The sequence below is a fragment of the Pristiophorus japonicus genome, chromosome 6, assembly GCF_044704955.1.
Source record: "Pristiophorus japonicus isolate sPriJap1 chromosome 6, sPriJap1.hap1, whole genome shotgun sequence".
Lineage (NCBI taxonomy): Eukaryota > Metazoa > Chordata > Chondrichthyes > Pristiophoridae > Pristiophorus > Pristiophorus japonicus.
The window spans coordinates 127,255,279-127,387,408 of record NC_091982.1 but is presented as its reverse complement, the minus strand read 5'-3'; positions in this window follow the sequence as shown (position 1 = coordinate 127,387,408).

The following is a 132,130-nucleotide window of genomic DNA, read 5'->3' as shown; positions in this document are numbered from 1 at the left end:
AGGGGAGGTAGGGGACCGGCGAGGAGGGGAGGTCGGGAGCGGTGAGGAGAGGAGGTCGGGAGCGGTGAGGAGCGGAGGTAGGGGACTAGCGAGGAGGGGAGGTAGGGGACCGGCGAGGAGGGGAGGTCGGGAGCGGTGAGGGACGGAGGGAGGGGACCGGCGAGGAGGGGAGGTCGGGAGCGGTGAGGGACGGAGGGAGGGACCGGCGAGGAGGGGAGGTCGGGAGCGGTGAGGGACGGAGGGAGGGGACCGGCGAGGAGGGGAGGTCGGGAGCGGTGAGGGACGGAGGGAGGGACCGGCGAGGAGGGGAGGTCGGAAGCGGTGAGGAGCGGAGGTAGGGGACTGGTGAGGAGGGGAGGTCGGGAGCGGTGAGGGACGGAGGGAGGGGACCGGTGAGGAGGGGAGGGAGGGGACTGGCGAGGAGCGGAGGGAGGGACCGGCGAGGAGGGGAGGTCGGGAGGGGCGAGGAGCGGAGGGAGGGACCGGCGAGGAGCGGAGGGAGGGACCGGCGAGGAGGGGAGGTCGGGAGCGGTGAGGGACGGAGGGAGGGGACCGGCGAGGAGCGGAGGGAGGGACCGGCGAGGAACGGAGGGAGGGGACTGGCGAGGAGCGGAGGGAGGGACCGGCGAGGAGGGGAGGTCGGGAGCGGTGAGGGACGGAGGGAGGGACCGGCGAGGAGCGGAGGGAGGGGACTGGCGAGGAGGGGAGGTCGGGAGCGGCGAGGAGCGGAGGGAGGGACCGGCGAGGAGCGGAGGGAGGGAGCGGCGAGGAGCGGAGGTCGGGAGTGGCGAGGAGCGGAGGGACCGGCGAGGAGCGGAGGTCGGGAGCAGCGAGGAGCGGAGGGACCGGCGAGGAGCGGAGGGAGGGGACTGGCGAGGAGGGGAGGTCGGGAGCGGTGAGGAACGGAGGGAGGGGACTGGCGAGGGGCGGAGGGAGGGACCGGCGAGGGGCGGAGGGACCGGCGAGGGGCGGAGGGACCGGCGAGGGGCGGAGGTCGGGAGCGGTGAGGGGCGGAGGGAGGGACCGGCGAGGGGCGGAGGGAGGGACCGGCGAGGGGCGGAGGGAGGGACCGGCGAGGGGCGGAGGTCGGGACCGGCGAGGGGCGGAGGGAGGGACCGGCGAGGGGCGGAGGGAGGGACCGGCGAGGGGCGGAGGGAGGGACCGGCGAGGGGCGGAGGGAGGGACCGGCGAGGGGCGGAGGGAGGGACCGGCGAGGGGCGGAGGGAGGGACCGGCGAGGGGCGGAGGTCGGGAGCGGCGAGGGGCGGAGGGAGGGACCGGCGAGGGGCGGAGGGAGGGAGCGGCGAGGGGCGGAGGTCGGGACCGGCGAGAGGCGGAGGGAGGGACCGGCGAGGGGCGGAGGTCGGGACCGGCGAGGGGCGGAGGGAGGGAGCGGCGAGGGGCGGAGGGAGGGACCGGCGAGAGGCGGAGGGAGGGAGCGGCGAGGGGCGGAGGGAGGGAGCGGAGAGGGGCGGAGGTAGGGACCGGCGAGGGGCGGAGGGAGGGAGCGGCGAGGAGCGGAGGGAGGGACCGGCGAGGGGCGGAGGGAGGGAGCGGCGAGGAGGGGAGGTAGGGACCGGCGAGGGGCGGAGGGAGGGAGCGGCGAGGGGCGGAGGTCGGGACCGGCGAGGGGTGGAGGGAGGGAGCGGAGAGGGGCGGAGGTAGGGACCGGCGAGGGGTGGAGGGAGGGAGCGGAGAGGGGCGGAGGGAGGGAGCGGCGAGGGGCGGAGGTCGGGACCGGCGAGGGGTGGAGGGAGGGAGCGGAGAGGGGCGGAGGGAGGGACCGGTGAGGGGCGGAGGGAGGGACCGGCGAGGGGCGGAGGGAGGGAGCGGCGAGGGGCGGAGGGAGGGAGCGGCGAGGAGAGGACAGACGAGGGATGGAGGAGCAGCGAGGTCAGAGCCCAGAGGTGGAGCAGCGTGGACAAGACCGAGGGAAGGTGCAGCACGTGCCGATAGCGAGGCTGTGAGGTGGTGGGGCTCACATTGCAGACTCTGAATTCCACGTAGAGAAAGGTCCTGTGGGAAGGAGGGAGGGAGGAGGACAGTAGGAGCATGTTTGAGTGTGTGTAGGTATTGGCACATGCGGAGGAGCTGGTCTCCAGTCGTCTCGGACCCCTCATCACTGAGTATGATGATGATGTATCAACAAAAGGTGGGAACTTTGACCCCCAAAAAATGGATGGGTTGGGTCGGGTGAGAGGTGAAAGTCTCAACAACCTGAATCCCGACCCCAACTCGCTCACTTCCGGATTTAGCGGAGGGGGGCTGAGGGGCGGATTGGCATTTTAAATATATTATTGAGTCCTGAGGCCTGGGCTTTGAGCTGCAATTCAGCATCTACTGTGGCCGGCCGGGGTTCCCGGGGTCCAGAGTTCCCTGGGCTCTGCGTTCCCGGCAGCTCGGGGAGCAATCCTTGTGGGTTGGGAGGAGCAGGACTGATTTTTGCACCCCCCCCTGCCCAAGCTCACCCACCATCAGACCCTCCCCCATACAAGCCCTTTCACCCACGTCAGATCCCCTGGTTCAGGACTGGCACCTTACTGTGGGTGCAGCCAGCGTTCCCCGCCCCACTGGATGCCAGCCCGTCAATCAGGCCAACCATTGGGCAGGCAACCTGCTCAAACTCCACACAGCGTGCACTGTACTGGGCCTCCCCGCTCCCAGTGTGTCCACACCTAAACATTCCAGCCCAGAGGTCAAGTGAATGCTCAATAATTCATAAAGCATTGGAAAGAGTTCAAATTTCATTTGCATCATATTTATTAGCAATCCTTTTAATAAACCAATCATGCTTAGTTTGAAATGCTAAATCGCTGTTGACAGTGATTAACCCTTCCAGGACCGCAGAGCTGTTTATTCATGCTGACAGCGATGGCTCAGTAGACAACACTCAGGCCCAAGCCAGAAGGTTGTGTGTTCATAGAAACATAGAAAATAGGTGCAGGAGTAGGCCATTCGGCCCTTCGAGCCTGCACCACCATTCAACATGATCATGGCTGATCATGCAACTTCAGTACCCCATTCCTGCTTTCTCTCCATACCCCCTGATCCCTTTAGCCGTAAGTGCCACATCTAACTCTCTTTTGAATATATCCAACGAACTGGCCTCAACAACTTTATGTGGCAGAGAATTCCACAGCTTCACAACTCTCTGGGTGAAAAAGTTTCTCCTCATCTCGGTCCTCAATGACTTACCCCTTATCCTTAGACTATGACCCCTGGTTCTGGACTTCCCCAACATCGGGCACATTCTACCTGCATCTAACCTGTCCAGTCCCGTCAGAATTTTATACGTTTCTATGAGATCCCCTCTCATTCTTCTAAATTCCAGTGAGTATAAGCCTAGCCGATCCAGTCTTTCCTCATATGTCAGTCCAGCCATCCCGGGAATCAGTCTGGTGAACCTTCGCTGCACTCCCTCAATAGCAAGAACGTCCTTCCTCAGATTAGGAGACCAAAACTGCACACAATATTCCAGGTGAGGCCTCACCAAGGCCCTGTACAACTGCAGTAACACCTCCCTGTTCCTATACTCAAATCCCCTCGCTATGAAGGCCAACATACCCATTTGCTCTCTTCACCGCCTGCTGTACCTGCATGCCAACCTTCAATGACTACCATGACATCCAGGTCTCGTTGCACCTCCCCTTTTCCTAATCTGTCGCCATTCAGATAATATTCTGCCTTCGTGTTTTTGCCACCAAAGTGGATCACCTCACATTTATCCACATTATACTGCATCTGCCATGCATTTGCCCACTCACCTAACCTGTCCAAATCACCCTGCAGCCTCTTAGCATCCTCCTCACAGCTCACACCGCCACCCAGTTTAGTGTCATCTGCAAACTTGGAGATGTTACATTCAATTCCCTCATCCAAATCACTAATATATATTGTAAATAGCTGGGTCCCAGCACTGAACCTTGCGGTACCTCACTAGTCACTGCCTGCCATTCTGAAAAGGACCCGTTTATTCCCACTCTTTGCTTCCTGTCTGCCAACCAGTTCTCTATCCACGTCAGTACATTACCCACTCCAGACATTTGAGCACAATAGGCTGACATTTGAGTGCAGTGCTGAGGGGTGTCGTCTCTCAGATGAAATATTAAAGCAGGCTCCGTCTGCTCCCTGAAGTGGACACAAAAACTGCCACAATTTTGAATAAAAGCAGAATAATTCTCTCCAGTGTCCTGGGCAATATTTATTTCTCAACATCACTAAAACAGATGACCTGGTCTTTTATCTCATTGCTGTTTGTGGGAGCTTGCTGTGCACAAATTGGCTGCTGCGTTTCCCACATTGCAACAGTGACTACACTTCAAAATACTTCATTGGCTGTAAAGCACTTTGGGATGTCCTGAGGTCATGAGAGGCGCTATATAAATGCACGATCTTTTTCTCTTTCTGAATTGCTGTCATGCTCCGGGAAAGGAGAGAGTCACTGAAAGATTGCTCTCTTCCGAGATTCATTTGTCAAATAACATCAAATTGACATTCATGATTCAAGTACGTCAGTTTAACAAGTCTGGCCTTTCAGTTGTTTGGAAACCCCGGGGACGAATTTCCTCGGGACATTCCCCGCTCTCTGCTGTAACCTCAGAGGCAGGTTGCGAGGAAGCTGCTAACATATGTAAACAGGGCTTATGCCAAACCTCCGCCACAGGAATGGGAGTCTCAAGGAAATTCACCCTCCAAGTCTTGGTCATCCAATGAAAATGCAGGGTCTCCGCACTTGCTCCCACTCCAAAATGGAGACTGTGAGGCAGGAGACAGGGGAAGGAGGGCACATGGAACGCTTGCACATTTCAAATCTCAGAAAAGGAAGAAATAAAGACTTGCATTTATATAGCGCCTTTCATGACCACCGGACTTCTCAAAGCACTTTACAGCCAATGAAGTACTTTTGGAGTGTACTCACTGTTGTAATGTGGGAAACGCGGCAGCCAATTTGCGCACAGCAAGCTCCCACAAACAGCAATGTGATGATGACCAGATAATCTGTTTTGCTATGTTGATTGAGGGATAAATATTGGCCCCAGGACACCGGGGATAACTCCCCAGAAATGTTCTGAAAGGATAGATTAGATGGGAAATATAAAATTAAGAATAAAATTCAACATATGGAAAACGGGAAAGGAGAGAAAATGGGGGAAATCTTAAGAGAATTGAAGAGCTTAAAATGTTGGATTTTAGTTAAACTTATATTTAAGTAGATATTGATTAGAACAATAGATATTGAATACATAATAGTAGCTTAAGATTAATATCCAGTAATGAGTTGATCCCTGTCTGAGTAGGTTTATTATGTAATTTTAGTGTCTATTTTGTTGTTTACTGAATATGTTCTGTGACAAACAAATCCAGTCAGCCCAGGGAGACAGAAATGTCCATCAACCCACGATTAATTGCCATTCCTTGATAAATATTTTCTTGTAACCTTAAAACTCGCTTTTTATTGTATTTTGCATTATTCCTTTTTTTTCACAAGCTCAGTATTTGGGTTATACACTGACCCATGAAATGGGCCTGGATTCGAGAGAATGTTGAGGAATATTTGAGTATTGCCTTATTTACAGCTCACAGTACAGAACTAGCTTTGCTCTTCCCAAAGGATCCCTTGGTGTGTGTCACACAAATAGACCACTCCCTCGGGTCATTCTAAAGTTATACAGCTGAACTGTTCCACATCATCTCTACACTTCAAATCACTTCTCCTGATTTACAACATTCAATAGTTGTCAGGCACGGCTCAGTGGACAGCACTCTCACCTCTGAATTAGCAGGTTGTGGGTTCAAGCCCCACTCCAGGGACTTGAACGTGATATTCAGGCTGATACCCCAGTTTAGTATTCAGGGAGTGCTGTACATTCTGGGGATGAGCTGTTAAACTGAGGCCCCGTCTGCCCTCTCATGTGGATGTAAAAAATCCCCTGGCACTATTCGAAGACGAGCAGTGTCTTGTCAATATTTATCCCTCAGCCACGTCACTAAACATAGAACATAGAGGAAACATAGAAAATAGGTGCAGGAGCAGGCCATTAGGCCCTTCTAGCCTGCACCACCATTCAATGAGTTCATGGCTGAACATGCAACTTCAGTACCCCATTCCTGCTTTCTCGCCATACACCTTGATCCCCCTAGCAGTAAGGACAACATCTAACTCCTTTTTGAATATATTTAGTGAATTGGCCTCAACTACTTTCTGTGGTAGAGAATTCCACAGGTTCACCACTCTCTGGGTGAAGAAGTTTCTCCGCATCTCGGTCCTAAATGGCTTACCCCTTATCCTTAGACTGTGCCCCCTGGTTCTGGACTTCCCCAACATTGGGAACATTCTTCCTGCATCTAACCTGTCTAAACCCGTCAGAATTTTAAACGTTTCTATGAGGTCCCCTCTCATTCTTCTGAACTCCAGTGAATACAAGCCCAGTTGATCCAGTCTTTCTTGATATGTCAGTCCCGCCATCCCGGGAATCAGTCTGGTGAATCTTCGCTGCACTCCCTCAATAGCAAGAATGTCCTTCCTCAAGTTAGGAGACCAAAACTGTACACAATACTCTAGGTGTGGCCTCACCAAGGCCCTGTACAACTGTAGCAACACCTCCCTGCCCCTGTACTCAAATCCCCTCGCTATGAAGGCCAACATGCCATTTGCTTTCTTAACCGCCTGCTGTACCTGCATGCCAACCTTCAATGACTGATGTACCATGATACCCAGGTCTCGTTGCACCTCTCCTTTTCTTAATCTTTCACCATTCAGATAATAGTCTGTCTCTCTGTTTTTACCACCAAAGTGGATAACCTCACATTTATCCACATTATACTTCATCTGCCATGCATTTGCCCACTCACCTAACATATCCAAGTCATTCTGCAGCCTCATAGCATCCTCCTCGCAGCTCACACTGCCACCCAACTTAGTGTCATCTGCAAATTTGGAGATACTACATTTAATCCCCTCGTCTAAATCATTAATGTACAATGTAAACAGCTGAGGCCCCAGCACAGAACCTTGCGGTACCCCACTAGTCACTGCCTGCCATTCTGAAAAATACCCATATATTCCTACTCTTTGCTTCCTGTCTGACAACCAGTTCTCAATCCATGTCAGCACACTACCCCCAATCCCATGTGCTTTAACTTTGCACATTAATCTCTTGTGTGGGACCTTGTCGAAAGCCTTCTGAAAGTCCAAATATACCACATCAACTGGTTCTCCCTTGTCCACTCTATTGGAAACATCCTCAAAAAATTCCAGAAGATTTGTCAAGCATGATTTCCCTTTCACAAATCCATGCTGACTTGGACCTATCATGTCACCTCTTTCCAAATGCGCTGCTATGACGGCCTTAATAATTGATTCCATCATTTTACCCACTACTGAGGTCAGGCTGACCAGTCGATAATTCCCTGTTTTCTCTCTCCCTCCTTTTTTAAAAAGTGGGGTTACATTGGCTACCCTCCACTCGATAGGAACTGATCCAGAGTCAATGGAATGTTGGAAAATGACTGTCAATGCATCCGCTATTTCCAAGGCCACCTCCTTAAGTACTCTGGGATGCAGTCCATCAGGCCCTGGGGATTTATCGGCCTTCAATCCCATCAATTTCCCCAACACAATTTCCCGACTAATAAGGATTTCCCTCACTTTTCCTCCTCCTTACTAGACCCTCTGACCCCTTTTATATCCGAAAGGTTGTTTGTGTCCTCCTTAGTGAATACCGAACCAAAATACTTGTTCAATTGGTCTGCCATTTCTTTGTTCCCCGTTATGACTGCCCCTGATTCTGACTGCAGGGGACCTACGTTTGTCTTTACTAACCTTTTTCTCTTGACATATCTATAGAAACTTTTGCAATCCGTCTTAATGTTCCCTGTAAGCTTCTTCTCGTACTCCATTTTCCCTGCCCTAATCAAACCCTTTGTCCTCCCCTGCTGAGTTCTAAATTTCTCTCAGTCCCCGGGTTTGCTGCTATTTCTGGCCAATTTGTATGCCACTTCCTTGGCTTTAATATTATCCCTGATCTCCCTTGATAGCCACGGTTGAGCCACCTTCCCTTTTTTATTTTTACGCCAGACAGGAATGTACAATTGTTGTATTTCATCCATGCGGTCTCTAAATGTCTGCCATTGCCCATCCACAGTCAGCCCCTTAAGTATCATTTGCCAATCTATCCTAGCCAATTCACGCCTGATACCTTCAAAGTTACCCTTCTTTAAGTTCTGGACCATGGTCTCTGAATTAACTGTTTCATTCTCCATCCGAATGCAGAATTCCACCATATTATGGTCACTCTTCCCCAAGGGGCCTCACACAACGAGATTGCTAATTAATCCTCTCTCATTACACAACACCCAGTCTAAGATGGCCTCCCCCCTAGTTGGTTCCTCGATATATTTGTCCAGAAAACCATCCCTTATGCATTCCAGGAAATCCTCCTCCACCGTATTGCTTCCAGTTTGGCTAGCCCAATCTATGTGCATATTAAAGTCACCCATTATAACTGCTGCACCTTTATTGCATGCACCCCTAATTTTCTGTTTGATGCCCACCCCAACATCACGACTACTGTTTGGAGGTCTGTACACAACTCCCACTAACGTTTTTTGCCCTTTGGTATTCTGCAGCTCTGCCCATATAGATTCCACATCATCCAAGCTAATGTCCTTCCTAACTATTGCATTAATCTCCTCTTTAACCAGCAATGCTACCCCACCTCCTTTTCATTTTATTCTATCCTTCCTGAATGTTGAATACCCCTGTATGTTGAGTTCCCAGCACTGATCATCCTGGAACCACGTCTCCGTAATCCCGATCACATCATATTTATTAACATCTATTTGCACAGTTAATTCATCCACCTTATTACGGATACTCCTTGCATGAAGACACAAGGCCTTCAGGCTTGTTTTTTTAACACCCTTTGTCCTTTTAGAATTTTGCTGTACAGTGGCCCTTTTTGTTCTTTGCCTTGGGTTTCTCTTCTCTCCACTTTTCCTCATCTTCTTTCTGTCTTTTACTTTTGTCTCCTTTTTGTTTCCCTCCGTCTCCCTGCATTGGTTCCCATCCCCCTGCCATAACATTTATCTGGTAGGAAAGATAATGGAATCTTTACTCAAAAATGTAATAGAAAATATCTAGACAGTGTAAAAGCTGTCAAAAGGGAAGGTCGTATATGACCAACCTTCGTGAATATTTTGAAGAAGGAACAGAAAGTGTAGACGAGGGCAATGTAGTCGATATAATATACTCGGGTTTTCAAGAGGCTTTCGATAAGGTACCAAGACTCATGACTAAGGTCCGAACATGTGGAGCTGGGACAGGTAGAAGAATGGATCGCAAGGAGTAGTGGTTAAAGGTATTTACTCAGACTGGCGGAAGGTGGGCCGTGGTGTTCCACAGGGATCGGTGTTGGGACCGCTGTTGTTCACCATTTATGTTAACGATTTGGATTCGGGAATCAGATGTACAATTTCCAAATTTGCAGGTGACACCAAATTGAGGGGTACAGTGAATACTGAGGAAGACTGCAACAAAATACAAAGACATGTTGTGGCAGGGAAATAGAACAGGTGGACATGACATTGGATGATGTGATTAATAATGAGATAAGTGCATTTAAAATTAAAAAAAGGGGATATATTAAATAAACAAATCAAACTCAAAGAGGATAAAACCTCTGGTCCAGATGGATTGCATTCACTCATTTTAAAAGAACTAGGGAAGAGATAGCAGAGGCATTACTGCACATATTTAATAATTTGTTAGAAAAAGGTGTCATGCCAGAGGACTGGTGGATAGCTAACGTAATACCTGTGTTTAAGAAGGGGGAAAGAACATGTCCCGGCAATTATAGACCAGTCAGCTTCACAATGGTGGCAGGAAATATAATGGAATCCCTACTGAAGGAGAAAATAGAAGAGCATCTAGAAACCAAAATATAATAATAATAAAGCTTGACCAACCTCATTGAATTTTTTGAAGAGGTAACAGAGAGAGTAGACAAGGGTAAAGCAGCAGATGTAAGTTATCTAGATTTTCAAAAGGCCTTCGATAAGGTACCCCATAATAGACTGATGAACAAGGTCAGAGAATGCAGAGTCAGGGGACAAGTAGCAGAATGGATCACTAGCTGGCTTCAAGACAGAAAGCAGAGAGTAGGGTTAAAGGGCAGCTATTCACAGCGGCAGAAGGTGGGTCGTGGTGTTCCACAAGGATCAGTGGGTTCAAATCCCACTCCCAAGACCTGAGCACAAAGTTCTAGGCTGACACCCCGGTGCGCTGCTGAGGGAGTACGACACTGTTGGAGGTGCCATCTTTCAGGACCCGTCTGCTCTCTCAGGTGGATGTAAAAGATTCCATGGCACTATTTCAAAGAAGAGCAGGGGAGTTATCACCGGTGTCCCGGCCAATATTTATCCCTCATTCAATATCACTAAAACAGATTATCTGGTCATTATCGCATTGCTGTTTGTGGGAGCTTGCTGTGTGCAAATTGGCTGCCGCGTTAATTACATTACAACAGTGAGTACACTCCAAAATGTAATTCAGTGGCTGGAAAGTTGGGACGTCTGGAGGTCATGAAGGCGCGATATAAATGCAAGTCTTCCTTTTCAGAATGGGCATGTAAATGGAAAAAGTAATTTCAATATCGATAAATGTGAGGTGGTTAATTTCCAGAAAAAGAATAGGAGGCAAATACATGGGCTGTTAATTAGGTTGACGGGTTTTTGAGGCGGTAATGTCGGTGAATGGGTGGCTCTCTCTCTCTCAGTGGGTGGCTCTCTCTCTCTCTCTCTCTCTCTCTCTCGGTGGATGGGTGGCTCTCTCTCTCTCTCACGGTGTGTGGCTCTCTCTCTCTCGGTGGATGGGTGGCTCTCTCTCTCTCTCACGGTGGGTGTCTCTCTCTCTCTCGGTGGGTGGGTGGCTCTCGCTCTCGGTGGGTGGGTGGCTCTCTCTCTCTCTCGGTGGGTGGCTCTCTCTTTCGGTGGGTGGGTGGGTGGCTCTCTTTCTCTCGGTGGGTGGGTGGCTCTCTCTCTCTCGGTGGGTGGCTCTCTCTCTCTCTCTCTCTCTCGTTGGGTGGTTGGCTCTCTCTCTCTCGGTGGGTGGGTGGCTCTCTTTCTCTCGGTGGGTGGGTGGGTCTCTCTCTCTCTCACGGTGGGTGTCTCTCTCTCTCTCGGTGGGTGGGTGGCTCTCGCTCTCGGTGGGTGGGTGGCTCTCTCTCTCTCTCGGTGGGTGGCTCTCTTTCTCTCGGTGGGTGGGTGGCTCTCTCTCTCTCGGTGGGTGGCTCTCTCTCTCTCTCTCTCTCTCGTTGGGTGGTTGGCTCTCTCTCTCTCGGTGGGTGGGTGGCTCTCTTTCTCTCGGTGGGTGGGTGGCTCTCTTTCTCTCGGTGGGTGGGTGGGTCTCTCTCTCTCTCGGTGGGTGGGAGGCTCTCTCTCTCGTTGGGTGGTTGGCTCTCTCTCTCACGGTGGGTGGCACTCTCTCTCGGTGGGTGGGTGGCTCTCTCTCTCTCGGTGGGTGGCTCTCTCTCTCTCACGGTGGGTGGCACTCTCTCTCGGTGGGTGGGTGGCTCTCTCTCTCTCGGTGGGTGGGTCTCTCTCTCTCTCGGTGGGTGCGTGGCTCTCTCTCTTGGTGGGTGGGTCTCTCTCTCTCGGTGGGTGGGTGGCTCTCTCTCTCTCGGTGGGTGGCTCTCTCTCTCTCTCGGTGGGTGGGTGGCTCTCTCTCTCTCTCGGTGGAGTGGGTGGCTCTCTCTCTCGGTGGGTGGGAGGCTCTCTCTCTCGGTGGGTGGCTGTCTCTCTCTCTCTCGGTGGGTGGCTCTCTCTCTCGGTGGGTGGGTGGCACTCTCTCTCGGTGGGTGGGTGGCTCTCTCTCTCTCGGTGGGTGGCTCTCTCTCTCGGTGGGTGGGTGGCTCTCTCTCTCTCGGTGGGTGGCTCTCTCTCTCGGTGGGTGGGTGGCACTCTCTCTCGGTGGGTGGGTGGCTCTCTCTCTCTCGGTGGGTGGCTCTCTCTCTCGGTGGGTGGGAGGCTCTCTCTCTCGGTGGGTGGCTCTCTCTCTCTCTCGGTGGGTGGGAGGCTCTCTCACTCGGTGGGTGGGTGGCTCTCTCTCCCTCGGTGGGTGGGTGGCTCTCTCTCTCTCGGTGGGTGGGTGGCTCTCTCTCTCTCTCGGTGGGTGGCTCTCTCTCTATCTCGGTGGGTGGGTAGCTCTCTCTCTCTCTCGATGGGTGGCTCTCTCTCTCTCTCGGTGGGTGGGTGTCTCTCTCTCTCTCTCTCTCTCTCGGTGGGTGGGTGACTCTCTCTCTCTCGTTGGGTGGCTCTCCTTCCCTCTCTCGGTGGGTGGGTGACTCGGTGGCTCTCTCTCGGTGGGAGGGTGGCTCGCTCTCGGTGGGTGGGTGGCTCTCTCTCTCTCTCGGTGGGTGGCTCTCTCTCTCTCTCTCGGTGGGTGGCTCTCTTTCTCTCTCGGTGGGTGGGTGACTCTCTCGGTGGGTGGGTCTGTCTCTCTCTCGTTGGGTGGCTCTCCTTCCCTCTCTCGGTGGGTGGGTGGCTCTCTCTCTCTCTCGGTGGGTGGCTCTCTCTCTCGGTGGGTGGGTGGCTCTCTCTCTCGGTGGGTGGGTGGCTCTCTCTCTCTCGGTGGGTGGGTGGCTCTCTCTCTCGGTGGGTGGGTCTCTCTCTCTCGGTGGGTGGGTGGCTCTTTTTCTCTCGGTGGGTGGGTGGCTCTCTCTCTCTCGGTGGGTGGGTGGCTCTCTCTCTCGGTGGGTGGGTGGCTCTCTCTCGGTGGGTGGGTGGCTCTCTCTCTCGGTGGATGGGTGGCTCTCTCTCGGTGGGTGGGTCTCTCTCTCTCTCGGTGGGTGGGTGGCTCTCTCTCGGTGGGTGGGTCTCTCTCTCTCTCGGTGGGTGGGTGGCTCTCTCTCTCGGTGGGTGGCTCTCTCTCTCTCGGTGGGTGGGTGGATCTCTCTCTCTCTCGGTAGGTGGGTGGCGCTCTCTCTCTCAGTGGGTGGCTCTCTCTCTCACTCGGTGGGTCTCTCTCTCTCTCGGTGGGTGGGAGGCTCTCTCACTCGATGGGTGGCTCTCTCTCTCGGTGGGTGGGTGGATCTCTCTCTCTCTCGGTAGGTGGGTGGCTCTCTCTCTCTCGGTGGGTGGGTGGGTCTCTCTCTCTCTCGGTGGGTGGGAGGCTCTCTCTCTCGGTGGGTGGCTCTCTCTCTCTCGGTGGGTGGGTGGATCTCTCTCTCTCGATGGGTGGGAGGCTCTCTCTCTCACGGTGGGTGGCTCTCTCTCTCGGTGGGTGGGTGGCTCTCTCTCTCAGTGGGTGGGTGGCTCTCTCTCTCGGTGGGTGGGTGGCTCTCTCTCTCGGTGGGTGGGTGGCTCTCTCTCTCTCAGTGGGTGGCTCTCTCTCTCTCTCGGTGGGTGGGTGGCTCTCTCTCTCGGTGGGTGGGTGGCTCTCTCAGTGGATGGGTGGCTCTCGCTCTCTCTCGGTGGGTGGGTTGCTCTCTCTCTCGGTGGGTGGGTCTCTCTCTCTCTCGGTGGATGGGTGGCTCTCGCTCTCTCTCGGTGGGTGGGTGGCTCTCTCTCTCGGTGGGTGGGTGGCTCTCTCTCTCTCGATGGGTGGCTCTCTCACTCTCTCTCGGTGGGTGGGTGGCTCTCTCTCTCGGTGGGTGGGTCTCTCTCTCTCTCGGTGGATGGGTGGCTCTCTCTCTCGGTGGGTGGGTGGCTCTCTCTCTCGGTGGTTGGGTGGCTCTCTCACTCTCTCTCGGTGGGTGGGAGGCTCTCTCACTCGGTGGGTGGGTGGCTCTCTCTCGGTGGGTGGGTGGCTCTCTCTCTCTCGGTGGGTGGCTCTCTCTCTCTCTCGGTGGGTGGGTGGCTCTCTCTCTCTCTCTCTCGGTGGGTGGGTGGCTCTCTCTCTCTCTCTCTCGGTGGGTGGGTGGCTCTCTCTCTCTCTCTCGGTGGGTGGCTCTCTCTCTCTCTCGGTGGGTGGGTGGCTCTCTCTCTCTCTCTCGGTGGGTGGGTGACTCTCTCTCTCTCGTTGGGTGGCTCTCTCTCTCTCGGTGGGTGGGTGACTCTCGGTGGCTCTCTCTCTCGGTGGGTGGGTGGCTCGCTCTCGTTGGGTGGGTGGCTCTCTCTCTCTCTCGGTGGGTGGCTCTCTCTCTCTCTCGGTGGGTGGGTGGCTCCTCTCTCTCGGTCGGTGGGTGGCTCTCTCTTTCTCTCAGTGGGTGGATGGCTCTCTCTCTCTCTCGGTGGGTGGCTCTCTCTCTCTTTCTCGGTGGATGGGTGGCTCTTTTTCTCTCGGTGGGTGGCTCTCTCGGTGAGTGAGTGGATCTCTCTCTCTCGGTCGGTGGCTCTCTCTCTCTCTCGGTGGGTGGCTCGCTCTCTCGGTGGGTGGCTGGCTCTCTCTCTCTCGGTGGGTGGCTCTCTCTCTCTCTCTCGGTGGGTGGCTCGCTCTCTCGGTGGGTGGCTGGCTCTCTCTCTCTCGGTGGGTGTCTCTCTCTCTCTCTCTCGGTGTGTGGGTGGCTCTCTCTCTCGGTGTGTGGGAGGCTCTCTCACTCAGTGGGTGGATCTCTCTCTCTCGGTGGGTGGTGGCTCTCTCTCTTACGGTGGGTGGCTCTCTCTCTCGGTGGGTGGGTGGATCTCTCTCTCTCGCTGGGTGGCTCTCTCTCTCGGTGGGTGGGTGGATCTCTCTCTCTCGCTGGGTGGCTCTCTCTCTCGGTGGGTGGGTGGATCTCTCTCTCTCGGTGGTTGGGTGGATCTCTCTCTCTCGGTGGGTGGGTTGCTCTCTCTCTTGGTGGATGGGTGGCTCTCTCACTCGCGGTGGGTGGCTCTCTCACTCGCGGTGGGTGGATCTCTCTCTCTCGCTGGGTGGCTCTCTCTCTCGGTGGGTGGGTGGATCTCTCTCTCTCGGTGGTTGGGTGGATCTCTCTCTCTCGGTGGGTGGGAGGCTCACTCTCTCAGTGGGTGGGTGGCTCTCTCTCTCTCGGTGGGTGGATCTCTCTCTATCTCGATGGGTGGTGGCTCTCTCTGGGTGGGTGGGTGGCTCTCTCACTCGGTGGGTGGCTCTCACTCTCGGTGGGTGGGAGGCTCTCTCACTCGGTGGGTGGCTCTCTCTCTCGGTGGGTGGGTGGCTCTCTCTCTCGGTGCGTGGGTGGCTCTTTGTCTCTCGGTGGGTGGGTGGCTCTCGGTGGGTGGGTCTCTCTCTCTCTCGCTAGGTGGGTGGCGCTCTCTCTCTCGGTGGGTGGGTGGCACTTTGTCTCTCGGTGGGTGGGTGGCTCTCGGTGGGTGGGTCTCTCTCTCTCTCGGTAGGTGGGTGACGCTCTCTCTCTCGGTGGGTGGGTGGCACTCTCTCTCTCTCGGTGGGTGGGAGGCTCTCTCACTCGATGGCTGGCTCTCTCTCTCGGTAGGTGGGTGGATCTCTCTCTCTCGGTGGGTGGGTGGCTCTCTCTCTCTCAGTGGGTGGCTCTCTCTCTCGGTGGGTGGCTCTCTCTCTCTCGGTGGGTGGGAGGCTCTCTCTCTCACGGTGGGTGGCTCTCTCTCTCGGTGGGTGGGTGGCTCTCTCTCTCTCGGTGGGTGGGTCTCTCTCTCTCTCGGTGGGTGGGTGGCTCTCTCTCTCGGTGGGTGGGTGGCTCTCTCTCTCGGTGGATGGGTGGCTCTCGCTCTCTCTCGGTGGGTGGGTGGCTCTCTCTCTCGGTGGGTGAGTCTCTCTCTCTCTCAGTGGGTGGGTGGCTCTCTCTCTCGGTGGGTGGCTCTCTCTCTCTCTCGGTGTGTGGGTGCGCTCTCTCTCTCTCTCGGTGGGTGGGAGGCTCTCTCTCTCGGTGGGTGGCTCTCTCTCTCTCTCGGTGGGTGGCTCTCTCTCTCTCTCGGTGGGTGGGTGGCTCTCTCTCCCTCTCTCTCGGTGGGTGGGTGACTCTCTCTCTCTCGTTGGGTGTCTCTCCTTCCCTCTCTCGGTGGGTGGGTGACTCTCGGTGGCTCTCTCTCTCGGTGGGTGGGTGGCTCGCACTCGTTGGGTGGGTGGCTCTCTCTCTCTCTCGGTGGGTGGCTCTCTCTCTCTCGGTGGGTGGGTGGCTCCTCTCTCTCGGTTGATGGGTGGCTCTCTCTTTCTCTCGGTGGGTGGATGGATCTCTCTCTCTCGGTGTGTGGGTGGCTCTCTCTCTTTCTTGGTGGGTGGATGGATCTCTCTCTCTCTCGGTGGGTGGGTGGCTCTCTCTTTCTCTCGGTGGGTGGATGGATCTCTCTCTCTCGGTGTGTGGGTGGCTCTCTCTCTTTCTTGGTGGGTGGATGGATCTCTCTCTCTCTCGGTGGGTGGGTGGCTCTCTCTTTCTTTCGGTGGGTGGATGGATCTCTCTCGCTCTCGGTGGGTGGGTGGCTCTCTCTCGGTGGCTGGGTGGCTCTCTCTCTCTCTCGGTGGGTGGGAGGCTCTCTCTCTCGGTGGGTGGGTGGCTCTCTCTCGCTCTCGGTGGGTGGGTGGCTCTCTCTCTCTCTCGGTGGGTGGCTCTCTCTTTCGGTGGGTGGGTGGGTGGCTCTCTTTCTCTCGGTGGGTGGGTCGCTCTCTCTCTCTCGGTGGGTGTCTCTCTCTCTCTCTCTCTCTCGTTGGGTGGTTGGCTCTCTCTCTCTCGGTGGGTGGGTGGCTCTCTTTCTCTCGGTGGGTGGGTGGCTCTCTCTCTCGGTGGGTGGGTGGCTCTCTCTCTCTCGGTGGGTGGGTGGCTCTCTCTCTCTCGGTGGGTGGGTGGCTCTCTCTCTCTCGGTGGGTGTCTCTCTCTCTCTCTCTCTCTCGGTGGGTGTCTCTCTCTCTCTCTCTCTCTCGGTGGGTGGGTGGATCTCTCTCTCTCTCGGTGGGTGGGAGGCTCTCTCTCTCGGTGGGTGGGTGGCTCTCTCTCTCTCGGTGGGTGGGTGGCTCTCTCTCTCGGTGGGTGGGTGGCTCTCTCTCTCGGTGTGTGGCTGGCTCTCTCTCTCTCTCGGTGGGTGGGTGGCTCTCTCTCTCGGTGGGTGGGTGGCTCTCTCTCTCTCTCGGTGGGTGGGAGGCTCTCTCTCTCGGTGTGTGGCTGGCTCTCTCTCTCTCTCGGTGGGTGGGTGGCTCTCTCTCTCGGTGGGTGGGTGGCTCTCTCTCTCTCGATGGGTGGCTCTCTCTCTCTCTCGGTGGGTGGGTGGCTCTCTCTCTCTCGGTTGGTGGCTGGCTCTCTCTCTCTCGGTGGGTGGGTGGCTCTCTCTCTCTCAGTGGGTGGCTCTCTCTCTCGGTGGGTGGCTCTCTCTCTCTCGGTGGGTGGGAGGCTCTCTCTCTCACGGTGGGTGGCTCTCTCTCTCGGTGGGTGGGTGGCTCTCTCTCTCTCGGTGGGTGGGTCTCTCTCTCTCTCGGTGGGTGGGTGGCTCTCTCTCTCGGTGGGTGGGTGGCTCTCTCTCTCGGTGGATGGGTGGCTCTCGCTCTCTCTCGGTGGGTGGGTGGCTCTCTCTCTCGGTGGGTGAGTCTCTCTCTCTCTCAGTGGGTGGGTGGCTCTCTCTCTCGGTGGGTGGCTCTCTCTCTCTCTCGGTGTGTGGGTGGCTCTCTCTCTCTCTCGGTGGGTGGGAGGCTCTCTCTCTCGGTGGGTGGCTCTCTCTCTCTCTCGGTGGGTGGCTCTCTCTCTCTCTCGGTGGGTGGGTGGCTCTCTCTCCCTCTCTCTCGGTGGGTGGGTGACTCTCTCTCTCTCGTTGGGTGTCTCTCCTTCCCTCTCTCGGTGGGTGGGTGACTCTCGGTGGCTCTCTCTCTCGGTGGGTGGGTGGCTCGCACTCGTTGGGTGGGTGGCTCTCTCTCTCTCTCGGTGGGTGGCTCTCTCTCTCTCGGTGGGTGGGTGGCTCCTCTCTCTCGGTTGATGGGTGGCTCTCTCTTTCTCTCGGTGGGTGGATGGATCTCTCTCTCTCGGTGTGTGGGTGGCTCTCTCTCTTTCTTGGTGGGTGGATGGATCTCTCTCTCTCTCGGTGGGTGGGTGGCTCTCTCTTTCTTTCGGTGGGTGGATGGATCGCTCTCTCTCTCGGTGGGTGGGTGGCTCTCTCTCTTTCTCGGTGGATGGGTGGCTCTTTTTCTCTCGGTGGGTGGCTCTCTCTCTTGGTGGGTGAGTGGATCTCTCTCTCTCGGTGGGTGGCTCTCTCTCTCTCTCGGTGGGTGGCTCGCTCTCTCGGTGGGTGGCTGACTCTCTCTCTCTTGGTGGGTGTCTCTCTCTCTCTCTCTCGGTGGGTGGCTGGTTCTCTCTCTCTCGGTGGGTGGCTCTCTCTCTCTCTCGGTGTGTGGGTGGCTCTCTCTCTCGGTGTGTGGGTGGATCTCTCTCTCTCGGTGGGTGGGTGGCTCTCTCTCTCACGGTGGGTGGATCTCTCTCTCGGTGGGTGGGTGGATCTCTCTCTCTCGCTGGGTGGCTCTCTCTCTCGGTGGGTGGGTGGATCTCTCTCTCTCGGTGGGTGGGTTGCTCTCTCTCTCGGTGGGTGGGTGGATCTCTCTCTCTCGGTGGGTGGGTTGCTCTCTCTCTTGGTGGGTGGGTGGCTCTCTCTCTCTCGTTGGGTGGGTGGCTCTCTCTCTCTCGGTGGGTGGCTCTCTCTCTCTCGGTAGGTGGGTGACGCTCTCTCTCTTGGTGGGTGGGAGGCTCTCTCACTCGATGGGTGGCTCTCTCTCTCGGTGGGTGGGTGGATCTCTCGCTCTCGGTGGGTGGGTGGCTCTCTCTCGGTGGGTGGGTGGCTCTTTTTCTCTCGGTGGATGGGTGGCTCTCTCTCGGTGGGTGGGTCTCTCTCTCTCTCGGTGGGTGGGTGGCGCTCTCTCTCGGTGGGTGGATCTCTCGCTCTCGGTGGGTGGGTGGCTCTCTCTCGGTGGCTGGGTGGCTCTCTCTCTCTCTCGGTGGGAGGCTCTCTCTCTCGGTGGGTGGGTGGCTCTCTCTCGCTCTCGGTGGGTGGGTGGCTCTCTCTCTCTCTCGGTGGGTGGCTCTCTCTTTCGGTGGGTGGGTGGGTGGCTCTCTTTCTCTCGGTGGGTGGGTCGCTCTCTCTCTCTCGGTGGGTGTCTCTCTCTCTCTCTCTCTCTCGTTGGGTGGTTGGCTCTCTCTCTCTCGGTGGGTGGGTGGCTCTCTTTCTCTCGGTGGGTGGGTGGCTCTCTCTCTCGGTGGGTGGGTGGCTCTCTCTCTCTCGGTGGGTGGGTGGCTCTCTCTCTCTCGGTGGGTGGGTGGCTCTCTCTCTCTCGGTGGGTGTCTCTCTCTCTCTCTCTCTCTCGGTGGGTGTCTCTCTCTCTCTCTCTCTCTCGGTGGGTGGGTGGATCTCTCTCTCTCTCGGTGGGTGGGAGGCTCTCTCTCTCGGTGGGTGGGTGGCTCTCTCTCTCTCGGTGGGTGGGTGGCTCTCTCTCTCGGTGGGTGGGTGGCTCTCTCTCTCGGTGTGTGGCTGGCTCTCTCTCTCTCTCGGTGGGTGGGTGGCTCTCTCTCTCGGTGGGTGGGTGGCTCTCTCTCTCTCTCGGTGGGTGGGAGGCTCTCTCTCTCGGTGTGTGGCTGGCTCTCTCTCTCTCTCGGTGGGTGGGTGGCTCTCTCTCTCGGTGGGTGGGTGGCTCTCTCTCTCTCGATGGGTGGCTCTCTCTCTCTCTCGGTGGGTGGGTGGCTCTCTCTCTCTCGGTTGGTGGCTGGCTCTCTCTCTCTCGGTGGGTGGGTGGCTCTCTCTCTCTCTCGGTGGGTGGCTCTCCTTCCCTCTCTCGGTGGGTGGGTGACTCTCTCGGTGGCTCTCTCTCGGTGGGTGGGTGGCTCGCTCTCGTTGGGTGGGTGGCTCTCTCTCTCTCGATGGGTGGCTCTCTCTCTCTCTCGGTGGGTGGGAGGCTCTCTCACTCGGTGGGTGGGTGGCTCTCTCTCTCTCTCGGTGGGTGGGTGGCTCTCTCTCTCTCTCGGTGGGTGGCTCTCTCTCTCTCCCGGTGGGTGGGTGTCTCTCTCTCTCTCTCTCGGTGGGTGGGTGACTCTCTCTCTCTCGTTGGGTGGCTCTCCTTCCCTCTCTCGGTGGGTGGGTGACTCTCTCGGTGGCTCTCTCTCGGTGGGTGGGTGGCTCGCTCTCGTTGGGTGGGTGGCTCTCTCTCTCTCTCGGTGGGTGGCTCTCTCTCTCTCGGTGGGTGGGTGGCTCTCTCTCTCGGTGGGTGGCTCTCTCTTTCTCGGTGGGTGGGTCTCTCTCTCTCTCGGTGGGTGGGTGGCTCTCTCTCTCTCTCAGTGGGTTGGTCTCTCTCTCTCTCGGTAGGTGGGTGGCTCTCTCTCTCTCTCGGTGGGTGGCTCTCTCTCTCTCGGTGGGTGGGTGGGTGGCTCTCTCTCTCGATGGGTGGGTGGATCGCTCTCTCTCGGTGGGTGGGAGGCTCTCTCTCTCACGGTAAGTGGCTCTCTCTCTCTCGGTGGGTGGGAGGCTCTCTCACTCGATGGGTGGCTCTCTCTCTCGGTTGGTGGCTGGCTCTCTCTCTCGGTGGGTGGGTGGCTCTCTCTCTCTCTCGGTGGGTGGGAGGCTCTCTCACTCGATGGGTGGCTCTCTCTCTCGGTTGGTGGGTGGATCTCTCTCTCTCTCTCTCGATGGGTGGCTCTCTCTCTCGGTTGGCGGGTGGATCTCTCTCTCTCGGTGGGTGGATCTCTCTCTCTCGGTAGGTGGGTGGCTCTCTCTCTCTCGGTGGGTGGGTGGCTCTCTCTCTCTCTCGGTGGGTGGCTCTCTCTCTCTCGGTGGGTGGGTGGGTGGCTCTCTCTCTCGATGGGTGGGTGGCTCTCTCTCTCACGGTGGGTGGCTCTCTCTCTCGGTGGGTGGGTGGCTCTGTCTCTCGGTGGATGGGTGGCTCTCTCTCTCTCTGTGGGTGGCTCTCTCTCTCGGTGGGTGGGTCTCTCTCTCTCTCGGTGGGTGGCTCTCTCTCTCTCTCGGTGGGTGGGTCTCTCTCTCTCTCGGTGGGTGGGTCTCTCTCTCTCTCGGTGGGTGGCTGGTTCTCTCTCTCTCGGTGGGTGGCTCTCTCTCTCTCGGTGGGTGGGTGGGTGGATCTCTCTCTCTCGATGGGTGGGTGGATCTCTCTCTCTCTCGGTGGGTGGGAGGCTCTCTCTCTCACGGTGGGTGGCTCTCTCTCTCGGTGGGTGGGTGGCTCTGTCTCTCGGTGGATGGGTGGCTCTCTCTCTCTCGGTGGGTGGCTCTCTCTCTCGGTGGGTGGGTCTCTCTCTCTCGGTGGGTGGCTCTCTCTCTCTCTCGGTGGGTGAGTCTCTCTCTCTCTCGGTGGGTGGGTCTCTCTCTCTCTCGGTGGGTGGCTGGTTCTCTCTCTCTCGGTGGATGGCTCTCTCTCTCTCGGTGGGTGGGTGGGTGGATCTCTCTCTCTCGATGGGTGGGTGGATCTCTCTCTCTCTCGGTGGGTGGGAGGCTCTCTCTCTCACGGTGGGTGGCTCTCTCTCTCGGTGGGTGGGTGGCTCTCTCTCTCGGTGGGTGAGTGGTTCTCTCTTTCTCGGTGGGTGGCTCTCTCTCTCTCTCGGTGGGTGGCTCTCTCTCTCTCGGTGGGTGGCTCGCTCTCTCTCTCGGTGGGTGGCTCTCTCTCTCTCTCGGTGGGTGGCTCTCTCTCTCGATGGGTGGGTGACTCTCGCTCTCTCTCGGTGGGTGAGTGGTTCTCTCTTTCTCGGTGGGTGGCTCTCGCTCTCTCTCGGTGGGTGTGTGGTTCTCTCTTTCTCGGTGGGTGGCTCTCTCTCTCTCTCGGTGGGTGGATCTCTCTCTCTCTCGGTGGATGTGTGGCTCTCTCCTCTCTCGGTGGGTGGGTCTCTCTCGGTGGGTGGGTGGCTCTCTCTCTCGGTGGGTGGGTGGCTCTCTCTCTCGGTGGGTGGGAGGCTCTCTCTCTTGGTGGGTGGCTGGCTTTCTCTCTCTCGGTGGGTGGCTCTCTCTCTCGGTGTGTGGGTGGCACTCTCTCTCTCTCGGTGGGTGGGTGGCTCTCTCTCTCGGTGGGTGGGTGGCTCTCTCTCTCTCGATGGGTGGGTGGCTCTCTCTCTCTCGGTGGGTGGATCTCTCTCTCTCTCTCGGTGGATGTGTGGCTCTCTCTCTCGGTGTGTGGGTGGCTCTCTCTCTCTCTCGGTGGGTGGGTGGCTCTCTCTCTCTCGGTGGGTGGGTGGCTCTCTCTCTCGGTGGGTAGCTCTCTCTCTCTCTCGGTGGGTGGCTCTCTCTCTCTCTCGGTGGGTGGGTGGCTCTCTCTCTCTCGGTGGGTGGGTGGCTCTTTCTCTCTCTCGGTGGGTGGGTGGCTCTCTCTCTCTCTCTCTCTCGGTGGGTGGGTGACTCTCTCTCTCTCTCTCTCTCGGTGGGTGGGTGACTCTCTCTCTCTCGTTGGGTGGCTCTCTCTCTCTCTCGGTGGGTGGGTGGCTCTCTCTCTCGGTGGGTGGGTGGCTCTCTCTCTCTCGATGGGTGGCTCTCTCTCTCTCTCGGTGGGTGGGTGGCTCTCTCTCTCGGTGGGTGGGTGGCTCTCTGTCTCTCTCGGTGGGTGGCTCTCTCTCTCTCTCTCGGTGGGTGGGTGGCTCTCTCTCTCTCCCTCTCTCGGTGTGTGGGTGACTCTCTCGGTGGCTCTCTCTCGGTGGGTGGGTGGCTCGCTCTCGTTGGGTGGGTGGCTCTCTCTCTCTCTCGGTGGGTGGCTCTCTCTCTCTCGGTGGGTGGGTGGCTCTCTCTCGGTGGGTCGGTGGCTCTCTCTCTCTGGGTGGGTGGGTCTCTCTCTCTCGGTGGGTGGGCCTCTCTCTCTCGGTGGGTGGGTGGCTGTCTCTCTCTCGGTTGGTGGGTGGCTCTTTTTCTCTCGGTGGGTGGGTGGCTCTCTCTCTCTCGGTGGGTGGATGGCTCTCTTTCTCTCGGTGGGTGGGTGGCTCTCTCTCTCGTTGGCTGGGTGACTCTCTCTCTCTCGGTGGGTGGGTGGCTCTCTCTCTCTCGGTGGGTGGGTGGCTCTCTCTCTCTCGGTGGGTGTCTCTCTCTCTCTCTCTCTCTCGTTGGGTGGTTGGCTCTCTCTCTCTCGGTGGGTGGGAGGCTCTCTCTCTTGGTGGGTGGGTGGCTCTCTCTCTCTCGGTGGGTGGGTGGCTCTCTCTCTCGGTGGGTGGGTGGCTCTCTCTCTCGGTGGGTGGGTGGCTCTCTCTCTCGGTGGGTGGGTGGCTCTCTCTCTCTCGATGGGTGGCTCTCTCTCTCTCTCGGTGGGTGGGAGGCTCTCTCACTCGGTGGGTGGGTGGCTCTCTCTCTCTCTCGGTGGGTGGGTGGCTCTCTCTCTCTCTCGGTGGGTGGCTCTCTCTCTCTCCCGGTGGGTGGGTGTCTCTCCCTCTCTCTCTCAGTGGGTGGGTGACTCTCTCTCTCTCGTTGGGTGGCTCTCCTTCCCTCTCTCGGTGGGTGGGTGACTCTCTCGGTGGCTCTCTCTCGGTGGGTGGGTGGCTCGCTCTCGTTGGGTGGGTGGCTCTCTCTCTCTCTCGGTGGGTGGCTCTCTCTCTCTCGGTGGGTGGGTGGCTTCTCTCTCTCGGTGGGTGGGTGGCTCTCTCTCTCTCGGTGGGTGGGCCTCTTTCTATCTCGGTGGGTGGGTAGCTCTCTCTCTCGGTGGGTGGGTGGCTCTCTCTCTCTCACTCGATGGGTGGCTCTCTCTCTCGGTTGGTGGCTGGCTCTCTCTCTCTCTCTCGGTGTGTGGCTCTCTCTCTCTCGGTGGGTGGGTGGGTGGCTCTCTCTCTCGATGGGTGGGTGGCTCTCTCTCTCTCGGTTGGTGGCTGGCTCTCTCTCTCTCGGTGGGTGGGTGGCTCGCTCTCGGTGGGTGGGTGGCTCTCTCTCTCTCAATGGGTGGCTCTCTCTCTCGGTGGGTGGGTGGCTCTCTCTCTCTCTCGGTAGGTGGCTCTCTCTCTCTCCCGGTGGGTGGGTGTCTCTCTCTCTCTCTCTCGGTGGGTGGGTGACTCTCTCTCTCTCGTTGGGTGGCTCTCCTTCCCTCTCTCGGTGGGTGGGTGACTCTCTCGGTGGCTCTCTCTCGGTGGGTGGGTGGCTCGCTCTCGTTGGGTGGGTGGCTCTCTCTCTCTCTCGGTGGGTGGCTATCTCTCTCTCGGTGGGTGGGTGGCTTCTCTCTCTCGGTGGGTGGGTGGCTCTCTCTCTCTCGGTGGGTGGGCCTCTCTCTATCTCGGTGGGTGGGTGGTTCTCTCTCTCGGTGGGTGGGTGGCTCTCTCTCTCTCGGTGGGTGGTTCTCTCTCTCTCTCGGTAGGTGGGTGGCTCTCTCTCTCTCTCGGTGGGTGGCTCTCTCTCTCTCGATGGGTGGGTGGATCTCTCTCTCTCGGTGGGTGGGAGGCTCTCTCTCTCACGGTGGGTGGCTCTCTCTCTCTCGGTGGGTGGGTGGCTCTCTCTCTCTCGGTTGGTGGCTGGCTCTCTCTCTCCGTGGGTGGGTGGCTCTCTCTCTCTCTCGGTGGGTGGGAGGCTCTCTCACTCGATGGGTGGCTCTCTCTCTCGGTTGGTGGGTGGATCTCTCTCTCTCGATGGGTGGCTCTCTCTCTCGGTTGGTGGGTGGATCTCTCTCTCTCGGTGGGTGGATCTCTCTCTCTCGGAAGGTGGGTGGCTCTCTCTCTCTCGGTGGGTGGGTGGCTCTCTCTCTCTCTCGGTGGGTGGGAGGCTCTCTCACTCGATGGGTGGCTCTCTCTCTCGGTTGGTGGGTGGATCTCTCTCTCTCGGTGGGTGGCTCTCTCTCTCTGTCGGTGGGTGGCTCTCTCTCTCTGTCGGTGGGTGGCTCTCTCTCTCTCGGTGGGTGGGTGGGTGGCTCTCTCTCTCGATGGGTGGGTGGATCTCTCTCTCTCGGTGGGTGGGAGGCTCTCTCTCTCACGGTGGGTGGCTCTCTCTCTCTCTCTCTCACGGTGGGTGGCTCTCTCTCTCGGTGGGTGGGTGGCTCTGTCTCTCGGTGGATGGGTGGCTCTCTCTCTCTCGGTTGGTGGCTCTGTCTCTCGGTGGATGGGTGGCTCTCTCTCTCTCGGTGGGTGGCTCTCTCTCTCGGTGGGTGGGTCTCTCTCTCTCTCGGTGGGTGAGTCTCTCTCTCTCTCGGTGGGTGGGTCTCTCTCTCTCTCGGTGGGTGGCTGGTTCTCTCTCTCTCGGTGGATGGCTCTCTCTCTCTCGGTGGGTGGGTGGGTGGATCTCTCTCTCTCGATGGGTGGGTGGATCTCTCTCTCTCTCGGTGGGTGGGAGGCTCTCTCTCTCACGGTGGGTGGGTGGCTCTCTCTCTCGGTGGGTGAGTGGTTCTCTCTTTCTCGGTGGGTGGCTCTCTCTCTCTCTCGGTGGGTGGCTCTCTCTCTCGGTGGGTGGGTGGCTCTCTCTCTCGGTGGGTGAGTGGTTCTCTCTTTCTCGGTGGGTGGCTCTCTCTCTCTCTCGGTGGGTGGCTCTCTCTCTCGGTGGGTGGCTCGCTCACTCTCTCGGTGGGTGGCTCTCTCTCTCTCTCGGTGGGTGGCTCTCTCTCTCGATGGGTGGGTGACTCTCGCTCTCTCTCGGTGGGTGAGTGGTTCTCTCTTTCTCGGTGGGTGGCTCTCTCTCTCTCGGTGGGTGGGTCTCTCTCGGTGGGTGGGTGGCTCTCTCTCTCGGTGGGTGGGTGGCTCTCTCTCTCGGTGGGTGGGAGGCTCTCTCTCTCGGTGGGTGGCTGGCTTTCTCTCTCTCGGTGGGTGGCTCTCTCTCTCGGTGTGTGGGTGGCACTCTCTCTCTCTCGGTGGGTGGGTGGCTCTCTCTCTCGGTGGGTGGGTGGCTCTCTCTCTCTCGATGGGTGGGTGGCTCTCTCTCTCTCGGTGGGTGGATCTCTCTCTCTCTCTCGGTGGATGTGTGGCTCTCTCTCTCGGTGTGTGGGTGGCTCTCTCTCTCTCTCGGTGGGTGGGTGGCTCTCTCTCTCTCTCGGTGGGTGGGAGGCTTTCTCTCTCTCGCTGGGTGGGTGGCTCTCTCTCTCTCTCGGTGGGTAGCTCTCTCTCTCTCTCGGTGGGTGGCTCTCTCTCTCTCTCGGTGGGTGGGTGGCTCTCTCTCTCTCGGTGGGTGGGTGGCTCTCTCTCTCTCTCGGTGGGTGGGTGGCTCTCTCTCTCTCTCTCTCTCGGTGGGTGGGTGACTCTCTCTCTCTCTCTCTCTCTCGGTGGGTGGGTGACTCTCTCTCTCTCGTTGGGTGGCTCTCTCTCTCTCTCGGTGCGTGGGTGGCTCTCTCTCTCGGTGGATGGGTGGCTCTCTCTCTCTCGATGGGTGGCTCTCTCTCTCTCGGTGGGTGGGTGGCTCTCTCTCTCTCGGTGGGTGGGTGGCTCTCTCTCTCTCTCGGTGGGTGGCTCTCTCTCTCTCTCTCGGTGGGTGGGTGGCTCTCTCTCTCTCCCTCTCTCGGTGTGTGGGTGACTCTCTCGGTGGCTCTCTCTCGGTGGGTGGGTGGCTCGCTCTCGTTGGGTGGGTGGCTCTCTCTCTCTCTCGGTGGGTGGCTCTCTCTCTCTCGGTGGGTGGGTGGCTCTCTCTCGGTGGGTGGGTGGCTCTCTCTCTCTGGGTGGGTGGGTCTCTCTCTCTCGGTGGGTGGGCCTCTCTCTCTCGGTGGATGGGTGGCTGTCTCTCTCTCGGTGGGTGGGTGGCTCTTTTTCTCTCGGTGGGTGGGTGGCTCTCTCTCTCTCGGTGGGTGGGTGGCTCTCTCTCTCTCGGTGGGTGGCTCTCGCTCTCTCTCGGTGGGTGGGTGGCTCTCTCTCTCGGTGGGTGGCTGGTTCTCTCTTTCTCGGTGGGTGGCTCTCTCTCTCTCTCGGTGGGTGGCTCTCTCTCTCTCGGTGGGTGGATGGGTGGATCTCTCTCTCTCGATGGGTGGGTGGATCTCTCTCTCTCGGTGGGTGGGTCTCTCTCTCTCTCGGTGGGTGGGTGGCTCTGTCTCTCGGTGGGTGGGTGGCTCTCTCTCGGTGGGTGGGTGGCTCTCTCTCTCGGTGTGTGGGTGGCACTCTCTCTCTCTCGGTGGGTGGGTGGCTCTCTCTCTCGGTGGGTGGGTGGCTCTCTCTCTCTCGATGGGTGGGTGGCTCTCTCTCTCTCGGTGGGTGGATCTCTCTCTCTCTCTCGGTGGATGTGTGGCTCTCTCTCTCGGTGTGTGGGTGGCTCTCTCTCTCTCTCGGTGGGTGGGTGGCTCTCTCTCTCTCTCGGTGGGTGGGAGGCTCTCTCTCTCTCGGTGGGTGGGTGGCTCTCTCTCTCTCTCGGTGGGTAGCTCTCTCTCTCTCTCGGTGGGTGGCTCTCTCTCTCTCTCGGTGGGTGGGAGGCTCTCTCTCTCTCGGTGGGTGGGTGGCTCTCTCTCTCTCTCGGTGGGTAGCTCTCTCTCTCTCTCGGTGGGTGGCTCTCTCTCACTCTCGGTGGGTGGGAGGCTCTCTCTCTCTCTCGGTGGGTGGCTCTCTCTCTCTCTCTCGGTGGGTGTGTGGCTCTCTCTCTCTCTCTCTCTCGGTGGGTGGGTGACTCTCTCTCTCTCGTTGGGTGGCTCTCTCTCTCTCTCGGTGGGTGGGTGGCTCTCTCTCTCGGTGGGTGGGTGGCTCTCTCTCTCTCGATGGGTGGCTCTCTCTCTCTCTCGGTGGGTGGGAGGCTCTCTCACTCGGTGGGTGGGTGGCTCTCTCTCTCTCGGTGGGTGGGTGGCTCTCTCTCTCTCTCGGTGGGTGGCTCTCTCTCTCTCTCTCGGTGGGTGGGTGGCTTTCTCTCTCTCCCTCTCTCGGTGTGTGTGTGACTCTCTCGGTGGCTCTCTCTCGGTGGGTGGGTGGCTCGCTCTCGTTGGGTGGGTGGCTCTCTCTCTCTCTCGGTGGGTGGCTCTCTCTCTCTCGGTGGGTGGGTGGCTCTCTCTCGGTGGGTGGGTGGCTCTCTCTCTCTGGGTGGGTGGGTCTCTCTCTCTCGGTGGGTGGGCCTCTCTCTCTCGGTGGGTGGGTGGCTGTCTCTCTCTCGGTGGGTGGGTGGCTCTTTTTCTCTCGGTGGGTGGGTGGCTCTCTCTCTCTCGGTGGGTGGGTGGCTCTCTCTCTCTCGGTGGGTGGCTCTAGCTCTCTCTCGGTGGGTGGGTGGCTCTCTCTCTCGGTGGGTGGCTGGTTCTCTCTTTCTCGGTGGGTGGCTCTCTCTCTCTCTCGGTGGGTGGCTCTCTCTCTCCCGGTGGGTGGGTGGGTGGATCTCTCTCTCTCGATGGGTGGGTGGATCTCTCTCTCTCGGTGGGTGGGTGGCTCTCTCTCTCGGTGGGTGGGTGGCTCTGTCTCTCGGTGGGTGGGTGGCTCTCTCTCTCGGTGGATGGGTGGCTCTCTCTCTCTCTCGGTGGGTGGGTGGCTCTCTCTCTCGGTGGGTGGGTCTCTCTCTCTCTCGGTGGGTGGGTGGCTCTCTCTCTCGGTGGGTGGGTGGCTCTCTCTCTCGGTCGGTGGCTGGTTCTCTCTTTCTCGGTGGGTGGCTCTCTCTCTCTCTCGGTGTGTAGGTGGCTCTCTCTCTCTCGGTGGATGGGTGGCTCTCGCTCTCTCTCGGTGGGTGGGTGGCTCTCTCTCTCGGTGGGTGGGTGGCTCTCTCTCTCTCGGTGGGTGGGTCTCTCTCTCTCTCGGTGGGTGGGTGGCGCTCTCTCTCTCGGTGGGTGGCTCTCTCTCTCTCGGTGGGTGGGTGGCTCTCTCTCTCTCGGTGGGTGGCTCTCTCTCTCTCGGTAGGTGGGTGACGCTCTCTCTCTCGGTGGGTGGGTGGCTCTCTCTCTCTCTCGGTGGGTGGGAGGCTCTCTCACTCGATGGGTGGCTCTCTCTCTCGGTGGGTGGGTGGATCTCTCTCTCTCGGTGGGTGGGTGACTCTCTCTCTCTCGTTGGGTGGCTCTCCTTCCCTCTCTCGGTGGGTGGGTGACTCTCTCGGTGGCTCTCTCTCGGTGGGTGGGTGGCTCGCTCTCGTTGGGTGGGTGGCTCTCTCTCTCTCTCGGTGGGTGGCTCTCTCTCTCTCGGTGGGTGGGTGGCTTCTCTCTCTCGGTGGGTGGGTGGCTCTCTCTCTCTCGGTGGGTGGGCCTCTCTCTATCTCGGTGGGTGGGTGGTTCTCTCTCTCGGTGGGTGGGTGGCTCTCTCTCTCTCGGTGGGTGGTTCTCTCTCTCTCTCGGTAGGTGGGTGGCTCTCTCTCTCTCTCGGTGGGTGGCTCTCTCTCTCTCGATGGGTGGGTGGATCTCTCTCTCTCGGTGGGTGGGAGGCTCTCTCTCTCACGGTGGGTGGCTCTCTCTCTCTCGGTGGGTGGGTGGCTCTCTCTCTCTCGTTTGGTGGCTGGCTCTCTCTCTCTCCGTGGGTGGGTGGCTCTCTCTCTCTCTCGGTGGGTGGGAGGCTCTCTCACTCGATGGGTGGCTCTCTCTCTCGGTTGGTGGGTGGATCTCTCTCTCTCGATGGGTGGCTCTCTCTCTCGGTTGGTGGGTGGATTTCTCTCTCTCGGTGGGTGGATCTCTCTCTCTCGGAAGGTGGGTGGCTCTCTCTCTCTCGGTGGGTGGGTGGCTCTCTCTCTCTCTCGGTGGGTGGGAGGCTCTCTCACTCGATGGGTGGCTCTCTCTCTCGGTTGGTGGGTGGATCTCTCTCTCTCGGTGGGTGGCTCTCTCTCTCTGTCGGTGGGTGGCTCTCTCTCTCTGTCGGTGGGTGGCTCTCTCTCTCTCGGTGGGTGGGTGGGTGGCTCTCTCTCTCGATGGGTGGGTGGATCTCTCTCTCTCGGTGGGTGGGAGGCTCTCTCTCTCACGGTGGGTGGCTCTCTCTCTCTCTCTCTCACGGTGGGTGGCTCTCTCTCTCGGTGGGTGGGTGGCTCTGTCTCTCGGTGGATGGGTGGCTCTCTCTCTCTCGGTTGGTGGCTCTGTCTCTCGGTGGATGGGTGGCTCTCTCTCTCTCGGTGGGTGGCTCTCTCTCTCGGTGGGTGGGTCTCTCTCTCTCTCGGTGGGTGAGTCTCTCTCTCTCTCGGTGGGTGGGTCTCTCTCTCTCTCGGTGGGTGGCTGGTTCTCTCTCTCTCGGTGGATGGCTCTCTCTCTCTCGGTGGGTGGGTGGGTGGATCTCTCTCTCTCGATGGGTGGGTGGATCTCTCTCTCTCTCGGTGGGTGGGAGGCTCTCTCTCTCACGGTGGGTGGGTGGCTCTCTCTCTCGGTGGGTGAGTGGTTCTCTCTTTCTCGGTGGGTGGCTCTCTCTCTCTCTCGGTGGGTGGCTCTCTCTCTCGGTGGGTGGGTGGCTCTCTCTCTCGGTGGGTGAGTGGTTCTCTCTTTCTCGGTGGGTGGCTCTCTCTCTCTCTCGGTGGGTGGCTCTCTCTCTCGGTGGGTGGCTCGCTCACTCTCTCGGTGGGTGGCTCTCTCTCTCTCTCGGTGGGTGGCTCTCTCTCTCGATGGGTGGGTGACTCTCGCTCTCTCTCGGTGGGTGAGTGGTTCTCTCTTTCTCGGTGGGTGGCTCTCTCTCTATCGGTGGGTGGATCTCTCTCTCTCTCGGTGGATGTGTGGCTCTCTCTTCTCTCGGTGGGTGGGTCTCTCTCGGTGGGTGGGTGGCTCTCTCTCTCGGTGGGTGGGTGGCTCTCTCTCTCGGTGGGTGGGAGGCTCTCTCTCTCGGTGGGTGGCTGGCTTTCTCTCTCTCGGTGGGTGGCTCTCTCTCTCGGTGTGTGGGTGGCACTCTCTCTCTCTCGGTGGGTGGGTGGCTCTCTCTCTCGGTGGGTGGGTGGCTCTCTCTCTCTCGATGGGTGGGTGGCTCTCTCTCTCTCGGTGGGTGGATCTCTCTCTCTCTCTCGGTGGATGTGTGGCTCTCTCTCTCGGTGTGTGGGTGGCTCTCTCTCTCTCTCGGTGGGTGGGTGGCTCTCTCTCTCTCTCGGTGGGTGGGAGGCTTTCTCTCTCTCGGTGGGTGGGTGGCTCTCTCTCTCTCTCGGTGGGTAGCTCTCTCTCTCTCTCGGTGGGTGGCTCTCTCTCTCTCTCGGTGGGTGGGTGGCTCTCTCTCTCTCGGTGGGTGGGTGGCTCTCTCTCTCTCTCGGTGGGTGGGTGGCTCTCTCTCTCTCTCTCTCTCGGTGGGTGGGTGACTCTCTCTCTCTCTCTCTCTCTCGGTGGGTGGGTGACTCTCTCTCTCTCGTTGGGTGGCTCTCTCTCTCTCTCGGTGCGTGGGTGGCTCTCTCTCTCGGTGGATGGGTGGCTCTCTCTCTCTCGATGGGTGGCTCTCTCTCTCTCGGTGGGTGGGTGGCTCTCTCTCTCTCGGTGGGTGGGTGGCTCTCTCTCTCTCTCGGTGGGTGGCTCTCTCTCTCTCTCTCGGTGGGTGGGTGGCTCTCTCTCTCTCCCTCTCTCGGTGTGTGGGTGACTCTCTCGGTGGCTCTCTCTCGGTGGGTGGGTGGCTCGCTCTCGTTGGGTGGGTGGCTCTCTCTCTCTCTCGGTGGGTGGCTCTCTCTCTCTCGGTGGGTGGGTGGCTCTCTCTCGGTGGGTGGGTGGCTCTCTCTCTCTGGGTGGGTGGGTCTCTCTCTCTCGGTGGGTGGGCCTCTCTCTCTCGGTGGGTGGGTGGCTGTCTCTCTCTCGGTGGGTGGGTGGCTCTTTTTCTCTCGGTGGGTGGGTGACTCTCTCTCTCTCGGTGGGTGGGTGGCTCTCTCTCTCTCGGTGGGTGGCTCTCGCTCTCTCTCGGTGGGTGGGTGGCTCTCTCTCTCGGTGGGTGGCTGGTTCTCTCTTTCTCGGTGGGTGGCTCTCTCTCTCTCTCGGTGGGTGGCTCTCTCTCTCTCGGTGGGTGGATGGGTGGATCTCTCTCTCTCGATGGGTGGGTGGATCTCTCTCTCTCGGTGGGTGGGTCTCTCTCTCTCTCGGTGGGTGGGTGGCTCTGTCTCTCGGTGGGTGGGTGGCTCTCTCTCTCGGTGGGTGGGTGGCTCTCTCTCTCGGTGTGTGGGTGGCACTCTCTCTCTCTCGGTGGGTGGGTGGCTCTCTCTCTCGGTGGGTGGGTGGCTCTCTCTCTCTCGATGGGTGGGTGGCTCTCTCTCTCTCGGTGGGTGGATCTCTCTCTCTCTCTCGGTGGATGTGTGGCTCTCTCTCTCGGTGTGTGGGTGGCTCTCTCTCTCTCTCGGTGGGTGGGTGGCTCTCTCTCTCTCTCGGTGGGTGGGAGGCTCTCTCTCTCTCGGTGGGTGGGTGGCTCTCTCTCTCTCTCGGTGGGTAGCTCTCTCTCTCTCTCGGTGGGTGGCTCTCTCTCTCTCTCGGTGGGTGGGAGGCTCTCTCTCTCTCGGTGGGTGGGTGGCTCTCTCTCTCTCTCGGTGGGTAGCTCTCTCTCTCTCTCGGTGGGTGGCTCTCTCTCACTCTCGGTGGGTGGGAGGCTCTCTCTCTCTCTCGGTGGGTGGCTCTCTCTCTCTCTCTCGGTGGGTGTGTGGCTCTCTCTCTCTCTCTCTCTCGGTGGGTGGGTGACTCTCTCTCTCTCGTTGGGTGGCTCTCTCTCTCTCTCGGTGGGTGGGTGGCTCTCTCTCTCGGTGGGTGGGTGGCTCTCTCTCTCTCGATGGGTGGCTCTCTCTCTCTCTCGGTGGGTGGGAGGCTCTCTCACTCGGTGGGTGGGTGGCTCTCTCTCTCTCGGTGGGTGGGTGGCTCTCTCTCTCTCTCGGTGGGTGGCTCTCTCTCTCTCTCTCGGTGGGTGGGTGGCTTTCTCTCTCTCCCTCTCTCGGTGTGTGTGTGACTCTCTCGGTGGCTCTCTCTCGGTGGGTGGGTGGCTCGCTCTCGTTGGGTGGGTGGCTCTCTCTCTCTCTCGGTGGGTGGCTCTCTCTCTCTCGGTGGGTGGGTGGCTCTCTCTCGGTGGGTGGGTGGCTCTCTCTCTCTGGGTGGGTGGGTCTCTCTCTCTCGGTGGGTGGGCCTCTCTCTCTCGGTGGGTGGGTGGCTGTCTCTCTCTCGGTGGGTGGGTGGCTCTTTTTCTCTCGGTGGGTGGGTGGCTCTCTCTCTCTCGGTGGGTGGGTGGCTCTCTCTCTCTCGGTGGGTGGCTCTAGCTCTCTCTCGGTGGGTGGGTGGCTCTCTCTCTCGGTGGGTGGCTGGTTCTCTCTTTCTCGGTGGGTGGCTCTCTCTCTCTCTCGGTGGGTGGCTCTCTCTCTCTCGGTGGGTGGGTGGGTGGATCTCTCTCTCTCGATGGGTGGGTGGATCTCTCTCTCTCGGTGGGTGGGTGGCTCTCTCTCTCGGTGGGTGGGTGGCTCTGTCTCTCGGTGGGTGGGTGGCTCTCTCTCTCGGTGGATGGGTGGCTCTCTCTCTCTCTCGGTGGGTGGGTGGCTCTCTCTCTCGGTGGGTGGGTCTCTCTCTCTCTCGGTGGGTGGGTGGCTCTCTCTCTCGGTGGGTGGGTGGCTCTCTCTCTCGGTCGGTGGCTGGTTCTCTCTTTCTCGGTGGGTGGCTCTCTCTCTCTCTCGGTGTGTAGGTGGCTCTCTCTCTCTCGGTGGATGGGTGGCTCTCGCTCTCTCTCGGTGGGTGGGTGGCTCTCTCTCTCGGTGGGTGGGTGGCTCTCTCTCTCTCGGTGGGTGGGTCTCTCTCTCTCTCGGTGGGTGGGTGGCGCTCTCTCTCTCGGTGGGTGGCTCTCTCTCTCTCGGTGGGTGGGTGGCTCTCTCTCTCTCGGTGGGTGGCTCTCTCTCTCTCGGTAGGTGGGTGACGCTCTCTCTCTCGGTGGGTGGGTGGCTCTCTCTCTCTCTCGGTGGGTGGGAGGCTCTCTCACTCGATGGGTGGCTCTCTCTCTCGGTGGGTGGGTGGATCTCTCTCTCTCGGTGGGTGGATGGCTCTCTCTCGGTGGGTGGGTGGCTCTCTCTCTCGGTGGGTGGGTGGCTCTTTTTCTCTCGGTGGGTGGGTGGCGCTCTCTCGGTGGGTGGGTCTCTCTCTCTCTCGGTAGGTGGGTGGCGCTCTCTCTCTCGGTGGGTGGCTCTCTCTCTCCCGGTGGGTGGGTGGCTCTCTCTCTCTCGGTGGGTGGCTCTCTCTCGGTAGGTGGGTGACGCTCTCTCTCTCGGTGGGTGGGTGGCTCTCTCTCTCTCTCGGTGGGTGGGTCTCTCTCTCGGTAGGTGGGTGGCGCTCTCTCTCTCGGTGGGTGGCTCTCTCTCTCTCGGTGGGTGGGTGGCTCTCTCTCTCTCGGTGGGTGGCTCTCTCTCGGTAGGTGGGTGACGCTCTCTCTCTCACTCGATGGGTGGCTCTCTCTCTCTGTGGGTGGGTGGCGCTCTCTCTCTCGGTGGGTGGGTGGCTCTCTCTCTCAGTGGGTGGGTGGCTCTCTCTCTCTCGGTGAGTGGCTCTCTCTCTCGGTGGGTGGGTGGCTCTCTCTCTCGGTGGGTGGGTGGCTCTCTCTCTCGGTGGGTGGGAGGCTCTCTCACTCGGTGGGTGGCTCTCTCTCTCTCGGTGGGTGGCTCTCTCTCTCGGTGGGTGGGTGGATCTCTCTCTCGATGGGTGGGTGGATCTCTCTCTCTCGGTGGGTGGCTCTCTCTCTCTCGGTGGGTGTGTGGCTCTCTCTCTCTCGGTGGGTGGGTGGCTCTCTCTCTCGGTGAGTGGCTCTCTCTCTCGGTGGGTTGGTGGCTCTCTCTCTCGGTGGGTGCGTCGCTCTCTCTCTCACTCGGTGGGTGTCTCTCTCTCTCTCTCGGTGGGTGGCTCTCTCTCTCTCGGTGGGTGGGTGGATCTCTCTCTCTCGATGGGTGGGTGGATCTCTCTCTCTCTCGGTGGGTGGGAGGCTCTCTCTCTCACGGTGGGTGGCTCTCTCTCTCGGTGGGTGGGTGGCTCTCTCTCGGTGGGTGGATCTCTCTCTCTCGGTGGGTGGGTGGCTCTCTCTCTCACGGTGGAAGGCTCTCTCTCTCGGTGGGTGGGTGGCTCTCTCTCTCGGTGGGTGGGTCTCTCTCTCTCTCGGTGGGTGGGTGGCTTTCTGTCTCGGTGGGTGGGAGGCTCTCTCTCTCGGTGGGTGGCTGGCTCTCTCTCTCACTCAGTGGGTGGATCTCTCTCTCTCGGTGGGTGAGTGGCTCTCTCTCTCACGGTGGGTGGCTCTCTCTCTCGGTGGGTGGGTGAATCTCTCTCTCTCGGTGGGTGGCTCTCTCTCTCGGTGGGTGGGTGGATCTCTCTCTCTCAGTGGGTGGGTTGCTCTCTCTCTCGGAGGGAAAGGTGGCTCTCTCTCTCTCGGTGGGTGGGTGGATCTCTCTCTCTCGGTGGGTGGTGGCTCTCTCTCTCGGTGGGTGGGTGGATCTCTCTCTCTCGGTGGGTGGGTGGCTCTCTCTCTCACGGTGGAAGGCTCTCTCTCTCGGTGGGTGGGTGGCTCTCTCTCTCGGTGGGTGGGTGGCTCTCTCTCTCGGTGGGTGGGTCTCTCTCTCTCTCGGTGGGTGGGTGGCTCTCTGTCTCGGTGGGTGGGAGGCTCTCTCTCTCGGTGGGTGGCTGGCTCTCTCTCTCACTCAGTGGGTGGATCTCTCTCTCTCGGTGGGTGAGTGGCTCTCTCTCTCACGGTGGGTGGCTCTCTCTCTCGGTGGGTGGGTGAATCTCTCTCTCTCGGTGGGTGGCTCTCTCTCTCGGTGGGTGGGTGGATCTCTCTCTCTCAGTGGGTGGGTTGCTCTCTCTCTCGGTGGGAAAGGTGGCTCTCTCTCTCTCGGTGGGTGGGTGGATCTCTCTCTCTCGGTGGGTGGTGGCTCTCTCTCTCGGTGGGTGGGTGGATCTCTCTCTCTCGGTGGGTGGGTGGCGCTCTCTCTCTCGGTGGGTGGGTGGATCTCTCTCTCTTGGTGGGTGGGTTGCTCTCTCTCTCGGTGGGTGGGTGGCTCTCTCTCTCTCGGTGGGTGGGTGGCTCTCTCTCTCGGTGGGTGGCTCTCTCACTCGGTGGGTGGGTGGCTCTCTCTCTCTCGGTGGGTGGGTCTCTCTCTCGGTGGGTGGGTTGCTCCCTCTCGGTGGGTGGGAGGCTCTCTCACTCGGTGGGTGGCTCTCTCTCTCGGTGGGTGGGTGGCTCTCTCTCTCGGTGGGTGGGTCTCTCTCTCTCACGGTGGGTGGGTGGCTCTTTTTCTCTCGGTGGGTGGGTGGCTCTCTCTCTCTCGGTGGGTGCGTCTCTCTCTCTCTCGGTGGGTGGGTGGCTCTCTCTCGGTGGGTGGGTGGCTCATTTTCTCTTGGTGGGTGGGTGGCTCTCTCTCTCTCGGTAGGTGGGAGGCGCTCTCTCTCTCGGTGGGTGGGTGGCTCTCTCTCTCTCGGTGGGTGGGTGGCTCTCTCTCTCTCGGTTGGTGGCTCTCTCTCTCTCGGTGGGTGGGTGGTTCTCTCTCTCTCGGTGGGTGGCTCTCTCTCTCTCGGTGGGTGGGTGGCTCTCTCACTCGATGGGTGGATTTCTCTCTCACGGTGGGTGGGTGGCTCTCTCACTCGATGGGTGGATTTCTCTCTCACGGTGGGTGGGTGGCTCTCTCTCGCTTGGTGGGTGGCATGCTCTCTCTCGGTGGGTGGCTCTCTCTCTCGGTGGGTGGGTGGCTCTCTCTCTCTCGGTGGGTGGGTGGCTCTCTCTCTCTCGGTGAGTGGCTCTCTCTCTCGGTGGGTGGGTGGCTCTCTCTCTCGGTGGGTAGGTGGCTCTCTCTCTCGGTGGGTGGGAGGCTCTCTCACTCAGTGGGTGGCTCTCTCTCTCTCGGTGGGTGGCTCTCTCTCTCTCGGTGGGTGGGTCTCTCTCGGTGGGTGGGAGGCTCTCTCACTCGATGGGTGGCTCTCTCTCTCTCTCTCTCGGTGGGTGGGTTGCTCTCTCTCTCTCTCGGTGGGTGGGTGGCTCTCTCTCTCTCGGCGGGTGGCTCTCTCTCTCTCGGTGGGTGGGTGGCTCTCTCTCTCTCGATGGGTGGCTCTCTCTCTCGGTGGGTGGGAGGCTCTCTCACTCGGTGGGTGGGTGGCTCTCTCTCTCTCGGTGGGTGGGTGGCTCTCTCTCTCTCGGTGGGTGGGTGGCTCTCTCTCTCTCTCGGTGGGTGGCTCTCTCTCTCTTTCGGTGGGTGGGTGTCTCTCTCTCTCTCTCTCTCGGTGGGTGGGTGACTCTCTCTCTCTCGTTGGGTGGCTCTCCTTCCCTCTCTCGGTGGGTGGGTGACTCTCTCGGTGGCTCTCTCTCGGTGGGTGGGTGGCTCGCTCTCGTTGGGTGGGTGGCTCTCTCTCTCTCTCGGTGGGTGGCTCTCTCTCTCTCGGTGGGTGGGTGGCTTCTCTCTCTCGGTGGGTGGGTGGCTCTCTCTCTCTCGGTGGGTGGGTCTCTCTCTATCTCGGTGGGTGGGTGGCTTCTCTCTCTCGGTGGGTGGGTGGCTCTCTCTCTCTCGGTGGGTGGGTCTCTCTCTATCTCGGTGGGTGGGTGGCTCTCTCTCTCTCGGTGGGTGGGTCTCTCTCTCTCTCGGTGGGTGGGTGGCTCTCTCTCAGTGGGTGGGTGGCTCTCTCTCTCGGTGGGTGGGTGGCTCTTTTTCTCTCGGTAGGTGGGTGGCGCTCTCTCTCGGTGGGTGGCTCTCTCTCTCTCGGTGGGTGGGAGGCTCTCTCACTCGATGGGTGGCTCTCTCTCTCGGTAGGTGGGTGGATCTCTCTCTCTCGGTGGGTGGGTGGCTCTCTCTCTCTCGGTGGGTGGCTCACTCTCTCTCTCGGTGGGTGGCTCTCTCTCTCTCGGTGGGTGGGTGGGTGGATCTCTCTCTCTCGATGGGTGGGTGGATCTCTCTCTCTCTCGGTGGGTGGGAGGCTCTCTCTCACGGTGGGTGGCTCTCTCTCTCGGTGGGTGGGTCTCTCTCTCTCTCGGTGGGTGGGTGGCTCTCTCTCTCTCGGTGGGTGGGTCTCTCTCTCTCTCGGTGGGTGGGTGGCTCTCTCTCTCTCAGTGGGTGGGTGGCTCTCTCTCTCGGTGGGTGGGTGGCTCTCTCTCTCTCTGTGGGTGGGTGGCTCTCTCTCTCGGTGGGTGGCTCTCTCTCTCTCTCGGTCGGTGGCTGGTTCTCTCTTTCTCGGTGGGTGGCTCTCTCACTCTCTCTCGGTGTGTGGGTGGCTCTCGCTCTCGGTGGGTGGCTCTCTCTCTCTCTCGGTGGGTGGCTCTCTCTCTCTCGGTGGGTGGGTGGCTCTCTCTCTCGGTGGGTGAGTCTCTCTCTCTCTCGGTGGGTGGCTCTCCCTCTCTCGGTGGATGGGTGGCTCTCGCTCTCTCTCGGTGGGTGGGTGGCTCTCTCTCTCGGTGGGTGGGTGGCTCTCTCTCTCTCGATGGGTGGCTCTCTCTCTCTCTCGGTGGGTGGGAGGCTCTCTCACTCGGTGGGTGGGTGGCTCTCTCTCTCTCTCGGTGGGTGGGTGGCTCTCTCTCTCTCGGTGGGTGGGTGGCTCTCTCTCTCTCTCGGTGGGTGGCTCTCTCTCTCTTTCGGTGGGTGGGTGTCTCTCTCTCTCTCTCTCGGTGGGTGGGTGACTCTCTCTCTCTCGTTGGGTGGCTCTCCTTCCCTCTCTCGGTGGGTGGGTGACTCTCTCGGTGGCTCTCTCTCGGTGGGTGGGTGGCTCGCTCTCGTTCTGTGGGTGGCTCTCTCTCTCTCTCGGTGGGTGGCTCTCTCTCTCTCGGTGGGTGGGTGGCTTCTCTCTCTCGGTGGGTGGGTCTCTCTCTATCTCGGTGGGTGGGTGGCTTCTCTCTCTCGGTGGGTGGGTGGCTCTCTCTCTCTCTCTCACGGTGGGTGGCTCTCTCTCTCGGTGGGTGGGTGGCTCTCTCTCGGTGGGTGGATCTCTCTCTCTCGGTGGGTGGGTGGCTCTCTCTCTCACGGTGGAAGGCTCTCTCTCTCGGTGGGTGGGTGGCTCTCTCTCTCGGTGGGTGGGTGGCTCTCTCTCTCGATGGGTGGGTCTCTCTCTCTCTCGGTGGGTGGGTGGCTCTCTGTCTCGGTGGGTGGGAGGCTCTCTCTCTCAGTGGGTGGCTGGCTCTCTCTCTCACTCAGTGGGTGGATCTCTCTCTCTCGGTGGGTGAGTGGCTCTCTCTCTCACGGTGGGTGGCTCTCTCTCTCGGTGGGTGGGTGAATCTCTCTCTCTCGGTGGGTGGCTCTCTCTCTCGGTGGGTGGGTGGATCTCTCTCTCTCGGTGGATGGGTCTCTCTCTATCTCGGTGGGTGGGTGGCTCTCTCTCTCGGTGGGTGGGTGGCTCTTTTTCTCTCGGTGGGTGGGAGGCTCTCTCACTCGATGGGTGGCTCTCTCTCTCGGTAGGTGGGTGGATCTCTCTCTCTCGGTGGGTGGGAGGCTCTCTCACTCGATGGGTGGCTCTCTCTCTCGGTAGGTGGGTGGATCTCTCTCTCTCGGTGGGTGGGTGGCTCTCTCTCTCTCGGTGGGTGGCTCACTCTCTCTCTCGGTGGGTGGCTCTCTCTCTCTCGGTGGGTGGGTGGGTGGATCTCTCTCTCTCGATGGGTGGGTGGATCTCTCTCTCTCTCGGTGGGTGGGAGGCTCTCTCACTCGGTGGGTGGGTGGCTCTCTCTCTCTCGGTGGGTGGGTGGCTCTCTCTCTCTCGGTGGGTGGGTGGCTCTCTCTCTCTCTCGGTGGGTGGCTCTCTCTCTCTTTCGGTGGGTGGGTGTCTCTCTCTCTCTCTCTCTCGGTGGGTGGGTGACTCTCTCTCTCGTTGGGTGGCTCTCCTTCCCTCTCTCGGTGGGTGGGTGACTCTCTCGGTGGCTCTCTCTCGGTGGGTGGGTGGCTCGCTCTCGTTGGGTGGGTGGCTCTCTCTCTCTCTCGGTGGGTGGCTCTCTCTCTCTCGGTGGGTGGGTGGCTTCTCTCTCTCGGTGGGTGGGTGGCTCTCTCTCTCTCGGTGGGTGGGTCTCTCTCTATCTCGGTGGGTGGGTGGCTTCTCTCTCTCGGTGGGTGGGTGGCTCTCTCTCTCTCGGTGGGTTGGTCTCTCTCTATCTCGGTGGGTGGGTGGCTCTCTCTCTCTCGGTGGGTGGGTCTCTCTCTCTCTCGGTGGGTGGGTGGCTCTCTCTCAGTGGGTGGGTGGCTCTCTCTCTCGGTGGGTGGGAGGCTCTCTCACTCGATGGGTGGCTCTCTCTCTCTCGGTGGGTGGGTGGGTGGATCTCTCTCTCTCGATGGGTGGGTGGATCTCTCTCTCTCTCGGTGGGTGGGAGGCTCTCTCTCTCACGGTGGGTGGCTCTCTCTCTCGGTGGGTGGGTGGCTCTCTCTCTCTCGGTGGGTGGGTCTCTCTCTCTCTCGGTGGGTGGGTGGCTCTGTCTCTCGGTGGGTGGGTGGCTCTCTCTCTCGGTGGGTGTGTCTCTCTCTCTCGGTGGGTGGGTGGCTCTCTCTCTCTCGGTGGGTGGGTGGCTCTCTCTCTCGGTGGGTGGGTGGCTCTCTCTCTCGGTGGGTGGCTCTCTCTCTCTCTCGGTGGGTGGGTGGCTCTCTCTCTCGGTCGGTGGCTGGTTCTCTCTTTCTCGGTGGGTGGCTCTCTCACTCTCTCTCGGTGTGTGGGTGGCTCTCGCTCTCGGTGGGTGGCTCTCTCTCTCTCTCGGTAGGTGGCTCTCTCTCTCTCGGTGGGTGGGTGGCTCTCTCTCTCGGTGGGTGGGTCTCTCTCTCTCTCGGTGGGTGGCTCTCCCTCTCTCGGTGGATGGGTGGCTCTCTCTCTCTCTCGGTGGGTGGGTGGCTCTCTCTCTCGGTGGGTGGGTGGCTCTCTCTCTCTCGATGGGTGGCTCTCTCTCTCTCTCGGTGGGTGGGAGGCTCTCTCACTCGGTGGGTGGGTGGCTCTCTCTCTCTCTCGGTGGGTGGGTGGCTCTCTCTCTCTCGGTGGGTGGGTGGCTCTCTCTCTCTCTCGGTGGGTGGCTCTCTCTCTCTTTCGGTGGGTGGGTGTCTCTCTCTCTCTCTCTCTCGGTGGGTGGGTGACTCTCTCTCTCTCGTTGGGTGGCTCTCCTTCCCTCTCTCGGTGGATGGGTGACTCTCTCGGTGGCTCTCTCTCGGTGGATGGGTGGCTCGCTCTCGTTCTGTGGGTGGCTCTCTCTCTCTCTCGGTGGGTGGCTCTCTCTCTCTCGGTGGGTGGGTGGCTTCTCTCTCTCGGTGGGTGGGTGGCTCTCTCTCTCTCGGTGGGTGGGTCTCTCTCTATCTCGGTGGGTGGGTGGCTTCTCTCTCTCGGTGGGTGGGTGGCTCTCTCTCTCTCGGTGGGTGGGTCTCTCTCTATCTCGGTGGGTGGGTGGCTCTCTCTCTCTCGGTGGGTGGGTCTCTCTCTCTCTCGGTGGGTGGGTGGCTCTCTCTCAGTGGGTGGGTGGCTCTCTCTCTCGGTGGGTGGGTGGCTCTTTTTCTCTCGGTAGGTGGGTGGCGCTCTCTCTCTCGGTGGGTGGCTCTCTCTCTCGGTGGGTGGGTGGCTCTTTTTCTCTCGGTAGGTGGGTGGCGCTCTCTCACTCGATGGGTGGCTCTCTCTCTCGGTAGGTGGGTGGATCTCTCTCTCTCGGTGGGTGGGTGGCTCTCTCTCTCTCGGTGGGTGGCTCACTCTCTCTCTCGGTGGGTGGCTCTCTCTCTCTCGGTGGGTGGGTGGGTGGATCTCTCTCTCTCGATGGGTGGGTGGATCTCTCTCTCTCTCGGTGGGTGGGAGGCTCTCTCTCTCACGGTGGGTGGCTCTCTCTCTCGGTGGGTGGGTGGCTCTCTCTCTCTCGGTGGGTGGGTCTCTCTCTCTCTCGGTGGGTGGGTGGCTCTGTCTCTCGGTGGGTGGGTGGCTCTCTCTCTCGGTGGATGGGTGGCTCTCGCTCTCTCTCGGTGGGTGGGTGGCTCTCTCTCTCGGTGGGTGGGTCTCTCTCTCTCTCGGTGGGTGGGTGGCTCTCTCTCTCTCGGTGGGTGGGTGGCTCTCTCTCTCGGTGGGTGGGTGGCTCTCTCTCTCGGTGGGTGGGTGGCTCTCTCTCTCGGTGGGTGGCTCTCTCTCTCTCTCGGTGGGTGGGTGGCTCTCTCTCTCGGTCGGTGGCTGGTTCTCTCTTTCTCGGTGGGTGGCTCTCTCTCTCTCTCTCGGTGTGTGGGTGGCTCTCTCTCTCGGTGGGTGGCTCTCTCTCTCTCTCGGTGGGTGGCTCTCTCTCTCTCGGTGGGTGGGTGGCTCTCTCTCTCGGTGGGTGGGTCTCTCTCTCTCTCGGTGGGTGGCTCTCCCTCTCTCGGTGGATGGGTGGCTCTCGCTCTCTCTCGGTGGGTGGGTGGCTCTCTCTCTCAGTGGGTGGGTGACTCTCTCTCTCTCGATGGGTGGCTCTCTCTCTCTCTCGGTGGGTGGGTGGCTCTCTCTCTCTCTCGGTGGGTGGCTCTCTCTCTCTCTCGGTGGGTGGGTGGCTCTGTCTCTCTCTCGATGGGTGGGTGGCTCTCTCTCTCTCTCTCGGTGGGTGGGTGACTCTCTCTCTCTCTCTCAGTGGGTGGGTGGCTCTCTCTCTCTCTCAGTGGGTGGGTGGCTCTCTCTCTCTCTCGGTGGGTGGGTGGCTCTCTCTCTCCCTCTCGGTGGGTGGGTGTCTCTCTCTCTCTCTCTCTCTCGGTGGGTGGGTGACTCTCTCTCTCTCGTTGGGTGGCTTTCCTTGCCTCTCTCGGTGGGTGGGTGACTCTCGGTGGCTCTCTCTCTCGGTGGGTGGGTGGCTCGCTCTCGTTGGGTGGGTGGCTCTCTCTCTCTCTCGGTGGGTGGCTCTCTCTCTCTTGGTGGGTGGGTGGCTCCTCTCTCTCGGTCGGTGGGTGGCTCTCTCTTTCTCTCGGTGGGCGAGTGGCTCTCTCTCTTTCTCGGTGGATGGGTGGCTCTTTTTCTCTCGGTGGGTGGCTCTCTCTCTCGGTGGGTGAGTGGATCTCTCTCTCTCGGTGGGTGGCTCTCTCTCTCTCTCGGTGGGTGGCTCGCTCTCTCGGTGGGTGGCTGGCTCTCTCTCTCTCTCGGTGGGTTGCTCTCTCTCTCTCTCTCTCGGTGGGTGGCTCGCTCTCTCGGTGGGTGGCTCTCTCTCTCGGTGTGTGGGTGGCTCTCTCTCTCGGTGTGTGGGAGGCGCTCTCACTCAGTGGGTGGATCTCTCTCTCTCGGTGGGTGGGTGGATCTCTCTCTCACGGTGGGTGGCTCTCTCTCGGTGGGTGGGTGGATCTCTCTCTCTCGCTGGGTGGCTCTCTCTCTCGGTGGGTGGGTGGCTCCTCTCTCTCGGTCGGTGGGTGGCTCTCGCTTTCTCTCGGTGGGTGGATGGCTCTCTCTCTCTCTCGGTCGGTGGGTGGCTCTCTCTTTCTCTCGGTGGGTGGATGGATCTCTCTCTCTCGGTGTGTGGGTGGCTCTCTCTCTTTCTCGGTGGGTGGATGGATCTCTCTCTCTCTCGGTGGGTGGGTGGCTCTCTCTTTCTTTCGGTGGGTGGATGGATCTCTCTCTCTCGCGGTGGGTGGGTGGCTCTCTCTCTTTCTCGGTGGATGGGTGGCTCTTTTTCTCTCAGTGGGTGGCTCTCTCTCTCGGTGGGTGAGTGGATCTCTCTCTCTCGGTGGGTGGCTCTCTCTCTCTCTCGGTGGGTGGCTCGCTCTCTCGGTGGGTGGCTGGCTCTCTCTCTCTCGGTGGGTGGCTCTCTCTCTCGATGTGTGGGTGGCTCTCTCTCTCGGTGTGTGGGAGGCGCTCTCACTCAGTGGGTGGATCTCTCTATCTCGGTGAGTGGGTGGCTCTCTCTGGGTGGGTGGATGGCTCTCTCTCTCACGGTGGATGGCTCTCTCGCTCGGTGGGTGGGGGAATCGCTCTCTCTCGCTGGGTGGCTCTCTCTCTCGGTGGTTGGGTGGATCTCTCTCTCTCGGTGGGTGGGTTGCTCTCTCTTTTGGTGGGTGGGTGGCTCTCTCTCTCGCGGTGGGTGGCTCTCTCTCTCGGTGGGTGGCAGGCTCTCTCTCTCAGTGGGTGGGTGGCTCTCTCTCTCTCAGTGGGTGGGTCTCTCTCTATCTCGGTGGGTGGGTGGCTCTCTCTGGGTGGGTGGGTGGCTCTCTCTCTCACGGTGGGTGGCTCTCTCTCTCGGTGGGTGGGTGGATCTCTCTCTCTCGCTGGGTGGCTCTCTCTCTCGGTGGTTGGGTGGATCTCTCTCGGTGGGTGGGTTGCTCTCTCTCTTGGTGGGTGGGTGGCTCTCTCACTCGGTGGGTGGGTCTCTCTCTCTCTCGGTGGGTGGGTGGCTCTTTTTCTCTCGGTAGGTGGGTCTCTCTCTCTCTCTCGGTGGGTGGGTGGCTCTCTCTCTCGGTGGGTGGGTGGCTCTCTCTCACTCGGTGGGTGGCTCTCTCTCTCGGTGGGTGGGAGGCTCTCTCACTCGGTGGGTGGGTCTCTCTCTCTCTCGGTGGGTGGGTGGCTCTTTTTCTCTCGGTAGGTGGGTCTCTCTCTCTCTCTCGGTGGGTGGGTGGCTCTCTCTCGGTGGGTGGGTGGCTCTCTCTCTCGGTGGGTGGGTGGCTCTCTTTCGGTGGGTGGGTCTCTCTCTCTCTCGGTAGGTGGGTGGCGCTCTCTCTCTCTCGGTGGGTGGCTCTCTCTCTCTCGTTGGGTGGGTGGCTCTCTCTCTCTTGGTAGGTGGGTGACACTCTCTCTCTCGGTTGGTGGGTGGCTCTCTCTCTCTCTCGGTGGGTGGGAGGCTCTCTCAATCGATGGGTGGCTCTCTCTCTCGGTGGGTGGGTGGATCTCTCTCTCTCGGTGGGTGGGTGGCTCTCTCTCGGTGGGTGGGTGGCTCTCTCTCTCGGTGGGTGGGTGGCTCTTTTTCTCTCGGTGGGTGGGTGGCTCTCTCTCAGTGGGTGGGTCTCTCTCTCTCTCGGTAGGTGGGTGGCGCTCTCTCTCTTGGTGGGTGGCTCTCTCTCTCTCGGTGGGTGGGTGGCTCTCTCTCTCTCGGTGGGTGTCTCTCTCTCTCTCGGTGGGTGGGTGGCTCTTGTTCTCTCGGTGGGTGGGTGGCTCTCTCTCGGTGGGTGGGTCTCTCTCTCTCTCGGTAGGTGGGTGGCGCTCTCTCTCTCGGTGGGTGGCTCTCTCTCTCTCGTTGGGTGGGTGGCTCTCTCTCTCTCGGTAGGTGGGTGACGCTCTCTCTCTCGGTGGGTGGGTGGCTCTCTCTCTCTCTCGGTGGGTGGGAGGCTCTCTCAATCGATGGGTGGCTCTCTCTCTCGGTGGGTGGGTGGATCTCTCTCTCTCGGTGGGTGGGTGGCTCTCTCTCGGTGGGTGGGTGGCTCTCTCTCTCGGTGGGTGGGTGGCTCTTTTTCTCTCGGTGGGTGGGTGGCTCTCCCTCGGTGGGTGGGTCTCTCTCTCTCTCGGTAGGTGGGTGGCGCTCTCTCTCTTGGTGGGTGGCTCTCTCTCTCTCGGTGGGTGGGTGGCTCTCTCTCTCTCGGTGGGTGGCTCTCTCTGTCTCGGTAGGTGGGTGGCTCTCTCTCTCTCGGTGGGTGGGTGGCTCTCTCTCTCGGTGGGTGGGTGGCTCTCTCTCTCTCTCGGTGAGTGGCTCTCTCTCTCGGTGGGTGGGTAGCTCTCTCTCTCGGTGGGTGGGAGGCTCTCTCACTCGGTGGGTGGCTCTCTCTCTCTCGGTGGGTGGCTCTCTCTCTCGGTGGGGGGGTGGATCTCGCTCTCGATGGGTGGGTGGATCTCTCTCTCTCGGTGGGTGGCTCTCTCTCTCTCGGTGGGGGGGTGGATCTCGCTCTCGATGGGTGGGTGGATCTCTCTCTCTCGGTGGGTGGCTCTCTCTCTCTCGGTGGGTGGGTAGCTCTCTCTCTCGGTGGGTGGGTGGCTCTCTCTCTCGGTGGGTGGGAGGCTCTCTCACTCGGTGGGTGGCTCTCTCTCTCTCGGTGGGTGGCTCTCTCTCTCGGTGGGGGGGTGGATCTCGCTCTCGATGGGTGGGTGGATCTCTCTCTCTCGGTGGGTGGCTCTCTCTCTCTCGGTGGGTGGGTGGCTCTCTCTCTCTCGGTGGTTGGGTGGCTCTCTCTCTCTCGGTGGGTGGGTGGCTCTCTCTCTCTCGATGGGTGGGTGGCTCTCTCTCTCTCGGTGGGTGCGTGGCTCTCTCTCTCGATGGGTGGGTGGATCTCTCTCTCTCGGTGGGTGCGTGGCTCTCTCTCTCGATCGGTGGGTGGATCTCTCTCTCTCGGTGGGTGACTCTCTCTCTCTCTCGGTGGGTGGGAGGCTCTCTCACTCGGTGGGTGTCTCTCTCTCTCTCTCGGTGGGTGGCTCTCTCTCTCTCGGTGGGTGGGTGGCTCTCTCTCTCTCGGTGGGTGGCTCTCTCTCTCTCGGTAGGTGGGTGACACTCTCTCTCTCTCGGTGGGTGGGTCTCTCTCTCTCTCGGTGGGTGGGTGGCTCTCTCTCTCTCGGTGGGTGGCTCTCTCTCTCTCGGTAGGTGGGTGACACTCTCTCTCACTCGGTGGGTGGGTCTCTCTCTCTCTCTCGGTGGGTGGCTCTCTCTCTCTCGGTGGGTGGGTGGCTCTCTCTCTCTCGGTGGGTGGGTGGCTCTCTCTCTCGGTGGGTGGGTGGCTCTCTCTCTCTCGGTGAGTGGCTCTCTCTCTCGGTGGGTGGGTGGCTCTCTCTCTCGGTGGGTGGGTGGCTCTCTCTCTCGGTGGGTGGGTGGCTCTCTCTCTCTCGGTGGGTGGGTGGCTCTCTCTCTCGGTGGGTGGGTGGCTCTCTCTCTCTCGGTGAGTGGCTCTCTCTCTCGGTGGGTGGGTGGCTCTCTCTCTCGGTGGGTGGGTGGCTCTCTCTCTCTCGATGGGTGGGTGGATCTCTCTCTCTCGGTGGGTGGCTCTCTCTCTCGGTGGGTGGGTGGCTCTCTCTCTCGGTGGGTGGGAGGCTCTCTCTCTCGATGGGTGGGTGGATCTATCTCTCTCGGTAGGTGGCTCTCTCTCTCGGTGGGTGGGTGGATCTCTCTCTCGATGGGTGGGTGGATCTCTCTCTCTCGGTGGGTGGCTCTCTCTCTCTCGGTGGGTGGGTGGCTCTCTCTCTCTCGGTGGGTGGGTGGCTCTCTCTCTCTCGATGGGTGGGTGGCTCTCTCTCTCGGTGAGTGGCTCTCTCTCTCGGTGGGTGGGTGGCTTTCTCTCTCGGTGGGTGCGTGGCTCTCTCTCTCGATCGGTGGGTGGATCTCTCTCTCTCGGTGGGTGACTCTCTCTCTCTCTCGGTGGGTGGGTGGCTCTCTCACTCGGTGGGTGTCTCTCTCTCTCTCTCGGTGGGTGGCTCTCTCTCTCTCGGTGGGTGGGTGGATCTCTCTCTCTTGATGGGTAAGTGGATCTCTCTCTCTCGGTGGGTGGGAGGCTCTCTCTCTCACGGTGGGTGGCTCTCTCTCTCGGTGGGTGTGTGGCTCTCTCTCTCGGTGGGTGGCTCTCTCTCTCTCGGTGGGTGGGTCTCTCTCTCTCGGTGGGTGGCTCTCTCCCTCGGTGGGTGGGAGGCTCTCTCTCTCGGTGGGTGGGTGGCTCTCTCTCTCGGTGGGTGGGTGGCTCTCTCTCTCGGTGGGTGGGTCTCTCTCTCTCTCGATGGGTGGGTGGCTCTCTCTCTCGGTGGGTGGGTGGCTCTCTCTCTCGGTGGGTGGGAGGCTCTCTCTCTCGGTGGGTGGCTGTCTCTCTCTCTCTCGGTGGGTGGCTCTCTCTCTCTCTCGGTGGTTGGGTGGCTCTCTCTCTCGGTGGGTGGATGGCTCTCTCTCTCTCGGTGGGTGGCTCTCTCTCTCGGTGGGTGGGTGGCTCTCTCTCTCTCGGTGGGTGGCTCTCTCTCTCTCTCGGTGGGTGGCTCGCTCTTTCGGTGGGTGGTTGGCTCTCTCTCTCTCTCGGTGGGTTGCTCTCTCTCTCTCTCTCTCGGTGGGTGGCTCGCTCTCTCGGTGGGTGGGTGGATCTCTCTCTCGATGGGTGGGTGGATCTCTCTCTCTCGGTGGGTGGCTCTCTCTCTCTCGGTGGGTGGGTGGCTCTCTGTACCTCGGTGGGTGGGTGGCTCTCTCTCTCTCGGTGGGTGGGTGGCTCTCTCTCTCTCGGTGGGTGGGTGGCTCTCTCTCTCTCGATGGGTGGGTGGCTCTCTCTCTCGGTGAGTGGTTCTCTCTCTCTCTCGGTGGGTGGGAGGCTCTCTCACTCGGTGGGTGTCTCTCTCTCTCTCTCGGTGGGTGGCTCTCTCTCTCTCGGTTGGTGGGTGGCTCTCTCTCTCTCGGTGGGTGGCTCTCTCTCTCTCGGTAGGTGGGTGACGCTCTCTTTCTCGGTGGGTGGGTGGCTCTCTCTCTCTCTCGGTGGGTGGGAGGCTCTCTCACTCGATGGGTGGCTCTCTCTCTCGGTGGGTGGGTGGCTCTCTCTCTCGGTGGGTGGGTGGCTCTCTCTCTCGGTGGGTGGGTGGCTCTCTCTCTCGGTGGGTGGCTGGTTCTCTCTTTCTCGGTGGGTGGCTCTCTCTCTCTCTCTCGGTGTGTGGGTGGCTCTCGCTCTCGGTGAGTGGCTCTCTCTCTCTCGGTGGGTGGCTCTCTCTCTCTCGGTGGGTGGGTGGCTCTCTCTCTCGGTGGGTGGGTGGCTCTCTCTCTCTCGGTGGGTGGCTCTCTCTCTCTCTCGGTGGGTGGCTCGCTCTTTCGGTGGGTGGTTGGCTCTCTCTCTCTCTCGGTGGGTTGCTCTCTCTCTCTCTCTCTCGGTGGGTGGCTCGCTCTCTCGGTGGGTGGCTGGCTCTCTCTCTCTCGGTGGGTGGCTCTCTCTCTCGGTGGGTGGCAGGCTCTCTCTCTCAGTGGGTGGGTGGCTCTCTCTCTCTCGGTGGGTGGGTCTCTCTCTATCTCGGTGGGTGGGTGGCTCTCTCTGGGTGGGTGGGTGGCTCTCTCTCTCACGGTGGGTGGCTCTCTCTCTCGGTGGGTGGGTGGATCTCTCTCTCTCGCTGGGTGGCTCTCTCTCTCGGTGGTTGGGTGGATCTCTCTCTCTCGGTGGGTGGGTTGCTCTCTCTCTTGGTGGGTGGGTGGCTCTCTCTCACTCGGTGGGTGGCTCTCTCTCTCGGTGGGTGGGAGGCTCTCTCACTCGGTGGGTGGGTCTCTCTCTCTCTCGGTGGGTGGGTGGCTCTTTTTCTCTCGGTAGGTGGGTCTCTCCCTCTCTCTCGGTGGGTGGGTGGCTCTCTCTCGGAGGGTGGGTGGCTCTCTCTCTCGGTGGGTGGGTGGCTCTTGTTCTCTCGGTGGGTGGGTGGCTCTCTCTCTCGGTGGGTGGGTGGCTCTTGTTCTCTCGGTGGGTGGGTGGCTCTCTTTCGGTGGGTGGGTCTCTCTCTCTCTCGGTAGGTGGGTGGCGCTCTCTCTCTCGGTGGGTGGCTCTCTCTCTCTCGTAGGGTGGGTGGCTCTCTCTCTCTCGGTAGGTGGGTGAAGCTCTCTCTCTCGGTTGGTGGGTGGCTCTCTCTCTCTCTCGGTGGGTGGGAGGCTCTCTCAATCGATGGGTGGCTCTCTCTCTCGGTGGGTGGGTGGATCTCTCTCTCTCGGTGGGTGGGTGGCTCTCTCTCGGTGGGTGGGTGGCTCTCTCTCTCGGTGGGTGGGTGGCGCTCTCTCTCTTGGTGGGTGGCTCTCTCTCTCTCGGTGGGTGGGTGGCTCTCTCTCTCTCGGTGGGTGGGTGGCTCTTGTTCTCTCGGTGGGTGGGTGGCTCTCTCTCGGTGGGTGGGTCTCTCTCTCTCTCGGTAGGTGGGTGGCGCTCTCTCTCTCGGTGTGTGGCTCTCTCTCTCTCGTTGGGTGGGTGGCTCTCTCTCTCTCGGTAGGTGGGTGACGCTCTCTCTCTCGGTGGGTGGGTGGCTCTCTCTCTCTCTCGGTGGGTGGGAGGCTCTCTCAATCGATGGGTGGCTCTCTCTCTCGGTGGGTGGGTGGATCTCTCTCTCTCGATGGGTGGGTGGCTCTCTCTCGGTGGGTGGGTGGCTCTATCTCTCGGTGGGTGGGTGGCTCTTTTTCTCTCGGTGGGTGGGTGGCTCTCTCTCGGTGGGTGGGTCTCTCTCTCTCTCGGTAGGTGGGTGGCGCTCTCTCTCTTGGTGGGTGGCTCTCTCTCTCTCGGTGGGTGGGTGGCTCTCTCTCTCTCGGTGGGTGGCTCTCTCTGTCTCGGTAGGTGGGTGACGCTCTCTCTCTCGGTGGGTGGGTGGCTCTCTCTCTCTCTCGGTGGGTGGGAGGCTCTCTCACTCGAAGGGTGGCTCTCTCTCTCGGTTGGTGGGTGGCTCTCTCTCTCTCGGTGGGTAGGTGGCTCTCTCTCTCGGTGGGTGGGTGGCTCTCTCTCTCTCTCGGTGAGTGGCTCTCTCTCTCGGTGGGTGGGTAGCTCTCTCTCTCGGTGGGTGGGTGGCTCTCTCTCTCGGTGGGTGGGAGGCTCTCTCACTCGGTGAGTGGCTCTCTCTCTCTCGGTGGGTGGCTCTCTCTCTCGGTGGGTGGGTGGATCTCTCTCTCGATGGGTGGGTGGCTCTCTCTCTCTCGGTGGGTGGGTGGCTCTCTCTCTCTCGGTGGGTGGCTCTCTCTCTCTCGATGGGTGGGTGGCTCTCTCTCTCGGTGGGTGCGTGGCTCTCTCTCTCGATGGGTGGGTGGATCTCTCTCTCTCGGTGGGTGGCTCTCTCTCTCTCGGTGGGTGGGTGGCTCTTTTTCTCTCGGTGGATGGGTGGCTCTCTCTCTCGGTGGGTGGGAGGCTCTCTCACTCGGTGGGTGGCTCTCTCTCTCTCGGTGGGTGGCTCTCTCTCTCGGTGGGTGGGTGGATCTCTCTCTCGATGGGTGGGTGGATCTCTCTCGTGCGGTGGGTGGCTCTCTCTCTCTCGGTGGGTGGGTGGCTCTCTCTCTCTCGGTGGGTGGGTGGCTCTCTCTCTCTCGGTCGGTGAGTGGTGCTCTCTCTCGGTGGGTGGGTGGCTCTCTCTCTCGGTGGGTGCGTGGCTCTCTCTCTCGATCGGTGGGTGGATCTCTCTCTCTCGGTGGGTGACTCTCTCTCTCTCTCGGTGGGTGGGAGGCTCTCTCACTCGGTGGGTGTCTCTCTCTCTCTCTCTCGGTGGGTGGCTCTCTCTCTCTCGGTGGGTGGGTGGCTCTCTCCCTCTCGGTGGGTGGCTCTCTCTCTCTCGGTAGGTGGGTGACGCTTTCTCTCTCGGTGGGTGGGTGGCTCTCTCTCTCTCTCTCGGTGAGTGGGTGGCTCTCTCTCTCTCGGTGAGTGGCTCTCTCTCTCGGTGGGTGGGTGGCTCTCTCTCTCGGTGGGTGGGTGGCTCTCTCTCTCGGTGGGTGGGAGGCTCTCTCACTCGGTGGGTGGATCTCTCTCTCTTGGTAGGTGGCTCTCTCTCTCGGTGGGTGGGTGGATCTCTCTCTCGATGGGTGTGTGGATCTCTCTCTCTCGGTGGGTGGCTCTCTCTCTCTCGGTGGGTGGGTGGCTCTCTCTCTCTCGGTGGGTGGGTGGCTCTCTCTCTCTCGATGGGTGGGTGGCTCTCTCTCTCGGTGAGTGGCTCTCTCTCTCGGTGGGTGGGTGGCTCTCTCTCTCGGTGGGTGCGTGGCTCTCTCTCTCGATCGGTGGGTGGATCTCTCTCTCTCGGTGGGTGACTCTCTCTCTCTCTCGGTGGGTGGGAGGCTCTCTCACTCGGTGGGTGTCTCTCTCTCTCTCTCGGTGGTTGGCTCTCTCTCTCTCGGTGGGTGGGTGGATCTCTCTCTCTCTCACGGTGGGTGGCTCTCTCTCTCGGTGGGTGGGTGGATCTCTCTCTCTCTCACGGTGGGTGGCTCTCTCTCTCTCGGTGGGTGACTCTCTCTCTCTCTCGGTGGGTGGGAGGCTCTCTCACTCGGTGGGTGTCTCTCTCTCTCTCTCGGTGGGTGGCTCTCTCTCTCTCGGTGGGTGGGTGGATCTCTCTCTCTCTAACGGTGGGTGGCTCTCTCTCTCGGTGGGTGGGAGGCTCTCTCACTCGGTGGGTGTCTCTCTCTCTCTCTCGGTGGGTGGCTCTCTCTCTCTCGGTGGGTGGGTCTCTCTCTCTCGGTGGGTGGCTCTCTCCCTCGGTGGGTGGCAGGCTCTCTCTCTCGGTGGGTGGGTGGCTCTCTCTCTCGGTGGGTGGGTGGCTCTCTCTCGGTGGATGGGTCTCTCTCTCTCTCGATGGGTGGGTGGCTCTCTCTCTCGGTGGGTGGGAGGCTCTCTCTCTCGGTGGGTGGCTGGCTCTCTCTCTCTCGGTGGGTGGCTCTCTCTCTCTCTCGGTGGGTGGGTGGATCTCTCTCTCTCGGTGGGTGGCTCTCTCTCTCTCGGTGGGTGGGTGGCTCTCTCTCTCTCGGTGGGTGGGTGGCTCTCTCTCTCTCGATGGGTGGGTGGCTCTCTCTCTCGGTGAGTGGCTCTCTCTCTCGGTGGGTGGGTGGCTTTCTCTCTCGGTGGGTGCGTGGCTCTCTCTCTCGATCGGTGGGTGGATCTCTCTCTCTCGGTGGGTGACTCTCTCTCTCTCTCGGTGGGTGGGTGGCTCTCTCACTCGGTGGGTGTCTCTCTCTCTCTCTCGGTGGGTGGCTCTCTCTCTCTCGGTGGGTGGGTGGATCTCTCTCTCTCGGTGGGTGGGAGGCTCTCTCTCTCACGGTGGGTGGCTCTCTCTCTCGGTGGGTGTGTGGCTCTCTCTCTCGGTGGGTGGCTCTCTCTCTCTCGGTGGGTGGGTCTCTCTCTCTCGGTGGGTGGCTCTCTCCCTCGGTGGGTGGGAGGCTCTCTCTCTCGGTGGGTGGGTGGCTCTCTCTCTCGGTGGGTGGGTGGCTCTCTCTCTCGGTGGGTGGGTCTCTCTCTCTCTCGATGGGTGGGTGGCTCTCTCTCTCGGTGGGTGGGTGGCTCTCTCTCTCGGTGGGTGGGAGGCTCTCTCTCTCGGTGGGTGGCTGGCTCTCTCTCTCTCGGTGGGTGGGTGGCTCTCTCTCTCGGTGGGTGGATGGCTCTCTCTCTCTCGGTGGGTGGGTGGCTCTCTCTCTCTCGGTGGTTGGGTGGCTCTCTCTCTCGGTGGGTGGATGGCTCTCTCTCTCTCGGTGGGTGGGTGGCTCTCTCTCTCGGTGGGTGGGTGGATCTCTCTCTCGATGGGTGGGTGGATCTCTCTCTCTCTCTCGGTGGGTGGGTGGCTCTCTCTCTCGGTGGGTGGGTGGATCTCTCTCTCGATGGGTGGGTGGATCTCTCTCTCTCGGTGGGTGGCTCTCTCTCTCTCGGTGGGTGGGTGGCTCTCTCTCTCGGTGAGTGGTTCTCTCTCTCTCTCGGTGGGTGGGAGGCTCTCTCACTCGGTGGGTGTCTCTCTCTCTCTCTCGGTGGGTGGCTCTCTCTCTCTCGGTGGGTGGGTGGCTCTCTCTCTCTCGGTGGGTGGCTCTCTCTCTCTCGGTAGGTGGGTGACGCTCTCTTTCTCGGTGGGTGGGTGGCTCTCTCTCTCTCTCGGTGGGTGGGAGGCTCTCTCACTCGATGGGTGGCTCTCTCTCTCGGTGGGTGGGTGGCTCTCTCTCTCGGTGGGTGGGTGGCTCTCTCTCTCGGTGGGTGGGTGGCTCTCTCTCTCTCGGTGGGTGGGTGGCTCTCTCTCTCGGTGGGTGGCTGGTTCTCTCTTTCTCGGTGGGTGGCTCTCTCTCTCTCTCTCGGTGTGTGGGTGGCTCTCGCTCTCGGTGGGTGGCTCTCTCTCTCTCTCGGTGGGTGGCTCTCTCTCTCTCGGTGGGTGGGTGGCTCTCTCTCTCGGTGGGTGGGTGGCTCTCTCTCTCTCGGTGGGTGGCTCTCTCTCTCTCTCGGTGGGTGGCTCGCTCTTTCGGTGGGTGGTTGGCTCTCTCTCTCTCTCGGTGGGTTGCTCTCTCTCTCTCTCTCTCGGTGGGTGGCTCGCTCTCTCGGTGGGTGGCTGGCTCTCTCTCTCTCGGTGGGTGGCTCTCTCTCTCGGTGGGTGGCAGGCTCTCTCTCTCAGTGGGTGGGTTGCTCTCTCTCTCTCGGTGGGTGGGTCTCTCTCTATCTCGGTGGGTGGGTGGCTCTCTCTGGGTGGGTGGGTGGCTCTCTCTCTCACGGTGGGTGGCTCTCTCTCTCGGTGGGTGGGTGGATCTCTCTCTCTCGCTGGGTGGCTCTCTCTCTCGGTGGTTGGGTGGATCTCTCTCTCTCGGTGGGTGGGTTGCTCTCTCTCTTGGTGGGTGGGTGGCTCTCTCTCACTCGGTGGGTGGCTCTCTCTCTCTCTCGGTGGGTGGGAGGCTCTCTCAATCGATGGGTGGCTCTCTCTCTCGGTGGGTGGGTGGATCTCTCTCTCTCGGTGGGTGGGTGGCTCTCTCTCGGTGGGTGGGTGGCTCTCTCTCTCGGTGGGTGGGTGGCGCTCTCTCTCTTGGTGGGTGGCTCTCTCTCTCTCGGTGGGTGGGTGGCTCTCTCTCTCTCGGTGGGTGGGTGGCTCTCTCTCTCGGTGGGTGGGTGGCTCTCTCTCTCGGTGGGTGGGTGGCTCTCTCTCTCTCGGTGGGTGGGTGGCTCTCTCTCTCGGTGGGTGGGTGGCTCTCTCTCTCTCGGTGAGTGGCTCTCTCTCTCGGTGGGTGGGTGGCTCTCTCTCTCGGTGGGTGGGTGGCTCTCTCTCTCTCGATGGGTGGGTGGATCTCTCTCTCTCGGTGGGTGGCTCTCTCTCTCGGTGGGTGGGTGGCTCTCTCTCTCGGTGGGTGGGTGGATCTATCTCTCTCGGTAGGTGGCTCTCTCTCTCGGTGGGTGGGTGGATCTCTCTCTCGATGGGTGGGTGGATCTATCTCTCTCGGTAGGTGGCTCTCTCTCTCGGTGGGTGGGTGGATCTCTCTCTCGATGGGTGGGTGGATCTCTCTCTCTCGGTGGGTGGCTCTCTCTCTCTCGGTGGGTGGGTGGCTCTCTCTCTCTCGGTGGGTGGGTGGCTCTCTCTCTCTCGGTGGGTGGGTGGCTCTCTCTCTCTCGATGGGTGGGTGGCTCTCTCTCTCGGTGAGTGGTTCTCTCTCTCTCTCGGTGGGTGGGAGGCTCTCTCACTCGGTGGGTGTCTCTCTCTCTCTCTCGGTGGGTGGCTCTCTCTCTCTCGGTGGGTGGGTGGCTCTCTCTCTCTCGGTGGGTGGCTCTCTCTCTCTCGGTAGGTGGGTGACGCTCTCTTTCTCGGTGGGTGGGTGGCTCTCTCTCTCTCTCGGTGGGTGGGAGGCTCTCTCACTCGATGGGTGGCTCTCTCTCTCGGTGGGTGGGTGGCTCTCTCTCTCGGTGGGTGGGTGGCTCTCTCTCTCGGTGGGTGGGTGGCTCTCTCTCTCTCGGTGGGTGGGTGGCTCTCTCTCTCGGTGGGTGGGTGGCTCTCGCTCTCGGTGGGTGGCTCTCTCTCTCTCTCGGTGGGTGGGTGGCTCTCTCTCTCTCGGTGGGTGGGTGGCTCTCTCTCTCGGTGGGTGGCTGGTTCTCTCTTTCTCGGTGGGTGGCTCTCTCTCTCTCTCTCGGTGTGTGGGTGGCTCTCGCTCTCGGTGGGTGGCTCTCTCTCTCTCTCGGTGGGTGGCTCTCTCTCTCTCGGTGGGTGGGTGGCTCTCTCTCTCGGTGGGTGGGTGGCTCTCTCTCTCTCGGTGGGTGGCTCTCTCTCTCTCTCGGTGGGTGGCTCGCTCTTTCGGTGGGTGGTTGGCTCTCTCTCTCTCTCGGTGGGTTGCTCTCTCTCTCTCTCTCTCGGTGGGTGGCTCGCTCTCTCGGTGGGTGGCTGGCTCTCTCTCTCTCGGTGGGTGGCTCTCTCTCTCGGTGGGTGGCAGGCTCTCTCTCTCAGTGGGTGGGTGGCTCTCTCTCTCTCGGTGGGTGGGTCTCTCTCTATCTCGGTGGGTGGGTGGCTCTCTCTGGGTGGGTGGGTGGCTCTCTCTCTCACGGTGGGTGGCTCTCTCTCTCGGTGGGTGGGTGGATCTCTCTCTCTCGCTGGGTGGCTCTCTCTCTCGGTGGTTGGGTGGATCTCTCTCTCTCGGTGGGTGGGTTGCTCTCTCTCTTGGTGGGTGGGTGGCTCTCTCTCACTCGGTGGGTGGCTCTCTCTCTCTCGGTGGGTGGGAGGCTCTCTCAATCGATGGGTGGCTCTCTCTCTCGGTGGGTGGGTGGATCTCTCTCTCTCGGTGGGTGGGTGGCTCTCTCTCGGTGGGTGGGTGGCTCTCTCTCTCGGTGGGTGGGTGGCGCTCTCTCTCTTGGTGGGTGGCTCTCTCTCTCTCGGTGGGTGGGTGGCTCTCTCTCTCTCGGTGGGTGGGTGGCTCTCTCTCTCGGTGGGTGGGTGGCTCTCTCTCTCGGTGGGTGGGTGGCTCTCTCTCTCTCGGTGGGTGGGTGGCTCTCTCTCTCGGTGGGTGGGTGGCTCTCTCTCTCTCGGTGAGTGGCTCTCTCTCTCGGTGGGTGGGTGGCTCTCTCTCTCGGTGGGTGGGTGGCTCTCTCTCTCTCGATGGGTGGGTGGATCTCTCTCTCTCGGTGGGTGGCTCTCTCTCTCGGTGGGTGGGTGGCTCTCTCTCTCGGTGGGTGGGAGGCTCTCTCTCTCGATGGGTGGGTGGATCTATCTCTCTCGGTAGGTGGCTCTCTCTCTCGGTGGGTGGGTGGATCTCTCTCTCGATGGGTGGGTGGATCTCTCTCTCTCGGTGGGTGGCTCTCTCTCTCTCGGTGGGTGGGTGGCTCTCTCTCTCTCGGTGGGTGGGTGGCTCTCTCTCTCTCGATGGGTGGGTGGCTCTCTCTCTCGGTGAGTGGCTCTCTCTCTCGGTGGGTGGGTGGCTTTCTCTCTCGGTGGGTGCGTGGCTCTCTCTCTCGATCGGTGGGTGGATCTCTCTCTCTCGGTGGGTGACTCTCTCTCTCTCTCGGTGGGTGGGTGGCTCTCTCATTCGGTGGGTGTCTCTCTCTCTCTCTCGGTGGGTGGCTCTCTCTCTCTCGGTGGGTGGGTGGATCTCTCTCTCTTGATGGGTAAGTGGATCTCTCTCTCTCGGTGGGTGGGAGGCTCTCTCTCTCACGGTGGGTGGCTCTCTCTCTCGGTGGGTGTGTGGCTCTCTCTCTCGGTGGGTGGCTCTCTCTCTCTCGGTGGGTGGGTCTCTCTCTCTCGGTGGGTGGCTCTCTCCCTCGGTGGGTGGGAGGCTCTCTCTCTCGGTGGGTGGGTGGCTCTCTCTCTCGGTGGGTGGGTGGCTCTCTCTCTCGGTGGGTGGGTCTCTCTCTCTCTCGATGGGTGGGTGGCTCTCTCTCTCGGTGGGTGGGTGGCTCTCTCTCTCGGTGGGTGGGAGGCTCTCTCTCTCGGTGGGTGGCTGGCTCTCTCTCTCTCGGTGGGTGGCTCTCTCTCTCTCTCGGTGGTTGGGTGGCTCTCTCTCTCGGTGGGTGGATGGCTCTCTCTCTCTCGGTGGGTGGGTGGCTCTCTCTCTCGGTGGGTGGGTGGATCTCTCTCTCGATGGGTGGGTGGATCTCTCTCTCTCGGTGGGTGGCTCTCTCTCTCTCGGTGGGTGGGTGGCTCTCTGTACCTCGGTGGGTGGGTGGCTCTCTCTCTCTCGGTGGGTGGGTGGCTCTCTCTCTCTCGGTGGGTGGGTGGCTCTCTCTCTCTCGATGGGTGGGTGGCTCTCTCTCTCGGTGAGTGGTTCTCTCTCTCTCTCGGTGGGTGGGAGGCTCTCTCACTCGGTGGATGTCTCTCTCTCTCTCTCGGTGGGTGGCTCTCTCTCTCTCGGTGGGTGACTCTCTCTCTCTCTCGGTGGGTGGGAGGCTCTCTCACTCGGTGGGTGTCTCTCTCTCTCTCTCGGTGGGTGGCTCTCTCTCTCTCGGTGGGTGGGTGGCTCTCTCTCTCTCGGTGGGTGGCTCTCTCTCTCTCGGTAGGTGGGTGACGCTCTCTTTCTCGGTGGGTGGGTGGCTCTCTCTCTCTCTCGGTGGGTGGGAGGCTCTCTCACTCGATGGGTGGCTCTCTCTCTCGGTGGGTGGGTGGCTCTCTCTCTCGGTGGGTGGGTGGCTCTCTCTCTCGGTGGGTGGGTGGCTCTCTCTCTCGGTGCGTGGCTGGTTCTCTCTTTCTCGGTGGGTGGCTCTCTCTCTCGGTGGGTGGGTGGCTCTCTCTCTCGGTGGGTGGCTGGTTCTCTCTTTCTCGGTGGGTGGCTCTCTCTCTCTCTCTCGGTGTGTGGGTGGCTCTCGCTCTCGGTGGGTGGCTCTCTCTCTCTCTCGGTGGGTGGCTCTCTCTCTCTCGGTGGGTGGGTGGCTCTCTCTCTCGGTGGGTGGGTGGCTCTCTCTCTCTCGGTGGGTGGCTCTCTCTCTCTCTCGGTGGGTGGCTCGCTCTTTCGGTGGGTGTTTGGCTCTCTCTCTCTCTCGGTGGGTTGCTCTCTCTCTCTCTCTCTCGGTGGGTGGCTCGCTCTCTCGGTGGGTGGCTGGCTCTCTCTCTCTCGGTGGGTGGCTCTCTCTCTCGGTGGGTGGCAGGCTCTCTCTCTCAGTGGGTGGGTGGCTCTCTCTCTCTCGGTGGGTGGGTCTCTCTCTATCTCGGTGGGTGGGTGGCTCTCTCTCTCGGTGGGTGGGTGGCTCTTGTTCTCTCGGTGGGTGGGTGGCTCTCTTTCGGTGGGTGGGTCTCTCTCTCTCTCGGTAGGTGGGTGGCGCTCTCTCTCTCGGTGGGTGGCTCTCTCTCTCTCGTAGGGTGGGTGGCTCTCTCTCTCTCGGTAGGTGGGTGAAGCTCTCTCTCTCGGTTGGTGGGTGGCTCTCTCTCTCTCTCGGTGGGTGGGAGGCTCTCTCAATCGATGGGTGGCTCTCTCTCTCGGTGGGTGGGTGGATCTCTCTCTCTCGGTGGGTGGGTGGCTCTCTCTCGGTGGGTGGGTGGCTCTCTCTCTCGGTGGGTGGGTGGCGCTCTCTCTCTTGGTGGGTGGCTCTCTCTCTCTCGGTGGGTGGGTGGCTCTCTCTCTCTCGGTGGGTGGGTGGCTCTTGTTCTCTCGGTGGGTGGGTGGCTCTCTCTCGGTGGGTGGGTCTCTCTCTCTCTCGGTAGGTGGGTGGCGCTCTCTCTCTCGGTGTGTGGCTCTCTCTCTCTCGTTGGGTGGGTGGCTCTCTCTCTCTCGGTAGGTGGGTGACGCTCTCTCTCTCGGTGGGTGGGTGGCTCTCTCTCTCTCTCGGTGGGTGGGAGGCTCTCTCAATCGATGGGTGGCTCTCTCTCTCGGTGGGTGGGTGGATCTCTCTCTCTCGATGGGTGGGTGGCTCTCTCTCGGTGGGTGGGTGGCTCTCTCTCTCGGTGGGTGGGTGGCTCTTTTTCTCTCGGTGGGTGGGTGGCTCTCTCTCGGTGGGTGGGTCTCTCTCTCTCTCGGTAGGTGGGTGGCGCTCTCTCTCTTGGTGGGTGGCTCTCTCTCTCTCGGTGGGTGGGTGGCTCTCTCTCTCTCGGTGGGTGGCTCTCTCTGTCTCGGTAGGTGGGTGACGCTCTCTCTCTCGGTGGGTGGGTGGCTCTCTCTCTCTCTCGGTGGGTGGGAGGCTCTCTCACTCGAAGGGTGGCTCTCTCTCTCGGTTGGTGGGTGGCTCTCTCTCTCTCGGTGGGTAGGTGGCTCTCTCTCTCGGTGGGTGGGTGGCTCTCTCTCTCTCTCGGTGAGTGGCTCTCTCTCTCGGTGGGTGGGTAGCTCTCTCTCTCGGTGGGTGGGTGGCTCTCTCTCTCGGTGGGTGGGAGGCTCTCTCACTCGGTGGGTGGCTCTCTCTCTCTCGGTGGGTGGCTCTCTCTCTCGGTGGGTGGGTGGATCTCTCTCTCGATGGGTGGGTGGATCTCTCTCTCTCGGTGGGTGGCTCTCTCTCTCTCGGTGGGTGGGTGGCTCTCTCTCTCGGTGGGTGCGTGGCTCTCTCTCTCGATGGGTGGGTGGATCTCTCTCTCTCGGTGGGTGGCTCTCTCTCTCTCGGTGGGTGGGTGGCTCTTTTTCTCTCGGTGGATGGGTGGCTCTCTCTCTCGGTGGGTGGGAGGCTCTCTCACTCGGTGGGTGGCTCTCTCTCTCTCGGTGGGTGGCTCTCTCTCTCGGTGGGTGGGTGGATCTCTCTCGCGGTGGGTGGGTGGCTCTCTCTCTCGGTGGGTGGGTGGCTCTCTCTCTCGGTGGGTGGGAGGCTCTCTCACTCGGTGGGTGGATCTCTCTCTCTTGGTAGGTGGCTCTCTCTCTCGGTGGGTGGGTGGATCTCTCTCTCGATGGGTGTGTGGATCTCTCTCTCTCGGTGGGTGGCTCTCTCTCTCTCGGTGGGTGGGTGGCTCTCTCTCTCTCGGTGGGTGGGTGGCTCTCTCTCTCTCGATGGGTGGGTGGCTCTCTCTCTCGGTGAGTGGCTCTCTCTCTCGGTGGGTGGGTGGCTCTCTCTCTCGGTGGGTGCGTGGCTCTCTCTCTCGATCGGTGGGTGGATCTCTCTCTCTCGGTGGGTGACTCTCTCTCTCTCTCGGTGGGTGGGAGGCTCTCTCACTCGGTGGGTGTCTCTCTCTCTCTCTCTCGGTGGGTGGCTCTCTCTCTCTCGGTGGGTGGGTGGCTCTCTCTCTCTCGGTGGGTGGCTCTCTCTCTCTCGGTAGGTGGGTGACGCTTTCTCTCTCGGTGGGTGGGTGGCTCTCTCTCTCTCTCTCGGTGAGTGGGTGGCTCTCTCTCTCTCGGTGAGTGGCTCTCTCTCGCGGTGGGTGGGTGACGCTTTCTCTCTCGGTGGGTGGGTGGCTCTCTCTCTCTCTCTCGGTGAGTGGGTGGCTCTCTCTCTCTCGGTGAGTGGCTCTCTCTCTCTCGGTGGGTGGGTGGCTCTCTCTCTCGGTGGGTGGCTGGTTCTCTCTTTCTCGGTGGGTGGCTCTCTCTCTCTCTCTCGGTGGGTGGGTGGCTCTCTCTCTCGGTGGGTGGGTGGCTCTCTCTCTCTCGGTGGGTGGCTCTCTCTCTCTCTCGGTGGGTGGCTCGCTCTTTCGGTTGGTGTTTGGCTCTCTCTCTCTCTCGGTGGGTTGCTCTCTCTCTCTCTCTCTCGGTGGGTGGCTCACTCTCTCGGTGGGTGGCTGGCTCTCTCTCTCTCGGTGGGTGGCTCTCTCTCTCGGTGGGTAGCAGGCTCTCTCTCTCAGTGGGTGGGTGGCTCTCTCTCTCTCGGTGGGTGGGTCTCTCTCTATCTCGGTGGGTGGGTGGCTCTCTCTGGGTGGGTGGGTGGCTCTCTCTCTCACGGTGGGTGGCTCTCTCTCTCGGTGGGTGGGTGGATCTCTCTCTCTCGCTGGGTGGCTCTCTCTCTCGGTGGTTGGGTGGATCTCTCTCTCTCGGTGGGTGGGTTGCTCTCTCTCTTGGTGGGTGGGTGGCTCTCTCTCACTCGGTGGGTGGCTCTCTCTCTCTCTCGGTGGGTGGGAGGCTCTCTCACTCGGTGGGTGGGTCTCTCTCTCTCTCGGTGGGTGGGTGGCTCTTTTTCTCTCGGTAGGTGGGTCTCTCCCTCTCTCTCGGTGGGTGGGTGGCTCTCTCTCGGAGGGTGGGTGGCTCTCTCTCTCGGTGGGTGGGTGGCTCTTGTTCTCTCGGTGGGTGGGTGGCTCTCTCTCTCGGTGGGTGGGTGGCTCTTGTTCTCTCGGTGGGTGGGTGGCTCTCTTTCGGTGGGTGGGTCTCTCTCTCTCTCGGTAGGTGGGTGGCGCTCTCTCTCTCGGTGGGTGGCTCTCTCTCTCTCGTAGGGTGGGTGGCTCTCTCTCTCTCGGTAGGTGGGTGAAGCTCTCTCTCTCGGTTGGTGGGTGGCTCTCTCTCTCTCTCGGTGGGTGGGAGGCTCTCTCAATCGATGGGTGGCTCTCTCTCTCGGTGGGTGGGTGGATCTCTCTCTCTCGGTGGGTGGGTGGCTCTCTCTCGGTGGGTGGGTGGCTCTCTCTCTCGGTGGGTGGGTGGCGCTCTCTCTCTTGGTGGGTGGCTCTCTCTCTCTCGGTGGGTGGGTGGCTCTCTCTCTCTCGGTGGGTGGGTGGCTCTTGTTCTCTCGGTGGGTGGGTGGCTCTCTCTCGGTGGGTGGGTCTCTCTCTCTCTCGGTAGGTGGGTGGCGCTCTCTCTCTCGGTGTGTGGCTCTCTCTCTCTCGTTGGGTGGGTGGCTCTCTCTCTCTCGGTAGGTGGGTGACGCTCTCTCTCTCGGTGGGTGGGTGGCTCTCTCTCTCTCTCGGTGGGTGGGAGGCTCTCTCAATCGATGGGTGGCTCTCTCTCTCGGTGGGTGGGTGGATCTCTCTCTCTCGATGGGTGGGTGGCTCTCTCTCGGTGGGTGGGTGGCTCTCTCTCTCGGTGGGTGGGTGGCTCTTTTTCTCTCGGTGGGTGGGTGGCTCTCTCTCGGTGGGTGGGTCTCTCTCTCTCTCGGTAGGTGGGTGGCGCTCTCTCTCTTGGTGGGTGGCTCTCTCTCTCTCGGTGGGTGGGTGGCTCTCTCTCTCTCGGTGGGTGGCTCTCTCTGTCTCGGTAGGTGGGTGACGCTCTCTCTCTCGGTGGGTGGGTGGCTCTCTCTCTCTCTCGGTGGGTGGGAGGCTCTCTCACTCGAAGGGTGGCTCTCTCTCTCGGTTGGTGGGTGGCTCTCTCTCTCTCGGTGGGTAGGTGGCTCTCTCTCTCGGTGGGTGGGTGGCTCTCTCTCTCTCTCGGTGAGTGGCTCTCTCTCTCGGTGGGTGGGTAGCTCTCTCTCTCGGTGGGTGGGTGGCTCTCTCTCTCGGTGGGTGGGAGGCTCTCTCACTCGGTGGGTGGCTCTCTCTCTCTCGGTGGGTGGCTCTCTCTCTCGGTGGGTGGGTGGATCTCTCTCTCGATGGTTGGGTGGCTCTCTCTCTCTCGGTGGGTGGGTGGCTCTCTCTCTCTCGATGGGTGGGTGGCTCTCTCTCTCGGTGGGTGCGTGGCTCTCTCTCTCGATGGGTGGGTGGATCTCTCTCTCTCGGTGGGTGGCTCTCTCTCTCTCGGTGGGTGGGTGGCTCTTTTTCTCTCGGTGGATGGGTGGCTCTCTCTCTCGGTGGGTGGGAGGCTCTCTCACTCGGTGGGTGGCTCTCTCTCTCTCGGTGGGTGGCTCTCTCTCTCGGTGGGTGGGTGGATCTCTCTCGCGGTGGGTGGGTGGCTCTCTCTCTCGGTGGGTGGGTGGCTCTCTCTCTCGGTGGGTGGGAGGCTCTCTCACTCGGTGGGTGGATCTCTCTCTCTTGGTAGGTGGCTCTCTCTCTCGGTGGGTGGGTGGATCTCTCTCTCGATGGGTGTGTGGATCTCTCTCTCTCGGTGGGTGGCTCTCTCTCTCTCGGTGGGTGGGTGGCTCTCTCTCTCTCGGTGGGTGGGTGGCTCTCTCTCTCTCGATGGGTGGGTGGCTCTCTCTCTCGGTGAGTGGCTCTCTCTCTCGGTGGGTGGGTGGCTCTCTCTCTCGGTGGGTGCGTGGCTCTCTCTCTCGATCGGTGGGTGGATCTCTCTCTCTCGGTGGGTGACTCTCTCTCTCTCTCGGTGGGTGGGAGGCTCTCTCACTCGGTGGGTGTCTCTCTCTCTCTCTCGGTGGGTGGCTCTCTCTCTCTCGGTGGGTGGGTGGATCTCTCTCTCTCTCACGGTGGGTGGCTCTCTCTCTCGGTGGGTGTGTGGCTCTCTCTCTCGGTGGGTGGCTCTCTCTCTCTCGGTGGGTGGGTCTCTCTCTCTCGGTGGGTGGCTCTCTCCCTCGGTGGGTGGCAGGCTCTCTCTCTCGGTGGGTGGGTGGCTCTCTCTCTCGTTGGGTGGGTGGCTCTCTCTCGGTGGGTGGGTCTCTCTCTCTCTCGATGGGTGGGTGGCTCTCTCTCTCGGTGGGTGGGAGGCTCTCTCTCTCGGTGGGTGGCTGGCTCTCTCTCTCTCGGTGGGTGGCTCTCTCTCTCTCTCGGTGGGTGGGTGGATCTCTCTCTCTCGGTGGGTGGCTCTCTCTCTCTCGGTGGGTGGGTGGCTCTCTCTCTCTCGGTGGGTGGGTGGCTCTCTCTCTCTCGATGGGTGGGTGGCTCTCTCTCTCGGTGAGTGGCTCTCTCTCTCGGTGGGTGGGTGGCTTTCTCTCTCGGTGGGTGCGTGGCTCTCTCTCTCGATCGGTGGGTGGATCTCTCTCTCTCGGTGGGTGACTCTCTCTCTCTCTCGGTGGGTGGGTGACTCTCTCACTCGGTGGGTGTCTCTCTCTCTCTCTCGGTGGGTGGCTCTGTCTCTCTCGGTGGGTGGGTGGATCTCTCTCTCTTGATGGGTAAGTGGATCTCTCTCTCTCGGTGGGTGGGAGGCTCTCTCTCTCACGGTGGGTGGCTCTCTCTCTCGGTGGGTGTGTGGCTCTCTCTCTCGGTGGGAGGCTCTCTCTCTCTCGGTGGGTGGGTCTCTCTCTCTCGGTGGGTGGCTCTCTCCCTCGGTGGGTGGGAGGCTCTCTCTCTCGGTGGGTGGGTGGCTCTCTCTCTCGGTGGGTGGGTGGCTCTCTCTCTCGGTGGGTGGGTCTCTCTCTCTCTCGATGGGTGGGTGGCTCTCTCTCTCGGTGGGTGGGTGGCTCTCTCTCTCGGTGGGTGGGAGGCTCTCTCTCTCGGTGGGTGGCTGGCTCTCTCTCTCTCGGTGGGTGGCTCTCTCTCTCGGTGGTTGGGTGGCTCTCTCTCTCGGTGGGTGGATGGCTCTCTCTCTCTCGGTGGGTGGGTGGCTCTCTCTCTCGGTGGGTGGGTGGATCTCTCTCTCGATGGGTGGGTGGATCTCTCTCTCTCGGTGGGTGGCTCTCTCTCTCTCGGTGGGTGGGTGGCTCTCTGTACCTCGGTGGGTGGGTGGCTCTCTCTCTCTCGGTGGGTGGGTGGCTCTCTCTCTCTCGGTGGGTGGGTGGCTCTCTCTCTCTCGATGGGTGGGTGGCTCTCTCTCTCGGTGAGTGGTTCTCTCTCTCTCGGTGGGTGGGAGGCTCTCTCACTCGGTGGGTGTCTCTCTCTCTCTCTCGGTGGGTGGCTCTCTCTCTCTCGGTGGGTGGGTGGCTCTCTCTCTCTCGGTGGGTGGCTCTCTCTCTCTCGGTAGGTGGGTGACGCTCTCTTTCTCGGTGGGTGGGTGGCTCTCTCTCTCTCTCGGTGGGTGGGAGGCTCTCTCACTCGATGGGTGGGTGGCTCTCTCTCTCGGTGGGTGGGTGGCTCTCTCTCTCGGTGGGTGGGTGGCTCTCTCTCTCGGTGGGTGGCTGGTTCTCTCTTTCTCGGTGGGTGGCTCTCTCTCTCTCTCTCGGTGTGTGGGTGGCTCTCGCTCTCGGTGGGTGGCTCTCTCTCTCTCTCGGTGGGTGGGTGGCTCTCTCTCTCTCGGTGGGTGGGTGGCTCTCTCTCTCGGTGGGTGGCTGGTTCTCTCTTTCTCGGTGGGTGGCTCTCTCTCTCTCTCTCGGTGTGTGGGTGGCTCTCGCTCTCGGTGGGTGGCTCTCTCTCTCTCTCGGTGGGTGGCTCTCTCTCTCTCGGTGGGTGGGTGGCTCTCTCTCTCGGTGGGTGGGTGGCTCTCTCTCTCTCGGTGGGTGGCTCTCTCTCTCTCTCGGTGGGTGGCTCGCTCTTTCGGTGGGTGGTTGGCTCTCTCTCTCTCTCGGTGGGTTGCTCTCTCTCTCTCTCTCTCGGTGGGTGGCTCGCTCTCTCGGTGGGTGGCTGGCTCTCTCTCGGTGGGTGGCTCTCTCTCTCGGTGGGTGGCAGGCTCTCTCTCTCAGTGGGTGGGTGGCTCTCTCTCTCTCGGTGGGTGGGTCTCTCTCTATCTCGGTGGGTGGGTGGCTCTCTCTGGGTGGGTGGGTGGCTCTCTCTCTCACGGTGGGTGGCTCTCTCTCTCGGTGGGTGGGTGGATCTCTCTCTCTCGCTGGGTGGCTCTCTCTCTCGGTGGTTGGGTGGATCTCTCTCTCTCGGTGGGTGGGTTGCTCTCTCTCTTGGTGGGTGGGTGGCTCTCTCTCACTCGGTGGGTGGCTCTCTCTCTCTCTCGGTGGGTGGGAGGCTCTCTCAATCGATGGGTGGCTCTCTCTCTCGGTGGGTGGGTGGATCTCTCTCTCTCGGTGGGTGGGTGGCTCTCTCTCGGTGGGTGGGTGGCTCTCTCTCTCGGTGGGTGGGTGGCGCTCTCTCTCTTGGTGGGTGGCTCTCTCTCTCTCGGTGGGTGGGTGGCTCTCTCTCTCTCGGTGGGTGGGTGGCTCTTGTTCTCTCGGTGGGTGGGTGGCTCTCTCTCGGTGGGTGGGTCTCTCTCTCTCTCGGTAGGTGGGTGGCGCTCTCTCTCTCGGTGTGTGGCTCTCTCTCTCTCGTTGGGTGGGTGGCTCTCTCTCTCTCGGTAGGTGGGTGACGCTCTCTCTCTCGGTGGGTGGGTGGCTCTCTCTCGGTGGGTGGGTGGCTCTCTCTCTCGGTGGGTGGGTGGTTCTTTTTCTCTCGGTGGGTGGGTGGCTCTCTCTCGGTGGGTGGGTCTCTCTCTCTCTCGGTAGGTGGGTGGCGCTCTCTCTCTTGGTGGGTGGCTCTCTCTCTCTCGGTGGGTGGGTGGCTCTCTCTCTCTCGGTGGGTGGCTCTCTCTGTCTCGGTAGGTGGGTGACGCTCTCTCTCTCGGTGGGTGGCTCTCTCTCTCTCTCGGTGGGTGGGTGGCTCTCTCTCTCTCTCGGTGGGTGGGAGGCTCTCTCACTCGAAGGGTGGCTCTCTCTCTCGGTTGGTGGGTGGCTCTCTCTCTCTCGGTGGGTACGTGGCTCTCTCTCTCGGTGGGTGGGTGGCTCTCTCTCTCTCTCGGTGAGTGGCTCTCTCTCTCTGTCGGTGGGTGGGTAGCTCTCTCTCTCGGTGGGTGGGTGGCTCTCTCTCTCGGTGGGTGGGAGGCTCTCTCACTCGGTGGGTGGCTCTCTCTCTCTCGGTGGGTGGCTCTCTCTCTCGGTGGGTGGGTGGATCTCTCTCTCGATGGGTGGGTGGATCTCTCTCTCTCGGTGGGTGGCTCTCTCTCTCTCGGTGGGTGGGTGGCTCTCTCTCTCTCGGTGGTTGGGTGGCTCTCTCTCTCTCGGTGGGTGGGTGGCTCTCTCTCTCTCGATGGGTGGGTGGCTCTCTCTCTCGGTGGGTGCGTGGCTCTCTCTCTCGATGGGTGGGTGGATCTCTCTCTCTCGGTGGGTGGCTCTCTCTCTCTCGGTGGGTGGGTGGCTCTTTTTCTCTCGGTGGATGGGTGGCTCTCTCTCTCGGTGGGTGGGAGGCTCTCTCACTCGGTGGGTGGCTCTCTCTCTCTCGGTGGGTGGCTCTCTCTCTCGGTGGGTGGGTGGATCTCTCTCTCGATGGGTGGGTGGATCTCTCTCGTGCGGTGGGTGGCTCTCTCTCTCTCGGTGGGTGGGTGGCTCTCTCTCTCTCGGTGGGTGGGTGGCTCTCTCTCTCTCGGTCGGTGAGTGGTTCTCTCTCTCGGTGGGTGGGTGGCTCTCTCTCTCGATCGGTGGGTGGATCTCTCTCTCTCGGTGGGTGACTCTCTCTCTCTCTCGGTGGGTGGGAGGCTCTCTCACTCGGTGGGTGTCTCTCTCTCTCTCTCTCGGTGGGTGGCTCTCTCTCTCTCGGTGGGTGGGTGGCTCTCTCTCTCTCGGTGGGTGGCTCTCTCTCTCTCGGTAGGTGGGTGACGCTTTCTCTCTCGGTGGGTGGGTGGCTCTCTCTCTCTCTCTCGGTGAGTGGGTGGCTCTCTCTCTCTCGGTGAGTGGCTCTCTCTCTCGGTGGGTGGGTGGCTCTCTCTCTCGGTGGGTGGGTGGCTCTCTCTCTCGGTGGGTGGGAGGCTCTCTCACTCGGTGGATGGATCTCTCTCTCTTGGTAGGTGGCTCTCTCTCTCGGTGGGTGGGTGGATCTCTCTCTCGATGGGTGTGTGGATCTCTCTCTCTCGGTGGGTGGCTCTCTCTCTCTCGGTGGGTGGGTGGCTCTCTCTCTCTCGGTGGGTGGGTGGCTCTCTCTCTCTCGATGGGTGGGTGGCTCTCTCTCTCGGTGAGTGGCTCTCTCTCTCGGTGGGTGGGTGGATCTCTCTCTCTCGGTGGGTGACTCTCTCTCTCTCTCGGTGGGTGGGAGGCTCTCTCACTCGGTGGGTGTCTCTCTCTCTCTCTCGGTGGGTGGCTCTCTCTCTCTCGGTGGGTGGGTGGATCTCTCTCTCTCTCACGGTGGGTGGCTCTCTCTCTCGGTGGGTGTGTGGCTCTCTCTCTCGGTGGGTGGCTCTCTCTCTCTCGGTGGGTGGGTCTCTCTCTCTCGGTGGGTGGCTCTCTCCCTCGGTGGGTGGCAGGCTCTCTCTCTCGGTGGGTGGGTGGCTCTCTCTCTCGGTGGGTGGGTGGCTCTCTCTCGGTGGGTGGGTCTCTCTCTCTCTCAATGGGTGGGTGGCTCTCTCTCTCGTTGGGTGGGAGGCTCTCACTCTCTCGGTGGGTGGCTCGCTCTCTCTCGGTGGGTGGCTCTCTCTCTCTCGGTGGGTGGGTGGCTCTCTCTCTCGTTGGGTGGGAGGCTCTCTCTCTCTCGGTGGGTGGGTGGCTCTCTCTCTCTCTCGGTGGGTGGGTGGCTCTCTCTCTCTCTCGGTGGGTGGCTCTCTCTCTCTCTCGGTGGGTGGGTGGCTCTCTCTCTCGGTGGGTGGGTGGCTCTCTCTCTCTCGGTGGGTGGGTGGCTCTCTCTCTCGGTGGGTGGGTGGATCTCTCTCTCGATGGGTGGGTGGATCTCTCTCTCGGTGGGTGGCTCTCTCTCTCTCGGTGGGTGGGTGGCTCTCTCTACCTTGGTGGGTGGGTGGCTCTCTCTCTCTCGGTGGGTGGGTGGCTCTCTCTCTCTCGATGGGTGGGTGGCTCTCTCTCTCTCTCTCGGTGAGTGGTTCTCTCTCGCGGTGGGTGGGTGGCTCTCTCTCTCGGTGGGTGCGTGGCTCTCTCTCTCGATCGGTGGGTGGATCTCTCTCTCTCGGTGGGTGACTCTCTCTCTCTCTCGGTGGGTGGCTCTCTCTCTCTCGGTAGGTGGGTGACGCTCTCTTTCTCGGTGGGTGGGTGGCTCTCTCTCTCTCTCGGTGGGTGGGAGGCTCTCTCACTCGATGGGTGGCTCTCTCTCTCGGTGGGTGGGTGGCTCTCTCTCTCGGTGGGTGGGTGGCTCTCTCTCTCGGTGGGTGGGTGGCTCTCTCTCTCGGTGGGTGGCTCTCTCTCTCTCTCGGTGGGTGGGTGGCTCTCTCTCTCGGTCGGTGGCTGGTTCTCTCTTTCTCGGTGGGTGGCTCTCTCTCTCTCTCTCGGTGGGTGGGTGGCTCTCTCTCTCGGTGGGTGGGTCTCTCTCTCTCTCGGTGGGTGGCTCTCCCTCTCTCGGTGGATGGGTGGCTCTCGCTCTCTCTCGGTGGGTGGGTGGCTCTCTCTCTCGGTGGGTGGGTGGCTCTCTCTCTCTCGATGGGTGGCTCTCTCTCTCTCTCGGTGGGTGGGTGGCTCTCTCTCTCTCTCGGTGGGTGGGAGGCTCTCTCACTCGATGGGTGGCTCTCTCTCTCGGTGGGTGGGTGGCTCTCTCTCTCGGTGGGTGGGTGGCTCTCTCTCTCGGTGGGTGGGTGGCTCTCTCTCTCTCTCGGTGGGTGGGTGGCTCTCTCTCTCTCTCTCGGTGGGTGGGTGACTCTCTCTCTCTCTCTCGGTGGGTGGGTGGCTCTCTCTCTCTCTCGGTGGGTGGCTCTCTCTCTCTCTCGGTGGGTGGGTGGCTCTCTCTCTCCCTCTCGGTGGGTGGGTGTCTCTCTCTCTCTCTCTCTCTCGGTGGGTGGGTGACTCTCTCTCTCTCGTTGGGTGGCTTTCCTTGCCTCTCTCGGTGGGTGGGTGACTCTCGGTGGCTCTCTCTCTCGGTGGGTGGGTGGCTCGCTCTCGTTGGGTGGGTGGCTCTCTCTCTCTCTCGGTGGGTGGCTCTCTCTCTCTCGGTGGGTGGGTGGCTCCTCTCTCTCGGTCGGTGGGTGGCTCTCTCTCTCTTTCTCGGTGGATGGGTGGCTCTTTTTCTCTCGGTGGGTGGCTCTCTCTCTCGGTGGGTGAGTGGATCTCTCTCTCTCGGTGGGTGGCTCTCTCTCTCTCTCGGTGGGTGGCTCGCTCTCTCGGTGGGTGGCTGGCTCTCTCTCTCTCTCGGTGGGTTGCTCTCTCTCTCTCTCTCTCGGTGGGTGGCTCGCTCTCTCGGTGGGTGGCTGGCTCTCTCTCTCTCGGTGGGTGGCTCTCTCTCTCGGTGGGTGGGTGGCTCTCTCTCTCACGGTGGGTGGCTCTCTCTCTCGGTTGGTGGGTGGCTCTCTCTCTCAGTGGGTGGGTGGCTCTCTCTCTCTCGGTGGGTGGATGGCTCTCTCTCTCGGTGGTTGGGTGGCTCTCTCTCTCTCTCGGTGGGTGGGTGGCTCCTCTCTCTCGGTCGGTGGGTGGCTCTCTCTTTCTCTCGGTGGGTGGATGGATCTCTCTCTCTCGGTGTGTGGGTGGCTCTCTCTCTTTCTCGGTGGGTGGATGGATCTCTCTCTCTCTCGGTGGGTGGGTGGCTCTCTCTTTCTTTCGGTGGGTGGATGGATCTCTCTCTCTCGCGGTGGGTGGGTGGCTCTCTCTCTTTCTTGGTGGATGGGTGGCTCTTATTCTCTCGGTGGGTGGCTCTCTCTCTCGGTGGGTGAGTGGATCTCTCTCTCTCGGTGGGTGGCTCTCTCTCTCTCTCGGTGGGTGGCTCGCTCTCTCGGTGGGTGGCTGGCTCTCTCTCTCTCGGTGGGTGGCTCTCTCTCTCGGTGTGTGGGTGGCTCTCTCTCTCGGTGTGTGGGAGGCGCTCTCACTCAGTGGGTGGATCTCTCTATCTCGGTGGGTGGGTGGCTCTCTCTGGGTGGGTGGGTGGCTCTCTCTCTCACGGTGGGTGGCTCTCTCGCTCGGTGGGTGGGGGAATCGCTCTCTCTCGCTGTGTGGCTCTCTCTCTCGGTGGTTGGGTGGATCTCTCTCTCTCGGTGGGTGGGTTGCTCTCTCTCTTGGTGGGTGGGTGGCTCTCTCTCTCGCGGTGGGTGGCTCTCTCTCTCGGTGGGTGGCAGGCTCTCTCTCTCAGTGGGTGGGTGGCTCTCTCTCTCTCGGTGGGTGGGTCTCTCTCTATCTCGGTGGGTGGGTGGCGCTCTCTGGGTGGGTGGGTGGCTCTCTCTCTCACGGTGGGTGGCTCTCTCTCTCGGTGGGTGGGTGGATCTCTCTCTCTCGCTGGGTGGCTCTCTCTCTCGGTGGTTGGGTGGATCTCTCTCTCTCGGTGGGTGGGTTGCTCTCTCTCTTGGTGGGTGGGTGGCTCTCTCTCACTCGGTGGGTGGCTCTCTCTCTCGGTGGGTGGGAGGCTCTCTCACTCGGTGGGTGGGTCTCTCTCTCTCTCGGTGGGTGGGTGGCTCTTTTTCTCTCGGTAGGTGGGTCTCTCTCTCTCTCTCGGTGGGTGGGTGGCTCTCTCTCGGTGGGTGGGTGGCTCTCTCTCTCGGTGAGTGGGTGGCTCTTGTTCTCTCGGTGGGTGGGTGGCTCTCTTTCGGTGGGTGGGTCTCTCTCTCTCTCGGTAGGTGGGTGGCGCTCTCTCTCTCGGTGGGTGGCTCTCTCTCTCTCGGTGGGTGGGTGGCTCTCTCTCTCTCGGTGGGTGGCTCTCTCTCTCTCGGTGGGTGGGTGGCTCTTGTTCTCTCGGTGGGTGGGTGGCTCTCTCTCGGTGGGTGGGTCTCTCTCTCTCTCGGTAGGTGGGTGGCGCTCTCTCTCTCGGTGGGTGGCTCTCTCTCTCTCGTTGGGTGGGTGGCTCTCTCTCTCTCGGTAGGTGGGTGACGCGCTCTCTCTCGGTGGGTGGGTGGCTCTCTCTCTCTCTCGGTGGGTGGGAGGCTCTCTCAATCGATGGGTGGCTCTCTCTCTCGGTGGGTGGGTGGATCTCTCTCTCTCGGTGGGTGGGTGGCTCTCTCTCGGTGGGTGGGTGGCTCTCTCTCTCGGTGGGTGGGTGGCTCTTTTTCTCTCGGTGGGTGGGTGGCTCTCTCTCGGTGGGTGGGTCTCTCTCTCTCTCGGTAGGTGGGTGGCGCTCTCTCTCTTGGTGGGTGGCTCTCTCTCTCTCGGTGGGTGGGTGGCTCTCTCTCTCTCGGTGGGTGGCTCTCTCTGTCTCGGTAGGTGGGTGACGCTCTCTCTCTCGGTGGGTGGGTGGCTCTCTCTCTCTCTCGGTGGGTGGGAGGCTCTCTCACTCGATGGGTGGCTCTCTCTCTCGGTTGGTGGGTGGCTCTCTCTCTCTCGGTGGGTGGGTGGCTCTCTCTCTCGGTGGGTGGGTGGCTCTCTCTCTCTCTCGGTGAGTGGCTCTCTCTCTCGGTGGGTGGGTAGCTCTCTCTCTCGGTGGGTGGGTGGCTCTCTCTCTCGGTGGGTGGGAGGCTCTCTCACTCGGTGGGTGGCTCTCTCTCTCTCGGTGGGTGGCTCTCTCTCTCGGTGGGTGGGTGGATCGCTCTCTCGATGGGTGGGTGGATCTCTCTCTCTCGGTGGGTGGCTCTCTCTCTCTCGGTGGGTGGGTGGCTCTCTCTCTCTCGGTGGGTGGGTGGCTCTCTCTCTCGATGGGTGGGTGGCTCTCTCTCTCGGTGGGTGCGTGGCTCTCTCTCTCGATGGGTGGGTGGATCTCTCTCTCTCGGTGGGTGGCTCTCTCTCTCTCGGTGGGTGGGTGGCTCTTTTTCTCTCGATGGGTGGCTGGCTCTCTCACTCGGTGGGTGGCTCTCTCTCTCTCGGTGGGTGGCTCTCTCTCTCGGTGGGTGGGTGGATCTCTCTCTCGATGGGTGGGTGGCTCTCTCTCTCGGTGAGTGGCTCTCTCTCTCGGTGGGTGCGTGGCTCTCTCTCTCTCTCTGTGGGTGGGTGACTCTCTCTCTCTCTCGGTGGGTGGGAGGCTCTCTCACTCGGTGGGTGTCTCTCTCTCACTCTCGGTGGGTGGCTCTCTCTCTCTCGGTGGGTGGGTGGATCTCTCTCTCTTGATGGGTGGGTGGATCTCTCTCTCTCGGTGGGTGGGAGGCTCTCTCTTTCACGGTGGGTGGCTCTCTCTCTCGGTGGGTGTGTGGCTCTCTCTCTCGGTGGGTGGCTCTCTCTCTCTCGGTGGGTGGGTCTCTCTCTCTCGGTGGATGGCTCTCTCCCTCGGTGGGTGGGAGGCTCTCTCTCTCGGTGGGTGGGTGGCTCTCTCTCTCGGTGGGTGGGTCTCTCTCTCTCTCGGTGGGTGGGTCTCTCTCTCTCTCTCGGTGGGTGGCTCTCTCTCTCGGTGGGTGGGAGGCTCTCTCACTCGGTGGGTGTCTCTCTCTCTCGGTGGGTGGCTCTCTCTCTCTCTCGGTGGGTGGGTGGCTCTCTCTCTCGGTGGGTGGGTGGCTCTCTCTCTCTCGGTGGGTGGGTGGCTCTCTCTCTCGGTGGGTGGGTGGATCTCTCTCTCTCGGTGGGTGGCTCTCTCTCTCTCGGTGGGTGGGTGGCTCTCTCTACCTCGGTGGTTGGGTGGCTCTCTCTCTCTCGGTGGGTGGGTGGCTCTCTCTCTCTCGGTGGGTGGGTGGCTCTCTCTCTCTCGATGGGTGGGTGGCTCTCTCTCTCGGTGAATGGTTCTCTCTCGCGGTGGGTGGTTGGCTCTCTCTCTCGGTGGGTGCGTGGCTCTCTCTCTCGATCGGTGGGTGGATCTCTCTCTCTCGGTGGGTGACTCTCTCTCTCTCTCGGTGTGTGAGTGGCTCTCTCTCTCAATCAGTGGGTGGATCTCTCTCTCTCGGTGGGTGAGTGGCTCTCTCTCTCACGGTGGGTGGCTCACTCGGTGGGTGGGTGGCTCTCTCTCTCGGTGGGTGGGTGGATCTCTCTCTCTCAGTGGGTGGGTTGCTCTCTCTCTCGGTGGGAAAGGTGGCTCTCCCACTCTTGGTGGGTGGGTGGATCTCTCTCTCTCGGTGGGTGGTGGCTCTCTCTCTCGGTGGGTGGGTGGATCTCTCTCTCTCGGTGGGTGGGTTGCTCTCTCTCAGTGGGTGGGTGGCTCTCTCTCTCTCGGTGGGTGGCTCTCTCTCTCAGTGGGTGGGTGGGTCTCTCTCTCGGTGGGTGGGTCTCTCTCTCTCTCGGTGGGTGGGTGGCTCTCTCTCTCGGTGGGTGGGTGGCTCTCTCTCTCGGTGGGTGGGTGGCTCTCTCTCTCGGTGGGTGGGTGGCTCTCTCTCTCTCGGTGGGTGGGTGGCTCTCTCTCTCGGTGGATGGCTCTCTCTCTCACGGTGGGTGGGTGGCTCTCTCTCGCTTGGTGGGTGGCTCGCTCTCTCTCGGTGGGTGGCTCTCTCTCTCTCGGTGGGTGGGTGGCTCTCTCTTTCTCGGTTGGTGGGTGGCTCTCTCTCTCTCGGTGAGTGGCTCTCTCTCTCGGTGGGTGGGTGGCTCTCTCTCTCGGTGGGTAGGTGGCTCTCTCTCTCGGTGGGTGGGAGGCTCTCTCACTCGGTGGGTGGCTCTCTCTCTCTCGGTGGGTGGCTCCCTCTCTCGAAGGGTGGGTGGATCTCTCTCTCGGTGGGTGCGTGGCTCTCTCTCTCGATCGGTGGGTGGATCTCTCTCTCTCGGTGGGTGACTCTCTCTCTCTCTCGGTGGGTGGGAGGCTCTCTCACTCGGTGGGTGTCTCTCTCTCACTCTCGGTGGGTGGCTCTCTCTCTCTCGGTGGGTGGGTGGATCTCTCTCTCTTGATGGGTGGGTGGATCTCTCTCTCTCGGTGGGTGGGAGGCTCTCTCTCTCACGGTGGGTGGCTCTCTCTCTCGGTGGGTGTGTGGCTCTCTCTCTCGGTGGGTGGCTCTCTCTCTCTCGGTGGGTGGGTCTCTCTCTCTCGGTGGATGGCTCTCTCCCTCGGTGGGTGGGAGGCTCTCTCTCTCGGTGGGTGGGTGGCTCTCTCTCTCGGTGGGTGGGTGGCTCTCTCTCTCGGTGGGTGGGTCTCTCTCTCTCTCGATGGGTGGGTGGCACTCTCTCTCGGTGGGTGGGTGGCTCTCTCTCTCGGTGGGTGGGAGGCTCTCTCTCTCGGTGGGTGGCTGGCTCTCTCTCTCTCGGTGGGTGGCTCTCTCTCTCTCTCGGTGGGTGGGTGGCTCTCTCTCTCGGTGGGTGGGTGTCTCTCTCTCTCTCGGTGGGTGGGTGGCTCTCTCTCTCGGTGGGTGGCTCTCTCTCTCTCTCGGTGGGTGGCTCTCTCTCTCTCGGTGGGTGGGTGGCTCTCTCTCGGTGTGTGAGTGGCTCTCTCTCTCAATCAGTGGGTGGATCTCACTCTCTCGGTGGGTGAGTGGCTCTCTCTCTCACGGTGGGTGGCTCACTCGGTGGGTGGGTGGCTCTCTCTCTCGGTGGGTGGGTGGATCTCTCTCTCTCAGTGGGTGGGTTGCTCTCTCTCTCGGTGGGAAAGGTGGCTCTCCCACTCTTGGTGGGTGGGTGGATCTCTCTCTCTCGGTGGGTGGTGGCTCTCTCTCTCGGTGGGTGGGTGGATCTCTCTCTCTCGGTGGGTGGGTTGCTCTCTCTCAGTGGGTGGGTGGCTCTCTCTCTCTCGGTGGGTGGCTCTCTCTCTCAGTGGGTGAGTGGCTCTCTCTCTCACGGTGGGTGGCTCTCTCTCTCAGTGGGTGGGTGGCTCTCTCTCTCTCGGTGGGTGGGTCTCTCTCTCTCTCGGTGGGTGGGTGGCTCTCTCTCTCGGTGGGTGGGTGGCTCTCTCTCTCGGTGGGTGGGTGGCTCTCTCTCTCGGTGGGTGGGTGGCTCTCTCTCTCTCGGTGGGTGGGTGGCTCTCTCTCTCGGTGGATGGCTCTCTCTCTCACGGTGGGTGGGTGGCTCTCTCTCGCTTGGTGGGTGGCTCGCTCTCTCTCGGTGGGTGGCTCTCTCTCTCTCGGTGGGTGGGTGGCTCTCTCTCTCTCGGTTGGTGGGTGGCTCTCTCTCTCTCGGTGAGTGGCTCTCTCTCTCGGTGGGTGGGTGGCTCTCTCTCTCGGTGGGTAGGTGGCTCTCTCTCTCGGTGGGTGGGAGGCTCTCTCACTCGGTGGGTGTCTCTCTCTCACTCTCGGTGGGTGGCTCTCTCTCTCTCGGTGGGTGGGTGGATCTCTCTCTCTTGATGGGTGGGTGGATCTCTCTCTCTCGGTGGGTGGGAGGCTCTCTCTCTCACGGTGGGTGGCTCTCTCTCTCGGTGGGTGTGTGGCTCTCTCTCTCGGTGGGTGGCTCTCTCTCTCTCGGTGGGTGGGTCTCTCTCTCTCGGTGGATGGCTCTCTCCCTCGGTGGGTGGGAGGCTCTCTCTCTCGGTGGGTGGGTGGCTCTCTCTCTCGGTGGGTGGGTGGCTCTCTCTCTCGGTGGGTGGGTCTCTCTCTCGCTCGATGGGTGGGTGGCACTCTCTCTCGGTGGGTGGGTGGCTCTCTCTCTCGGTGGGTGGCTGGCTCTCTCTCTCTCGGTGGGTGGCTCTCTCTCTCTCTCGGTGGGTGGGTGGCTCTCTCTCTCGGTGGGTGGGTGGCTCTCTCTCTCTCGGTGGGTGGGTGGCTCTCTCTCTCGGTGGGTGGGTGGATCTCTCTCTCTCGGTGGGTGGCTCTCTCTCTCTCGGTGGGTGGGTGGCTCTCTCTACCTCGGTGGTTGGGTGGCTCTCTCTCTCTCGGTGGGTGGGTGGCTCTCTCTCTCTCGGTGGGTGGGTGGCTCTCTCTCTCTCGATGGGTGGGTGGCTCTCTCTCTCGGTGAGTGGTTCTCTCTCGCGGTGGGTGGGTGGCTCTCTTTCTCGGTGGGTGCGTGGCTCTCTCTCTCGATCGGTGGGTGGATCTCTCTCTCTCGGTGGGTGACTCTCTCTCTCTCCCGGTGGGTGGGAGGCTCTCTCACTCGGTGGGTGTCTCTCTCTCTCTCTCGGTGGGTGGCTCTCTCTCTCTCGGTGGGTGGGTGGCTCTCTCTCTCTCGGTGGGTGGCTCTCTCTCTCTCGGTAGGTGGGTGACGCTCTCTTTCTCGGTGGGTGGGTGGCTCTCTCTCTCTCTCGGTGGGTGGGAGGCTCTCTCACTCGATGGGTGGCTCTCTCTCTCGGTGGGTGGGTGGCTCTCTCTCTCGGTGGGTGGGTGGCTCTCTCTCTCGGTGGGTGGGTGGCTCTCTCTCTCTCGGTGAGTGGCTCTCTCTCTCGGTGGGTGGGTGGCTCTCTCTCTCGGTGGGTGGGTGGCTCTCTCTCTCGGTGGGTGGGAGGCTCTCTCACTCGGTGGGTGGCTCTCTCTCTCTCGGTGGGTGTCTCTCCCTCTCGGTGGGTGGGTGGATCTCTCTCTCGATGGGTGGGTGGATCTCTCTCTCTCGGTGGGTGGCTCTCTCTCTCTCGGTGGGTGGGTGGCTCTCTCTCTCTCGGTGGGTGGGTGGCTCTCTCTCTCTCGGTGGGTGGGTGGCTCTCACTTGGTGGGTGGGTGGCTCTCTCTCTCTCGATGGGTGGGTGGCTCTCTCGGTGAGTGGCTCTCTCTCTCGGTGGGTGGGTGGCTCTCTCTCTCGGTGGGTGCGTGGCTCTCTCTCTCGATCGGTGGGTGGATCTCTCTCTCTCGGTGGGTGACTCTCTCTCTCTCTCGGTGGGTGGGAGGCTCTCTCACTCGGTGGGTCTCTCTCTCTCTCTCTCGGTGGGTGGCTCGCTCTCTCTCGGTGGGTGGGTGGATCTCTCTCTCTCGATGGGTGGGTGGATCTCTCTCTCACGGTGGGTGGCTCTCTCTCTCGGTGGGTGGGTCTCTCTCTCTCTCGGTGGGTGGGTGGCTCTCTCTCTCTCGGTGGGTGGCTCTCTCTCTCAGTGGGTGAGTGGCTCTCTCTCTCACGGTGGGTGGCTCTCTCTCTCAGTGGGTGGGTGGCTCTCTCTCTCGGTGGGTGGGTGGCTCTCTCTCTCTCGATGGGTGGGTGGATCTCTCTCTCACGGTGGGTCTCTCTCTCTCTCGGTGGGTGGGTCTCTCTCTCTCTCGGTGGGTGGGTGGCTCTCTCTCTCGGTGGGTGGGTGGCTCTCTCTCTCGGTGGGTGGGTGGCTCTCTCTCTCGGTGGGTGGGTGGCTCTCTCTCTCGGTGGGTGGGTGGCTCTCTCTCTCGGTGGGTGGGTGGCTCTCTCTCTCTCGGTGGGTGGGTGGCTCTCTCTCTCGGTGGATGGCTCTCTCTCTCACGGTGGGTGGGTGGCTCTCTCTCGCTTGGTGGGTGGCTCGCTCTCTCTCGGTGGGTGGCTCTCTCTCTCTCGGTGGGTGGGTGGCTCTCTCTCTCTCGGTGGGTGGGTGGCTCTCTCTCTCTCGGTGGGTGGGTGGCTCTCTCTCTCTCGGTGGGTGGGTGGCTCTCTCTCTCTCGGTGAGTGGCTCTCTCTCTCGGTGGGTGGGTGGCTCTCTCTCTCGGTGGGTAGGTGGCTCTCTCTCTCGGTGGGTGGGAGGCTCTCTCACTCGGTGGGTGGCTCTCTCTCTCTCGGTGGGTGGCTCTCTCTCTCGATGGGTGGGTGGATCTCTCTCTCTCTCGGTGGGTGGGAGGCTCTCTCTCTCACGGTGGGTGGCTCTCTCTCTCTCGGTGAATGGGTGGCTCTCTCTCTCTCGGTGTGTGGGTCTCTCTCGGTGGGTGGGTGGCTCTCTCTCTCGGTGGGTGGGTGGCTCTCTCTCTCGGTGGGTGGGTGGCTCTCTCTCTCGGTGTGTGGGTGGCTCTCTCTCTCGGTGGGTGGGAGGCTCTCTCTCTCTGTGTTTTTAGTGGCTCTCTCTCTCACTCAGTGGGTGGATCTCTCTCTTTCGGTGGGTGAGTGGCTCTCTCTCTCACGGTGGGTGGCTCTCTCTCTCGGTGGGTGGGTGGCTCTCTCTCTCTCGGTGGGTGGGTCTCTCTCTCTCTCGGTGGGTGGGTGGCTCTCTCTCTCGGTGGGTGGGTGGCTCTCTCTCTCGGTGGGTGGGTGGCTCTCTCTCTCGGTGGGTGGGTGGCTCTCTCTCTCTCGGTGGGTGGGTGGCTCTCTCTCTCGGTGGATGGCTCTCTCTCTCACGGTGGGTGGGTGGCTCTCTCTCGCTTGGTGGGTGGCTCGCTCTCTCTCGGTGGGTGGCTCTCTCTCTCTCGGTGGGTGGGTGGCTCTCTCTCTCTCGGTGGGTGGGTGGCTCTCTCTCTCGGTGAGTGGCTCTCTCTCTCGGTGGGTGGGTGGCTCTCTCTCTCGGTGGGTAGGTGGCTCTCTCTCTCGGTGGGTGGGAGGCTCTCTCACTCGGTGGGTGGCTCTCTCTCTCTCGGTGGGTGGCTCTCTCTCTCGATGGGTGGGTGGATCTCTCTCTCTCTCGGTGGGTGGGAGGCTCTCTCTCTCACGGTGGGTGGCTCTCTCTCTCGGTGGATGGGTGGCTCTCTCTCTCTCGGTGGGTGGGTCTCTCTCGGTGGGTGGGTGGCTCTCTCTCTCGGTGGGTGGGTGGCTCTCTCTCTCGGTGGGTGGGTGGCTCTCTCTCGGTGTGTGGGTGGCTCTCTCTCTCGGTGGGTGGGAGGCTCTCTCTCTCACTCAGTGGGTGGCTCTCTCTCTCGGTGGGTGAGTGGCTCTCTCTCTCACGGTGGGTGGCTCTCTCTCTCGGTGGGTGGGTGGCTCTCTCTCTCTCGGTGGGTGGGTCTCTCTCTCTCTCGGTGGGTGGGTGGCTCTCTCTCTCGGTGGGTGGGTGGCTCTCTCTCTCGGTGGGTGGGTGGCTCTCTCTCTCGGTGGGTGGGTGGCTCTCTCTCTCTCGGTGGGTGGGTGGCTCTCTCTCTCGGTGGATGGCTCTCTCTCTCACGGTGGGTGGCTCTCTCTCTCACGGTGGGTGGCTCTCTCTCTCGGTGGGTGGGTGGCTCTCTCTCTCTCGGTGGGTGGGTCTCTCTCTCTCTCGGTGGGTGGGTGGCTCTCTCTCGGTGGGTGGGTGGCTCTCTCTCGGTGGGTGGGTGGCTCTTTTTCTCTCGGTGGGTGGGTGGCTCTCTCTCTCTCTCGGTGGGTGGGTCTCTCTCTCTCTCGGTGGGTGGGTGGCTCTCTGTCTCGGTGGGTGGGAGGCTCTCTCTCTCGGTGGGTGGTTGGCTCTCTCTCTCTCGGTGGGTGGCTCTCTCTCTCTCTCGGTGGGTGGGTGGCTCTCTCTCTCGGTGGGTGGGTGGCTCTCTCTCTCTCGGTGGGTGGGTGGCTCTCTCTCTCGGTGTGTGAGTGGCTCTCTCTCTCACTCAGTGGGTGGATCTCTCTCTCTCGGTGGGTGAGTGGCTCTCTCTCTCACGGTGGGTGGCTCTCTCTCTCGGTGGGTGGGTGGATCTCTCTCTCTCGGTGGGTGGCTCTCTCTCTCGGTGGGTGGGTGGATCTCTCTCTCTCAGTGGGTGGGTTGCTCTCTCTCTCGGTGGGAAAGGTGGCTCTCTCTCTCTCGGTGGGTGGGTGCATCTCTCTCTCTCGGTGGGTGGTGGCTCTCTCTCTCGGTGGGTGGGTGGATCTCTCTCTCTCGGTGGGTGGGTGGCGCTCTCTCTCGCGGTGGGTGTGTGGCTCTCTCTCTCTCGGTGAGTGGCTCTCTCTCTCGGTGGGTGGGTGGCTCTCTCTCTCGGTGGGTGGCTGGCTCTCTCACTCGGTGGGTGGCTCTCTCTCTCTCGGTGGGTGTCTCTCTCTCTCGGTGGGTGGGTGGATCTCTCTCTCGATGGGTGGGTGGATCTCTCTCTCGGTGGGTGGGTGGCTCTCTCTCTCTCTCGGTGGGTGGCTCTCTCTCTCGGTGGGTGGCTCTCTCTCTCTCGGTGGGTGGGTCTCTCTCCCTCTCGGTGGGTGGGTCTCTCTCTCTCTCGGTGGGTGGGTGGCTCTTTTTCTCTCGGTCGGTGGGTAGGTGGCTCTCTCTCTCGGTGGGTGGATGGCTCTCTCTCTCTCTCGGTGGGTGGGAGGCTCTCTCACTCGGTGGGTGGCTCTCTCTCTCTCGGTGGGTGTCTCTCTCTCTCGGTGGGTGGGTGGATCTCTCTCTCTCGGTGGGTGGGTGGCTCTCTCTCTCTCGGTGGGTGGGTGGCTCTCTCTCTCTCGGTGGGTGGGTGGCTCTCTCTCTCTCGGTGAGTGGCTCTCTCTCTCGGTGGGTGGGTGGCTCTCTCTCTCGGTGGGTAGGTGGCTCTCTCTCTCGGTGGGTGGGAGGCTCTCTCACTCGGTGGGTGGCTCTCTCTCTCTCGGTGGGTGGCTCTCTCTCTCGATGGGTGGGTGGATCTCTCTCTCTCTCGGTGGGTGGGAGGCTCTCTCTCTCACGGTGGGTGGCTCTCTCTCTCTCGGTGAATGGGTGGCTCTCTCTCTCTCGGTGTGTGGGTCTCTCTCGGTGGGTGGGTGGCTCTCTCTCTCGGTGGGTGGGTGGCTCTCTCTCTCGGTGGGTGGGTGGCTCTCTCTCTCGGTGTGTGGGTGGCTCTCTCTCTCGGTGGGTGGGAGGCTCTCTCTCTCTGTGTTTTTAGTGGCTCTCTCTCTCACTCAGTGGGTGGATCTCTCTCTTTCGGTGGGTGAGTGGCTCTCTCTCTCACGGTGGGTGGCTCTCTCTCTCGGTGGGTGGGTGGCTCTCTCTCTCTCGGTGGGTGGGTCTCTCTCTCTCTCGGTGGGTGGGTGGCTCTCTCTCTCGGTGGGTGGGTGGCTCTCTCTCTCGGTGGGTGGGTGGCTCTCTCTCTCGGTGGGTGGGTGGCTCTCTCTCTCTCGGTGGGTGGGTGGCTCTCTCTCTCGGTGGGTGGCTCTCTCTCTCTCGGTGGGTGGGCCTCTCTCCCTCTCGGTGGGTGGGTCTCTCTCTCTCTCGGTGGGTGGGTGGCTCTTTTTCTCTCGGTCGGTGGGTAGGTGGCTCTCTCTCTCGGTGGGTGGATGGCTCTCTCTCTCTCTCGGTGGGTGGGAGGCTCTCTCACTCGGTGGGTGGCTCTCTCTCTCTCGGTGGGTGTCTCTCTCTCTCGGTGGGTGGGTGGATCTCTCTCTCGATGGGTGGGTGGATCTCTCTCTCGGTGGGTGGGTGGCTCTCTCTCTCTCTCGGTGGGTGGCTCTCTCTCTCGGTGGTTGGCTCTCTCTCTCTCGGTGGGTGGGTCTCTCTCTCTCTCGATGGGTGGGTCTCTCTCTCTCTCGGTGGGTGGGTGGCTCTTTTTCTCTCGGTCGGTGGGTAGGTGGCTCTCTCTCTCGGTGGGTGGGTGGCTCTCTCTCTCTCTCGGTGGGTGGGAGGCTCTCTCACTCGATGGGTGGCTCTCTCTCTCTCGGTGGGTGGGTGCATCTCTCTCTCTCGGTGGGTGGGTGGCTCTCTCTCTCTCGGTGGGTGGGTGGCTCTCTCTCTCTCGGTGGGTGGGTGGCTCTCTCTCTCTCGGTGGGTGGGTGACTCTCTCTCTCTCAGTGAGTGGCTCTCTCTCTCGGTGGGTGGGTGGCTCTCTCTCTCGGTGGGTGGGTGGCTCTCTCTCTCGGTGGGTGGGAGGCTCTCTCACTCGGTGGGTGGATCTCTCTCTCTCGGTGGGTGGCTCTCTCTCTCTCGGTGGGTGGGTGGATCTCTCTCTCGATGGGTGGGTGGATCTCTCTCTCTCGGTGGGTGGCTCTCTCTCTCTCGGTGGGTGGGTGGCTCTCTCTCTCTCGGTGGGTGGGTTGCTCTCAATCTCTCGGTGGGTGGGTGGCTCTCTCTCTCTCGATGGGTGGGTGGCTCTCTCTCTCGGTGAGTGGCTCTCTCTCTCGGTGGGTGGGTGGCTCTCTCTCTCGATCGGTGGGTGGATCTCTCTCTCTCGGTGGGTGACTCTCTCTCTCGGTGGGTGGCTCTCTCTCTCTCGGTGGGTGGGTGGATCTCTCTCTCTCTCGGTGGGTGGGAGGCTCTCTCTCGGTGGGTGGATCTCTCTCTCTCGGTGGGTGTCTCTCTCTCTCTCTCTCGGTGGGTGGCTCTCTCTCTCTCGGTGGGTGGGTGTATCTCTCTCTCTCGATGGGTGGGTGGATCTCTCTCTCTCTCGGTGGGTGGGAGGCTCTCTCTCGGTGGTTGGGTGGCTCTCTCTCTCGGTGGGTGGGTGGCTCTCTCTCTCTCGGTGGGTGGGTCTCTCTCTCTCGGTGGGTGGCTGGCTCTCTCTCTCTCTCGGTGGGTGGGTGGCTCTCTCTCTCGGTGGGTGGGTAGCTCTCTCTCTCGGTGGGTGGGTGGCTCTCTCTCTCGGTGGGTGGCTGGCTCTCTCTCTCTCGGTGGGTGGCTCTCTCTCTCTCTCTCGGTGGGTGGGTGGCACTCTCTCTCGGTGGGTGGGTGGCTCTCGCTCTCTTTCGGTGGGTGGGTGGCTCTCGCTCTCTTTCGGTGGGTGGGTGGCTCTCTCTCTCTCGGTGGGTGGTTGGCTCTCTCTCTCGGTGGGTGGGTGGCTCTCTCTCTCGGTGGGTGGGTGGCTCTCTCTCTCTCGGTGGGTGGGTGGCTCTCTCTCTCGGTGTGTGAGTGGCTCTCTCTCTCACTCAGTGGGTGGATCTCTCTCTCTCGGTGGGTGGCTCTCTCTCTCTCGGTGGGTGGGTGGCTCTCTCTCTCTCTCGGTGGGTGGGAGGCTCTCTCACTCGATGGGTGGCTCTCTCTCTCTCGGTGGGTGGGTGGCTCTCTCTCTCTCTCGGTGGGTGGGTGGATCTCTCTCTCTCGGTGTGTGGGTGGCTCTCTCTCTCTCGGTGGGTGGGTGGCTCTCTCTCTCTCGATGGGTGGGTGGCTCTCTCTCTCTCGATGGGTGGGTGGCTCTCTCTCTCTCGGTGGGTGGGTGGATCTCTCTCTCTCGGTGGGTGGCTCTCTCTCTCTCGGTGGGTGGGTGGCTCTCTCTCTCTCGATGGGTGGGTGGCTCTCTCTCTCTCGGTGGGTGGGTGGCTCTCTCTCTCTCGGTGGGTGGGTGGCTCTCTCTCTCGGTGGGTGGGTGGCTCTCTCTCTCTCGGTGGGTGGGTGGCTCTCTCTCTCTCGGTGAGTGGCTCTCTCTCTCGGTGGGTGGGTGGCTCTCTCTCTCGGTGGGTGGGAGGCTCTCTCACTCGGTGGGTGGCTCTCTCTCTCTCGGTGGGTGTCTCTCTCTCTCGTTGGGTGGGTGGCTCTCTCTCTCTCTCGGTGGGTGGCTCTCTCTCTCGGTGGGTGGCTCTCTCTCTCTCGGTGGGTGGGTCTCTCTCTCTCGGTGGGTGGGTCTCTCTCTCTCTCGGTGGGTGGGTGGCTCTTTTTCTCTCGGTCGGTGGGTAGGTGGCTCTCTCTCTCGGTGGGTGGGTGGCTCTCTCTCTCTCTCGGTGGGTGGGAGGCTCTCTCACTCGGTGGGTGGCTCTCTCTCTCTCGGTGGGTGTCTCTCTCTCTCGGTGGGTGGGTGGATCTCTCTCTCGATGGGTGGGTGGATCTCTCTCTCGGTGGGTGGGTGGCTCTCTCTCTCTCTCGGTGGGTGGCTCTCTCTCTCGGTGGTTGGCTCTCTCTCTCTCGGTGGGTGGGTCTCTCTCTCTCTCGGTGGGTGGGTCTCTCTCTCTCTCGGTGAGTGGCTCTCTCTCTCTCGGTCGGTGGGTAGGTGGCTCTCTCTCTCGGTGGGTGGGTGGCTCTCTCTCTCTCTCGGTGGGTGGGAGGCTCTCTCACTCGATGGGTGGCTCTCTCTCTCTCGGTGGGTGGGTGCATCTCTCTCTCTCGGTGGGTGGGTGGCTCTCTCTCTCTCGGTGGGTGGGTGGCTCTCTCTCTCTCGGTGGGTGGGTGGCTCTCTCTCTCTCGGTGGGTGGGTGACTCTCTCTCTCTCAGTGAGTGGCTCTCTCTCTCGGTGGGTGGGTGGCTCTCTCTCTCGGTGGGTGGGTGGCTCTCTCTCTCGGTGGGTGGGAGGCTCTCTCACTCGGTGGTTGGCTCTCTCTCTCTCGGTGGGTGGCTCTCTCTCTCTCGGTGGGTGGGTGGATCTCTCTCTCGATGGGTGGGTGGATCTCTCTCTCTCGGTGGGTGGCTCTCTCTCTCTCGGTGGGTGGGTGGCTCTCTCTCTCTCGGTGGGTGGGTTGCTCTCAATCTCTCGGTGGGTGCGTGGCTCTCTCTCTCTCGATGGGTGGGTGGCTCTCTCTCTCGGTGAGTGGCTCTCTCTCTCGGTGGGTGGGTGGCTCTCTCTCTCGATCGGTGGGTGGATCTCTCTCTCTCGGTGGGTGACTCTCTCTCTCTCTCGGTGGGTGGCTCTCTTTCTCTCGGTGGGTGGGTGGATCTCTCTCTCTCTCGGTGGGTGGGAGGCTCTCTCTCGGTGGGTGGATCTCTCTCTCTCGGTGGGTGTCTCTCTCTCTCTCTCGGTGGGTGTCTCTCTCTCTCTCGGTGGGTGGGTGGATCTCTCTCTCTCGATGGGTGGGTGGAGCTCTCTCTCTCTCGGTGGGTGGGAGGCTCTCTCTCGGTGGGTGGGTGGCTCTCTCTCTCGGTGGGTGGGTGGCTCTCTCTCTCTCGGTGGGTGGGTCTCTCTCTCTCGGTGGGTGGCTGGCTCTCGCTCTCTCTCGGTGGGTGGGTGGCTCTCTCTCTCGGTGGGTGGGTGGCTCTCTCTCTCGGTGGGTGGGTGGCTCTCTCTCTCGGTGGGTGGCTGGCTCTCTCTCTCTCGGTGGGTGGCTCTCTCTCTCTCCCTCGGTGGGTGGGTGGCTCTCTCTCTCGGTGGGTGGGTGGCTCTCGCTCTCTTTCGGTGGGTGGGTGGCTCTCGCTCTCTTTCGGTGGGTGGGTGGCTCTCTCTCTCTCGGTGGGTGGGTCTCTCTCTCGGTGGGTGGTTGGCTCTCTCTCTCGGTGGGTGGGTGGATCTCTCTCTCTCTCGGTGGGTGGGTGGATCTCTCTCGGTGGGTGGATCTCTCTCTCTCGGTGGGTGTCTCTCTCTCTCTCTCGGTGGGTGGGTCTCTCTCTCTCGGTGGGTGGCTGGCTCTCGCTCTCTTTCGGTGGGTGAGTGGCTCTCTCTCTCTCGGTGGGTGGGTGGCTCTCTCTCTCGGTGGGTGGGTGGCTCTCTCTCTCGGTGGGTGGGTGGCTCTCTCTCTCGGTGGGTGGCTGGCTCTCTCTCTCTTGGTGGGTGGCTCTCTCTCTCTCTCTCGGTGGGTGGGTGGCTCTCTCTCTCGGTGGGTGGGTGGCTCTCGCTCTCTTTCGGTGGGTGGGTGGCTCTCGCTCTCTTTCGGTGGGTGGGTGGCTCTCTCTCTCTCGGTGGGTGGGTCTCTCTCTCGGTGTGTGGTTGGCTCTCTCTCTCGGTGGGTGGGTGGCTCTCTCTCTCGGTGGGTGGGTGGCTCTCTCTCTCGGTGGGTGGGTGGCTCTCTGTCTCGGTGGGTGGGAGGCACTCTCTCTCGCTGGGTGGCTGGCTCTCTCTCTCTCGGTCGGTGGCTCTCTCTCTCTCTCTCGGTGTGTGGGTGGCTCTCTCTCTCTCTCTCGGTGGGTGGGTGGCTCTCTCCCTCGGTGGGTGGGTGGCTCTCTCTCTCTCGGTGGGTGGGTGGCTCTCTCTCTCGGTGTGTGAGTGGCTCTCTCTCTCACTCAGTGGGTGGATCTCTCTCTCTCGGTGGGTGGCTCTCTCTCTCTCGGTGGGTGGGTGGCTCTCTCTCTCGGTGGGTGGGAGGCTCTCTCACTCGATGGGTGGCTCTCTCTCTCTCGGTGGGTGGGTGGATCTCTCTCTCTCGGTGGGTGGGTGGCTCTCTCTCTCTCAGTGGGTGGGTGGCTCTCTCTCTCTCGGTGGGTGGGTGGCTCTCTCTCTCTCGGTGGGTTGGTGGCTCTCTCTCTCTCAGTGAGTGGCTCTCTCTCTCGGTGGGTGGGTGGCTCTCTCTCTCGGTGGGTGGGTGGCTCTCTCTCTCGGTGGGTGGGAGGCTCTCTCACTCGGTGGGTGGCTCTCTCTCTCTCGGTGGGTGGCTCTCTCTCTCTCGGTGGGTGGGTGGATCTCTCTCTCGATGGGTGGGTGGATCTCTCTCTCTCGGTGGGTGGCTCTCTCTCTCTCGGTGGGTGGGTGGCTCTCTCTCTCTCGGTGGGTGGGTTGCTCTCAATCTCTCGGTGGGTGGGTGGCTCTCTCTCTCTCGATGGGTGGGTGGCTCTCTCTCTCGGTGAGTGGCTCTCTCTCTCGGTGGGTGGGTGGCTCTCTCTCTCGATCGGTGGGTGGATCTCTCTCTCTCGGTGGGTGACTCTCTCTCTCTCTCGGTGGGTGGCTCTCTCTCTCTCGGTGGGTGGGTGGATCTCTCTCTCTCTCGGTGGGTGGGAGGCTCTCTCTCGGTGGGTGGATCTCTCTCTCTCGTTGGGTGTCTCTCTCTCTCTCTCGGTGGGTGGCTCTCTCTCTCTCGGTGGGTGGGTGGATCTCTCTCTCTCGATGGGTGGGTGGATCTCTCTCTCTCTCGGTGGGTGGGTGGCTCTCTCTCTCGGTGGGTGGGTGGCTCTCTCTCTCTCGGTGGGTGGGTCTCTCTCTCTCGGTGGGTGGCTGGCTCTCGCTGTCTTTCGGTGGGTGGGTGGCTCTCGCTCTCTTTCGGTGGGTGGGTGGCTCTCTCTCTCGGTGGGTGGGTCTCTCTCTCGGTGGGTGGTTGGCTCTCTCTCTCGGTGGGTGGGTGGCTCTCTCTCTCGGTGGGTGGGTGGCTCTCTCTCTCGGTGGGTGGGTGGCTCTCTGTCTCGGTGGGTGGGAGGCTCTCTCTCTCGGTGGGTGGCTGTCTCTCTCTCTCTCGGTCGGTGGCTCTCTCTCTCTCTCTCGGTGTGTGGGTGGCTCTCTCTCTCTCTCGGTGGGTGGGTGGCTCTCTCCCTCGGTGGGTGGGTGGCTCTCTCTCTCTCGGTATGTGGCTCTCTCTCTCGGTGTGTGAGTGGCTCTCTCTCTCACTCAGTGGTTGGATCTCTCTCTCTCGGTGGGTGAGTGGCTCTCTCTCTCACGGTGCGTGGCTCTCTCTCTCGGTGTGTGGGTGGTTCTCTCTCTCTCTCGGTGGGTGGGTTGCTCTCTCTCTCGGTGGGTGGGTGGCTCTCTCTCTCTCTCGGTGGGTGGGTCTCTCTCTCTCTCGGTGGGTGGGTGGCTCTCTCTCGGTGGGTGGGTCTCTCTCTCTCTCGGTGGGTGGGTGGCTCTTTTTCTCTCGGTCGGTGGGTAGGTGGCTCTCTCTCTCGGTCGGTGGGTGGCTCTCTCTCTCTCTCGGTGGGTGGGTGGCTCTCTCTCTCTCGGTGGGTGTCTCTCTCTCTCGGTGGGTGGGTGGATCTCTCTCTCGATGGGTGGGTGGATCTCTCTCTCGGTGGGTGGGTGGCTCTCTCTCTCTCTCGGTGGGTGGCTCTCTCTCTCGGTGGGTGGCTCTCTCTCTCTCGGTGGGTGGGTCTCTCTCTCTCTCGGTGGGTGGGTCTCTCTCTCTCTCGGTGGGTGCGTGGCTCTTTTTCTCTCGGTCGGTGGGTAGGTGGCTCTCTCTCTCGGTGGGTGGGTGGCTCTCTCTCTCTCTCGGTGGGTGGGAGGCTCTCTCACTCGATGGGTGGCTCTCTCTCTCTCGGTGGGTGGGTGCATCTCTCTCTCTCGGTGGGTGGGTGGCTCTCTCGGTGGGTGGGTGGCTCTCTCTCTCGGTGGGTGGGAGGCTCTCTCACTCGGTGGGTGGCTCTCTCTCTCTCGGTGGGTGGCTCTCTCTCTCTCGGTGGGTGGGTGGATCTCTCTCTCGATGGGTGGGTGGATCTCTCTCTCTCGGTGGGTGGCTCTCTCTCTCTCGGTGGGTGGGTGGCTCTCTCTCTCTCGGTGGGTGGGTTGCTCTCAATCTCTCGGTGGGTGCGTGGCTCTCTCTCTCTCGATGGGTGGGTGGCTCTCTCTCTCGGTGAGTGGCTCTCTCTCTCGGTGGGTGGGTGGCTCTCTCTCTCGATCGGTGGGTGGATCTCTCTCTCTCGGTGGGTGACTCTCTCTCTCTCTCGGTGGGTGGCTCTCTTTCTCTCGGTGGGTGGGTGGATCTCTCTCTCTCTCGGTGGGTGGGAGGCTCTCTCTCGGTGGGTGGATCTCTCTCTCTCGGTGGGTGTCTCTCTCTCTCTCTCGGTGGGTGGCTCTCTCTCTCTCGGTGGGTGGGTGGATCTCTCTCTCTCGATGGGTGGGTGGATCTCTCTCTCTCTCGGTGGGTGGGAGGCTCTCTCTCTCGGTGGGTGGGAGGCTCTCTCACTCGGTGGGTGGCTCTCTCTCTCTCGGTGGGTGGCTCTCTCTCTCTCGGTGGGTGGGTGGATCTCTCTCTCGATGGGTGGGTGGATCTCTCTCTCTCGGTGGGTGGCTCTCTCTCTCTCGGTGGGTGGGTGGCTCTCTCTCTCTCGGTGGGTGGGTTGCTCTCAATCTCTCGGTGGGTGGGTGGCTCTCTCTCTCTCGATGGGTGGGTGGCTCTCTCTCTCGGTGAGTGGCTCTCTCTCTCGGTGGGTGGGTGGCTCTCTCTCTCGATCGGTGGGTGGATCTCTCTCTCTCGGTGGGTGACTCTCTCTCTCTCTCGGTGGGTGGCTCTCTCTCTCTCGGTGGGTGGGTGGATCTCTCTCTCTCTCGGTGGGTGGGAGGCTCTCTCTCGGTGGGTGGATCTCTCTCTCTCGTTGGGTGTCTCTCTCTCTCTCTCGGTGGGTGGCTCTCTCTCTCTCGGTGGGTGGGTGGATCTCTCTCTCTCGATGGGTGGGTGGATCTCTCCCTCTCTCGGTGGGTGGGAGGCTCTCTCTCGGTGGGTGGGTGGCTCTCTCTCTCGGTGGGTGGGTGGCTCTCTCTCTCTCGGTGGGTGGGTCTCTCTCTCTCGGTGGGTGGCTGGCTCTCGCTGTCTTTCGGTGGGTGGGTGGCTCTCGCTCTCTTTCGGTGGGTGGGTGGCTCTCTCTCTCGGTGGGTGGGTCTCTCTCTCGGTGGGTGGTTGGCTCTCTCTCTCGGTGGGTGGGTGGCTCTCTCTCTCGGTGGGTGGGTGGCTCTCTCTCTCGGTGGGTGGGTGGCTCTCTCTCTCGGTGGGTGGGAGGCTCTCTCTCTCGGTGGGTGGCTGTCTCTCTCTCTCTCGGTCGGTGGCTCTCTCTCTCTCTTTCGGTGTGTGGGTGGCTCTCTCTCTCTCTCGGTGGGTGGGTGGCTCTCTCCCTCGGTGGGTGGGTGGCTCTCTCTCTCTCGGTGGGTGGCTCTCTCTCTCGGTGTGTGAGTGGCTCTCTCTCTCACTCAGTGGTTGGATCTCTCTCTCTCGGTGGGTGAGTGGCTCTCTCTCTCTCGGTGGGTGGGTGGATCTCTCTCTCTCGGTGGGTGGCTCTCTCTCTCTCTCGGTGGGTGGCGCTCTCTCTCTCAGTGGGTGGGTGGATCTCTCTCTCTCAGTGGGTGGGTTGCTCTCTCTCTCGGTGGGAAAGGTGTCTCTCTCTCTCTCGGTGGGTGGATCTCTCTCTCTCGGTGGGTGGGTGGATCTCTCTCTCTCGGTGGGTGGGTTGCTCTCTCTCTCGCTGGGTGGCTCTCTCTCTCGGTGGGTGTGTGGCTCTCTCATTCGGTGGGTGGCTGGCTCTCTCTCTGTGGGTGGGAGGCTCACTCACTCGGTGGGTGGCTCTCTCTCTCGGTGGGTGGGTGGCTCTCTCTCTGTGGGTGGGAGGCTCACTCACTCGGTGGGTGGCTCTCTCTCTCTCGGTGGGTGGGTCTCTCTCTCTCTCGGTGGGTGGGTGGCTCTTTTTCTCTCGGTGGGTGGGTGGCTCTCTCTCTCGCGGTGGGTGGGTCTCTCTCTCTCTCGGTGGGTGGGTGGCTCTCTCTCGGTGGGTGGGTGGCTCATTTTCTCTCGGTGGGTGGGTGGCTCATTTTCTCTCGGTGGGTGGGTGGCTCTCTCTCTCTCTCGGTGGGTGGCTCTCTCTCTCTCGGTGGGTGGGTGGATCTTTCTCTCTCTCGGTGGGTGGGAGGCTCTCTCTCGCTTGGTGGGTGGCTCGCTCTCTCTCGGTGGGTGGCTCTCTCTCGGTGGGTGGGTGGCTCTCTCTCGCTTGGTGGGTGGCTCGCTCTCTCTCGGTGGGTGGGTGGCTCTCTCTCTCGGTGGGTAGGTGGCTCTCTCTCGCTTGGTGGGTGGCTCGCTCTCTCTCGGTGGGTGGCTCTCTCTCGGTGGGTGGGTGGCTCTCTCTCTCTCGGTGAGTGGGTGGCTCTCTCTCGGTGAGTGGCTCTCTCTCTCGGTGGGTGGGTTGCTCTCTCTCTCGGTGGGTAGGTGGCTCTCTCTCGCTTGGTGGGTGGCTCGCTCTCTCTCGGTGGGTGGGTGGCTCTCTCTCGCTTGGTGGGTGGCTCGCTCTCTCTCGGTGGGTGGCTCTCTCTCGGTGGGTGGGTGGCTCTCTCTCGCTTGGTGGGTGGCTCGCTCTCTCTCGGTGGGTGGGTGGCTCTCTCTCTCGGTGGGTAGGTGGCTCTCTCTCGCTTGGTGGGTGGCTCGCTCTCTCTCGGTGGGTGGCTCTCTCTCGGTGGGTGGGTGGCTCTCTCTCTCTCGGTGAGTGGGTGGCTCTCTCTCTCTCGGTGAGTGGCTCTCTCTCTCGGTGGGTGGGTTGCTCTCTCTCTCGGTGGGTAGGTGGCTCTCTCTCTCGGTGGGTGGGAGGCTCTCTCACTCGGTGGGTGGCTCTCTCTCTCTCGGTGGGTGTCTCTCTCTCTCGATGGGTGGGTGGATCTCTCTCTCTCGGTGGGTGGGAGGCTCTCTCTCTCACGGTGGGTGGCTCTCTCTCTCGGTGGATGGGTGGCTCTCTCTCTCTCGGTGGGTGGGTGGCTCTCTCTCTCGGTGTGTGAGTGGCTCTCTCTCTCACTCAGTGGGTGGATCTCTCTCTCTCGGTGGGTGGCTCTCTCTCTCTCGGTGGGTGGGTGGCTCTCTCTCTCTCTCGGTGGGTGACTCTCTCTCTCTCTCGGTGGGTGGCTCTCTCTCTCTCGGTGGGTGGGTGGATCTCTCTCTCTCTCGGTGGGTGGGAGGCTCTCTCTCGGTGGGTGGATCTCTCTCTCTCGTTGGGTGTCTCTCTCTCTCTCTCGGTGGGTGGCTCTCTCTCTCTCGGTGGGTGGGTGGATCTCTCTCTCTCGATGGGTGGGTGGATCTCTCTCTCTCTCGGTGGGTGGGTGGCTCTCTCTCTCGGTGGGTGGGTGGCTCTCTCTCTCTCGGTGGGTGGGTCTCTCTCTCTCGGTGGGTGGCTGGCTCTCGCTGTCTTTCGGTGGGTGGGTGGCTCTCGCTCTCTTTCGGTGGGTGGGTGGCTCTCTCTCTCGGTGGGTGGGTCTCTCTCTCGGTGGGTGGTTGGCTCTCTCTCTCGGTGGGTGGGTGGCTCTCTCTCTCGGTGGGTGGGTGGCTCTCTCTCTCGGTGGGTGGGTGGCTCTCTGTCTCGGTGGGTGGGAGGCTCTCTCTCTCGGTGGGTGGCTGTCTCTCTCTCTCTCGGTCGGTGGCTCTCTCTCTCTCTCTCGGTGTGTGGGTGGCTCTCTCTCTCTCTCGGTGGGTGGGTGGCTCTCTCCCTCGGTGGGTGGGTGGCTCTCTCTCTCTCGGTATGTGGCTCTCTCTCTCGGTGTGTGAGTGGCTCTCTCTCTCACTCAGTGGTTGGATCTCTCTCTCTCGGTGGGTGAGTGGCTCTCTCTCTCACGGTGCGTGGCTCTCTCTCTCGGTGTGTGGGTGGTTCTCTCTCTCTCTCGGTGGGTGGGTTGCTCTCTCTCTCGGTGGGTGGGTGGCTCTCTCTCTCTCTCGGTGGGTGGGTCTCTCTCTCTCTCGGTGGGTGGGTGGCTCTCTCTCGGTGGGTGGGTCTCTCTCTCTCTCGGTGGGTGGGTGGCTCTTTTTCTCTCGGTCGGTGGGTAGGTGGCTCTCTCTCTCGGTCGGTGGGTGGCTCTCTCTCTCTCTCGGTGGGTGGGTGGCTCTCTCTCTCTCGGTGGGTGTCTCTCTCTCTCGGTGGGTGGGTGGATCTCTCTCTCGATGGGTGGGTGGATCTCTCTCTCGGTGGGTGGGTGGCTCTCTCTCTCTCTCGGTGGGTGGCTCTCTCTCTCGGTGGGTGGCTCTCTCTCTCTCGGTGGGTGGGTCTCTCTCTCTCTCGGTGGGTGGGTCTCTCTCTCTCTCGGTGGGTGCGTGGCTCTTTTTCTCTCGGTCGGTGGGTAGGTGGCTCTCTCTCTCGGTGGGTGGGTGGCTCTCTCTCTCTCTCGGTGGGTGGGAGGCTCTCTCACTCGATGGGTGGCTCTCTCTCTCTCGGTGGGTGGGTGCATCTCTCTCTCTCGGTGGGTGGGTGGCTCTCTCGGTGGGTGGGTGGCTCTCTCCCTCGGTGGGTGGGTGGCTCATTTTCTCTCGGTGGGTGGGTGGCTCATTTTCTCTCGGTGGGTGGGTGGCTCTCTCTCTCTCTCGGTGGGTGGCTCTCTCTCTCTCGGTGGGTGGGTGGATCTTTCTCTCTCTCGGTGGGTGGGAGGCTCTCTCTCGCTTGGTGGGTGGCTCGCTCTCTCTCGGTGGGTGGCTCTCTCTCGGTGGGTGGGTGGCTCTCTCTCGCTTGGTGGGTGGCTCGCTCTCTCTCGGTGGGTGGCTCTCTCTCGGTGGGTGGGTGGCTCTCTCTCGCTTGGTGGGTGGCTCTCTCTCTCTCGGTGGGTGGGTGGCTCTCTCTCTCGGTGGGTGTGTGGCTCTCTCATTCGGTGGGTGGCTGGCTCTCTCTCTGTGGGTGGGAGGCTCACTCACTCGGTGGGTGGCTCTCTCTCTCGGTGGGTGGGTGGCTCTCTCTCTGTGGGTGGGAGGCTCACTCACTCGGTGGGTGGCTCTCTCTCTCTCGGTGGGTGGGTCTCTCTCTCTCTCGGTGGGTGGGTGGCTCTTTTTCTCTCGGTGGGTGGGTGGCTCTCTCTCTCGCGGTGGGTGGGTCTCTCTCTCTCTCGGTGGGTGGGTGGCTCTCTCTCGGTGGGTGGGTGGCTCATTTTCTCTCGGTGGGTGGGTGGCTCATTTTCTCTCGGTGGGTGGGTGGCTCTCTCTCTCTCTCGGTGGGTGGCTCTCTCTCTCTCGGTGGGTGGGTGGATCTTTCTCTCTCTCGGTGGGTGGGAGGCTCTCTCTCGCTTGGTGGGTGGCTCGCTCTCTCTCGGTGGGTGGCTCTCTCTCGGTGGGTGGGTGGCTCTCTCTCGCTTGGTGGGTGGCTCGCTCTCTCTCGGTGGGTGGGTGGCTCTCTCTCTCGATCGGTGGGTGGATCTCTCTCTCTCGGTGGGTGACTCTCTCTCTCTCTCGGTGGGTGGCTCTCTCTCTCTCGGTGGGTGGGTGGATCTCTCTCTCTCTCGGTGGGTGGGAGGCTCTCTCTCGGTGGTTGGATCTCTCTCTCTCGTTGGGTGTCTCTCTCTCTCTCTCGGTGGGTGGCTCTCTCTCTCTCGGTGGGTGGGTGGATCTCTCTCTCTCGATGGGTGGGTGGATCTCTCCCTCTCTCGGTGGGTGGGAGGCTCTCTCTCGGTGGGTGGGTGGCTCTCTCTCTCGGTGGGTGGGTGGCTCTCTCTCTCTCGGTGGGTGGGTTTCTCTCTCTCGGTGGGTGGCTGGCTCTCGCTGTCTTTCGGTGGGTGGGTGGCTCTCGCTCTCTTTCGGTGGGTGGGTGGCTCTCTCTCTCGGTGGGTGGGTCTCTCTCTCGGTGGGTGGTTGGCTCTCTCTCTCGGTGGGTGGGTGGCTCTCTCTCTCGGTGGGTGGGTGGCTCTCTCTCTCGGTGGGTGGGTGGCTCTCTCTCTCGGTGGGTGGGAGGCTCTCTCTCTCGGTGGGTGGCTGTCTCTCTCTCTCTCGGTCGGTGGCTCTCTCTCTCTCTTTCGGTATGTGGGTGGCTCTCTCTCTCTCTCGGTGGGTGGGTGGCTCTCTCCCTCGGTGGGTGGGTGGCTCTCTCTCTCTCGGTGGGTGGCTCTCTCTCTCGGTGTGTGAGTGGCTCTCTCTCTCACTCAGTGGTTGGATCTCTCTCTCTCGGTGGGTGAGTGGCTCTCTCTCTCTCGGTGGGTGGGTGGATCTCTCTCTCTCGGTGGGTGGCTCTCTCTCTCTCTCGGTGGGTGGCGCTCTCTCTCTCAGTGGGTGGGTGGATCTCTCTCTCTCAGTGGGTGGGTTGCTCTCTCTCTCGGTGGGAAAGGTGTCTCTCTCTCTCTCGGTGGGTGGATCTCTCTCTCTCGGTGGGTGGGTGGATCTCTCTCTCTCGGTGGGTGGGTTGCTCTCTCTCTCGCTGGGTGGCTCTCTCTCTCGGTGGGTGTGTGGCTCTCTCTCTGTGGGTGGGAGGCTCACTCACTCGGTGGGTGGCTCTCTCTCTCTCGGTGGGTGGGTCTCTCTCTCTCTCGGTGGGTGGGTGGCTCTTTTTCTCTCGGTGGGTGGGTGGCTCTCTCTCTCGCGGTGGGTGGGTCTCTCTCTCTCTCGGTGGGTGGGTGGCTCTCTCTCGGTGGGTGGGTGGCTCATTTTCTCTCGGTGGGTGGGTGGCTCATTTTCTCTCGGTGGGTGGGTGGCTCTCTCTCTCTCTCGGTGGGTGGCTCTCTTTCTCTCGGTGGGTGGGTGGATCTTTCTCTCTCTCGGTGGGTGGGAGGCTCTCTCTCGCTTGGTGGGTGGCTCGCTCTCTCTCGGTGGGTGGCTCTCTCTCGGTGGGTGGGTGGCTCTCTCTCGCTTGGTGGGTGGCTCGCTCTCTCTCGGTGGGTGGGTGGCTCTCTCTCTCGGTGGGTAGGTGGCTCTCTCTCGCTTGGTGGGTGGCTCGCTCTCTCTCGGTGGGTGGCTCTCTCTCGGTGGGTGGGTGGCTCTCTCTCTCTCGGTGAGTGGGTGGCTCTCTCTCGGTGAGTGGCTCTCTCTCTCGGTGGGTGGGTTGCTCTCTCTCTCGGTGGGTAGGTGGCTCTCTCTCGCTTGGTGGGTGGCTCGCTCTCTCTCGGTGGGTGGGTGGCTCTCTCTCGCTTGGTGGGTGGCTCGCTCTCTCTCGGTGGGTGGCTCTCTCTCGGTGGGTGGGTGGCTCTCTCTCGCTTGGTGGGTGGCTCGCTCTCTCTCGGTGGGTGGGTGGCTCTCTCTCTCGGTGGGTAGGTGGCTCTCTCTCGCTTGGTGGGTGGCTCGCTCTCTCTCGGTGGGTGGCTCTCTCTCGGTGGGTGGGTGGCTCTCTCTCTCTCGGTGAGTGGGTGGCTCTCTCTCTCTCGGTGAGTGGCTCTCTCTCTCGGTGGGTGGGTTGCTCTCTCTCTCGGTGGGTAGGTGGCTCTCTCTCTCGGTGGGTGGGAGGCTCTCTCACTCGGTGGGTGGCTCTCTCTCTCTCGGTGGGTGTCTCTCTCGATGGGTGGGTGGATCTCTCTCTCTCGGTGGGTGGGAGGCTCTCTCTCTCACGGTGGGTGGCTCTCTCTCTCGGTGGATGGGTGGCTCTCTCTCTCTCGGTGGGTGGGTGGCTCTCTCTCTCTCGATGGGTGGGTGGCTCTCTCTCTCGGTGAGTGGCTCTCTCTCTCGGTGGGTGGGTGGCTCTCTCTCTCGGTGGGTGGGTAGCTCTCTCTCTCGATGGGTGGGTGGATCTCTCTCACTCTCGGTGGGTGGCTCTCTCTCTCTCGGTGGGTGGGTGGATCTCTCTCTCTCGATGGGTGGGTGGATCTCTCTCTCGGCGGCTGGGAGGCTCTCTCTCGGTGGGTGGATCTCTCTCTCTCGGTGGGTGTCTCTCTCTCTCTCTCTCGGTGGTTGGCTCTCTCTCTCTCGGTGGGTGGGTGGATCTCTCTCTCTCGATGGGTGGGTGGATCTCTCTCTCTCTCGGTGGGTGGGAGGCTCTCTCTCGGTGGGTGGGTGGCTCTCTCTCTCGGTGGGTGGGTGGCTCTCTCTCTCAGTGGGTGGGTGGCTCTCTGTCTCGGTGGGTGGGAGGCTCTCTCTCTCGGTGGGTGGCTGTCTCTCTCTCTCTCGGTCGGTGGCTCTCTCTCTCTCTCTCGGTGTGTGGGTGGCTCTCTCTCTCCCTCGGTGGGTGGGTGGCTCTCTCTCTCTCGGTATGTGGCTCTCTCTCTCGGTGTGTGAGTGGCTCTCTCTCTCACTCAGTGGTTGGATCTCTCTCTCTCGGTGGGTGAGTGGCTCTCTCTCTCACGGTGCGTGGCTCTCTCTCTCGGTGTGTGGGTGGTTCTCTCTCTCTCTCGGTGGGTGGGTTGCTCTCTCTCTCGGTGGGTGGGTGGCTCTCTCTCTCTCTCGGTGGGTGGGTCTCTCTCTCTCTCGGTGGGTGGGTGGCTCTCTCTCGGTGGGTAGGTCTCTCTCTCTCTCGGTGGGTGGGTGGCTCTTTTTCTCTCGGTCGGTGGGTAGGTGGCTCTCTCTCTCGGTCGGTGGGTGGCTCTCTCTCTCTCTCGGTGGGTGGGTGGCTCTCTCTCTCTCGGTGGGTGTCTCTCTCTCTCGGTGGGTGGGTGGATCTCTCTCTCGATGGGTGGGTGGATCTCTCTCTCGGTGGGTGGGTGGCTCTCTCTCTCTCTCTCGGTGGGTGGCTCTCTCTCTCGGTGGGTGGCTCTCTCTCTCTCGGTGGGTGGGTCTCTCTCTCTCTCGGTGGGTGGGTCTCTCTCTCTCTCGGTGGGTGCGTGGCTCTTTTTCTCTCGGTCGGTGGGTAGGTGGCTCTCTCTCTCGGTGGGTGGGTGGCTCTCTCTCTCTCTCGGTGGGTGGGAGGCTCTCTCACTCGATGGGTGGCTCTCTCTCTCTCGGTGGGTGGGTGCATCTCTCTCTCTCGGTGGGTGGGTGGCTCTCTCGGTGGGTGGGTGGCTCTCTCCCTCGGTGGGTGGGTGGCTCTCTCTCTCTCGGTGGGTGGCTCTCTCTCTCGGTGTGTGAGTGGCTCTCTCTCTCACTCAGTGGTTGGATCTCTCTCTCTCGGTGGGTGAGTGGCTCTCTCTCTCTCGGTGGGTGGGTGGATCTCTCTCTCTCGGTGGGTGGCTCTCTCTCTCTCTCGGTGGGTGGCGCTCTCTCTCTCAGTGGGTGGGTGGATCTCTCTCTCTCAGTGGGTGGGTTGCTCTCTCTCTCGGTGGGAAAGGTGTCTCTCTCTCTCTCGGTGGGTGGATCTCTCTCTCTCGGTGGGTGGGTGGATCTCTCTCTCTCGGTGGGTGGGTTGCTCTCTCTCTCGCTGGGTGGCTCTCTCTCTCGGTGGGTGTGTGGCTCTCTCATTCGGTGGGTGGCTGGCTCTCTCTCTGTGGGTGGGAGGCTCACTCACTCGGTGGGTGGCTCTCTCTCTCGGTGGGTGGGTGGCTCTCTCTCTGTGGGTGGGAGGCTCACTCACTCGGTGGGTGGCTCTCTCTCTCTCGGTGGGTGGGTCTCTCTCTCTCTCGGTGGGTGGGTGGCTCTTTTTCTCTCGGTGGGTGGGTGGCTCTCTCTCTCGCGGTGGGTGGGTCTCTCTCTCTCTCGGTGGGTGGGTGGCTCTCTCTCGGTGGGTGGGTGGCTCATTTTCTCTCGGTGGGTGGGTGGCTCATTTTCTCTCGGTGGGTGGGTGGCTCTCACTCTCTCTCGGTGGGTGGCTCTCTCTCTCTCGGTGGGTGGGTGGATCTTTCTCTCTCTCGGTGGGTGGGAGGCTCTCTCTCGCTTGGTGGGTGGCTCGCTCTCTCTCGGTGGGTGGCTCTCTCTCGGTGGGTGGGTGGCTCTCTCTCGCTTGGTGGGTGGCTCGCTCTCTCTCGGTGGGTGGGTGGCTCTCTCTCTCGGTGGGTAGGTGGCTCTCTCTCGCTTGGTGGGTGGCTCGCTCTCTCTCGGTGGGTGGCTCTCTCTCGGTGGGTGGGTGGCTCTCTCTCTCTCGGTGAGTGGGTGGCTCTCTCTCGGTGAGTGGCTCTCTCTCTCGGTGGGTGGGTTGCTCTCTCTCTCGGTGGGTAGGTGGCTCTCTCTCGCTTGGTGGGTGGCTCGCTCTCTCTCGGTGGGTGGGTGGCTCTCTCTCGCTTGGTGGGTGGCTCGCTCTCTCTCGGTGGGTGGCTCTCTCTCGGTGGGTGGGTGGCTCTCTCTCGCTTGGTGGGTGGCTCGCTCTCTCTCGGTGGGTGGGTGGCTCTCTCTCTCGGTGGGTAGGTGGCTCTCTCTCGCTTGGTGGGTGGCTCGCTCTCTCTCGGTGGGTGGCTCTCTCTCGGTGGGTGGGTGGCTCTCTCTCTCTCGGTGAGTGGGTGGCTCTCTCTCTCTCGGTGAGTGGCTCTCTCTCTCGGTGGGTGGGTTGCTCTCTCTCTCGGTGGGTAGGTGGCTCTCTCTCTCGGTGGGTGGGAGGCTCTCTCACTCGGTGGGTGGCTCTCTCTCTCTCGGTGGGTGTCTCTCTCTCTCGATGGGTGGGTGGATCTCTCTCTCTCGGTGGGTGGGAGGCTCTCTCTCTCACGGTGGGTGGCTCTCTCTCTCGGTGGATGGGTGGCTCTCTCTCTCTCGGTGGGTGGGTGGCTCTCTCTCTCTCGATGGGTGGGTGGCTCTCTCTCTCGGTGAGTGGCTCTCTCTCTCGGTGGGTGGGTGGCTCTCTCTCTCGGTGGGTGGGTAGCTCTCTCTCTCGATGGGTGGGTGGATCTCTCTCACTCTCGGTGGGTGGCTCTCTCTCTCTCGGTGGGTGGGTGGATCTCTCTCTCTCGATGGGTGGGTGGATCTCTCTCTCGGCGGCTGGGAGGCTCTCTCTCGGTGGGTGGATCTCTCTCTCTCGGTGGGTGTCTCTCTCTCTCTCTCTCGGTGGTTGGCTCTCTCTCTCTCGGTGGGTGGGTGGATCTCTCTCTCTCGATGGGTGGGTGGATCTCACTCTCTCTCGGTGGGTGGGAGGCTCTCTCTCGGTGGGTGGGTGGCTCTCTCTCTCGGTGGGTGGGTGGCTCTCTCTCTCGGTGGGTGGGTGGCTCTCTGTCTCGGTGGGTGGGAGGCTCTCTCTCTCGGTGGGTGGCTGGCTCTCTCTCTCTCGGTCGGTGGCTCTCTCTCTCTCGGTGTGTGGGTGGCTCTCTCTCTCTCTCGGTGGGTGGGTGGCTCTCTCCCTCGGTGGGTGGGTGGCTCTCTCTCTCTCGGTGGGTGGGTGGCTCTCTCTCTCGGTGTGTGAGTGGCTCTCTCTCTCACTCAGTGGGTGGATCTCTCTCTCTCGGTGGGTGGCTCTCTCTCTCTCGGTGGGTGGGTGGCTCTCTCTCTCTCTCGGTGGGTGGGTGGCTCTCTCTCTCTCTCGGTGGGTGGGTGGCTCTCTCTCTCGGTGGGTGGGAGGCTCTCTCACTCGGTGGGTGGCTCTCTCTCTCTCGGTGGGTGGGTGGCTCTCTCTCTCTCGGTGGGTGGGTTGCTCTCAATCTCTCGGTGGGTGGGTGGCTCTCTCTCTCTCGATGGGTGGGTGGCTCTCTCTCTCGGTGAGTGGCTCTCTCTCTCGGTGGGTGGGTGGCTCTCTCTCTCGATCGGTGGGTGGATCTCTCTCTCTCGGTGGGTGACTCTCTCTCTCTCTCGGTGGGTGGCTCTCTCTCTCTCGGTGGGTGGGTGGATCTCTCTCTCTCTCGGTGGGTGGGAGGCTCTCTCTCGGTGGGTGGATCTCTCTCTCTCGTTGGGTGTCTCTCTCTCTCTCTCGGTGGGTGGCTCTCTCTCTCTCGGTGGGTGGGTGGATCTCTCTCTCTCGATGGGTGGGTGGATCTCTCTCTCTCTCGGTGGGTGGGTGGCTCTCTCTCTCGGTGGGTGGGTGGCTCTCTCTCTCTCGGTGGGTGGGTCTCTCTCTCTCGGTGGGTGGCTGGCTCTCGCTGTCTTTCGGTGGGTGGGTGGCTCTCGCTCTCTTTCGGTGGGTGGGTGGCTCTCTCTCTCGGTGGGTGGGTCTCTCTCTCGGTGGGTGGTTGGCTCTCTCTCTCGGTGGGTGGGTGGCTCTCTCTCTCGGTGGGTGGGTGGCTCTCTCTCTCGGTGGGTGGGTGGCTCTCTGTCTCGGTGGGTGGGAGGCTCTCTCTCTCGGTGGGTGGCTGTCTCTCTCTCTCTCGGTCGGTGGCTCTCTCTCTCTCTCTCGGTGTGTGGGTGGCTCTCTCTCTCTCTCGGTGGGTGGGTGGCTCTCTCCCTCGGTGGGTGGGTGGCTCTCTCTCTCTCGGTATGTGGCTCTCTCTCTCGGTGTGTGAGTGGCTCTCTCTCTCACTCAGTGGTTGGATCTCTCTCTCTCGGTGGGTGAGTGGCTCTCTCTCTCACGGTGCGTGGCTCTCTCTCTCGGTGTGTGGGTGGTTCTCTCTCTCTCTCGGTGGGTGGGTTGCTCTCTCTCTCGGTGGGTGGGTGGCTCTCTCTCTCTCTCGGTGGGTGGGTCTCTCTCTCTCTCGGTGGGTGGGTGGCTCTCTCTCGGTGGGTGGGTCTCTCTCTCTCTCGGTGGGTGGGTGGCTCTTTTTCTCTCGGTCGGTGGGTAGGTGGCTCTCTCTCTCGGTCGGTGGGTGGCTCTCTCTCTCTCTCGGTGGGTGGGTGGCTCTCTCTCTCTCGGTGGGTGTCTCTCTCTCTCGGTGGGTGGGTGGATCTCTCTCTCGATGGGTGGGTGGATCTCTCTCTCGGTGGGTGGGTGGCTCTCTCTCTCTCTCGGTGGGTGGCTCTCTCTCTCGGTGGGTGGCTCTCTCTCTCTCGGTGGGTGGGTCTCTCTCTCTCTCGGTGGGTGGGTCTCTCTCTCTCTCGGTGGGTGCGTGGCTCTTTTTCTCTCGGTCGGTGGGTAGGTGGCTCTCTCTCTCGGTGGGTGGGTGGCTCTCTCTCTCTCTCGGTGGGTGGGAGGCTCTCTCACTCGATGGGTGGCTCTCTCTCTCTCGGTGGGTGGGTGCATCTCTCTCTCTCGGTGGGTGGGTGGCTCTCTCGGTGGGTGGGTGGCTCTCTCTCTCGGTGGGTGGGAGGCTCTCTCACTCGGTGGGTGGCTCTCTCTCTCGGTGGGTGGCTCTCTCTCTCTCGGTGGGTGGGTGGATCTCTCTCTCGATGGGTGGGTGGATCTCTCTCTCTCGGTGGGTGGCTCTCTCTCTCTCGGTGGGTGGGTGGCTCTCTCTCTCTCGGTGGGTGGGTTGCTCTCAATCTCTCGGTGGGTGCGTGGCTCTCTCTCTCTCGATGGGTGGGTGGCTCTCTCTCTCGGTGAGTGGCTCTCTCTCTCGGTGGGTGGGTGGCTCTCTCTCTCGATCGGTGGGTGGATCTCTCTCTCTCGGTGGGTGACTCTCTCTCTCTCTCGGTGGGTGGCTCTCTTTCTCTCGGTGGGTGGGTGGATCTCTCTCTCTCTCGGTGGGTGGGAGGCTCTCTCTCGGTGGGTGGATCTCTCTCTCTCGGTGGGTGTCTCTCTCTCTCTCTCGGTGGGTGGCTCTCTCTCTCTCGGTGGGTGGGTGGATCTCTCTCTCTCGATGGGTGGGTGGATCTCTCTCTCTCTCGGTGGGTGGGAGGCTCTCTCTCTCGGTGGGTGGGAGGCTCTCTCACTCGGTGGGTGGCTCTCTCTCTCTCGGTGGGTGGCTCTCTCTCTCTCGGTGGGTGGGTGGATCTCTCTCTCGATGGGTGGGTGGATCTCTCTCTCTCGGTGGGTGGCTCTCTCTCTCTCGGTGGGTGGGTGGCTCTCTCTCTCTCGGTGGGTGGGTTGCTCTCAATCTCTCGGTGGGTGGGTGGCTCTCTCTCTCTCGATGGGTGGGTGGCTCTCTCTCTCGGTGAGTGGCTCTCTCTCTCGGTGGGTGGGTGGCTCTCTCTCTCGATCGGTGGGTGGATCTCTCTCTCTCGGTGGGTGACTCTCTCTCTCTCTCGGTGGGTGGCTCTCTCTCTCTCGGTGGGTGGGTGGATCTCTCTCTCTCTCGGTGGGTGGGAGGCTCTCTCTCGGTGGGTGGATCTCTCTCTCTCGTTGGGTGTCTCTCTCTCTCTCTCGGTGGGTGGCTCTCTCTCTCTCGGTGGGTGGGTGGATCTCTCTCTCTCGATGGGTGGGTGGATCTCTCCCTCTCTCGGTGGGTGGGAGGCTCTCTCTCGGTGGGTGGGTGGCTCTCTCTCTCGGTGGGTGGGTGGCTCTCTCTCTCTCGGTGGGTGGGTCTCTCTCTCTCGGTGGGTGGCTGGCTCTCGCTGTCTTTCGGTGGGTGGGTGGCTCTCGCTCTCTTTCGGTGGGTGGGTGGCTCTCTCTCTCGGTGGGTGGGTCTCTCTCTCGGTGGGTGGTTGGCTCTCTCTCTCGGTGGGTGGGTGGCTCTCTCTCTCGGTGGGTGGGTGGCTCTCTCTCTCGGTGGGTGGGTGGCTCTCTCTCTCGGTGGGTGGGAGGCTCTCTCTCTCGGTGGGTGGCTGTCTCTCTCTCTCTCGGTCGGTGGCTCTCTCTCTCTCTTTCGGTGTGTGGGTGGCTCTCTCTCTCTCTCGGTGGGTGGGTGGCTCTCTCCCTCGGTGGGTGGGTGGCTCTCTCTCTCTCGGTGGGTGGCTCTCTCTCTCGGTGTGTGAGTGGCTCTCTCTCTCACTCAGTGGTTGGATCTCTCTCTCTCGGTGGGTGAGTGGCTCTCTCTCTCTCGGTGGGTGGGTGGATCTCTCTCTCTCGGTGGGTGGCTCTCTCTCTCTCTCGGTGGGTGGCGCTCTCTCTCTCAGTGGGTGGGTGGATCTCTCTCTCTCAGTGGGTGGGTTGCTCTCTCTCTCGGTGGGAAAGGTGTCTCTCTCTCTCTCGGTGGGTGGATCTCTCTCTCTCGGTGGGTGGGTGGATCTCTCTCTCTCGGTGGGTGGGTTGCTCTCTCTCTCGCTGGGTGGCTCTCTCTCTCGGTGGGTGTGTGGCTCTCTCATTCGGTGGGTGGCTGGCTCTCTCTCTGTGGGTGGGAGGCTCACTCACTCGGTGGGTGGCTCTCTCTCTCGGTGGGTGGGTGGCTCTCTCTCTGTGGGTGGGAGGCTCACTCACTCGGTGGGTGGCTCTCTCTCTCTCGGTGGGTGGGTCTCTCTCTCTCTCGGTGGGTGGGTGGCTCTTTTTCTCTCGGTGGGTGGGTGGCTCTCTCTCTCGCGGTGGGTGGGTCTCTCTCTCTCTCGGTGGGTGGGTGGCTCTCTCTCGGTGGGTGGGTGGCTCATTTTCTCTCGGTGGGTGGGTGGCTCATTTTCTCTCGGTGGGTGGGTGGCTCTCTCTCTCTCTCGGTGGGTGGCTCTCTCTCTCTCGGTGGGTGGGTGGATCTTTCTCTCTCTCGGTGGGTGGGAGGCTCTCTCTCGCTTGGTGGGTGGCTCGCTCTCTCTCGGTGGGTGGCTCTCTCTCGGTGGGTGGGTGGCTCTCTCTCGCTTGGTGGGTGGCTCGCTCTCTCTCGGTGGGTGGGTGGCTCTCTCTCTCGGTGGGTAGGTGGCTCTCTCTCGCTTGGTGGGTGGCTCGCTCTCTCTCGGTGGGTGGCTCTCTCTCGGTGGGTGGGTGGCTCTCTCTCTCTCGGTGAGTGGGTGGCTCTCTCTCGGTGAGTGGCTCTCTCTCTCGGTGGGTGGGTTGCTCTCTCTCTCGGTGGGTAGGTGGCTCTCTCTCGCTTGGTGGGTGGCTCGCTCTCTCTCGGTGGGTGGGTGGCTCTCTCTCGCTTGGTGGGTGGCTCGCTCTCTCTCGGTGGGTGGCTCTCTCTCGGTGGGTGGGTGGCTCTCTCTCGCTTGGTGGGTGGCTCGCTCTCTCTCGGTGGGTGGGTGGCTCTCTCTCTCGGTGGGTAGGTGGCTCTCTCTCGCTTGGTGGGTGGCTCGCTCTCTCTCGGTGGGTGGCTCTCTCTCGGTGGGTGGGTGGCTCTCTCTCTCTCGGTGAGTGGGTGGCTCTCTCTCTCTCGGTGAGTGGCTCTCTCTCTCGGTGGGTGGGTTGCTCTCTCTCTCGGTGGGTAGGTGGCTCTCTCTCTCGGTGGGTGGGAGGCTCTCTCACTCGGTGGGTGGCTCTCTCTCGGTGGGTGTCTCTCTCTCTCGATGGGTGGGTGGATCTCTCTCTCTCGGTGGGTGGGAGGCTCTCTCTCTCACGGTGGGTGGCTCTCTCTCTCGGTGGATGGGTGGCTCTCTCTCTCTCGGTGGGTGGGTGGCTCTCTCTCTCTCGATGGGTGGGTGGCTCTCTCTCTCGGTGAGTGGCTCTCTCTCTCGGTGGGTGGGTGGCTCTCTCTCTCGGTGGGTGGGTAGCTCTCTCTCTCGATGGGTGGGTGGATCTCTCTCACTCTCGGTGGGTGGCTCTCTCTCTCTCGGTGGGTGGGTGGATCTCTCTCTCTCGATGGGTGGGTGGATCTCTCTCTCGGCGGCTGGGAGGCTCTCTCTCGGTGGGTGGATCTCTCTCTCTCGGTGGGTGTCTCTCTCTCTCTCTCTCGGTGGTTGGCTCTCTCTCTCTCGGTGGGTGGGTGGATCTCTCTCTCTCGATGGGTGGGTGGATCTCTCTCTCTCTCGGTGGGTGGGAGGCTCTCTCTCGGTGGGTGGGTGGCTCTCTCTCTCGGTGGGTGGGTGGCTCTCTCTCTCGGTGGGTGGGTGGCTCTCTGTCTCGGTGGGTGGGAGGCTCTCTCTCTCGGTGGGTGGCTGGCTCTCTCTCTCTCGGTCGGTGGCTCTCTCTCTCTCGGTGTGTGGGTGGCTCTCTCTCTCTCTCGGTGGGTGGGTGGCTCTCTCCCTCGGTGGGTGGGTGGCTCTCTCTCTCTCGGTGGGTGGGTGGCTCTCTCTCTCGGTGTGTGAGTGGCTCTCTCTCTCACTCAGTGGGTGGATCTCTCTCTCTCGGTGGGTGGCTCTCTCTCTCTCGGTGGGTGGGTGGCTCTCTCTCTCTCTCGGTGGGTGGGTGGCTCTCTCTCTCTCTCGGTGGGTGGGAGGCTCTCTCACTCGATGGGTGGCTCTCTCTCTCTCGGTGGGTGGGTGGATCTCTCTCTCTCGGTGGGTGGGTGGCTCTCTCTCTCTCGGTGGGTGGGTGGCTCTCTCTCTCTCGGTGGGTGGGTGGCTCTCTCTCTCTCAGTGAGTGGCTCTCTCTCTCGGTGGGTGGGTGGCTCTCTCTCTCGGTGGGTGGGTAGCTCTCTCTCTCGGTGGGTGGGAGGCTCTCTCACTCGGTGGGTGGCTCTCTCTCTCTCGGTGGGTGGCTCTCTCTCTCTCGGTGGGTGGGTGGATCTCTCTCTCGATGGGTGGGTGGATCTCTCTCTCTCGGTGGGTGGCTCTCTCTCTCTCGGTGGGTGGGTGGCTCTCTCTCTCTCGGTGGGTGGGTTGCTCTCAATCTCTCGGTGGGTGGGTGGCTCTCTCTCTCTCGATGGGTGGGTGGCTCTCTCTCGGTGAGTGGCTCTCTCTCTCGGTGGGTGGGTGGCTATCTCTCTCGATCGGTGGGTGGATCTCTCTCTCTCGGTGGGTGACTCTCTCTCTCGGTGGGTGGCTCTCTCTCTCTCGGTGGGTGGGTGGATCTCTCTCTCTCTCGGTGGGTGGGAGGCTCTCTCTCGGTGGGTGGATCTCTCTCTCTCGGTGGGTGTCTCTCTCTCTCTCTCGGTGGGTGGCTCTCTCTCTCTCGGTGGGTGGGTGGATCTCTCTCTCTCGATGGGTGGGTGGATCTCTCTCTCTCTCGGTGGGTGGGAGGCTCTCTCTCGGTGGGTGGGTGGCTCTCTCTCTCTCGGTGGGTGGGTCTCTCTCTCTCGGTGGGTGGCTGGCTCTCGCTCTCTTTCGGTGGGTGGGTGGCTCTCTCTCTCTCGGTGGGTGGGTGGCTCTCTCTCTCGGTGGGTGGGTGGCTCTCTCTCTCGGTTGGTGGGTGGCTCTCTCTCTCTCGGTGGGTGGGTGGCTCTCTCTCTCTCGGTGGGTGGGTGGCTCTCTCTCTCTCGGTGAGTGGCTCTCTCTCTCGGTGGGTGGGTGGCTCTCTCTCTCGGTGGGTGGGTGGCTCTCTCTCTCTCGGTGGGTGGCTCTCTCTCTCTCGGTGGGTGTCTCTCTCTCTCGGTGGGTGGGTGGATCTCTCTCTCGATGGGTGGCTGGATCTCTCTCTCGGTGGGTGGGTGGCTCTCTCTCTCTCTCGGTGGGTGGCTCTCTCTCTCGGTGGGTGGCTCTCTCTCTCTCGGTGGGTGGGTCTCTCTCTCTCTCGGTGGGTGGGTCTCTCTCTCTCTCGGTGGGTGGGTGGCTCTTTTTCTCTCGGTCGGTGGGTAGGTGGCTCTCTCTCTCGGTGGGTGGGTGGCTCTCTCTCTCTCTCGGTGGGTGGGAGGCTCTCTCACTCGGTGGGTGGGTCTCTCTCTCTCTCGGTGGGTGGGTGGCTCTTTTTCTCTCGGTCGGTGGGTAGGTGGCTCTCTCTCTCGGTGGGTGGGTGGCTCTCTCTCTCTCGGTGGGTGGGTGCATCTCTCTCTCTCGGTGGATGGGTGACTCTCTCTCTCTCAGTGAGTGGCTCTCTCTCTCGGTGGGTGGGTGGCTCTCTCTCTCGGTGGGTGGGTGGCTCTCTCTCTCTCAGTGGGTGGGTGGCTCTCTCTCTCTCGGTGGATGGGTGACTCTCTCTCTCTCAGTGAGTGGCTCTCTCTCTCGGTGGGTGGGTGGCTCTCTCTCTCGGTGGGTGGGTGGCTCTCTCTCTCGGTGGGTGGGAGGCTCTCTCACTCGGTGGGTGGCTCTCTCTCTCTCGGTGGGTGGCTCTCTCTCTCTCGGTGGGTGGGTGGATCTCTCTCTCGATGGGTGGGTGGATCTCTCTCTCTCGGTGGGTGGCTCTCTCTCTCTCGGTGGGTGGGTGGCTCTCTCTCTCTCGGTGGGTGGGTTGCTCTCAATCTCTCGGTGGGTGCGTGGCTCTCTCTCTCTCGATGGGTGGGTGGCTCTCTCTCTCGGTGAGTGGCTCTCTCTCTCGGTGGGTGGGTGGCTCTCTCTCTCGATCGGTGGGTGGATCTCTCTCTCTCGGTGGGTGACTCTCTCTCTCTCGGTGGGTGGCTCTCTCTCTCTCGGTGGGTGGGTGGATCTCTCTCTCTCTCGGTGGGTGGGAGGCTCTCTCTCGGTGGGTGGATCTCTCTCTCTCGGTGGGTGTCTCTCTCTCTCTCTCGGTGGGTGGCTCTCTCTCTCTCGGTGGGTGGGTGGATCTCTCTCTCTCGATGGGTGGGTGGATCTCTCTCTCTCTCGGTGGGTGGGAGGCTCTCTCTCGGTGGGTGGGTGGCTCTCTCTCTCGGTGGGTGGGTGGCTCTCTCTCTCTCGGTGGGTGGGTCTCTCTCTCTCGGTGGGTGGCTGGCTCTCACTCTCTTTCGGTGGGTGGGTGGCTCTCTCTCTCTCGGTGGGTGGGTGGCTCTCTCTCTCGGTGGGTGGGTGGCTCTCTCTCTCGGTGGGTGGGTGGCTCTCGCTCTCTTTCGGTGGGTGGGTGGCTCTCGCTCTCTTTCGGTGGGTGGGTGTCTCTCTCTCTCTCTCGGTGGGTGGCTCTCTCTCTCTCGGTGGGTGGGTGGATCTCTCTCTCTCGATGGGTGGGTGGATCTCTCTCTCTCTCGGTGGGTGGGAGGCTCTCTCTCGGTGGGTGGGTGGCTCTCTCTCTCGGTGGGTGGGTGGCTCTCTCTCTCTCGGTGGGTGGGTCTCTCTCTCTCGGTGGGTGGCTGGCTCTCACTCTCTTTCGGTGGGTGGGTGGCTCTCTCTCTCTCGGTGGGTGGGTGGCTCTCTCTCTCGGTGGGTGGGTGGCTCTCTCTCTCGGTGGGTGGGTGGCTCTCTCTCTCGGTGGGTGGGTGGCTCTCGCTCTCTTTCGGTGGGTGGGTGGCTCTCGCTCTCTTTCGGTGGGTGGGTGGCTCTCTCTCTCTCTCGGTGGGTGGGTCTCTCTCTCGGTGGGTGGTTGGCTCTCTCTCTCGGTGGGTGGGTGGATCTCTCTCTCTCTCGGTGGGTGGGAGGCTCTCTCTCGGTGGGTGGATCTCTCTCTCTCGGTGGGTGTCTCTCTCTCTCTCTCGGTGGGTGGGTCTCTCTCTCTCGGTGGGTGGCTGGCTCTCGCTCTCTTTCGGTGGGTGGGTGGCTCTCTCTCTCTCGGTGGGTGGGTGGCTCTCTCTCTCGGTGGGTGGGTGGCTCTCTCTCTCGGTGGGTGGGTGGCTCTCTCTCTCGGTGGGTGGCTGGCTCTCTCTCTCTCGGTGTGTGGCTCTCTCTCTCTCTCTCGATGGGTGGGTGGCTCTCTCTCTCGGTGGGTGGGTGGCTCTCGCTCTCTTTCGGTGGGTGGGTGGCTCTCGCTCTCTTTCAGTGGGTGGGTGGCTCTCTCTCTCTCGGTGGGTGGATCTCTCTCTCGGTGGGTGGTTGGCTCTCTCTCTCGGTGGGTGGGTGGCTCTCTCTCTCGGTGGGTGGGTGGCTCTCTCTGTCGGTGGGTGGGTGGCTCTCTGTCTCGGTGGGTGGGAGGCTCTCTCTCTCGGTGGGTGGCTGGCTCTCTCTCTCTCGGTCGGTGGCTCTCTCTCTCTCTCTCGGTGTGTGGGTGGCTCTCTCTCTCTCTCGGTGGGTGGGTGGCTCTCTCCCTCGGTGGGTGGGTGGCTCTCTCTCTCTCGGTGGGTGGGTGGCTCTCTCTCTCGGTGTGTGAGTGGCTCTCTCTCTCACTCAGTGGGTGGATCTCTCTCTCTCGGTGGGTGGCTCTCTCTCTCTCGGTGGGTGGGTGGCTCTCTCTCTCTCGGTGGGTGGGAGGCTCTCTCACTCGATGGGTGGCTCTCTCTCTCTCGGTGGGTGGGTGGATCTCTCTCTCTCGGTGGGTGGGTGGCTCTCACTCTCTCAGTGGGTGGGTGGCTCTCTCTCTCTCGGTGGGTGGGTGGCTCTCTCTCTCTCGGTGGGTGGGTGGCTCTCTCTCTCTCGGTGGGTGGGTTGCTCTCAATCTCTCGGTGGGTGCGTGGCTCTCTCTCTCTCGATGGGTGGGTGGCTCTCTCTCTCGGTGAGTGGCTCTCTCTCTCGGTGGGTGGGTGGCTCTCTCTCTCGATCGGTGGGTGGATCTCTCTCTCTCGGTGGGTGACTCTCTCTCTCTCGGTGGGTGGCTCTCTCTCTCTCGGTGGGTGGGTGGATCTCTCTCTCTCTCGGTGGGTGGGAGGCTCTCTCTCGGTGGGTGGATCTCTCTCTCTCGGTGGGTGTCTCTCTCTCTCTCTCGGTGGGTGGCTCTCTCTCTCTCGGTGGGTGGGTGGATCTCTCTCTCTCGATGGGTGGGTGGATCTCTCTCTCTCTCGGTGGGTGGGAGGCTCTCTCTCGGTGGGTGGGTGGCTCTCTCTCTCGGTGGGTGGGTGGCTCTCTCTCTCTCGGTGGGTGGGTCTCTCTCTCTCGGTGGGTGGCTGGCTCTCACTCTCTTTCGGTGGGTGGGTGGCTCTCTCTCTCTCGGTGGGTGGGTGGCTCTCTCTCTCGGTGGGTGGGTGGCTCTCTCTCTCGGTGGGTGGGTGGCTCTCGCTCTCTTTCGGTGGGTGGGTGGCTCTCGCTCTCTTTCGGTGGGTGGGTGGCTCTCTCTCTCTCTCGGTGGGTGGCTCTCTCTCTCTCGGTGGGTGGGTGGATCTCTCTCTCTCGATGGGTGGGTGGATCTCTCTCTCTCTCGGTGGGTGGGAGGCTCTCTCTCGGTGGGTGGGTGGCTCTCTCTCTCGGTGGGTGGGTGGCTCTCTCTCTCTCGGTGGGTGGGTCTCTCTCTCTCGGTGGGTGGCTGGCTCTCACTCTCTTTCGGTGGGTGGGTGGCTCTCTCTCTCTCGGTGGGTGGGTGGCTCTCTCTCTCGGTGGGTGGGTGGCTCTCTCTCTCGGTGGGTGGGTGGCTCTCTCTCTCGGTGGGTGGGTGGCTCTCGCTCTCTTTCGGTGGGTGGGTGGCTCTCGCTCTCTTTCGGTGGGTGGGTGGCTCTCTCTCTCTCTCGGTGGGTGGGTCTCTCTCTCGGTGGGTGGTTGGCTCTCTCTCTCGGTGGGTGGGTGGATCTCTCTCTCTCTCGGTGGGTGGGAGGCTCTCTCTCGGTGGGTGGATCTCTCTCTCTCGGTGGGTGTCTCTCTCTCTCTCTCGGTGGGTGGGTCTCTCTCTCTCGGTGGGTGGCTGGCTCTCGCTCTCTTTCGGTGGGTGGGTGGCTCTCTCTCTCTCGGTGGGTGGGTGGCTCTCTCTCTCGGTGGGTGGGTGGCTCTCTCTCTCGGTGGGTGGGTGGCTCTCTCTCTCGGTGGGTGGCTGGCTCTCTCTCTCTCGGTGGGTGGCTCTCTCTCTCTCTCTCGGTGGGTGGGTGGCTCTCTCTCTCGGTGGGTGGGTGGCTCTCGCTCTCTTTCGGTGGGTGGGTGGCTCTCGCTCTCTTTCAGTGGGTGGGTGGCTCTCTCTCTCTCGGTGGGTGGATCTCTCTCTCGGTGGGTGGTTGGCTCTCTCTCTCGGTGGGTGGGTGGCTCTCTCTCTCGGTGGGTGGGTGGCTCTCTCTGTCGGTGGGTGGGTGGCTCTCTGTCTCGGTGGGTGGGAGGCTCTCTCTCTCGGTGGGTGGCTGGCTCTCTCTCTCTCGGTCGGTGGCTCTCTCTCTCTCTCTCGGTGTGTGGGTGGCTCTCTCTCTCTCTCGGTGGGTGGGTGGCTCTCTCCCTCGGTGGGTGGGTGGCTCTCTCTCTCTCGGTGGGTGGGTGGCTCTCTCTCTCGGTGTGTGAGTGGCTCTCTCTCTCACTCAGTGGGTGGATCTCTCTCTCTCGGTGGGTGGCTCTCTCTCTCTCGGTGGGTGGGTGGCTCTCTCTCTCTCGGTGGGTGGGAGGCTCTCTCACTCGATGGGTGGCTCTCTCTCTCTCGGTGGGTGGGTGGATCTCTCTCTCTCGGTGGGTGGGTGGCTCTCACTCTCTCAGTGGGTGGGTGGCTCTCTCTCTCTCGGTGGGTGGGTGGCTCTCTCTCTCTCGGTGGGTGGGTGGCTCTCTCTCTCTCAGTGAGTGGCTCTCTCTCTCGGTGGGTGGGTGACTCTCTCTCTCGGTGGGTGGGTGGCTCTCTCTCTCGGTGGGTGGGAGGCTCTCTCACTCGGTGGGTGGCTCTCTCTCTCTCGGTGGGTGGCTCTCTCTCTCTCTCGGTGGGTGGGTGGATCTCTCTCTCGATGGGTGGGTGGATCTCTCTCTCTCGGTGGGTGGCTCTCTCTCTCTCGGTGGGTGGGTGGCTCTCTCTCTCTCGGTGGGTGGGTTGCTCTCAATCTCTCGGTGGGTGGGAGGCTCTCTCTCGGTGGGTGGATCTCTCTCTCTCGGTGGGTGTCTCTCTCTCTCTCTCGGTGGGTGGGTGGATCTCTCTCTCTCGATGGGTGGATGGATCTCTCTCTCTCTCGGTGGGTGGGAGGCTCTCTCTCGGTGGGTGGGTGGCTCTCTCTCTCGGTGGGTGGGTGGCTCTCTCTCTCTCGGTGGGTGGGTCTCTCTCTCTCGGTGGGTGGCTGGCTCTCACTCTCTTTCGGTGGGTGGGTGGCTCTCTCTCTCTCGGTGAGTGGGTGGCTCTCTCTCTCGGTGGGTGGGTGGCTCTCTCTCTCGGTGGGTGGGTGGCTCTCTCTCTCGGTGGGTGGGTGGATCTCTCTCTCTCGGTGGGTGGCTCTCTCTCTCTCTCTCGGTGGGTGGGTGGCTCTCTCTCTCGGTGGGTGGGTCTCTCTCTCGGTGGGTGGTTGGCTCTCTCTCTCGGTGGGTGGGTGGCTCTCTCTCTCGGTGGGTGGGTGGCTCTCTCTCTCGGTGGGTGGGTGGCTCTCTGTCTCGGTGGGTGGGAGGCTCTCTCTCTCGGTGGGTGGCTGGCTCTCTCTCTCTCGGTCGGTGGCTCTCTCTCTCTCTCTCGGTGTGTGGGTGGCTCTCTCTCTCTCTCGGTGGGTGGGTGGCTCTCTCCCTCGGTGGGTGGGTGGCTCTCTCTCTCTCGGTGGGTGGGTGGCTCTCTCTCTCGGTGTGTGAGTGGCTCTCTCTCTCACTCAGTGGGTGGATCTCTCTCTCTCGGTGGGTGGGTGGCTCTCTCTCTCTCGGTGGGTGGGTGGCTCTCTCTCTCTCTCGGTGGGTGGGAGGCTCTCTCACTCGATGGGTGGCTCTCTCTCTCTCGGTGGGTGGGTGGATCTCTCTCTCTCGGTGGGTGGGTGGCTCTCTCTCTCTCAGTGGGTGGGTGGCTCTCTCTCTCTCGGTGGGTGGGTGGCTCTCTCTCTCTCAGTGGGTGGGTGGCTCTCTCTCTCTCGGTGGGTGGGTGACTCTCTCTCTCGGTGGGTGGGTGGCTCTCTCTCTCGGTGGGTGGGAGGCTCTCTCACTCGGTGGGTGGCTCTCTCTCTCGGTGGGTGGCTCTCTCTCTCTCGGTGGGTGGCTCTCTCTCTCGGTGTGTGAGGGGCTCTCTCTCACTCAGTGGGTGGATCTCTCTCTCTCGGTGGGTGAGTGGCTCTCTCTCTCACGGTGCGTGGGTGGTTCTCTCTCTCTCGGTGGGTGGGTTGCTCTCTCTCTCGGTGGGAAAGGTGGCTCTCTCTCTCTCGGTGGGTGGGTGGATCTCTCTCTCTCGGTGGGTGGCTCTCTCTCTCTCTCGGTGGGAAAGGTGGCTCTCTCTCTCTCGGTGGGTGGGTGGATCTCTCTCTCTCGGTGGGTGGGTGGATCTCTCTCTCTCGGTGGGTGGGTTGCTCTCTCTCTCGGTGGGTGGCTCTCTCTCTCTCGGTGGGTGTGTGGCTCTCTCATTCGGTGGGTGGCTGGCTCTCTCTCTGTGGGTGGGAGGCTCTCTCACTCGGTGGGTGGCTCTCTCTCTCGGTGGGTGGGTGGCTCTCTCTCTCGGTGGGTGGGTCTCTCTCTCTCTCGGTGGGTGGGTGGCTCTCTCTCGGTGGGTGGGTGGCTCATTTTCTCTCGGTGGGTGGGTAGCTCTCTCTCTCTCGGTAGGTGGGTGGCGCTCTCTCTCTCGGTGGCTGGGTGGCTCTCTCTCTCTCGGTGGGTGGGTGGCTCTCTCTCTCTCGGTGGGTGGGTGGCGCTCTCTCTCTCGGTGGGTGGGTGGCTCTCTCTCTCTCGGTTGGTGGCTCTTTCTCTCTCTCGGTGGGTGGGAGGCTCTCTCACTCGATGGGTGGATCTCTCTCTCTCGGTGGGTGGGTGGCTCGCTCTCTCTCGGTGGGTGGGTGGCTCTCTCTCTCGGTGGGTGGGTGGCTCTCTCTCTCGTGGGTAGGTGGCTCTCTCTCGCTTGGTGGTGGCTCGCTCTCTCTCGGTGGGTGGCTCTCTCTCGGTGGGTGGGTGGCTCTCTCTCTCTCGGTGAGTGGGTGGCTCTCTCTCTCTTGGTGAGTGGCTCTCTCTCTCGGTGGGTGGGTTGCTCTCTCTCTCGGTGGGTAGGTGGCTCTCTCTCTCGGTGGGTGGGTCTCTCTCTCTCTCGGCGGGTGGGTGGCTCTCTCTCTCTCGGTGGGTGGCTCTCTCTCTCGATGGGTGGGTGGATCTCTCTCTCTCGGTGGGTGGGAGGCTCTCTCTCTCACGGTGGGTGGCTCTCTCTCTCGGTGGATGGGTGGCTCTCTCTCTCGGTGGGTGGGTGGCTCTCTCTCTCTCGATGGGTGGGTGGCTCTCTCTCTCGGTGAGTGGCTCTCTCTCTCGGTGGGTGGGTGGCTCTCTCTCTCGGTGGGTGGGTAGCTCTCTCTCTCGATGGGTGGGTGGATCTCTGTCTCGGTGGGTGGGAGGCTCTCTCTCTCGGTGGGTGGCTGTCTCTCTCTCTCTCGGTCGGTGGCTCTCTCTCTCTCTCTCGGTGTGTGGGTGGCTCTCTCTCTCCCTCGGTGGGTGGGTGGCTCTCTCTCTCTCGGTATGTGGCTCTCTCTCTCGGTGTGTGAGTGGCTCTCTCTCTCACTCAGTGGTTGGATCTCTCTCTCTCGGTGGGTGAGTGGCTCTCTCTCTCACGGTGCGTGGCTCTCTCTCTCGGTGTGTGGGTGGTTCTCTCTCTCTCTCGGTGGGTGGGTTGCTCTCTCTCTCGGTGGGTGGGTGGCTCTCTCTCTCTCTCGGTGGGTGGGTCTCTCTCTCTCTCGGTGGGTGGGTGGCTCTCTCTCGGTGGGTAGGTCTCTCTCTCTCTCGGTGGGTGGGTGGCTCTTTTTCTCTCGGTCGGTGGGTAGGTGGCTCTCTCTCTCGGTCGGTGGGTGGCTCTCTCTCTCTCTCGGTGGGTGGGTGGCTCTCTCTCTCTCGGTGGGTGTCTCTCTCTCTCGGTGGGTGGGTGGATCTCTCTCTCGATGGGTGGGTGGATCTCTCTCTCGGTGGGTGGGTGGCTCTCTCTCTCTCTCTCGGTGGGTGGCTCTCTCTCTCGGTGGGTGGCTCTCTCTCTCTCGGTGGGTGGGTCTCTCTCTCTCTCGGTGGGTGGGTCTCTCTCTCTCTCGGTGGGTGCGTGGCTCTTTTTCTCTCGGTCGGTGGGTAGGTGGCTCTCTCTCTCGGTGGGTGGGTGGCTCTCTCTCTCTCTCGGTGGGTGGGAGGCTCTCTCACTCGATGGGTGGCTCTCTCTCTCTCGGTGGGTGGGTGCATCTCTCTCTCTCGGTGGGTGGGTGGCTCTCTCGGTGGGTGGGTGGCTCTCTCCCTCGGTGGGTGGGTGGCTCTCTCTCTCTCGGTGGGTGGCTCTCTCTCTCGGTGTGTGAGTGGCTCTCTCTCTCACTCAGTGGTTGGATCTCTCTCTCTCGGTGGGTGAGTGGCTCTCTCTCTCTCGGTGGGTGGGTGGATCTCTCTCTCTCGGTGGGTGGCTCTCTCTCTCTCTCGGTGGGTGGCGCTCTCTCTCTCAGTGGGTGGGTGGATCTCTCTCTCTCAGTGGGTGGGTTGCTCTCTCTCTCGGTGGGAAAGGTGTCTCTCTCTCTCTCGGTGGGTGGATCTCTCTCTCTCGGTGGGTGGGTGGATCTCTCTCTCTCGGTGGGTGGGTTGCTCTCTCTCTCGCTGGGTGGCTCTCTCTCTCGGTGGGTGTGTGGCTCTCTCATTCGGTGGGTGGCTGGCTCTCTCTCTGTGGGTGGGAGGCTCACTCACTCGGTGGGTGGCTCTCTCTCTCGGTGGGTGGGTGGCTCTCTCTCTGTGGGTGGGAGGCTCACTCACTCGGTGGGTGGCTCTCTCTCTCTCGGTGGGTGGGTCTCTCTCTCTCTCGGTGGGTGGGTGGCTCTTTTTCTCTCGGTGGGTGGGTGGCTCTCTCTCTCGCGGTGGGTGGGTCTCTCTCTCTCTCGGTGGGTGGGTGGCTCTCTCTCGGTGGGTGGGTGGCTCATTTTCTCTCGGTGGGTGGGTGGCTCATTTTCTCTCGGTGGGTGGGTGGCTCTCACTCTCTCTCGGTGGGTGGCTCTCTCTCTCTCGGTGGGTGGGTGGATCTTTCTCTCTCTCGGTGGGTGGGAGGCTCTCTCTCGCTTGGTGGGTGGCTCGCTCTCTCTCGGTGGGTGGCTCTCTCTCGGTGGGTGGGTGGCTCTCTCTCGCTTGGTGGGTGGCTCGCTCTCTCTCGGTGGGTGGGTGGCTCTCTCTCTCGGTGGGTAGGTGGCTCTCTCTCGCTTGGTGGGTGGCTCGCTCTCTCTCGGTGGGTGGCTCTCTCTCGGTGGGTGGGTGGCTCTCTCTCTCTCGGTGAGTGGGTGGCTCTCTCTCGGTGAGTGGCTCTCTCTCTCGGTGGGTGGGTTGCTCTCTCTCTCGGTGGGTAGGTGGCTCTCTCTCGCTTGGTGGGTGGCTCGCTCTCTCTCGGTGGGTGGGTGGCTCTCTCTCGCTTGGTGGGTGGCTCGCTCTCTCTCGGTGGGTGGCTCTCTCTCGGTGGGTGGGTGGCTCTCTCTCGCTTGGTGGGTGGCTCGCTCTCTCTCGGTGGGTGGGTGGCTCTCTCTCTCGGTGGGTAGGTGGCTCTCTCTCGCTTGGTGGGTGGCTCGCTCTCTCTCGGTGGGTGGCTCTCTCTCGGTGGGTGGGTGGCTCTCTCTCTCTCGGTGAGTGGGTGGCTCTCTCTCTCTCGGTGAGTGGCTCTCTCTCTCGGTGGGTGGGTTGCTCTCTCTCTCGGTGGGTAGGTGGCTCTCTCTCTCGGTGGGTGGGAGGCTCTCTCACTCGGTGGGTGGCTCTCTCTCTCTCGGTGGGTGTCTCTCTCTCTCGATGGGTGGGTGGATCTCTCTCTCTCGGTGGGTGGGAGGCTCTCTCTCTCACGGTGGGTGGCTCTCTCTCTCGGTGGATGGGTGGCTCTCTCTCTCTCGGTGGGTGGGTGGCTCTCTCTCTCTCGATGGGTGGGTGGCTCTCTCTCTCGGTGAGTGGCTCTCTCTCTCGGTGGGTGGGTGGCTCTCTCTCTCGGTGGGTGGGTAGCTCTCTCTCTCGATGGGTGGGTGGATCTCTCTCACTCTCGGTGGGTGGCTCTCTCTCTCTCGGTGGGTGGGTGGATCTCTCTCTCTCGATGGGTGGGTGGATCTCTCTCTCGGCGGCTGGGAGGCTCTCTCTCGGTGGGTGGATCTCTCTCTCTCGGTGGGTGTCTCTCTCTCTCTCTCTCGGTGGTTGGCTCTCTCTCTCTCGGTGGGTGGGTGGATCTCTCTCTCTCGATGGGTGGGTGGATCTCACTCTCTCTCGGTGGGTGGGAGGCTCTCTCTCGGTGGGTGGGTGGCTCTCTCTCTCGGTGGGTGGGTGGCTCTCTCTCTCGGTGGGTGGGTGGCTCTCTGTCTCGGTGGGTGGGAGGCTCTCTCTCTCGGTGGGTGGCTGGCTCTCTCTCTCTCGGTCGGTGGCTCTCTCTCTCTCGGTGTGTGGGTGGCTCTCTCTCTCTCTCGGTGGGTGGGTGGCTCTCTCCCTCGGTGGGTGGGTGGCTCTCTCTCTCTCGGTGGGTGGGTGGCTCTCTCTCTCGGTGTGTGAGTGGCTCTCTCTCTCACTCAGTGGGTGGATCTCTCTCTCTCGGTGGGTGGCTCTCTCTCTCTCGGTGGGTGGGTGGCTCTCTCTCTCTCTCGGTGGGTGGGTGGCTCTCTCTCTCTCTCGGTGGGTGGGTGGCTCTCTCTCTCGGTGGGTGGGAGGCTCTCTCACTCGGTGGGTGGCTCTCTCTCTCTCGGTGGGTGGGTGGCTCTCTCTCTCTCGGTGGGTGGGTTGCTCTCAATCTCTCGGTGGGTGGGTGGCTCTCTCTCTCTCGATGGGTGGGTGGCTCTCTCTCTCGGTGAGTGGCTCTCTCTCTCGGTGGGTGGGTGGCTCTCTCTCTCGATCGGTGGGTGGATCTCTCTCTCTCGGTGGGTGACTCTCTCTCTCTCTCGGTGGGTGGCTCTCTCTCTCTCGGTGGGTGGGTGGATCTCTCTCTCTCTCGGTGGGTGGGAGGCTCTCTCTCGGTGGGTGGATCTCTCTCTCTCGTTGGGTGTCTCTCTCTCTCTCTCGGTGGGTGGCTCTCTCTCTCTCGGTGGGTGGGTGGATCTCTCTCTCTCGATGGGTGGGTGGATCTCTCTCTCTCTCGGTGGGTGGGTGGCTCTCTCTCTCGGTGGGTGGGTGGCTCTCTCTCTCTCGGTGGGTGGGTCTCTCTCTCTCGGTGGGTGGCTGGCTCTCGCTGTCTTTCGGTGGGTGGGTGGCTCTCGCTCTCTTTCGGTGGGTGGGTGGCTCTCTCTCTCGGTGGGTGGGTCTCTCTCTCGGTGGGTGGTTGGCTCTCTCTCTCGGTGGGTGGGTGGCTCTCTCTCTCGGTGGGTGGGTGGCTCTCTCTCTCGGTGGGTGGGTGGCTCTCTGTCTCGGTGGGTGGGAGGCTCTCTCTCTCGGTGGGTGGCTGTCTCTCTCTCTCTCGGTCGGTGGCTCTCTCTCTCTCTCTCGGTGTGTGGGTGGCTCTCTCTCTCTCTCGGTGGGTGGGTGGCTCTCTCCCTCGGTGGGTGGGTGGCTCTCTCTCTCTCGGTATGTGGCTCTCTCTCTCGGTGTGTGAGTGGCTCTCTCTCTCACTCAGTGGTTGGATCTCTCTCTCTCGGTGGGTGAGTGGCTCTCTCTCTCACGGTGCGTGGCTCTCTCTCTCGGTGTGTGGGTGGTTCTCTCTCTCTCTCGGTGGGTGGGTTGCTCTCTCTCTCGGTGGGTGGGTGGCTCTCTCTCTCTCTCGGTGGGTGGGTCTCTCTCTCTCTCGGTGGGTGGGTGGCTCTCTCTCGGTGGGTGGGTCTCTCTCTCTCTCGGTGGGTGGGTGGCTCTTTTTCTCTCGGTCGGTGGGTAGGTGGCTCTCTCTCTCGGTCGGTGGGTGGCTCTCTCTCTCTCTCGGTGGGTGGGTGGCTCTCTCTCTCTCGGTGGGTGTCTCTCTCTCTCGGTGGGTGGGTGGATCTCTCTCTCGATGGGTGGGTGGATCTCTCTCTCGGTGGGTGGGTGGCTCTCTCTCTCTCTCGGTGGGTGGCTCTCTCTCTCGGTGGGTGGCTCTCTCTCTCTCGGTGGGTGGGTCTCTCTCTCTCTCGGTGGGTGGGTCTCTCTCTCTCTCGGTGGGTGCGTGGCTCTTTTTCTCTCGGTCGGTGGGTAGGTGGCTCTCTCTCTCGGTGGGTGGGTGGCTCTCTCTCTCTCTCGGTGGGTGGGAGGCTCTCTCACTCGATGGGTGGCTCTCTCTCTCTCGGTGGGTGGGTGCATCTCTCTCTCTCGGTGGGTGGGTGGCTCTCTCGGTGGGTGGGTGGCTCTCTCTCTCGGTGGGTGGGAGGCTCTCTCACTCGGTGGGTGGCTCTCTCTCTCGGTGGGTGGCTCTCTCTCTCTCGGTGGGTGGGTGGATCTCTCTCTCGATGGGTGGGTGGATCTCTCTCTCTCGGTGGGTGGCTCTCTCTCTCTCGGTGGGTGGGTGGCTCTCTCTCTCTCGGTGGGTGGGTTGCTCTCAATCTCTCGGTGGGTGCGTGGCTCTCTCTCTCTCGATGGGTGGGTGGCTCTCTCTCTCGGTGAGTGGCTCTCTCTCTCGGTGGGTGGGTGGCTCTCTCTCTCGATCGGTGGGTGGATCTCTCTCTCTCGGTGGGTGACTCTCTCTCTCTCTCGGTGGGTGGCTCTCTTTCTCTCGGTGGGTGGGTGGATCTCTCTCTCTCTCGGTGGGTGGGAGGCTCTCTCTCGGTGGGTGGATCTCTCTCTCTCGGTGGGTGTCTCTCTCTCTCTCTCGGTGGGTGGCTCTCTCTCTCTCGGTGGGTGGGTGGATCTCTCTCTCTCGATGGGTGGGTGGATCTCTCTCTCTCTCGGTGGGTGGGAGGCTCTCTCTCTCGGTGGGTGGGAGGCTCTCTCACTCGGTGGGTGGCTCTCTCTCTCTCGGTGGGTGGCTCTCTCTCTCTCGGTGGGTGGGTGGATCTCTCTCTCGATGGGTGGGTGGATCTCTCTCTCTCGGTGGGTGGCTCTCTCTCTCTCGGTGGGTGGGTGGCTCTCTCTCTCTCGGTGGGTGGGTTGCTCTCAATCTCTCGGTGGGTGGGTGGCTCTCTCTCTCTCGATGGGTGGGTGGCTCTCTCTCTCGGTGAGTGGCTCTCTCTCTCGGTGGGTGGGTGGCTCTCTCTCTCGATCGGTGGGTGGATCTCTCTCTCTCGGTGGGTGACTCTCTCTCTCTCTCGGTGGGTGGCTCTCTCTCTCTCGGTGGGTGGGTGGATCTCTCTCTCTCTCGGTGGGTGGGAGGCTCTCTCTCGGTGGGTGGATCTCTCTCTCTCGTTGGGTGTCTCTCTCTCTCTCTCGGTGGGTGGCTCTCTCTCTCTCGGTGGGTGGGTGGATCTCTCTCTCTCGATGGGTGGGTGGATCTCTCCCTCTCTCGGTGGGTGGGAGGCTCTCTCTCGGTGGGTGGGTGGCTCTCTCTCTCGGTGGGTGGGTGGCTCTCTCTCTCTCGGTGGGTGGGTCTCTCTCTCTCGGTGGGTGGCTGGCTCTCGCTGTCTTTCGGTGGGTGGGTGGCTCTCGCTCTCTTTCGGTGGGTGGGTGGCTCTCTCTCTCGGTGGGTGGGTCTCTCTCTCGGTGGGTGGTTGGCTCTCTCTCTCGGTGGGTGGGTGGCTCTCTCTCTCGGTGGGTGGGTGGCTCTCTCTCTCGGTGGGTGGGTGGCTCTCTCTCTCGGTGGGTGGGAGGCTCTCTCTCTCGGTGGGTGGCTGTCTCTCTCTCTCTCGGTCGGTGGCTCTCTCTCTCTCTTTCGGTGTGTGGGTGGCTCTCTCTCTCTCTCGGTGGGTGGGTGGCTCTCTCCCTCGGTGGGTGGGTGGCTCTCTCTCTCTCGGTGGGTGGCTCTCTCTCTCGGTGTGTGAGTGGCTCTCTCTCTCACTCAGTGGTTGGATCTCTCTCTCTCGGTGGGTGAGTGGCTCTCTCTCTCTCGGTGGGTGGGTGGATCTCTCTCTCTCGGTGGGTGGCTCTCTCTCTCTCTCGGTGGGTGGCGCTCTCTCTCTCAGTGGGTGGGTGGATCTCTCTCTCTCAGTGGGTGGGTTGCTCTCTCTCTCGGTGGGAAAGGTGTCTCTCTCTCTCTCGGTGGGTGGATCTCTCTCTCTCGGTGGGTGGGTGGATCTCTCTCTCTCGGTGGGTGGGTTGCTCTCTCTCTCGCTGGGTGGCTCTCTCTCTCGGTGGGTGTGTGGCTCTCTCATTCGGTGGGTGGCTGGCTCTCTCTCTGTGGGTGGGAGGCTCACTCACTCGGTGGGTGGCTCTCTCTCTCGGTGGGTGGGTGGCTCTCTCTCTGTGGGTGGGAGGCTCACTCACTCGGTGGGTGGCTCTCTCTCTCTCGGTGGGTGGGTCTCTCTCTCTCTCGGTGGGTGGGTGGCTCTTTTTCTCTCGGTGGGTGGGTGGCTCTCTCTCTCGCGGTGGGTGGGTCTCTCTCTCTCTCGGTGGGTGGGTGGCTCTCTCTCGGTGGGTGGGTGGCTCATTTTCTCTCGGTGGGTGGGTGGCTCATTTTCTCTCGGTGGGTGGGTGGCTCTCTCTCTCTCTCGGTGGGTGGCTCTCTCTCTCTCGGTGGGTGGGTGGATCTTTCTCTCTCTCGGTGGGTGGGAGGCTCTCTCTCGCTTGGTGGGTGGCTCGCTCTCTCTCGGTGGGTGGCTCTCTCTCGGTGGGTGGGTGGCTCTCTCTCGCTTGGTGGGTGGCTCGCTCTCTCTCGGTGGGTGGGTGGCTCTCTCTCTCGGTGGGTAGGTGGCTCTCTCTCGCTTGGTGGGTGGCTCGCTCTCTCTCGGTGGGTGGCTCTCTCTCGGTGGGTGGGTGGCTCTCTCTCTCTCGGTGAGTGGGTGGCTCTCTCTCGGTGAGTGGCTCTCTCTCTCGGTGGGTGGGTTGCTCTCTCTCTCGGTGGGTAGGTGGCTCTCTCTCGCTTGGTGGGTGGCTCGCTCTCTCTCGGTGGGTGGGTGGCTCTCTCTCGCTTGGTGGGTGGCTCGCTCTCTCTCGGTGGGTGGCTCTCTCTCGGTGGGTGGGTGGCTCTCTCTCGCTTGGTGGGTGGCTCGCTCTCTCTCGGTGGGTGGGTGGCTCTCTCTCTCGGTGGGTAGGTGGCTCTCTCTCGCTTGGTGGGTGGCTCGCTCTCTCTCGGTGGGTGGCTCTCTCTCGGTGGGTGGGTGGCTCTCTCTCTCTCGGTGAGTGGGTGGCTCTCTCTCTCTCGGTGAGTGGCTCTCTCTCTCGGTGGGTGGGTTGCTCTCTCTCTCGGTGGGTAGGTGGCTCTCTCTCTCGGTGGGTGGGAGGCTCTCTCACTCGGTGGGTGGCTCTCTCTCGGTGGGTGTCTCTCTCTCTCGATGGGTGGGTGGATCTCTCTCTCTCGGTGGGTGGGAGGCTCTCTCTCTCACGGTGGGTGGCTCTCTCTCTCGGTGGATGGGTGGCTCTCTCTCTCTCGGTGGGTGGGTGGCTCTCTCTCTCTCGATGGGTGGGTGGCTCTCTCTCTCGGTGAGTGGCTCTCTCTCTCGGTGGGTGGGTGGCTCTCTCTCTCGGTGGGTGGGTAGCTCTCTCTCTCGATGGGTGGGTGGATCTCTCTCACTCTCGGTGGGTGGCTCTCTCTCTCTCGGTGGGTGGGTGGATCTCTCTCTCTCGATGGGTGGGTGGATCTCTCTCTCGGCGGCTGGGAGGCTCTCTCTCGGTGGGTGGATCTCTCTCTCTCGGTGGGTGTCTCTCTCTCTCTCTCTCGGTGGTTGGCTCTCTCTCTCTCGGTGGGTGGGTGGATCTCTCTCTCTCGATGGGTGGGTGGATCTCTCTCTCTCTCGGTGGGTGGGAGGCTCTCTCTCGGTGGGTGGGTGGCTCTCTCTCTCGGTGGGTGGGTGGCTCTCTCTCTCGGTGGGTGGGTGGCTCTCTGTCTCGGTGGGTGGGAGGCTCTCTCTCTCGGTGGGTGGCTGGCTCTCTCTCTCTCGGTCGGTGGCTCTCTCTCTCTCGGTGTGTGGGTGGCTCTCTCTCTCTCTCGGTGGGTGGGTGGCTCTCTCCCTCGGTGGGTGGGTGGCTCTCTCTCTCTCGGTGGGTGGGTGGCTCTCTCTCTCGGTGTGTGAGTGGCTCTCTCTCTCACTCAGTGGGTGGATCTCTCTCTCTCGGTGGGTGGCTCTCTCTCTCTCGGTGGGTGGGTGGCTCTCTCTCTCTCTCGGTGGGTGGGTGGCTCTCTCTCTCTCTCGGTGGGTGGGAGGCTCTCTCACTCGATGGGTGGCTCTCTCTCTCTCGGTGGGTGGGTGGATCTCTCTCTCTCGGTGGGTGGGTGGCTCTCTCTCTCTCGGTGGGTGGGTGGCTCTCTCTCTCTCGGTGGGTGGGTGGCTCTCTCTCTCTCAGTGAGTGGCTCTCTCTCTCGGTGGGTGGGTGGCTCTCTCTCTCGGTGGGTGGGTAGCTCTCTCTCTCGGTGGGTGGGAGGCTCTCTCACTCGGTGGGTGGCTCTCTCTCTCTCGGTGGGTGGCTCTCTCTCTCTCGGTGGGTGGGTGGATCTCTCTCTCGATGGGTGGGTGGATCTCTCTCTCTCGGTGGGTGGCTCTCTCTCTCTCGGTGGGTGGGTGGCTCTCTCTCTCTCGGTGGGTGGGTTGCTCTCAATCTCTCGGTGGGTGGGTGGCTCTCTCTCTCTCGATGGGTGGGTGGCTCTCTCTCGGTGAGTGGCTCTCTCTCTCGGTGGGTGGGTGGCTATCTCTCTCGATCGGTGGGTGGATCTCTCTCTCTCGGTGGGTGACTCTCTCTCTCGGTGGGTGGCTCTCTCTCTCTCGGTGGGTGGGTGGATCTCTCTCTCTCTCGGTGGGTGGGAGGCTCTCTCTCGGTGGGTGGATCTCTCTCTCTCGGTGGGTGTCTCTCTCTCTCTCTCGGTGGGTGGCTCTCTCTCTCTCGGTGGGTGGGTGGATCTCTCTCTCTCGATGGGTGGGTGGATCTCTCTCTCTCTCGGTGGGTGGGAGGCTCTCTCTCGGTGGGTGGGTGGCTCTCTCTCTCTCGGTGGGTGGGTCTCTCTCTCTCGGTGGGTGGCTGGCTCTCGCTCTCTTTCGGTGGGTGGGTGGCTCTCTCTCTCTCGGTGGGTGGGTGGCTCTCTCTCTCGGTGGGTGGGTGGCTCTCTCTCTCGGTTGGTGGGTGGCTCTCTCTCTCTCGGTGGGTGGGTGGCTCTCTCTCTCTCGGTGGGTGGGTGGCTCTCTCTCTCTCGGTGAGTGGCTCTCTCTCTCGGTGGGTGGGTGGCTCTCTCTCTCGGTGGGTGGGTGGCTCTCTCTCTCTCGGTGGGTGGCTCTCTCTCTCTCGGTGGGTGTCTCTCTCTCTCGGTGGGTGGGTGGATCTCTCTCTCGATGGGTGGCTGGATCTCTCTCTCGGTGGGTGGGTGGCTCTCTCTCTCTCTCGGTGGGTGGCTCTCTCTCTCGGTGGGTGGCTCTCTCTCTCTCGGTGGGTGGGTCTCTCTCTCTCTCGGTGGGTGGGTCTCTCTCTCTCTCGGTGGGTGGGTGGCTCTTTTTCTCTCGGTCGGTGGGTAGGTGGCTCTCTCTCTCGGTGGGTGGGTGGCTCTCTCTCTCTCTCGGTGGGTGGGAGGCTCTCTCACTCGGTGGGTGGGTCTCTCTCTCTCTCGGTGGGTGGGTGGCTCTTTTTCTCTCGGTCGGTGGGTAGGTGGCTCTCTCTCTCGGTGGGTGGGTGGCTCTCTCTCTCTCGGTGGGTGGGTGCATCTCTCTCTCTCGGTGGATGGGTGACTCTCTCTCTCTCAGTGAGTGGCTCTCTCTCTCGGTGGGTGGGTGGCTCTCTCTCTCGGTGGGTGGGTGGCTCTCTCTCTCTCAGTGGGTGGGTGGCTCTCTCTCTCTCGGTGGATGGGTGACTCTCTCTCTCTCAGTGAGTGGCTCTCTCTCTCGGTGGGTGGGTGGCTCTCTCTCTCGGTGGGTGGGTGGCTCTCTCTCTCGGTGGGTGGGAGGCTCTCTCACTCGGTGGGTGGCTCTCTCTCTCTCGGTGGGTGGCTCTCTCTCTCTCGGTGGGTGGGTGGATCTCTCTCTCGATGGGTGGGTGGATCTCTCTCTCTCGGTGGGTGGCTCTCTCTCTCTCGGTGGGTGGGTGGCTCTCTCTCTCTCGGTGGGTGGGTTGCTCTCAATCTCTCGGTGGGTGCGTGGCTCTCTCTCTCTCGATGGGTGGGTGGCTCTCTCTCTCGGTGAGTGGCTCTCTCTCTCGGTGGGTGGGTGGCTCTCTCTCTCGATCGGTGGGTGGATCTCTCTCTCTCGGTGGGTGACTCTCTCTCTCTCGGTGGGTGGCTCTCTCTCTCTCGGTGGGTGGGTGGATCTCTCTCTCTCTCGGTGGGTGGGAGGCTCTCTCTCGGTGGGTGGATCTCTCTCTCTCGGTGGGTGTCTCTCTCTCTCTCTCGGTGGGTGGCTCTCTCTCTCTCGGTGGGTGGGTGGATCTCTCTCTCTCGATGGGTGGGTGGATCTCTCTCTCTCTCGGTGGGTGGGAGGCTCTCTCTCGGTGGGTGGGTGGCTCTCTCTCTCGGTGGGTGGGTGGCTCTCTCTCTCTCGGTGGGTGGGTCTCTCTCTCTCGGTGGGTGGCTGGCTCTCACTCTCTTTCGGTGGGTGGGTGGCTCTCTCTCTCTCGGTGGGTGGGTGGCTCTCTCTCTCGGTGGGTGGGTGGCTCTCTCTCTCGGTGGGTGGGTGGCTCTCGCTCTCTTTCGGTGGGTGGGTGGCTCTCGCTCTCTTTCGGTGGGTGGGTGTCTCTCTCTCTCTCTCGGTGGGTGGCTCTCTCTCTCTCGGTGGGTGGGTGGATCTCTCTCTCTCGATGGGTGGGTGGATCTCTCTCTCTCTCGGTGGGTGGGAGGCTCTCTCTCGGTGGGTGGGTGGCTCTCTCTCTCGGTGGGTGGGTGGCTCTCTCTCTCTCGGTGGGTGGGTCTCTCTCTCTCGGTGGGTGGCTGGCTCTCACTCTCTTTCGGTGGGTGGGTGGCTCTCTCTCTCTCGGTGGGTGGGTGGCTCTCTCTCTCGGTGGGTGGGTGGCTCTCTCTCTCGGTGGGTGGGTGGCTCTCTCTCTCGGTGGGTGGGTGGCTCTCGCTCTCTTTCGGTGGGTGGGTGGCTCTCGCTCTCTTTCGGTGGGTGGGTGGCTCTCTCTCTCTCTCGGTGGGTGGGTCTCTCTCTCGGTGGGTGGTTGGCTCTCTCTCTCGGTGGGTGGGTGGATCTCTCTCTCTCTCGGTGGGTGGGAGGCTCTCTCTCGGTGGGTGGATCTCTCTCTCTCGGTGGGTGTCTCTCTCTCTCTCTCGGTGGGTGGGTCTCTCTCTCTCGGTGGGTGGCTGGCTCTCGCTCTCTTTCGGTGGGTGGGTGGCTCTCTCTCTCTCGGTGGGTGGGTGGCTCTCTCTCTCGGTGGGTGGGTGGCTCTCTCTCTCGGTGGGTGGGTGGCTCTCTCTCTCGGTGGGTGGCTGGCTCTCTCTCTCTCGGTGTGTGGCTCTCTCTCTCTCTCTCGATGGGTGGGTGGCTCTCTCTCTCGGTGGGTGGGTGGCTCTCGCTCTCTTTCGGTGGGTGGGTGGCTCTCGCTCTCTTTCAGTGGGTGGGTGGCTCTCTCTCTCTCGGTGGGTGGATCTCTCTCTCGGTGGGTGGTTGGCTCTCTCTCTCGGTGGGTGGGTGGCTCTCTCTCTCGGTGGGTGGGTGGCTCTCTCTGTCGGTGGGTGGGTGGCTCTCTGTCTCGGTGGGTGGGAGGCTCTCTCTCTCGGTGGGTGGCTGGCTCTCTCTCTCTCGGTCGGTGGCTCTCTCTCTCTCTCTCGGTGTGTGGGTGGCTCTCTCTCTCTCTCGGTGGGTGGGTGGCTCTCTCCCTCGGTGGGTGGGTGGCTCTCTCTCTCTCGGTGGGTGGGTGGCTCTCTCTCTCGGTGTGTGAGTGGCTCTCTCTCTCACTCAGTGGGTGGATCTCTCTCTCTCGGTGGGTGGCTCTCTCTCTCTCGGTGGGTGGGTGGCTCTCTCTCTCTCGGTGGGTGGGAGGCTCTCTCACTCGATGGGTGGCTCTCTCTCTCTCGGTGGGTGGGTGGATCTCTCTCTCTCGGTGGGTGGGTGGCTCTCACTCTCTCAGTGGGTGGGTGGCTCTCTCTCTCTCGGTGGGTGGGTGGCTCTCTCTCTCTCGGTGGGTGGGTGGCTCTCTCTCTCTCGGTGGGTGGGTTGCTCTCAATCTCTCGGTGGGTGCGTGGCTCTCTCTCTCTCGATGGGTGGGTGGCTCTCTCTCTCGGTGAGTGGCTCTCTCTCTCGGTGGGTGGGTGGCTCTCTCTCTCGATCGGTGGGTGGATCTCTCTCTCTCGGTGGGTGACTCTCTCTCTCTCGGTGGGTGGCTCTCTCTCTCTCGGTGGGTGGGTGGATCTCTCTCTCTCTCGGTGGGTGGGAGGCTCTCTCTCGGTGGGTGGATCTCTCTCTCTCGGTGGGTGTCTCTCTCTCTCTCTCGGTGGGTGGCTCTCTCTCTCTCGGTGGGTGGGTGGATCTCTCTCTCTCGATGGGTGGGTGGATCTCTCTCTCTCTCGGTGGGTGGGAGGCTCTCTCTCGGTGGGTGGGTGGCTCTCTCTCTCGGTGGGTGGGTGGCTCTCTCTCTCTCGGTGGGTGGGTCTCTCTCTCTCGGTGGGTGGCTGGCTCTCACTCTCTTTCGGTGGGTGGGTGGCTCTCTCTCTCTCGGTGGGTGGGTGGCTCTCTCTCTCGGTGGGTGGGTGGCTCTCTCTCTCGGTGGGTGGGTGGCTCTCGCTCTCTTTCGGTGGGTGGGTGGCTCTCGCTCTCTTTCGGTGGGTGGGTGGCTCTCTCTCTCTCTCGGTGGGTGGCTCTCTCTCTCTCGGTGGGTGGGTGGATCTCTCTCTCTCGATGGGTGGGTGGATCTCTCTCTCTCTCGGTGGGTGGGAGGCTCTCTCTCGGTGGGTGGGTGGCTCTCTCTCTCGGTGGGTGGGTGGCTCTCTCTCTCTCGGTGGGTGGGTCTCTCTCTCTCGGTGGGTGGCTGGCTCTCACTCTCTTTCGGTGGGTGGGTGGCTCTCTCTCTCTCGGTGGGTGGGTGGCTCTCTCTCTCGGTGGGTGGGTGGCTCTCTCTCTCGGTGGGTGGGTGGCTCTCTCTCTCGGTGGGTGGGTGGCTCTCGCTCTCTTTCGGTGGGTGGGTGGCTCTCGCTCTCTTTCGGTGGGTGGGTGGCTCTCTCTCTCTCTCGGTGGGTGGGTCTCTCTCTCGGTGGGTGGTTGGCTCTCTCTCTCGGTGGGTGGGTGGATCTCTCTCTCTCTCGGTGGGTGGGAGGCTCTCTCTCGGTGGGTGGATCTCTCTCTCTCGGTGGGTGTCTCTCTCTCTCTCTCGGTGGGTGGGTCTCTCTCTCTCGGTGGGTGGCTGGCTCTCGCTCTCTTTCGGTGGGTGGGTGGCTCTCTCTCTCTCGGTGGGTGGGTGGCTCTCTCTCTCGGTGGGTGGGTGGCTCTCTCTCTCGGTGGGTGGGTGGCTCTCTCTCTCGGTGGGTGGCTGGCTCTCTCTCTCTCGGTGGGTGGCTCTCTCTCTCTCTCTCGGTGGGTGGGTGGCTCTCTCTCTCGGTGGGTGGGTGGCTCTCGCTCTCTTTCGGTGGGTGGGTGGCTCTCGCTCTCTTTCAGTGGGTGGGTGGCTCTCTCTCTCTCGGTGGGTGGATCTCTCTCTCGGTGGGTGGTTGGCTCTCTCTCTCGGTGGGTGGGTGGCTCTCTCTCTCGGTGGGTGGGTGGCTCTCTCTGTCGGTGGGTGGGTGGCTCTCTGTCTCGGTGGGTGGGAGGCTCTCTCTCTCGGTGGGTGGCTGGCTCTCTCTCTCTCGGTCGGTGGCTCTCTCTCTCTCTCTCGGTGTGTGGGTGGCTCTCTCTCTCTCTCGGTGGGTGGGTGGCTCTCTCCCTCGGTGGGTGGGTGGCTCTCTCTCTCTCGGTGGGTGGGTGGCTCTCTCTCTCGGTGTGTGAGTGGCTCTCTCTCTCACTCAGTGGGTGGATCTCTCTCTCTCGGTGGGTGGCTCTCTCTCTCTCGGTGGGTGGGTGGCTCTCTCTCTCTCGGTGGGTGGGAGGCTCTCTCACTCGATGGGTGGCTCTCTCTCTCTCGGTGGGTGGGTGGATCTCTCTCTCTCGGTGGGTGGGTGGCTCTCACTCTCTCAGTGGGTGGGTGGCTCTCTCTCTCTCGGTGGGTGGGTGGCTCTCTCTCTCTCGGTGGGTGGGTGGCTCTCTCTCTCTCAGTGAGTGGCTCTCTCTCTCGGTGGGTGGGTGACTCTCTCTCTCGGTGGGTGGGTGGCTCTCTCTCTCGGTGGGTGGGAGGCTCTCTCACTCGGTGGGTGGCTCTCTCTCTCTCGGTGGGTGGCTCTCTCTCTCTCTCGGTGGGTGGGTGGATCTCTCTCTCGATGGGTGGGTGGATCTCTCTCTCTCGGTGGGTGGCTCTCTCTCTCTCGGTGGGTGGGTGGCTCTCTCTCTCTCGGTGGGTGGGTTGCTCTCAATCTCTCGGTGGGTGGGAGGCTCTCTCTCGGTGGGTGGATCTCTCTCTCTCGGTGGGTGTCTCTCTCTCTCTCTCGGTGGGTGGGTGGATCTCTCTCTCTCGATGGGTGGATGGATCTCTCTCTCTCTCGGTGGGTGGGAGGCTCTCTCTCGGTGGGTGGGTGGCTCTCTCTCTCGGTGGGTGGGTGGCTCTCTCTCTCTCGGTGGGTGGGTCTCTCTCTCTCGGTGGGTGGCTGGCTCTCACTCTCTTTCGGTGGGTGGGTGGCTCTCTCTCTCTCGGTGAGTGGGTGGCTCTCTCTCTCGGTGGGTGGGTGGCTCTCTCTCTCGGTGGGTGGGTGGCTCTCTCTCTCGGTGGGTGGGTGGATCTCTCTCTCTCGGTGGGTGGCTCTCTCTCTCTCTCTCGGTGGGTGGGTGGCTCTCTCTCTCGGTGGGTGGGTCTCTCTCTCGGTGGGTGGTTGGCTCTCTCTCTCGGTGGGTGGGTGGCTCTCTCTCTCGGTGGGTGGGTGGCTCTCTCTCTCGGTGGGTGGGTGGCTCTCTGTCTCGGTGGGTGGGAGGCTCTCTCTCTCGGTGGGTGGCTGGCTCTCTCTCTCTCGGTCGGTGGCTCTCTCTCTCTCTCTCGGTGTGTGGGTGGCTCTCTCTCTCTCTCGGTGGGTGGGTGGCTCTCTCCCTCGGTGGGTGGGTGGCTCTCTCTCTCTCGGTGGGTGGGTGGCTCTCTCTCTCGGTGTGTGAGTGGCTCTCTCTCTCACTCAGTGGGTGGATCTCTCTCTCTCGGTGGGTGGGTGGCTCTCTCTCTCTCGGTGGGTGGGTGGCTCTCTCTCTCTCTCGGTGGGTGGGAGGCTCTCTCACTCGATGGGTGGCTCTCTCTCTCTCGGTGGGTGGGTGGATCTCTCTCTCTCGGTGGGTGGGTGGCTCTCTCTCTCTCAGTGGGTGGGTGGCTCTCTCTCTCTCGGTGGGTGGGTGGCTCTCTCTCTCTCAGTGGGTGGGTGGCTCTCTCTCTCTCGGTGGGTGGGTGACTCTCTCTCTCGGTGGGTGGGTGGCTCTCTCTCTCGGTGGGTGGGAGGCTCTCTCACTCGGTGGGTGGCTCTCTCTCTCGGTGGGTGGCTCTCTCTCTCTCGGTGGGTGGCTCTCTCTCTCGGTGTGTGAGGGGCTCTCTCTCACTCAGTGGGTGGATCTCTCTCTCTCGGTGGGTGAGTGGCTCTCTCTCTCACGGTGCGTGGGTGGTTCTCTCTCTCTCGGTGGGTGGGTTGCTCTCTCTCTCGGTGGGAAAGGTGGCTCTCTCTCTCTCGGTGGGTGGGTGGATCTCTCTCTCTCGGTGGGTGGCTCTCTCTCTCTCTCGGTGGGAAAGGTGGCTCTCTCTCTCTCGGTGGGTGGGTGGATCTCTCTCTCTCGGTGGGTGGGTGGATCTCTCTCTCTCGGTGGGTGGGTTGCTCTCTCTCTCGGTGGGTGGCTCTCTCTCTCTCGGTGGGTGTGTGGCTCTCTCATTCGGTGGGTGGCTGGCTCTCTCTCTGTGGGTGGGAGGCTCTCTCACTCGGTGGGTGGCTCTCTCTCTCGGTGGGTGGGTGGCTCTCTCTCTCGGTGGGTGGGTCTCTCTCTCTCTCGGTGGGTGGGTGGCTCTCTCTCGGTGGGTGGGTGGCTCATTTTCTCTCGGTGGGTGGGTAGCTCTCTCTCTCTCGGTAGGTGGGTGGCGCTCTCTCTCTCGGTGGCTGGGTGGCTCTCTCTCTCTCGGTGGGTGGGTGGCTCTCTCTCTCTCGGTGGGTGGGTGGCGCTCTCTCTCTCGGTGGGTGGGTGGCTCTCTCTCTCTCGGTTGGTGGCTCTTTCTCTCTCTCGGTGGGTGGGAGGCTCTCTCACTCGATGGGTGGATCTCTCTCTCTCGGTGGGTGGGTGGCTCGCTCTCTCTCGGTGGGTGGGTGGCTCTCTCTCTCGGTGGGTGGGTGGCTCTCTCTCTCGTGGGTAGGTGGCTCTCTCTCGCTTGGTGGGTGGCTCGCTCTCTCTCGGTGGGTGGCTCTCTCTCGGTGGGTGGGTGGCTCTCTCTCTCTCGGTGAGTGGGTGGCTCTCTCTCTCTTGGTGAGTGGCTCTCTCTCTCGGTGGGTGGGTTGCTCTCTCTCTCGGTGGGTAGGTGGCTCTCTCTCTCGGTGGGTGGGTCTCTCTCTCTCTCGGCGGGTGGGTGGCTCTCTCTCTCTCGGTGGGTGGCTCTCTCTCTCGATGGGTGGGTGGATCTCTCTCTCTCGGTGGGTGGGAGGCTCTCTCTCTCACGGTGGGTGGCTCTCTCTCTCGGTGGATGGGTGGCTCTCTCTCTCGGTGGGTGGGTGGCTCTCTCTCTCTCGATGGGTGGGTGGCTCTCTCTCTCGGTGAGTGGCTCTCTCTCTCGGTGGGTGGGTGGCTCTCTCTCTCGGTGGGTGGGTAGCTCTCTCTCTCGATGGGTGGGTGGATCTCTCTCTCTCTCGGTGGGTGTCTCTCTCTCTCTCGGTGGGTGGGTGGATCTCTCTCTCTCGATGGGTGGGTGGATCTCTCTCTCTCTCTCGGCGGGTGGGAGGCTCTCTCTCGGTGGGTGGATCTCTCTCTCTCGGTGGGTGTCTCTCTCTCTTTCTCGGTGGTTGGCTCTCTCTCTCTCGGTGGGTGGGTGGATCTCTCTCTCTCGATGGGTGGGTGGATCTCTCTCTCTCTCGGTGGGTGGGAGGCTCTCTCTCGGTGGGTGGGTGGATCTCTCTCTCTCGGTGGGTGGGTGGCTCTCTCTCTCTCGGTGGGTGGGTCTCTCTCTCTCGGTGGGTGGCTGGCTCTCGCTCTCTTTCGGTGGGTGGGTGGCTCTCTCTCTCTCGGTGGGTGGGTGGCTCTCTCTCTCGGTGGGTGGGTGGCTCTCTCTCTCGGTGGGTGGGTGGCTCTCTGTCTCGGTGGGTGGGAGGCTCTCTCTCTCGGTGGGTGGCTGGCTCTCTCTCTCTCGGTGGGTGGCTCTCTCTCTCTCTCTCGGTGGGTGGGTGGCTCTCTCTCTCGGTGGGTGGGTGGCTCTCGCTCTCTTTCGGTGGGTGGGTGGCTCTCTCTCTCTCGGTGGGTGGGTCTCTCTCTCGGTGGGTGGTTGGCTCTCTCTCTCGGTGGGTGGGTTGCTCTCTCTCTCGGTGGGAAAGGTGGCTCTCTCTCTCTCTCGGTGGGTGGGTGGATCTCTCTCTCTCGGTGGGTGGCTCTCTCTCTCTCTCGGTGGGTGGCGCGCTCTCTCTCGGTGGGTGGGTGGATCTCTCTCTCTCGGTGGGTGGGTTGCTCTCTCTCTCGGTGGGAAAGGTGGCTCTCTCTCTCTCTCGGTGGGTGGGTGGATCTCTCTCTCTCGGTGGGTGGCTCTCTCTCTCTCTCGGTGGGTGGCGCGCTCTCTCTCGGTGGGTGGGTGGATCTCTCTCTCTCGGTGGGTGGGTGGATCTCTCTCTCTCGGTGGGTGGGTTGCTCTCTCTCTCGGTGGGTGGCTCTCTCTCTCGGTGTGTGTGTGGCTCTCTCACTCGGTGGGTGGCTGGCTCTCTCTCTGTGGGTGGGAGGCTCTCTCACTCGGTGGGTGGCTCTCTCTCTCGGTGGGTGGGTGGCTCTCTCTCTCGGTGGGTGGGTCTCTCTCTCTCTCGGTGGGTGAGTGGCTCTTTTTCTCTCGGTGGGTGGGTGGCTCTCTCTCTCTCGGTGGGTGGGTCTCTCTCTCTCTCGGTGGGTGAGCGGCTGACTCTCGGTGGGTGGGTGGCTCTCTCTCTCTCGGTGGGTGGCTCTCTCTCTCTCGGTGGGTGGGTGGCTCTTTCTCTCTCTCGGTGGGTGGGTGGCTCTCTCTCTCTCGGTGAGTGGCTCTCTCTCTCGGTGGGTGGGAGGCTCTCTCACTCGGTGGGTGGCTCTCTCTCTCTCGGTGGGTGGCTCTCTCTCTCGATGGGTGGGTGGCTCTCTCTCTCTCGGTGGGTGGCTCTCTCTCTCGATGGGTGGGTGGATCTCTCTCTCTCGGTGGGTGGGAGGCTCTCTCTCTCACGGTGGGTGGCTCTCTCTCTCGGTGGATGGGTGGCTCTCTCTCTCTCGGTGGGTGGGTGGCTCTCTCTCTCGGTGGGTGGGTGGCTCTCTCACTTGGTGGGTGCGTCTCTCTCTCCCTCGGTGGGTGGGTGGCTCTTTTTCTCT